At 44.8% G+C, this 144,179-nt stretch overlaps 1 protein-coding gene, 1 long non-coding RNA gene and 1 pseudogene across 11 annotated transcripts; 2 read left to right on the top strand and 1 right to left on the bottom strand.

The window, feature by feature from the left end:
• Nucleotides 1-60,914: 60,914 nt before the first annotated feature.
• LOC139030634 (uncharacterized) lies at nt 60,915-108,312 on the bottom strand. Of its 3 annotated transcripts, XR_011483029.1 has the most exons (5): nt 107,690-108,312; nt 86,206-86,671; nt 78,009-85,088; nt 77,586-77,776; nt 74,432-75,628 (listed from the first exon to the last, which is right to left on the bottom strand). It is a non-coding gene; the product is annotated as an uncharacterized lncRNA (long non-coding RNA). The 3 variants fall into 3 exon arrangements; XR_011483030.1 differs by lacking the exon at nt 74,432-75,628 and adding an exon at nt 60,915-61,047 and having other exon boundaries at nt 77,586-85,088; XR_011483028.1 differs by having other exon boundaries at nt 77,586-85,088.
• On the top strand, nt 73,539-74,210 carry LOC139030633 (prefoldin subunit 4 pseudogene; annotated as a pseudogene).
• Nucleotides 107,873-141,711, top strand: HMGXB4 (HMG-box containing 4). 8 transcript variants are annotated; one of them, XR_011483027.1, is made up of 12 exons: nt 108,430-109,319; nt 112,774-112,873; nt 113,523-113,671; nt 113,939-114,017; nt 114,803-115,761; nt 130,448-130,529; nt 131,465-131,529; nt 132,737-132,842; nt 133,301-133,470; nt 138,999-139,121; nt 139,590-139,722; nt 140,052-141,711. XR_011483027.1 is itself a non-coding variant. In XM_070453975.1 (12 exons), the coding sequence occupies exons 3-12, from the start codon at nt 112,843-112,845 to the stop codon at nt 139,632-139,634; spliced, it is 1,809 nt and encodes a 602-aa protein (XP_070310076.1). In that variant the 5' UTR covers nt 108,430-109,035; nt 109,138-109,319; nt 112,774-112,842; the 3' UTR covers nt 139,635-141,711. The 8 variants fall into 8 exon arrangements, 7 of the variants coding, with proteins under 7 accessions (XP_020739576.2, XP_020739573.2, XP_070310078.1 ...); XM_070453975.1 differs by having other exon boundaries at nt 108,430-109,035; nt 109,138-109,319; nt 139,590-141,711; XM_020883914.2 differs by lacking the exon at nt 108,430-109,319 and adding an exon at nt 107,883-107,972 and having other exon boundaries at nt 139,590-141,711.
• Nucleotides 141,712-144,179: the final 2,468 nt, after the last annotated feature.

The raw sequence follows: 144,179 nt of genomic DNA, 5'->3' as shown, positions 1-144,179 counted from the left end.
CAATCCACAAACCATTGTGGGATACTTGCCATCTACTAGGAGCTGGAGATTTGCTCAAATCCCCAAGTTTACAAGGATCACAATCAAAATCAGGTAAAGATTTTGGAGGTCCCTAAAGCATTAAAGGACTGCCCTGGTGGCTCAGATGGTAAAAAAGCATCCGCCTACAATGCGGGAGCCCCAGGTTCAATCCCTGGGTCGGAAGATCCCCTGAAGAAGGAAATGGCAACCCACTCCGGTACTCTTGCCTGGAAAATCCCATGGACGGAGGAGCCTGGTGGACTGCAGTCCATGAGGTCACAAAGAGTCAGACACGACTAAGCGACTTCACTTTCACTTTCTTTAAAGCATTAAAAGGGAGAGGATGTGAAGGGAAATAACTGCCTCCCACAGGAGCATCTCCATGGCCCTGTGGCATTGCTTTTACTGTCTTCACTTTCAAGAAGAGGAACTTAGAGTGTTCTTAGAGAGGGGAAGCAGCCTGAGGTCGAAAGACAAAGGAATGCAGCCAGGCCCAGAACCCTGGACCATCTGTCTCCATCCCCTCTTCCCAACAGACACATGTACCATATTGTGACAGTGCCCTTAGATCAAGAAGTGTGGAAACTAGAGACCAGGCCTCACCCATCAGCCCCTGTGCACTTAAACCTTACACGTGTGATGAGTTAAGCATCCAGGCTCTGGAAGTCCTGGGCTAGTGTCCCAGCTCAGCCAGCTGAGCAAGCCTCTGTGAGCCCCACTGTCCCCATCTCTATGATGTGATGATGAGAGAATTGTTGGCTCAGGACTTCTGGTGGTCTGGTGGTTAAGGCTCTGCACTGCCAGCTCAGAGGGCACAGATTCTATCCCTCATTGGGGAACTAAGGTCCCATACACTGCATGGCACGGCCAAAAAAAAAATTTTTTTTTTAAAAAGAGAACTGTTGGTTCAAGAAGGCAACATGTAAGGCCACCTGATATATCCCTGGGGCACAGCAAGCAGTCCCTCAAGAGTACCGACCGTCAACCTGCTTAGCCCTATTTGGCCCTGTCCTGTGCTGTAGTCCTCTGAGTCTAGAGGACACATGCTGCTGAAGCTAAGTCGCTTCAGTCCTGTCCAACTCTGTGCGACCCCATAGACAGCAGCCCACCAAGCTCCCCCATCCCTGGGATTCTCCAGGCAAGAACACTGGAGTGGGTTGCCATTTCCTTCTCCAATGCATGAAAGTGAAAAGTGAAAGTGAAGACGCTTAGTCATGTCCAACTCTTCTCGCCTGGTGGAAGACACATATCCTCCAGGAAATGTGGCTTCTGCTTGGAGAAAGAGGCAATGAATCGGCTTAATTCCAAAGTAAGAGTCAGAAGTGTGGTAAAATTAATTCCACCTAAGGAGTTCAGTAACAAATAAGAAATGAGCTTTTGCTTTGAGAGGTCTGAACAGGTTTCACAAAAAGTGAGGTGGATCTCTAACTGCTGGGAGAAAGAGACAGAGATAGAAGTCTAGTTCTCCAGAAGGGGGAACAGTATGAACAAGATCCCAGAGGCAGGAAAGAAGGCTGGAGAGAAAGCGGCAGCTGACCTAGATTAGAACAGAGACTCGAGAAGCACTTGGGGGAGAAATCCTAGGAACTCTGATTCCCCAGGCGCAGGTCCTTCCTTGGACGTGTTTTGAACAATCCTTGATGCAGTCAAGCCCGGGACAAAGTTGTCTTCTTATCCTGCATGTGATCTCTGAAATGGCATTTATGGCCCTAAAGCAAAGTCCAGTTTCAACTTTCAGATGACCATCAGGAAAGAGATGTTCATGCATTCAGCAGCATTTGCTGAGCACCTACTGTGTGCCAGAAACCACACTGGTGCTGGGGATTCAGGAGCAAACAAGATGGACATGCTGGTACTTCCCTGGTGGTCCAGTGGCTAAGATTCTGAGCTCCCAATGCAGGGGGCTTGGGTTCGATACCTGGGCAGAGAACTAGATCCCACGTGCTCACAACTAAAATATCCCATGCACCACAACTAAGACCTAGCATAGCCAAATAAATAAATCAAAATAAATAAACTAAAAAAAAAAAATGGACAGGCTCTTAGAGTTTTCTTTCCAGGAAGAGAGCAGATGGTAAGCAATTTCCTACATAGTTCTAGTAATTCCTTCACTGTCATTGTGCTATGCGTGTGCATACAGGTGGACGTGTGATAGGAAGTGATCTGCCTGGAGGTTCAGAGCAATCAGGTGGGGTATGAAGCCTGTGGCAAAACCAGGGAAGAAGTGACATTGGGGAGATGACCTCCACCCCAAGTGGTTGAATGCCTTTTTAAGGAGCAAGGAAAAGCCAGCAGGACATTCATCCTACATCCCAGGATCACCATCTCTCAAAGGAACCAGTTGTTGTTCAGTCATTCAGTCCTTTCCAACTCTTTGCCACCCCATGGACTGCAGCACGCCAGCCTTCCCAGGCCTTCACAATCTCCAGGAATTTGCTCAAACTCATGCCCATTGAGTCAATGATGCCATCCAACCATCTCGTTCTCTGTCACCCCCTTCTCCTGCCCGCAATCTTTCCTGGCATCACGGTCTTTTCCAACGAGTCAGCTCTTCACATAAGGTGACCAAAGTATTAGAGCTTCAGCTTCAACATCAGTCCTTCTAATGAATATTCAGAGTTGGTTTCTTTACAGAAGCCAGATCAGGGCTGATTTGACAGGTTATTAATGTAAGCCTTCTCTGGAATGACAGGGTGTTGGAGAGGAAAGCACATTGACCCAAGAGCTTCTGAGATAGTTTGAGTTTCAGTATGAAGTGGACCACCAACTTAAGTAAGCCATCTAGTCACAGCTTAGAAATGTGGGGCCTGGGACTTCCCTGGTGGCCTAATGGTTAAGACTTCACCTTCCAACCCAGAGGATATGGGTTTGATCCCTGGTCAGAGAACTAAGGTCCCACCTGCCACATAGCCAAAAAGCCAAACATAAAGCAAAATCAATGTTGTAACAGATTCAATAAAGACTTTTTAAATGGCCCACATCAAATAAATTAAAATTAAAAAAAGAAATGTGGGGCTTGCCCAAGAGGTGGGATTTCTACTAGATCCATGTTTTTAGAGTAGTTTCTATTGAATAAAATTACCATGCAATCACTGAATGGGGAGGGACTCTATTTAAAAACAAACTAAAACTTCTTTGGCTGTTTTTTTTTTATTCACAGGATTTCTCAGAACCTTGAATTTTCTGATATTCACATGACTGAAGGGACTTAGCACAGCACAGCCCATGTGATTTTTTAAGATGGTCCATAGTTTACAGCACTTTCCAACTTTATTTGACTAAGAATATTTTTAGGGACAACTATTAATGTTTTCCCTCATACATTTAGGAAAACACCCTAAGATTAACCTCTATGGCTAGACAAGACAACTAGCCTTAATAATGAGGCTCTTTTTCAAGCTGGAAGGTATTGGGTTGGTCAAAAATTTCATTTGAATTTTTCTGTAAAATATTACAGAATGAACTTTGTGGCCAACACAATACTTTGAGTGCAGCTTTCCAGACTTTCTGGACTTTCCGTCCAGAGCACTTCATTAAACGGAACTGGAATTCACCTCCCTGACCTACTCATCTGTGGAAGCAGTGGTGGTTACAGCTACAGTGTATTGAACATCTGCTATGTGCCGGGCTCTGTGCCGAGTATTTTCCATGTGATCTCAAAGAAACTTCTCAAGCACTCTGAAGTCAGCATGTGAATCTGCTACACCTGAGGAATCTGATTTCAGAGAAGTTACATTGCTTTCCTTGCTTTTCCAGCTGTTGAGGAACAGATCGAGGACTCAAAGCCTGACAGTCTGACCCAAAGGCCAAGAAGGGCGATGTACCTAACCATTGTGCTTCCTTGCCTTCCACTCAAGGCTCTGCCCTAGGGCCCCTAGAATAATAATACCCATACCTGTGGGCCCTTCCCACGTGCCAGGCTCCATTCTAATGACTGAATGCATCGAATCCCGACAGCAGCCCATGAACTAGGGTTTGTGACTATCTCTGGTGCACTGAAGAGACCCTGATCACCCTCACAGAGTGTACAGACCTAGGCAGCAGATGGGAGCTTAGAACCCAGGCTCCTGGGTTCCAGAGCCACCACTCTGGCCCCATCTCTGCCTTTTTCCGGACCCCTCCTGCACCCTGACTGAAGCGACAGTGTCCACATGAGTCCTGTCTTCCCCAGCTCATCGACCTCTGGTCCTTCCCAGGACAAGGTCTCTAGTCCCCTGTCCCTCCTCGCCATTCTCCTACAGCCCCATCACAGATTCTGTGTGAATAGATCCTTTCCATGGCCCCAGAGGAGGGAAAGGTGGAGATGCCAGGACTGAAGACAAGAGCAAGAAGAATACAGACAGCCATCCCACGAGGGCCTGCTGGGTCCAGGTCCTTTGGGGGATTATTGTGTTTAATCCACTTGGCAGCTGCTAACGTCTGGAAGAAAACTCTTGGACCCATCCACTGAACCAACAGGGAATCCTATTGTCCTTATTCACAGATGAAGAAAGAGGTGTACAGAGGTCTTACGACAGGCTCAAAACCACACAGCTCGTGACCAATTTCTAATCCAAACCCAAGTCCATCAGGCTCCGTGCCTTCTGCCTTCTTTTCCGTACCACACTGCAGCCCCACTCCCCAGAGGGAGTCCAGAGAAACAGATGCTCATTCCAGGTGTGTCTTGGACCCCTTTGCTGGCTGTGGAGCCTCCAGGAGATTTTCAAGGGCTTCCCCCCCAGCCCCAGGAGCCTCCTGGATTTGGTGGGAGGGGAAGGGAGAAGGGAGAGAAACCATCCGCCGAGGCTCCAATTCCCACGGCCAGTGCTGGCACGCCACCAACATAACTTCCTCTAAAAAAGAAAAATTATTTATTTTTTAACACCAAAAACATCTTGCATTGGGCTATAGCCAAATGAACAATGCCGTGATAGTTTCAGGTGAACGGTGAAGGGACTCAGCCATGCACATGCGTGTATCCCTCTCCCGCAAACCCCCCTCCCATCCAGGCAGTCACATAACACTGAGCAGGGGCCCATGTGCTCTACAGTAGGTTTTTCCAACACAACTTTCTTTTTATGACAGGAAAACACTCTCTCAAATATTCACTCAAAGAGGTGTCTGTGAAAGAGGTGTTCTGTAAAACTCTGTGTCTTGGTGCCTGACCAGTGGATAAAGCCCATGTGGGTCTGATGGCCCACAACATAAACAGAGGAAATGTCAGGCAGAGAGCTTGGGGTGATGGATTAAATTACAGCCTGGGGTCCTGAGCATTCTCCCATGTGCTCAGCTGGTCCTGGCCTGTGTCTTGAATGCAAAAGGATGCTGAAGCTTCTGAACTTGATGGTGAAGCCAGAAAGGAGCAGATGGGGCTCTGAGTTCAAAATCTGCCAATGCTGGTCATGGGAATTTCAATGATTGCTCTAAAACATATATGAATTCCCTTGTACATCCCTTCATTCAACTTTTATTGACACAAATATTGGGTTGGCCAAGAAGTTTGTTCAGGTTTCCTTGTAACATCTCAGAAAAACCCAAATGATCTTGCCTAGGAGAGAAAACAAGGGACTAGAATCTGCTTCACCAACTGCAAAGCACATCACACTTGTTGGGACAGCTGAGGGTCTGCCAAAAGATTTCCACTGTCGTCACTGTGATCCCTGGATTGGAACAGGACTGAGCTGACTGTGTTGTATCCAACCCTCAGAGGCCAGCCCACCATCATGTGGCAGTGGACAAATCACTGACTCTCAGCTTCCTCTCTTATAAAATGAAGGTCGGGCATTGGATTCAAGCCCAGATCCCAGCCTCAGACCCCCAGCCACCAGGCCAGGGGTTACAAATGTGTTTTATCAAGGGCTAGGTAGCAAACATTTTAGGCTTTATGGTCTCTGTAGCACCTAGTTAACTCTGCCCTTGTAGCTCATAAGTAGCTAGAGATAATATGTAAATGAATGGGCATGGCTGTGTTCCAATAAAACTTTATTTACAAAAACAGGTAGTGGGTCGGATTTTTCTCACAGGTCATCACTTGCTAACCCCTACCCTAATAGTTCCCCAAAATGCTGCTGGATTCTTGTGGCAATAAAGAAGATTCGAACACTAAAGTTTCTATGGCCGATCACATTGACCACTTCAGCAAATCCGTCTTGCCGCTGACACGTGTCTCTGTATTTTAAAACTTGAGTACCCCAGTTAGGACAAGCAAGAAGCACCTTCCTTCTTCAGATGCTGGGAAGTACCCTACCTCCCTGAGTCCCCTTTAAATGTATGTAGTGAAGGCTCTTCTAGGAGAGATTCAGCAGCCAGTGAGGTGTCCAGCCTCAGAACATCAGTACCAAAATCTGTCTCCTCTGAAGGTAGAAACTGGGACTCAGAGGGGTTAGGAAACTTGCCTGAGATCACAGAGCTAAGAGGGATCCAGGTTGGAACCAGAATTTAGTTGGGAATGGGCTCCTGCCCTCCACCTCTCACCACTACCTATGGATGATTCCCAGGCCCCTTCAGGTCCAATTCTCTGAGTTCTAGGAAGTAGAGGACCCCGCAAGAGAGAAGAGAAGGATGGCGAGGGGAAGACCCAAGAGCCTGTGTGCCAGGCTGTGACCTCAGTTAAGGGAGGTGTTGTCCTCCTCATAGACAAATAAGTAACCAGGCTCAGAGAGGTGGGGGGACTTGCCCAAAGTCACACAGCCAGTAAGTGGGAGTTGGGACAGGAACCCAGGGCTGTCAGACCCCTCATGGCAGGGCATGGTTGATGTCTCTGGCCGTGCTCTACCCCTCTATTTACACTCTCAGGGTAGGGTGGAAGCTGGAGAAGACATCTCCCCAGGTGCTACACAGGTGAGAGACAGGGAAGATGGCACCCCACCCCCACTGCCTGTCTTGGGGCACCACCTGAGCCAACAGTTGTCCATCAGTCTAAGCCAAGAACCATGAACAATGGCCCCCCTTATTCTGTCTTCAGGAAGCTTCTGTGTCTGGGACACCAGCTGGTTTCAGCTCCCAGGGATGATTATCAGCAGCCAGGAAATGCCTGGAGGTCTTGAACTTCTGAACCCCTCGCTCACCTCCACTTGAACCCAATGAAATAGCCCCTTTGCTATTATCACTTTATAGCCTTGATTGTAAATTCTTCCCTGATCCCGCTTTATGGCTGCAGGATAAAAACCTGTGCCTGGGACACAGCACTGGTGGAAAGAACCCACTGGCTTTAAAAAGTGGTGCTATTACAGCCAGGAGGAGGGGTGCGTCTCGTTGGTCCCAGGACTGAGCATCCCAGAGCTTGCTCAGGCCAAAACCCTCCAGGCCTCGAGGAGGACAAGCTGGCCAGACGCACTGAGTGGGTCATTGCAAAGCCCTCAACAGCAACCCCAAACCCCCCCTAAGGACGGCAGCGACCGCAGGAAGTTCCCACCCGTCTGCTCGTTCCCTGCATCCCTAGGACCGTATATCATGATTATCTGTTTAGCCCAGGCCACCTCCTCCCTCCTCCTCCTCTCGAGGGCAAGGTTGGCTGTCTTCTTTCTCTCTGCAGTTGAAGGTAACTGCTGGGGCACAGGATCCAATTCCATCAAGAGGTCTCAGACCACCTCCCCCCCAAGGCAGTGCCCCCACCCCCTGGGAATGGAGCCATCAGAAGACTCCACTGGGGCCCGAGACTGACTCATTGTTCAGCGTGGTTGGACATAAGTACCTCCTTGTGGAGCTCTTTTTATCTTTGCTCACAAATCAATAACTGCTTACCTTGGAGGAGTTTTAATTAGTTAATGCCTGCTGAGTGCTCTGCTGATAAACTAGCCTGCTAATAATGCTAAGTGTCTGCCTTACAGTTGCTATTTTTATTATTATATATTGTTGTGGTTACGAAATCTTCATTTCCTGAGCTACACAGCCGGTTTTAGGGGATAAAAAGACCTGGGGCTTGAGCCCCCTGCCCTGAATCCTGAGGAAAGCAGTCCCTCTGGACAGCTGGCCCCTCCCTCCCCAACTGCTTTATACCCTCAACACAAGGGTCTCAGAAGAGGCTTCCTTCAGCACCAGGGAACCACCCACCGCACTGGGTCTCTGGCTTCAAAGCAATGGATTCCCCCGGGGTTCTCTGAGCCCCACCCCCTTAAATCAGTGCCCTGCAGGGAGAGCAGGAGGGAACATTTATGAAGCACCAACTGTGAACCAGCAATGGTGCCCTGTGCTTACTGCTGGGACCTCATCTGGTCTTCAGAGCTCCCCCTTGCCCAGTGCCAATGCAGGCCGTTTCCCAGTGAAGTGACTTGGGGCTCAGAGGTTAGGCCACTTGCTCAAGGTCACAGCATCAGCAATAGGAATATGTGGATCTAAGTACAGGTCTGTCTTCCCGGCTCACTACTGGCAAGCCCCTGGGGGACCTTTCTTAGCCTTGGTCTCCTTCTCTAAAGCATTTTATATCCCTTATTATGGGCTCTGGGACCCCAGCCTGCCTACTTGTCTTGTCCTCTTTCAAACTGCCCCCACCTTCTCCAACCTTTGGGTTTCTGGCCGGCTGATGGGGCCAGACAGGGGCATGAAGCATGGCCTCTCCATGTCTCCGGGGTCTTCCCTGGAGGAAGAATCAATATCTGGGCTCCTGTGGCCAGGTGGTTCAGAACCTGGACAGAAGGAGCACGGAGGCCTGGGTTCAAAGCCTGTATGTGCCTCCTGTTAGCTGTGTGACACTGGGCAACTTGCTGAAGCTCCAGTCTTCCCATCTGGGAAATGGCCATCCTAGTGGCATCTGTCTCCCAGACTGTTGTAAGGGTTCAGTGAGAGAACCCAAGTGAAGAGCTTGACTGCTGCCCAGTGCTAAGTAGTTCTTTTTTATGTTTACTTTATTATTTATTTTATTTTGGGGTCTTTGTTGCTGCCCAAGCTCTTCTCTAGTTGCAGTGAGCAGGGACTACTCTAGTTGGGGTGCACGAGCTTTTCATCACAGTGGCTTCTCTTTGCAGAGCTCCAGGCTGCTTGGGTTTCAGTAGTTGTGGTGCACGAGCTTAGTTGCCACGAGGCATGTGGGATCTTCCTCGATCAAGGATAGAAACTCTGTCTTCCGCATTGGCAGATGGATTCTTTACTACTGAGCCACCAGGAAAGCCCTGTTCTTTTTATTGGTAGTAGTAATTATCAGTAACACAAGAAATGACTACATATCAGATGCTTTTCTGGAGAACTGTCTTGTTTTATTTAACTCACCACAATCAAACTCTGACCATCCTATTTTACAAATGGGGATCCTCCTGTGATCTCCATTTCACAGGTGGGAAAACCTGAGGCTGAGAGAAGTAATTTGCTGAAGGTCACTCACTTTTAATTTGACTTTTTATTTTGAGACAATCGGAGTTTCACAAGGAGTCATAAGAAATATTACAGAAAGACCCTAAATCCTCTTTATCCTTTTTCCCCAATGGGAACATCTTGCAAAACCATAGTACAGTATATACAATGTACATGACCAGGATAATGACACTGATACAGTCTGAACACAGAATATTTCATACCTGTACCCCCAGTGATCAGAGCAGCATTACTTACAACTGCCAAGATATGGAAGCAACCTAAGTATCCATCAGCAGATGAACGGATAAAGAAAATGTGAGATAGATAGATAGATAGACAATGGAATATTTTTCAATCGTAGAAAGAATGAAATTCTGCCACTTGCAGCAACCTGGATGGACCTGTGCAGGGAGCTCCCCACTGAGGCCACTTCTGGTGCCCGATGTCTGTGCCTGGGTCCCCCTCTCCCAAAGCTTTGTGTGTGAATGATTTAATTCAGAAGTGTGATTCAGGAAGGAAGAGTGAGGACCAAAGGAAATTTAACACAGGATGGGAGGGAAACCAATACAGAGACCTGTTCTCCTTCTGATAAGGGTGGGAGATGCTGCCGCAGAGCCACAATGGTCAGTATTGATGGAGAAGATGGATTCTGGCCACACGGCTGTGTATTGTCTGCAATAGCCAAGTGGATGGGTTTATCCAGTGAAGTACCAAGTGGGCTTCCCTGACGGCTCAGTGGTAAAGAATCCCCCTGCCAATGCAGGAGACATGATTTCCATCCCTGGGTGAGGAAGATCCCCTAGAGGAGGAAATGGCAACCCACTCCAGTATTCTTGCCTGGGAAATCCCATGGACAGAGGAGCCTGGCAGGCTACAGTCCATCGGGTCGCAAAATAGTTGGACAAGACTGAATACGCAAAGTACCAAATACCCAGTGCCAAGTGAGTGACACCCTCATCAAGCTCTGTCTCAGGCTCTGCTCTAGGGGAATCCCAGATGCAGGCATGACCATGACCTAATTTCAATATCACTGATGCTCCTGCCCCTTTAAAGGGGTGAGGAATCCCTAGCTCTGAGAAGACGCCTGAGGGAAGGGTGAAGACAAGCCCCCGACCCCTTTCTGGAGTTTCTCACTGCCCAGGTTTTGCAGGATGAGGCCAGGGGGATTGCAGCGTCCTCTCTTGTCCCTTGCCTGTGTGGCTCTTTTCTGCTTTCAAATTTCACTGCTGGTTGACAGACTTGTCACCTGTCATAAGAGCAGAATCCATTATTATTATCAATAGCGGTAACGGATCATTAAACAACAAATGCACTAATCTCATTAAGTCATTTATTTAATTAATTTATTTTAATTCATGTAATTAGTTAATATGATAATGCTTTCTTTCATCCAAAGACTGCCTGCAGGCTCTCCAAGCTGAGTGTATAATTATTAGTGGCTTGTCACATGTTGAGAAGGAAGAAGTTTGGGGAGTTGCTCAAAGTCACAGAGTGGCCTGGTGGGGGTCATTTAGCCTGTGGGGAAGCTTTATCTCCTCCTCTCCCTGCATGTCAATGCCACCCATCCTTCGGGACTCAGCTTAGGAGTCACTCCGAACCAATGTCTCCTGGCTGGGTTAGATGGCTCTCTGGGTAGCACGCGTCACACATGCAGAGTGCTCCCCCTTCAGAATGCACATCCTTTGGGAGAAAGTTCTGAATTATGACAGGGACAGCAACAACCACAAACAGCAACTGCCATACTTCACTGAGCACCTACTCCGTGCCAAGCATCTTCCAGAACATAGGGCAAAGACAGTCACCTTTTTAAAAATTTCTATTGAAGTATAATTGATTTACAATGTGTTCATTTCTGCTGTACAACAGAGCAACTCGGTTATACATATATATTCCTTTTCATATTCTTTTCCATTATGGTTTATCACAGGATATTGAATATATTTCCCTGTGCTATACAGTAGGACCTTGTGGCTTATCCATTTTCTGTATAATAGTGTGCATCTGCTAATCTCAAACTCCCAGCCCAACCCTCCTCTCCCTCCCTTCCCCTTCAGCAACCACAAGTCTGTTCTCTATGTCTGTGAATCTCCTTCTGTTTCATAGATGAGTGAAAGTGAAGTGTTAGTCATTCAGCCATCTCTGACTCTTGCGACCCCATGGACCATAGTCTGCCAGGCTCCTCTGTCCATGGGATTCTCCAGGCAAGAACACTAGGTTGAGTTGCTATTCCCTTCTCCAGGGGATCTTCCCAGGGATTGAACCTGGGTCTCCCACATTGCAGGAAGATTCTTTATCATCTGAGCCACCATAAGTTCATATCATATTTTAGATTCCACCCATAAGTGATATCATAAGGCATTTGTCTTTCTCTGTCTGACTTACTTCGCTTAGCATGATCATCTCTAGGCTCACCCATGTTGCTGTAAACAGCATTATTTTATTCTTTTTTATGGCTGAACTGTGGTGTTGGAGAAGAATCTTGAGAGTCCTTTGGACAGCAAGGAGATCCAACCAGTCCATCCTAAGGGAGATCAGTCCTCGGTGTTCATTGGAAGGATTGATGCTGAAGCTGAAACTCCAATACTTTGGGCACCTGATACGAAGAGCTGACTCACTGGAAAAGATCCTCATGCTGGGAGGGATTGAGGGCAGGAGGAGAAGGGGACAACAGAGGATGAGATGGTTGGATGGCATCACCAACTCAATGGACATGAGTTGGGTAAACTCTGGGAGTTGGTGATGGCAGGGAGGTCTAGTGTGTTGCAGTTCATGGGGTTGCAAAAAGTTGGACACGACTGAGCGACTGAGCTGAACTCAAGTGAAGAGTCCTCTGTGTATATGTACCGTATCTTCTTTATCCATTCATCTATTGATGGACATTTAGGTTGTTTCCATGTCTTGACTATTGTAAATAATGCTACTATGAACATGGGGTGCATGTGCAAAATAGTCATCTTTGATTCTCACTCCAACACTGAGAGGTGGAAATGGTTTCCTTTTTGGTTTTGTTTGTTTGTTTTGAGGTTTGGGGGGGTTTCTTGGGATTGGATTAAGGAAATGGAAACTTCAGGCAGTCAGAAAACTTGCCAAGGGCCACTCATTGGAACTAGGATTCAAACTCATGTCCATATGACCCCAAAGACAGACCCCTTAACTTCTAGGCTCGGCTGTCTTATTCATTCTGGAAGTTTCCACCTCTAGCATGAGGTCTATTTACTAAATGAGTGGGCTTCCCTTGTGGTTCAGCTGGTAAAGAATCCACCTGCAATACAGGAGACCTGGGTTCAATCCCTGGGTTGGGAAGATCCCCTGGAGAAGGGAGAGGCTACCGACTCCAGTATTCTGGCCTGGAGAATTCCGTGGACTCTATAAGTCCATGGGGTCACAAAGAGTCGGACACAACTGAGCGACTTTCACTCACTCTATATAATGAGTGAATGCTTTAATTCTCCCTTGAAAAATTAAAATTTGAATCTCATAACAAGATGAAGACTCGGTGGCTGAAGGAGAAGTGACAGTGACATGTTTAGAAGAGTTCTGTTATTATCATATAAGTGATCATTCACAGTAATGTTGAAAGACATTAAAAATTTCAGTACTGTTGATGGGATTACATTTTATCTGAAGGCTTAAAACCAGACACAAAACAATAATTCCATTAGTTGCTGAAAATGGTAATAATCCCAGTGAATATGAATTTTATCGCTATGGTAACCATAAAGCCCAGAGATAATAAACAAAAGTTCCTGCATGTTGTGGGGAGTACATTTTGTTGCCTCTACTCCATCAAGCATCATAATTCCATTAGTAGTTAAAAATTGTAATAATGCCCTTGACACTAATTTTTATTGCTATACCTGTAAAACACAAAGATAAGAAATAATTTTGTCAACTGGAAAGTGGTGATAATAACTCAGTTGCAGTAGTGAGAGGCCTGTGGTTTGGTTTCAGTGTGACTAGCATCTTGATTGCAGGGAGGAGGGTAACACCTGAAATAGTCACTCAAAAGCTGTTTTGCATTTAAGTGCTTCCTTCCATTTCTAGTGCCTTCTTGGCAAAGAAGGAATGAACTCAGAAACAGGTGGATGGTGGCTATGCCATGAGCTTGTGATCATGAGCTTATGATCACCCTGGGGCTCAGTCTTCCAATCTGTTAAATGGGATGATATGGATTCAGTTTCAGTTTAGACTGATGTCAGGGGATACAGCCACCCAAGTCAAGGTGCCACTGACCATGTGGAGCTTACCTTTTGGGAGGAAGACAGATAGTAACACTATTCACACACACAGTCTTTGTATCAGTAAGGAATCTGTCAAGAAAACAAATTACTCTGTATATTCCAAGTATGAAGGGATTCAGGGTAGGAAATCCAAGGTCTGCCTGATGCTGCAAGGCAGGAGCCACCCCTGCTGAGCTTGTTTTTAGGAGCTCACCCAGAGGCCACTGGGACACTCCCAGGAGCCACCCCAGCCTGCAATCCTGATGTAGGTACCCCTCAAGAAGCCCACCTGGGCATTGCTTCCAGCCTCATGTCTGCACACCAGTCTGGCTACAGCATCTTTGGAGCACAATGTCTCTCTTTCTTCTCCATGGACCGTATGTCCCACCAGTGCCTCAATGGCCAACTCTAACCTAGAACCATCCTGGGGAGGGGATTCTAGGAAATGGCAGTCCCTGGCCATCTCTCCACAGTGAAAGAAGTTACAGAGATGCTGAACTGGCCACAGACCACCTGGTATAATTCATAAGTTATCACTTCATTAGAGCCTGGAAGGGCAAGTTTGAGGACCAGGAAGGATGTGTAAGGGAGGACCTGGGGGACTTTAGGGATCCTGAGAAGTCTTCCTGTAGGAAATAAAATTTGAGAACCAGAGGATAAGTAAGACTAGGTCAAGTGAAGGGAGTGGTGAGAGACCGAAGAGGGGAGAAAATTAGGAAAAAGAATTCCAGGCAGTGGGAACAGCATGTACCAAGTAGGACTTTGTTTTCATTTGCCCCCTCTGTGGGGCTTCTCCTGCAAGTCAGTGGCAGAGCCCCACAGATGGGCTGGGAGCAGGGCGGGGGGATGACACAGAGGCTTCTCAAATGCAGTGACAGAGTTTGTTCATGTCACCAAGTATTGGCATCCACAGACTTCACCATAGCGTGTAATTGTTTTGATGAAAAGTTTTTCATGAATGTGGCATCTCAGAGTGACTAGAATGTTGACTCATGTTTCACAACTTAAGTACCTTGTTGAATTTATATTTGACAGTGTTGTCATATTTTTGACAAATAATTTCTTTCCCCTTCTAAGACTAAAGGTTACACAGCCCTCCATAACAGTCCCACCCAGGCACATTTTCATTCTTCCAGCTCTCAGTTAAGACAACATTGAAAAGACAGAATAAACTGATGACAGAATAAACAGAATTTCCTGATGCTGGGAAAGATCGAGGGCAGGAGGAGAAGGGGACTTCAGAGGATGAGATGGTTGGATGGCATCACTGACTCGATGCACATGAGTTTGAGCAAACTCCAAGAGACAGTAAAAGACAGGGAAGCCTGGCATGCTGCAATCCGTGGGGTCGCAAAATGTTGGACACAACTGAGTGACTGAACAACAAGAAGAAGATATTTGGGTGTAATGGGGAGAGTGGGGGACAGGGAGATCTTGAGTTCAGTTTTGAACATGTGGATTTTGTGGTACACTGGAGACCTCCAAAAAGGGGTTCAGTTCAGTTCACTCAGTCATGTCTGACTCCTTGTGACCCCATGAACCGCAGCACACCAGGCCTCCCTGTCCATCACCAAGTCCTGGAGTCCACCCAAACCCATATCCATTGAGTCAGTGATGCCATCCAACCATCTCATCCTCTGTCATCCCGTTCTCCTCCTGCCCTCAATCTTTCCCAGCATAGGGTCTTTTCAAATGAGTCAGCTCTTCGCATCAGGTGGCCAAAGTACTAGAGTTTCAGCTTCAACATCAGTCCTTCCAGTGAACACCTAGGACTGATCTCTTTTAGGGTGGACTGGTTGGATCTCCTTGCAGTCCAAGGGACTCTCAAGAGTCTTCTCCAGCACCACAGTTCAAAAGTATCAATTTTTCTGCACTCAGCTTTCTTTATGGTCCAACTCTCACATCTATACATGACCACTGGAAAAACCATAGCTTTGACCAGACAGACCTTTGTTGACAAAGTAACGTCTCTGACAATTTCTGTGTTGGTATGGAATCTAGCAGCGAGGGCTGCGCTACAGATAGAGACTTTGAAGACGTGGATAGAGGTGGTAACTGAAGGCAAGATGGTGGATGAGGAAGAGCAGAGCAGGAAGGACCTTTGGGAAACATTGACACTTAATGCCAGATAAGGGACAAAGGGCAAGTGTCCAGAGAAGTGAGACGACAGACAGGAAACTACTGCATCTAACAAGCCAACGGAGATGGGCGTTTCAGGAAGGAGAGAGATCTGAAACATATCCACATGTTTAGCAGCATAGAGAACGCTGGCCACCACAGTGAGAGCAGCTTGTTGGAGAGACTTGGGGGGAATCCAGACCAGCAGGGCTGAGGAAGGAGGAGAAATGGGACATATGGGCCACTCTTTGGAGCTGTATGGCCCCCAAGCTGGGGAGAGAGGCAGAGTGGCAGCTGGAGGGAAGCGTGGGGTCAAGGTTGAAGTGGAGGTGTTTGTTTTCCAAAACATGGGTGGGATTTGAGCACATTTAAAAGATCCAGAAGAACAAAATGCAGGAGAGGAAAAAAAAAAAAAAAGGCAATCAAAGCAGGTTGTAGGAATGAAGCTAAGGCAAGCACTATGTGGGGTGCCTTTGTGACAACATAAATGGACCTAGAGATGATCATACTAAGTGAAGTAAGTCAGACAGAGAAAGACAAACACCACGTGATATCACTTACGTATGGAAGCTAAAATATGACACAAAAATGGATTTACCTGTGAAATGGAAACTGACTCACATACTCAGAGAATGGACTTGTGGTTGCCAAGGGGAAGGGGTGGTGGGAGAGGGATGAATTGGGAGTTTGGGGTTAGCAGATACAAACTAGTATACAGAGAATGGATAAATAAAGTCCTACTGAATAGCACTGGGAAGTGTATTCAATATCCTTGATAAACTATAATGAAAAAGAATATTTATATATATGTATAATGGAATCATTTTCTGTACAGCAGAAATTAACACAACATTGTAAATCAACTATATTTCAATAAAACAAGTGGTTAAAAGCTTATGCAGGTGAGACAAGTGCTCGGACCTGGTGCACTGGGAAGACCCAGAGGGATCGGGTGGAGAGGGAGGTGGGAGGGGGGATCGGGATGGGGAATACGTGTCTATCCATGGCTGATTCATGTCAATGTATGACAAAAACCACTACAATATTATAAAGTAATTAGCCTCCAACTAATAAAAAAAAATTTTTTTAATAAAAATTTAAAAAAAAACTTATGCAGGGCACAAACTTAAGGAGACACTCATTCCTTAAAGAGCAGGGGCGTTGCCTATCCCTTAGAGTGTGCACTCCTTAATTTTGCAAAGATCTTGGGGTCCTGACAGGTTGTAGAGCACAGGGTGACTCTGAATCCTGCTTTCTTCCAAAGAAAAGTCCCCAAGGGGAAGTTATCATCAAATTTTTAGAACTTGAAAGATCTCTAGAGTCTATCTATTTCTATGGCTTTTCAGACTGTCCTTAGGTGGGAAATCTTCCTCCAGGCTCACGCAGCAGCATGATAAACAAATTAGGAAAAGCAGAAGACTCCAGTGGAAATTGGGAGCCAGGAGTACCAAACTATGGATGCTGCAGCCCCAAGGGGCACAGAAGCCCAGAGGCTCTACGGGTCAGCTTGCACACCTCTGGTCTAGTTCAAGGTCCCTCTATTCATCTGTTTTCACTGCAAATTTCAGTCCAGCCTTTTGGGGGCGAGAAGCCAGGTGATGGGAGGCAGCAGGAAACCCACGCAGCTGTGGAATCCTCTCTCAGTTGCAAAGGTGAACTTTGCTTTCAACTAACCCAGCACTTTTAAATTAAATGGATTTATCTCTGCCCTGCCTGTTCTGTTCCCAGAGGATTCAAGGCAGCGTGCAGAGATATAAGTGATCCAACAAGACAAAAGTTAATGATGTATACAAGTTGATAGTAAAATAGCAAAGGGGAGCCAATGGGAGAAAGTCTTGGACCTGAGGTGTGCTCACCGTCCCAGCCACTGGCTTGAAAGGGGTCACAAACAGACAGAGAGAGAGGAACAGAGAGAGACAGAGACAGAAGGAGAAAAAGAGACACACGAAGAGAGAAACGGACTGGGAAGGAGGAAGGGAGAGGAGGGGGAGACGAGAGGAGAGGGGGTTAGAGTGAGGCTGAGATGCAGACCGGACACTGGACCTCAGAGGAGACTTTCGGAGCTGAGTCTTCAGACCTCAGCTCCACTGCCTGGCTGCACCATCAAGGGCAGTCCCTTGCCATCCCTGGCCTCAGTTTCCTCATCTGGGAAGTATGAAGAAGAACCTTTGCTCTCCCTGCCGCCCACAATCCCATCCCCTCCTGGGCTGCAGCCAGCACCAGGAGATGACTGCTGATTCAAGGGCTGCCCTGAGGTCTGTTAGAGCGGTGATTCTTTTTTCTGCTCCACGTGGCAGGCTTGTGTAGCTCCCCAATTTGACTGGGCTCTGGCAAGTCCCAGTGCCCATCATCGGACCTGGCAGGGGGACCAGTAAGTTGGGGGGGCGGGTGCTTTGTCCCCCTCTAGGGGAGCCCTCTGCTTCTTTCTTCTGAATGGGAAGACCAGTTCCGGGGTGTTTTCTCTCCACCGCTCTGAAGTCTTCTGGGAACTCGGGAGGGGTTGACACAGAGGCAAATGTGAAATAGATTCGTGCTGCTGGCATCTCAACCCCTCTTCTCTGAGTGTGAAAAGCCCATAAAACAATTAGAGCCCATGGTGCCCTCCTGCCAGAGCAAGCAAGATGAGTGTTTGTGCTTTGTCAAGTGTAATCAGCACGGCGATAAGGGCTCCCCTTGCAGCTGTGGGCGAAGATAGGCAGCCCCATAAAGCTGGGTCACCAACGGGGCACCGGGGTGAAAAGGTAAGAGGAGAGAGCAGCACCCGCCCTGTCCCAGAGAACGTTTCCATCTGGAATTCTGACCTGGTCCGCGGGCAACTTCTCCGATTCCACTGGACTTGGCCCAGACTTGGGGAAAGTGGCTGGTGGGGGTTGAATCAGAGCTTATCCAGGTCTCACCAACAACCAGGGGTGACAGTAAGCTTCGAGGCATGGGTACGGGCAGGCCATTTGTCAAAGGCCCAATCATTTCTGTTCTCAACCTGCAGCCCTGCCGCCTGCCCCTTACCCCTGCCCCAGAGCCACTCATCATGTAGCCATGGGGATCCCCAGGACCCTGTCTAGCTGCAGCCTGCATCAGTTCTGATTGGACAGTGCCTAGATCCTGCCAGGGGTTAAACAATGAATATCTCCCCTGACAACACCCCTAGTCTCCTGACCGAATATCTCAGAAGAATATGTGTGTGCTTAGTTGTTCATTCTTTGCAACCCCATGGACTGTAGCCCTCCAGGCTCATCTGTCCATGGGATTTCCCAGGAAAGAATACTGGAGTGGGTTGCCATTTCCTCCTCCAGGGGATCTTCCTGACAGGGATCGAGCCCTCCTGTATTTGAAAGCAGGAGGGCCAGGGAGAGGACAGAGGGTGCGAATAGTCCTTCAGTGCACTTGGGGACCAAAGTGACTGTCACTAAATGCTTTCACTCATTTAATTCTAACACAGGGAGGTGGCTATGCCCTTTAAGAGTAACACACAGGAAAAAAGTCTTTCATTAAATTTCCACCAGTGTGTCCTCAGGAGAGACACTTCAGTAAACTCCTAGGGGTGGTGGATAAGGGCCAAAATCACTGGTCATTCTGAGAAGGAAAGGAAATTGATCAGTGCCAGGAGTCAGAGCCTGTCAGTGACCCGTATGTTTTTGTGGCTTGGGATAAAATTCCCAGGAAGAGAGGACAGGCAGTGTGAAGCCAAGCCCTTTCCTAGGCAGGAAGTGAACTGGGTGGGGAGGTCAGTGAGCTAGCAGTTTCTCTTCATGATTCAAGATGTGTCCTCTGCAATCATGATACTCTTTGGTTGTCAGTTTCCTCACTGGAAAAATGAGGGACTAGGAATTGATGATCTCAACTCTACTCCTTCTGTGATTCAAAGATTTTCATCCAACTACCAAATGAAAGGAGAATCTATGGAGGAGGCAATTCCACCCAACTGGGAGGCGGCATGACAGGACTTGAAGAGCACAAAATTAGAAGACCAACTCAGGCAGGGCTGCCATGTATGTTTGCTCAGGTTGCACACTGTGCAAGGGTATTCAGCTGATAGGCTGAGGGGGCTTGCTAGAATACCACTGAATTCAGCTCATGAAACAGTGCATCCTGGTACAGGGCTTCATCTTCCTGGAGGATGGACCTTCTTCTAGTGTGCACTTTGCCATATGAGCTAGTCACAGAATTGAACTTGAGTTCTAAACTCAGTTTTGATATTTTTTAGCTCTATGACCTCAGGCCATTCAGAGAACTTGAACTTGAGTGTCATCATCACAGAAATAGAGATTCCTTAAAATACTAAAAATAGAGTTGTCGTATGATCCAGCAATCCCACTCCTGGGAATGTACCTGTAGAAAACTCTAAATCAAAAGCAAATACATGCACCCAATGTTTATTTAAAAAAAAAAAAACTTTATGAAAAACTAAGATCATGGCATCCAGTCCCATCACTTCATGGCAAACAGAAGGTAGAAAAGTGGAAACAGTGACAGATTTTCTAGGGCTCCAAAATCATGTTGAACGATGACTGCAGTCATGAAATTAAGAGATGCTTGTTCCTTGGAAGGAAAGCTATGACAAACCTAGACAACAGAGACATCACTTTGTTGATAAAGGTCCGTATAGTCAAAGCTATGGTTTTCCAGTAGTCACGTATGGATGTGAGAGCTGAACTGTAAAGAAGGCCGAGAGCCAAAGAATTGATGCTTTCAAATTGTGGTGCTAGAGAAGACTCTTAAGAGTCCCTTGGACAGCATGGAGATCAAACCAGTCAATCCTGAAGGAAATCAACCCTGAATATTCACTGGGAGGACTGATGCTGAAGCTGAAGCTCCAATACTTTGGCCACCTGATATGAAGAGCCAACTCATTGGAAAAGACCCTGATGCCAGGGAAGATTGAAGGCAAAAGGAAAAGGGGTCAGCAGAGGGTGAGATGATTAGATAGCACCACCAACTCAAAGGATATGAATTTGAGCAAACTCTTAGAGATAGTGAAGGACAGGGGAGCCTGGCATGCTGCAATCCAAAGTGTCACAAAAAGTTGGATGCAACTTAGTGACTGAACAACAGCAACAACTTATGTGGAATCTAAAAAGATGATACAAGTGAACTTATTTACAAAACAGAAACATCACAGACTTTGCAAACCAACTTATGATTACCAAAGGAGACATGTAGGGGGAGGGATAAATTAGGGGTTTGGGATCAGCATGTACATACTACATGTGTATATACATAACAGATTATGAACAAGAACTTACTGAAGAACACAGGGAACTCTACTCAATATTTTGCAATAATCTATATGGGAAAAAATTTGAATAAGAATAGATATATGTATATGTATAACTGAATCACTTTGCTGTATACCTGAAACTAACACAACATTGTAAATCAATTGTGCCCCAATATAAAATAAAAAATAAGGGAACTGGCAAAACCTAAAACAATATAACATTGTCTTCTTAGTATTAAAAAAACCTACCGATGAAACTGGAGCCCATTATACAGAGTGAAGTAAGCCAAAAAGATAAAGACCAATACAGTATACTAACGCATATATATGGAATTTAGAAAGATGGTAACAATAACCCTATATGCAAAACAGAAAAAGAGACACAGATGTACAGAAAAGACTTTTGGACTCTGTGGGAGAAGGCGAGGGTGGGATGTTTAGAGAGAACAGCATCGAAACATGTATATTATCAAGGGTGAAACAGATCACCAGCCCAGGTTGGATGCATGAGACAAGTGCTCGGGGCTGGTGCACTGGGAAGACCCAGAGGGATGGGGTGGGGAGGCAGGTGGGGGGGGGGGGGGGGTTGGGATGGGGAACACATGTAGATCCATGGCTGATTCATGTCAATGTGTGGCAAGAGCCACTGCAGTATTGTAGAGTGGTTAGCCTCCAACTAATAAAGATAAATGAAAAAAAGAAACTACTAAGATACTGTCACTTGTATACATTGGACTACTTCTGCAGAAAATCCAAAAGATCCTCTTTTATAAATAACTACATATATGTATCATTGTTATATATATTAGAGACATTTCAACACGTCTGTAAATCTAGTGAGTCTGTAAATCAGTATTGTTACTGAACCCTAAAATTACATGAGTCTGTGGTGTGCCTTAGGATTTTAGCTCTAATTTTCATTGAACCTGAGTTTGTTACAATCAGTGTATACTTGGACTGTGTTTGAGCATCAACTCTACCAAATTTGTACCTGATGTTTGTTTGGTATCCACATTTGTTACTTCTCTTAAAATTGTATATCCTAAAATTTAGAAAATAGTTTTGATGTTGGGAAACAAACTTAGGGTTATAAAAGGGGAAACGGGGTGTGGGCAGGATAAATTAGGAGTTTGGGATTAGCAGATACAAACTACTACATATAGAATGGATAAACAACAAGGTCCCACAGTATAGCAGAGGGAACTATATTCAATATCCTGTAGTAAAGCATATAGAAAAGAATATGCAAATGAATGTGTGTGTGTGTGTGTGTGTGTGTGTGTGTGTGTGTGTGTGTAACTGAAACACTTTTCTGTGTACCAGAAACTACACAATGTCAGAAATCAACTATAGTAGCGCTCAGACTCTAAATCATGTCCGACTCTTTGAGACCCTATGGACTGTAGCCGACCAGGCTTCTTTGTCCAGGGAATTTTCCAGGTGGAGATACTTCAATTTTAAAAAAGAGAGAGAGGACTTCCCTGGTGGTTCAGTGATTAAGACTGTGCCCCCAGTGCTGGGGGCACAGGTGTGACCCCTGGTCAGGGAACTAAGATCCCGCGTGCTGCATGGGGCTGCCTAAAAAAATAAATTTCAAAAAAAGGAAGAAAGAAATGACTGCCCTATTCCTGGTAATTCCACCCTTTGAAACCATCTGTGTGCATGGGAGCCTCCCTTTGCCATCACCCCCAGCCCACCACTGGATCATATTGTCCTAGTTTTCCATTTCCATCTGAGGTTATTCATCCAGAGTAATACATGCAGCCTCCATATGAATGGGGCAATGGGAAGCAGATGGAAGTCAGGGAAGGCATCACACTGTAATTGCAGGAATAGGTTTTCATTTTTGCACGTGAACCTAAGCACTTACAACAGAAGCATCCTCTCCCCCAGTGGTTTCTGCATTGCCTCTCTCTTCTTGGTTCTTCCATCTCTCACTAGAGAAAAAAAGAGACTGAAGGGTGGACATGGGTCCCATACGTTCAAGCTGGGAGGCCCCAGAGAGGTCATCTGGTTCCATTTCCTCACCAAGGCTCCTTCGTCAGGCATTATCCAATTATCATACTCTCTTGAAGTCACTTGCTGTCTGTTTCCCACAGCGCTGAGAACAAGTTGCTAACAGCTTTCTCAATGGGCATGATCATCCAATTTTAGAGCTGGACAGGCTCAGAAAGGTGCCAATTGGGATGTTCTTAGGGGCACTCTACCTGCCTTCAATCTAGCCGTGTGTTCTGAGTTATTCGTTCATGATCAGGTCTTGCCTTCAAAACTTCCCCATCACAGGACTCTTGTCTTCTAGAATTTGGAGAATGCTAATACTTATACTTCTAGAGGGCTTCCCAGGTGGCACTAGTAGTAAAGAATCCACCTGCCAATGCAGAAGATGCAGAAATGCAGGTTCAGTCCCTGGGTTGGGAAGATCTCCTGGGGTAGGAAATGGCATCCCACTCCAGTATACTTGCCTGGAAAATTCTATGGGTAGAGGATCCTGGTGGGCTACAGTTCATGGGACCACAAAGAGTCAGATACGACTGAGCAGCTGAGCGCAATACTTCTAGAAAACCCTGAAACATGATTCTTGTTTACATAAGGCCATCCTCCCCAACCTTCAGTGACTTTCTAGTGCAGATAGGATTATTCCAATTCACTGAACTGGCCCTTTGCTGTATATTCTGGGGGGAAAACACAGGCTCCCAGCAGCTGAGAAGGAAAATCAGAGATGGATTCCCATCAGTCCCTGCTTTTGCTATCACCCACATGACTATGGGCAAGTCTCCTCACCTCAGTAAGCCTCTGTGTCCTCATCTGTAAAATGGGATGGTACTGATTCAGATTTAACAGGAAGTGTTCAAAGAGGTGATGCACAGTCTGAAACAGTACATTCAGTTTCAGTTCAGCCACTCAGTTGCGTCCAACTCTTTGCAACCTCATGGACTGCAGCATGCCAGGCTTTCCTGTCCATCACCAACTCCCAGAGCTTGCTCAAAGTCATGTCCATTGAGTCAATGATATCATCCCACAATCTCATCCTCTGTCATCCCCTTCTCCTCCTGTCTTCAATCTTTCCCAGCATCAGGGTCTTTTCCAATGAGTCAGCTCTGCAAATCAGGTGGCCAAAGTACTGGAGCTTCAGCTTCAGCATCAGTCCTTCCAATGAATATTCAGGACTGATTTCCTTGAGGACTGACTGGTTTAATCTCCTTGCTGACCAGGGGACTCTCAAGAGTCTTCTTCAACACCAGAATTCAAAAGCATCAGTTCTTCAGCACTCAGCTTTCTTTATGGTCTAACTGTCACATCCATACATGACTACTGGAAAAATCATAGCTTTGACTAGACAGCCCTGTGTCAGCAAAGTAATGTCTTTACTTTTTAATATGCTAGCTAGGTTGGTCATAGCTTTTCTTCCAAGGAGCAAGTGTCTTTTAATTTCATGGCTGCCGTCACCATCTGCAGTGATTTTGGAGCCCATGAAAATAAGAAAGTGAAAGCATCAGTCACTCAGTGGTGTCTGACTCTTTGTGACCCTGTGGACTGTAGCCCCCCCGGCTCCTCTGATCATGGAATTCTCCAGGCCAGAATACTGAAGTGGGTTGTCATTTCTTTCTCCAGGGGACCTTCCTGACCCAGGGATTGAACTTGGGTCTCCTGCATTGTGGGCAGACTCTTTACCGACTGAGCCACCAGGGAAGAAAATAAAGCCTGTCACTATTTCCATTGTTTCCCCATCTATTTGCCATGAAGTGATGGGACCAGATGCCATGATCTTTGTTTTTTGAATGTTGAATTTTAAGCCAGCTTTCTCACTCTCCTCTCTCACTTTCATCAAGAAACAGTACATGGTGGATGGCATCTCATTGGGCTCATTTTTACCACCAAACGTCTCTGCTCAGGAACCCCAATTCACAGCCAAGGAGCTGAGATCAGCAGGACTGGATTGCCTGCAATGAATTACTGTGGCTGCGGTAATTGGGCCTTTTAAAGCCATTTGCCTCATTTTCTCCCCATCTCCCAACAGGTGGGGAGGCTGGATGCAGCCCATTCAGAATGTGCAGAAAACCCCAAAAAGGACTGCTTAGGAGACAGGCCAGGCTGGCTAATTGAAGTGTGCGCATCTGTACTTGGGAACACGCCTCCCCTACCAGCACAGGAATCCTGGGAATCAACACAACCGTCAGCAAACAGTCGCTCTATTAGGGACCGGGACTCCAGGAAAAATGAATCACAGCCCTGCCCCCAGAGGCCCCACACTCGTGGCCCCTGGTCTAGTGGGGAAGAAGGCGGGCAGATAAACGAAAAACCACAGCCCACAACGATAAGTGTCATGAGAGTGGGGATGCTAGAGTCCATGACCTAAAGAGCTCACAGAGACACGAGGGGCCTCCTGGGCCAAGTACTGAAGGGAGGGTGAGAGCGATACCCTGGACCCTGTGGGGCTTCTGGGCACAAAGCCTTTTTTTCTAGTTGCACCACCACCAGAGAAAGCCATCACACAGCAACAAAGACCCAGCGCAGCCAAAAGGAAAAAAACTACAGGACTACAGGACATCTGGTGGAGGAGAAGAGTTTCCGGAAAGGTCCTTCTAAAAAGAGGGATTTGTTGGAGCTTGATGGGGCTTTGCAAGTGGCGCTAGTGGTAAAGAACCCACCTGCCAATGCAGGAGACATAAGAGACACAATCAATCCCTGAGTTGGGAAGATCCCCTGAAAGAGGGCATGGCAGCCCACTCCAGTATTCTTGCCTGGAGAATCCCATGGACAGAGGAGCCCGGTGGGCTACAGTCCAGGGGGGTCACAGAGAGTCAACAGGACTGGATTCGACTGAAGCGACTTATCACGTCTAGGAGTCTGAGGTCAGAAACCACTGCTTGAGAGTTTTAATATGCAGCCCTGGCCTCAGCAACAGGTAGCTGCTCATTCAATTTAAACTGAGTTGGAATTAGAATATCGTCCAGGTAGCTGGAGAGGCAATTGTATGGAAAGTAGCCGGGAGGAAAGCCTGGAAAGGCTCATTGGGCTGGCTCTGGAAGGGCCTGGAATCCCAGGCTAGGACCTTGAATTTAACCCGAGGGCAGGAAGAAAACCATCAGACGCTTTTGAGAAAAGACACTCTTTGGGAAAGGAGGACAGTTTCAAGGTCCAAGCTGGCTTACAGGAAATGGGAATTCAGCTGCTAAGGAGAGGGAATCTGGGCAGAGGGCGCCCCCATGTGAGGGACCATGCTCCTCACCTGGGAGATCCTAGACTGAGACCAGATTGGGCCACACTGTACTCAGCAGGTCAGGTGCACTCCCAACATTTGTGGGGAGATGAGACAGACGCCTACGTGACATGCCCGACACAGCCCTGAGCAGCCACAGTCATTGATGCCCACCTGGAGGGATGCTCCTGGCCCAGACTGGATCCCACATGGGCCTCAGTCCCCTCTTCTCCCCTTTGGAGTGCTCTCGGACCTTCCCCCTCATAGGACCAACCTCCTGCTCGATCCGGTCCATGCCCGGACTCCAGTTCCAGGAAGGAGGCCAGACAAGCAGATGGTCCCCACTGGCTGGTGTGGCATTTCCTTCATGAGACGATTTGGGATTGGGCCATAGAATGAGGCTGCCATATTGGTTTGGAGTGACTCAAGTTGTTTATGTAAACAGGGACCTGCAAATATTTTCCCTGGCTACCACGCAGCCTAGCAGTAACTGTAACCATACATCTAAATATTTTTAAATTATCACTCAAACTACATATGCTGTGCTGTGCTGTGCTTAGTCGACTGTTCAGTCATGTCCGACTCTTTTTGACCCCATAGATTGTAGCCCGTTAGGCTCCTCTGTCCATGGGGGTTCTCCAGGCAAGAATAGTGGAGTGGGTTGCCATGCCCTCCTCCAAGGGATCTTCCCAACCCAGAGATCAAACCCAGGTCTCCTGCATGCAGATGGATTCTTTACCATCTGAGCCACCAGGGAAGCCCAAGAATACTGGAGTGGGTAGCCTATCCCTTCTCCAGGGGATCTTCCTGACCCAGGAATCGAACCAGGGTCTTCTGCATTGCAGACGGATTCTTTACCAGTTGAGCTATCAGGAAAGCCCCACTCTTACTATATATTATTAGGTAAATATGTTCTATTCTCCTTCCTTGACAAACAGATATTTATTGCAATGAAAAGTAGGGGAACTGAGGTCATGCTCAAAGAGTTGAGCCATGGGGTGGCCCCAATCAGTCATCAGCAGAGCTCAGGCTTTGTCCCCAAGATGAGGTTACTTCTGCCTCACTAATGGTCCTGCTCCCCAAGCATCCTTTAATGGATGTTCTCCTCCGTATCATTTAAGTATGAATGGACCCTTATCCCAAAGCAATTGTGGGCCTCTTACCCAACCCCTGGCAACTAGCGTCCTCTTCTTTTAGAGAAAGAAAGGGAAGAGGCAGATTTCAAAAGGAGCAAAATCATTTGAAAACCCTGCCGATTGTCTGGCTTCCAGTTCACTAGCCTCCTTCTCCCTTTCATGGTCTCTGCTTGAGAAGGAAACCACTGGGAGTCCCAGTCTCCCAGTCTCCACAACCTCCTTGCCTATCTGGCTCAAGAGTAGTGGCCGCCACTGGGAGGAGTTGGCATGAGATTTGAAAGGTGGAAGAGAGAAGGAAGCATCATTCTCAGGGAGTAGCAGCTCTTGGGAAATGGTGGATTTGCTGCGACCAACCAAGTTGGTTGGAAGAAAGTTTTAGAAATCCCCAGGCATTGTGACCATTTCCTGGCAGGCTTTTTTTTTTTTTTTTTGAACTATAGTTGCTTTACAATGTTATGTTAGTTTCAACTGTCCAGCAAGGTGAATCAGTTATATGCACACATGTATCCCCTCTTTTTTGGATTTCCTTTTCATTCAGGTCACCACAGAGCATCGAATAGAATTCGCTATGCTATACAGTAGGTTCTCATTAGTTATCTATTTTATGCACAGTGTACATTTTATACAGAGTAGTGTATATATGTCAATCCCAGTCTCCCAATTCATCCCCACTCCTTTTTCCCCCTTGGTATACAGTAGGTTCTCATTAGTTATCCATTCTATACATAGTATACATTTTATACAGAGTGGTGTATACATCTCAATCCCAGTCTCCCGATTCATCCCCGATCCCCATTTCCCCCTTGGTATCTGTATGTTTGGTCACTACATCTGTGTCTCTATTTCTGCTTTGTAAATAAGATCATGTGTACCAATTTTTTTCAGATTCCACATATATACATTAATACTTGTTTTTCTCTTTCTGACTTACTTCACTCTGTATAACAGTCTTTAGGTCCATCCATGTCTCGAGGTCCATCCTCAATTCTACAAATGCCACCAGCTTCAGTGCTTCAGGTCAGGTCAACATCCCTGGATTTGGGGAGCAGCTCCTTTGACCTCTGACTCGCACCCCCCCCACACACACAGTTCTTTCAACTGTTACATAGACTCCTGATTCTGTAGTAAACCTCCTTGCCTGGAACACATAGAGAGGCTTCTATTTTCCTGAGAAAACTCACACCAATATAAAAGTCAACACCATAAAAGAACACTGACTTTTGACTGGACTATTGATTTTTGAAAAGTGTTGATTTTTGTTCATTAATTTCCCAGAAAGTCCATGATCTAAAAATGGGCTGAATCTGAAACTCCTGTCAAAGAAGAAGCTGAGCTTTGGGGACAGACTTACAAGAGGCCCTGACAGGTGGCCCGGCAGTGGCCCATCACTGTGCTTCTCCTGACCAGGACCATCTCCAGACCATTTTATCTTTAGAATCCTGCTTATGAGGAGAGGAGAGGAAACATAACACAGCTCCTCTTCCGAGGAGACAGGAGTCAGGAGACAGGAGGGGAGGGTTGAAGGAAGAGAAAGAAGGAAGACCTGCCTGACCAGACAGCTGACCTCCACCTAGTTAGACCTTTTACACTAATCTGGCCCAAGAGACCCTTACAACAGGCTGTGCCTTCTACAAACAGCCTGGTCCCCTAAGAACTACTCATTCCACCCTTAGTAGGCATGGCAGGTCAAAAAATGCCCCTGCCTAAAACATCCATGTCAAGTCCCTGAAACCTGGGAGTGTTGCTTTATCTGGAAAAAGGGTCTTCCTGATGTTACTAAGGATAATGAAAAGAAGAGTTATCCTGGATTATTCTTGGGTCCTGAATCCAATGACAATTGTCCTTATTAGAGAGAGGCAGACTGCCAGCCTCACAGCACCAAGGGCCTAGAGCTGGGAGGCGCTGCAGGAGGTTAGTCATCTGGTGAGACGGCTGGAAGGCTGTGACTAGGTGACAAGGGAGAGTGGCATCAGCTGAGTAGCTGGCCCCTTCCCATCCTCTTGACAGGCTGTGCATCCAGGGGATCAGCTTCACTCAAAGGCAGGGGAGCAAGACACATGGGAACTGAGATGGTTCAGGTCATTGACATGCATGGGTCTGCTCTGTACTCACACCTTCTTAGGTTGGATTCACTAAAAACTGACTCTGAGATGGAGACGTATCTGCAGGCTGTTTCTTGAGAGGAACCTTTCCAGGAACAGCACCTCTGAGAAAGTGCAGGTTGCAGGACTGGGCAGAGGGGAAAGCTGGACTTGGACACAGTGATCACAGAAGCCCAGCTGCTCCTAGGACCTGCCCCAGAGCTTGGATGACCTTTCAGAGTTGTTCTGAATCACATTCCTCGAGGGACCAGCCACTGCAGACAGATGGCTCCTGGCCGGGGGTGGGGAGATTATCTAAGACAAAGTCACTCTCTTCCCCAAAGGGCCATGCCAGGAATGGGACTCAGCCGTGAACCATCAGCAACTTCCGACCCTTGCAGAAAAGCAGTGGTGCTCCAGCCTGAATGGGAGAGCTGAGTAGCGCAGCATAGCACCACTGCACACATTTCTCGATACCAATATCTCATAGAAAATGACGTCTGAGGACTTAGTAAGAAGGCGCAGTAAGAATATCATGGGTGCTTTGATCACAGGTTGAATATTCTTGAGATTTAATAAGATACCAGAGCTGGAATGAGACTTAGCCTCCATCGGTCCGGAGGTGAGGAGTAGCGTTTGTGCTCTCCCAGTCTGGGCCACGGCAGACATCACTAATCGATCACAACCTTCTCTCTTGAAGAGCCGGGAGCTGGGGCCTCCACAGGGCTTCTCTGCAAGACATTCAGGCAGCCAGGACCAATCAAAGGATGCTGACCTGCAAGATGCCGCCTCCTCCCCGCATTTTCCAGAGGAGTTGTCGCGCAGAGGAGTGGGTTAGTCTCCAGTCCCCAGTACACTAGAGGCAGAGCTGGGTGGGAGCCAGCGAGGCGCCTCCCCACGAGGGGTCCATTCAACGGTGCCCGTCTCACAGGGCATCAGCCACCCTAGCGCACAGTAGGCACCCAGCTCTCTCTCCCGGTTCAATCCCTGTCTCCCGGAGCCAAGCCACAGCCTCAGGGTCAAGGTCTCACAGCCCCTGCTCTGACAGCCCCTCGGAACGGAGGGGGCGAGCTTGCCCCAGTGCTGATTTCTATCATCCTCTCAGCAGGTTAGCAAGGGCTTAGAGTAATCTGCCGGCCGGCGCCAGGAGGCCTCCATTAGGCTTTATGGGATAATCCTGGTTGTATCGAAGACTCTTCCCCTAACTTGGGAGAAAAGAAAAATTGACGTGCTCAGAAACGGGAGGGAGAGAACCCCCGAAGAGGTCGTCATCATTATGCTGCGATTTTTAATCCTCCGTGACAGTTGGAGATGGCAGCCAGATGTGGGGCCGAGCGTTCCCCTGACAGAAAGCCAGCGCTGAGAGGCGGTTGGGCAGGGGGAGCCCCCGACATCGCACCACCCCCCCACCCCCATGCTACAAATGCGGCATCCCAGAGCCGAGGAGTGACAAATCCAGGGACACCCACCGAGCCCCCCACCCCATGTCCCCAGGTCCGGGACTCGTGACACGCGGGCCAGGGCTTTTGCTACCACATTCTGCCGCCTCCCAACCGGGTCAGCCGCAGCCACACCGGTGACCAAGAGATGACACCAGCCGGTTTGCCCCTGCGGGTCTGGCTCTAGGGCTCCCCGGGGCTGGCCCTAGGAGCTCTGTCTCCCCCTTGTGGTCAGACCACAGATATGCCCAGAATGACGCTGTCCATCGTCTGCTGGAGGTGGGCAGCCAGGAGCTGGAAGGACACGCTGACCACCCAACCCTGCAACACGAGTCACCGTCAGTTTCCTCATGAAAGTCTCTTGGTCCAGTTTTCACCCCCTTAATAGTAACAGAACAGACCTCAAACACCATTATGGGCTGAATTGTGTCCCTACCAAAATTCACGTGTGTGTGTGTGTGTGCGCGCGCGTGTGTGTGTGTGTGTGTGTGTGTGTGTATGTATGCATGCGAGCGCGTGCTTAGTCGTGTCTGACTCTTTGGCAGCCCCGTGGACTGTAGCCCGTCAGGTTCCTCTGTCCATGGAATTCTCCAGGCAAGAATACAGGAGGGGGTGCCATTTCCTACTCCAGGGAGTGTTCCCAAGCTGTATCTCTTGCGTCTCCTGCACTGGCTGGCAGATTCTTTGCCACTGCACCACAGGAAAAACTCCCATAGTGAAGCCCTAGCCCCTAGTAATTCAGAAAGTGACTGCATCTGGAGATAGTATCTGTACAGAGGTGACTAAGCTAAATGAGGTCATTAGGATGGGCCCTAATCCAATCTTACTAGTGTCCTTATAAGAAGAGGATTAGGGCAGAGACATACAGACACAGGGGGAAGACAGCCACCGGCAAGCCAAAGAGGCCTGGGGAGAAATCAGATTTGTGCGTGCTAAGTCACTCAGTCGTGTCCGACTCTTTGCAGCACTATGGACTGCAGCCTGCCAGGCTCCTCTGTCCATGGAATTCTCCAGGCAAGAATACTGGAGTGGGTTGCTATGCCCTCCTCCAGGGGATCTTCCCAACCCAGAGATCAAATCCAGGTCTCCTGCAATGGAGGCAGATTCTTTACCACTAGCACCAACTGGGAAGCCCAAAATCAAGCTTGCTGACACCTTAATATCAGACTCTCAGCCTCCAGAACTGTGAGGTAATTCATTTCCACTGTTTAGGCCTCCCAGCCTGAGGTCCCTTGTGACAGCAGTGCTAGGAAACAAAACCACACTCCCATCCTTCTTTCTCCTCTGGCCCCCGAAAAATCCCCCTACCCAAGTCTCTCTCCTTCATCTCTGAAGATAAACCCTTGGCTATTCGTTCTACAAATGTTTCCAGAGCATGACAACGAACTAGTTCCGGGAAAGAGAGAAATGAATAAGAACTTTAATTCATTCAATAAATATTGGCTGAGCACCTCTTAAGTACCTTACAGGTTCTGTTCCAGGCATTTGAATATGATTATACACAAGAAAGAAATGATCCCGCATTCGATATATAGGCAGTCTGGTCGGGGAAACTGTCAAGCAAACATCTAACACATCTTCCACCAAGTTCTGGGCACAAGTACTATACGGAGTTTGACTGGGAGCCAGCTGCTCAGAGGAGGCAATAACAAACTCCCAGGAGAGTGGAAAGGAAAGGGCCCGAGAGTCATGAGTGAGAGGTGATGCTCATGCTGAACCTTGAAGGATGTGGAGGGATTCTCTCTCCTTCTTACTCTCCAGACAAGTGTTATCCTCTAGCAGTGCTCAGCAGATATTTGTTGGCTGCATGGGCAAAGAAATTAAAAGCACACAAGTCTAGATGGATGGAGGGAAGGGAGGACAGAGGCAAGTGGCAGAAAGAAGGCAAAGACAAGACACCTGCCCCAGAGCTGCTAGCCCTCCCCAGGCTAACATCTGTTCTGATCTGAAAGTTAATTATGGTATTTGGATGTTTTATTTTCCATCCTGCTTAATAATTACAATAGAACCCAAAGTGTGAGAAAATGCTGCATCATTATAAAATGAGATTGAATGGGCTCATGAGAATGAATGGGCTCAGAGAAAACACATGCTTTTATGTAGCCATTTGGGCAATCAGGTCTCTCCCTCCCAATTCCTCCAGTCCCTCGGAGGCAGGGTGCAAAAGGGGTGGAGATGGCAGCTTCTCCCTCATATGGGTGTGTGCCTGCAGAAACACAGCTGCACGGGGTCACAAGTCCATGAAAGCGGTCTGGCTGTTCCTCCAGGGGTGGGAGCATTCCCAGCAGTCAGGACTGTGGGTTTATTCGTTCAGCAGAGATTTGTGGAGCGCCTACTGTGTGCCAGGCATCGAGCATCCTAGGCCTCAAGGTCAAGTTTCACACCAAAGCAGGTTCAGGGAAGAGCAAATGCAGAGATCCCAGAGAGGGAGGGACAGACAGCAAGACGGGGTGGAAGGAGTGAGGGTGACGTGGATGTGCTGAGGTGGGAACACGCTGCAAAGGAGTCTTATAGATCAGAGTCAGGAATTGGATTTCATTTTTAAGGACAAAGGGAAACTATTGGAGGGTTTTAAGGGGTGGGCAGGGTCATAAACTATTTTTGATTCTTTAAAATTTATTTTATTGGAGATCTGGGTTCGACCCCTGGGTTGAGAAGATCCCCTGGAGGAGGGCATGGCAACCCACTCCAGTATTCTTGCCTGGAGAAACCCCATGGACAGAGGAGCCTGGAGGGCTACAGTCCACGGGGTCGCAAAGAGTTGGACACGACTGAGCGACTTAGCACAGCACATAGTTGATTTACAATGTTGTGTTAATTTCAACTGTACAGCAAAGTGAACCGGCCGTACGTATGCATGTACCCACTCTGTTTTGGATTTCCTTCCCATGTCGGCCACCACACTGGGTATAGTCCCCTGCACTGCACAGTAGGGCCTCATTAGTCATCTATTTTACACATAGAAGTGCATATATGTCAACCCCAACCTCCCAGTTCATCCCCACCCCTGCCTTAGTATCCATACATTCATTCTCTATGTCTGTGTCTCTATTTCTGCTTTGCAAATAGTTTCATCTGTATCATCTTTCTAGATGCCACATCCATGCATTAATATACGGCATTTGTTTTTCTCTTCCTGGCTTACTTCATTCTGTACGACAGACTCTAGATCCATCCACATCTCTGCAAATAGCACACTTATGTTCCTTTTTATGGCTGAGTAACTTTCCATTGTATATATATGTGCAGCAGAGAAGTCTTGTAGATCAGAGTAAGGAACTGGATTTCATTTTAAGGGCAACAGAAAACTATTTTTGATATTTTTAAAATCTATTTTATTGAAGTATACCTGCTTTACAATGTTGTGTTAATTTCTTCTCTACAGCAGAGTGACTCAGTTATACACATATATATATACTTATATATACATTCTTTTTCATACTCTTTTCTATTATGGTTTATCATAGGATATTGAATGTAGTTCCCTGTGTGATACAGTAGGACCTTGTTGTTTATTCCATATATATTAATAATAGTTTGCATATTATTTTGCTTCCCTGATAGCTCAGCAGTAAAGAATCTGCCTACCAATGCAGGAGACACTGCATTGGGTTGGGAAGATCCCCTGGAGAAGGAAATGGCAACAGATTCCAGTATTCTTGCTTGGGAAATCCCATGGACAGAGGACCCTGGCGGGCTACAGTCTATGAGACTGCAAAAGAGTAGGCTATGACTTGGCGACTAAACCACAATAATATTATTTTTTATTATAAAATATCACTCTGGTTAGTGCGTAGGATTGTGGGACTGTTTGAATCTGGGGAACAGTGAGGGGTCCTTTGTAGCCAAAATGCCATGGATACAACAGTGTCTATCCTGCACCCCAAAATTCCTCCTTGTCTCTTGATGCCCCCCAATCACATCTCATTTTGTACAACGCTCTGCAGCTAAGAAGGTCCTTCCACCTGATAACAACATTGGATTGTAACCCTCATAACAAATGCATGAGAGAATACTGTCATCCTCACTTTTCGGAGGAGGAAACTGGGGCTCAGAGAGGTTGAGTGACATGTCTAAGCTCACACAGCTAGTTAGTGGCAGAGCCAGAAAATGGAAGAATATCGCTCCCTGATGGAAAAAATGGCAAATACACACACACACACACACACACACACACACACACACACAGGGCCTTGAGAGTGTGACGTCAAAACCCACAATGCCTAGTGGCAAGTTTTTTGGACAAAAGTCCAGGATTTTTACAGCCCAATGTCCTTCTTGCCCACATCCTTCAAAGAAGTCCCCAGCGTGACTGACCACTCAGTCCAACAAGGTCCTTGGTATTCAGGGCATTTCCAGGGCCGGTGTGGAGGGGCAGATGGGCACCGGCTTTGGAGCCACAGATCCTCAAATGGGATTCCAACCCAGCGGCTTCCGGAGTGGGCCACTTAGACCCTCTGTCTCCTCAACCACACGTGGGATTAACCCAGCTTTGGCGTGGCTGCAGGGCCTGGGGCGCTTTCTCTGAGTGTGGGGCGGGAATCTTTCTCCTTGGGGCTAGTATTCTGAAACGTCTCAAGGTTCCTGGGGGTGGCGGGACACGTGGGTGCGGACGGTGGGGACACTCGGAAGCCTTAAGCCTCTGCTCCTCTGCTCCTCTCGCCGGCCTTCGGATCCCGCAGTTCCAGCCTGGCCTCGGCCCGGGCAACACCGCCACCTAGTGGTGACTCTCGCCTCTCCAGGATGCAGCTTCGTTTTGGGGAATCGCCTGGGCCGATTCCATGGACAGGAGTCTGAGCAAGCTCCGGGAGTTGGTGATGGACAGGGAAGCCTGGCCTGGTGCAGTCCATGGGGTCGCAAAGAGTTGAACGCTACTGAGCGACTGAACTGAACTGGGCAGATTCGGACTCAGCAGGTCGGGGCCGGGGCCTGAGACTCTGCATTTCTAAGGCGCTCCCAGGAGAGGCTCCTACTGGTGGTCCTCGGACCCCACTCTGAGTGGCAGGGGAAGTGGCATTCCTGAGCGGTGCCTAGCAGCGGGAAAACGCTGGAGCCCATCCAGGAGGCTTGGAGGTTGTCAGCGGCCTCAGAGGGCACAGCCTATGGGTGATCTAAACAGAAGAAATGGACTTGGACTGAGTATTACCCCCACAGTGCCCACAGGGAGAGGGTGCCCACAAGCGCCAGAGACAGGGACAGGTGCTGGGGATGCAAAAAGAAGAGCTTAGTCTGCACCGTCGCGGGCGTGGGAAAGCTTATTTCTTCACACTCTTAGAACAGGGACTATTTCCAGAAGGTCCAGCAGGGGGCAGGAGAAGGACAATATCGCAGACAGGGCACAAGATTCCGTGTTCAAAAGCCAACGTGAGATAAATGGAGATAGTAGCATGGATGCATATACACTACCATATGTAAACAGATAGCCAATGAGAGTTAGCTGTGTGACTCAGGTAACTCAAACCGAGGCTCTGCAATTACCTAGAGAGGTGGGAATGGGCCGGAGGTGGGATGGAAATTCAAGACCGAGGGGACATATGTACACCTATGGTTAATGCATGTTGATGTATGACAGAAATCAAACCAGTATTGTAAGTCAATCATCAATTAATTAGATGGATGAAACTGGAGCCCATTATACAGAGCGAAGTAAGCCAGAAAGATAAAGACCATTTCAGTATACTAACACATATATATGGACTTTAGAAAGATGGTAATGATAACCCTATATGCAAAACAGAAAAAGAGACTCAGATGTATGGAACAGACTTGTGGACTCTGGGAGAAGGCGAGGGTGGGATGTTTCAGGAGAACAGCATTGAAACATGTATATTATCTAGGGTGAAACAGATCACCAGCCTAGGTTGGGTGCATGAGACAAGTGCTCGGGCCTGGTGCACTGGGACGACCCAGAGGGATGGGGTGGAGAGGGAGGTGGGAGGGGGGACTGGGATGGGGAGTACATGTAAATCCATGGCTAATTCATATCAATGTATAACAAAAACTACTGTAATGATGTAAAGTAATTAGCCTCCAACTAATAAAAATTAAAAAAATAAAATAAAATAAAATAAAATTAAAAAAAAAAATAAATGAATGAATATTTTTAAAATTTTTAATAAAAAATAAAATAGAAATATTTGTTATTAAAAAAAAAGGCCAGTGTGCTGCTCCTGGTCGTGCGACACCAGGTTGCATGACCACAAACAAATCCTTTTCTTAGGCCGCAACTTTTGCCAAAAAAAACGTAAAGAGGGGGGGAAGGGGGAGTGCCACTGGTTGAGATCATCTGTAAGAAATTCTCCAGTAATAAGATTTCAAGATTTGCAAGATGGTGTACATAGCAGTTAGGCACACAGACCACTAGACGGCCTGGGTTTGCAGTCTTGTCTCTGCCAATCACTAGCCCTGTGACACTGAGCAAGTTATTTAACTTCTCTGTGCCTCAGTTTCCTCCTCTGTAAGAAAAGACATAAGCATAGTGTGTACTTATTGAAAAGAATAAGGAAATTGGTATGTAAAATACCACCTGGCCCTTTGTAAGTGCCAAGTGAATGCTCAGTACTATTATAATGTGAGGTGCTCTGAAGTTCTTATCAGCCCTTTAAAAATCTCATTAGGCCAGGCAGACTGGGAGGAATTCTAAAATGGTGAAGATTTCCAAATTAGAAATACTTTGAAAGCAAGGGAGTTTTTAAATGCCAGGCATGATTTTCCTGCTCCCTTTTTTTCTGGCCACGGAGCAGCTTTGCGGGGGAAGTTCTCAATGACTGTCCCTACACTCACCTTTTTAAAAGTCTCCCTATGACCCAAGTTTGGCCAATCAGAGAACTATGTTCCCAGGTTCAGTGATTGGTTCAGGAATGAGCACATGACCCAGGCCAGGCCAATCACAGGACTCTCTGGGGCTTTTGCCAGCCAGAGGCACAGGGAGAGACACTCTTTTCTTTGGGATCAGTAAGATCCTGCAGCTACTTGGTCATCAAAACTGTTATAGGGAGAACACCTACCTGAGAAAGGCACCAAGACAGAAATTTGAGCTGAAAGATGGAAAGAGAGTTCTGAGAGCATCATTTGAATTCCTGATCCAGGCATTCCCAACTCCAGACACCCACACTTCTGAGTTATATATGCCAGTAATTTTTTTTTAATTTCTTAAATTGGATGGAGTTGGGTTTCACCTGAGAGTTTACAAAGGAGTTCTATGATGGGTATTACAGAATTCTTATCTGCTATCCTATGATGCCCAGACCTGATGTCCCTTTCTTGGTGAGGAGAAGACACGCCTATTACCACAATGCATGATGGGTGTGAGTGTGCCCATTCTACAGATGGGGTAAGTGGAAGCAGCATCACATGCAGGTCACACAGGTGGCAGAAACTGATGAAACCTTGTCTATCCAGCTCTAAACACCATGCTTTCCACATTAGTCCATATCATCTTCTCTGAACCCTCTCCCTTTCCCCTAGGGGAATTAATCACTTCTCTGAAGACATTCACATCCACAACTGGGTGTTGTTTTTGCTTTGGCTTCATCCCTTCATGCTTTCTGGAGTTATTTCTCCACTGATCTCCAGTAGCATATTGGGCACCTACCGACCTGGGGAGTTCATCTTTCAGTGTCCTATCTTTTTGCCTTTTCAAACTGTTCATGGGGTTCTCAAGGCAAGAATACTGATGTGGTTTGCCATTCCCTTCTCCAGTGGACCACATTCTGTCAGACCTCTCCACCATGACCCAGCCATCTCGGGTGGCCCCACACCGCATGGCTTAGTTTCATTGAGTTAGACACGACTGTGTTCCATGTGATCAGACTGGCTAGTTGTCTGTGACTGTGGTTTCAGTCTGTCTGCCCTCTGACACCCTCTCTCAGCGCCTGCCGTCTTACTTGGGTTTCTCTTGCCTTGGACGCAGGGTGGCTCCTCACGGCTGCTGCTCCCGACTGTGGACTTGGGATGTCTCCTTGCCGCCACTCCTGTGCCAGCTCCTTAGTTTTCAATGTTCAGAGAACTAAGATCGTGGCACCTAGTCCCGTCACTTCATGACAAATAGATGGGGAAACAGTGGCTGACTTTATTTTTCTGGGCTCCAAAATCACTGTAGATGTTATTGCAGCCATGAAATTAAAAGACGCTTACTCCTTGGAAGGAAAGTTATGACCAACCTAGACAGCATATTAAAAAGCAGAGACATTACTATGTCAACAAAGGTCCATCTAGTCAAAGCTATGGTTTTTCCAGTAGTCATGTATGGATGAGAGAGTTGGACTATAAAGAAAGCTGAGCACAGAAGAATTGATGCTTTTGAACTGTGATGTTGGAGAAGACTCTTGAGAGTCCCTTGGACTGCAAGGAGATCCAACCAGTCCATCCTAAAGGAGATCAGTCCTGGGTGTTCATTGGAAGGACTGATGCTGAAGCTGAAACTCCAATACTTTGGCCACTTGATGCAAAGAGCTGACTCATTTGAAAAGACCCTGATGCTGGGAGTGATTGGGGGCAGGAAGAGAAGGAGACGACAGAGGATGAGATGGCTGGATGGCATCACCGACTCAATGGACATGAGTTTGTGTTAACTCCAGGAGTTGGTGATGGACAGTGAGGCCTGGCGTGCTGCGTGCATGGGGTCGCAAAGAGTTGGACACAACTGAGTGACAGAACTGAACTGAACTGAACTGAAGACAGTGATGTTGCTTGTTGACCGTCCATTCTCAAAGGGAGGTTCCTAGAGTAGCAGCCACAGCATTGACAGGGAACTTGTTAGGAATGCAAATTCTGGGCCCCAACCCAGACCTGGGCTTTCCTGGTGGCTCAGCAATAAAGAACCCACCTGCAATGCAGGAGACGCAGGTTCGATCCCTGGGCCGGGAGGGTCCCCTGGAGAAGGAAATGGCAACTCACTCCAGTACTCTTGCCTGGGAAATCCCATGGACAGAAGAGGCTGGCAGGCTACAGTCCATGGGGTCACAACAGAGTCGGACACAACAGAGCGACTAAACAACACAACCCAGACCTACTGCTTCAGAAACTCTGAGGGTGGGGATCATGGGTCTGTTTGAACAAGTCCTCGGGGAGATTGTGATGTAGGGTGAAGCATGAGGACTTCTGCCAAAAGTGAACACATCAGCTTCATTTTAGCTTAATTAGGTGTTTGCTGAGCCATTTGCCAGGGTGGGGATGCAGAGATGGGCCAGATGAAGGCGTTGACTTCACACTCCCAGATTGGTGGTAACAGCCAAGTCAGCACTCCACACCCGCTGAACCAACAGCTCGGAGTCGGGGGCATTTACAAGCATCATTTTTGTTTCCTTGGTGGTGGCCAACAGTTTGAAACACTCCAAGGAGATACCCTCTGCATCTCAAAGGCTCCTAACCTCGCTTCAATATCCAGCTTCCCTGCTACATAGCACAGGGATCTCAGCCTGGTGCTCTGTGATGACCTAGAGGAGAGGAATGGGGTGGAGGGGGAGCAAAAGAGGGAAGAGGGGATAGATGTATACATATGGCTGATTCCCATCGTAGAGCAGAAACCAACACAACATTGTAAAGCAATTATATTCCAATAAAATAGATACATAAAATAATAATAAACTTTAAACAAAATCCAGCTTCAATGTCACCTCCTTGAGGCCTCCCAGCAGAATTTAATTAGACTCCTCACCCAGCGGAACTCAAGACCTAATCACATTGTATTATATTAGCAGTGCTTGTGAAACTGGTCTCTCCCACTTAACTGTGGGAAATTTGAGGGCAGGCACTATGTTCTGTTCCTTGGCTGCCCCAAGCACCCAGCCCAGGGTCTGGCACACAGCAGAGGTTAATATATGTTCGATGACTGTGTTAAGACGGGAATTAAAGGCAGCCCTGAAGGACAGGAAAGGCTCACAAGCACAGCCTGAGAGGGACCACACTTTGCCGTTCCAAGCGGGGTCCCAGAGCCAGCAGCGTCAACACCAGCATCCCCTGGGAGCTTGTAAACAATGTGCAACTTCAGGACCCTCCGAACCTGCAGAGTCAGAATCTGCATTTTAACAAGATACCCAGGTGCGCATTAAAAGTCTGGAAAAAAAAAAAAAACCCTATAAGAGGCTATCTCACTCCATTTGTGTTCATGTTCAAGGAATCATCACTGGGGTTGGTTTTATGATATAGAACACATCTATAGATGCCATCAGCTGAAATCATTTTCTTCTCTCCTAGGGATACTTCCAAACTTGATACCTTCTGGAAGACAGAGTGGCCCACGGACAGACAAGTCTCAAATTTCCTCTCGCCCAGGACACAGCTGCTGGGCAGTATTCTGGGAAGGAAATGGGAGATATCGCTTCCTCCCTTGGCCAGGCTCTCGGCACTGCAGAGACTTCCAAGAAAGATACACAGAGCTTAGTTCTGGTCGAAAAGCCTCCACTCATCTAAGAATGCGATCAATAATGGCCAGGGAAAATCAGTGGCGCCCGGAAATCGATCTTGCTGTGTATTTATGGAGCTCAGATCCCAGGGAGGTGTGGGGGTGGTGGAGGACGGGACAGCCTCTGTGCCTGCTTCCTGGAGATCCTGATTCCCTTCCCAAGAATTATGGGGTGTCCTTTGTCTCTGCTCGATAACACCCTGGAGTTACAGAGCCATTTAGAAACGAATTGGCTCATTTTTCTCCCTCCCCCTTGCTCACGGTGACAGGTCGCCCCGGCCCAGGAGTCATTAAAGGAACGGATTGGACACTTGGCCCATTCCATCTGGCCCGTGTCTGGCTCCACCAGCCTCCCTCTGTCACCAGCAGGCCCTAAAGCTTTCATTCCTCATCAGAGATAACATTTTAGAAGAAAAAAATTGTTGAAATATAGAGAGGTAGGTATTTTATTTTATTCCAAGTATTGTTCCCCCCCTTGAATGAAGAACATTGCTTTTTTTTTTTTTTTTCTGAAAACATTTCCATTTTACACTTCTCTAAATGTACCATACCTAATAGTCCCATGAGCAGATAGTGACAATACTGGGCTTATTTTTCCCCAAATTTGCAAAGCCATGTGCTAAAATTAAACAGACTGCAAGGGACCCCCCTGGGTGGCCCAGTCATTAAGATCCACCTTGCACTGCAGGGGACACAGTTTCCATTCCTGGGTGGGGAACTAAGACCCCATCTGCCAAGGAGCAACTACGCCTGCATGACCCAGCAAAAGATTTCGCACAACACAATGAAGATCCCATGTGCTACAACTAAGACCCCAGGTAGACAAATAAATTAATACATAATTTTTTAAAAATATAAGTGAAAGTGAAAGTCGCTCAGTCGTGTCCGACTCTTTGCCGCCCCTGGGACGCAAACCTGGGTCTCCTGCATCGCAGGCAGATTCTTTACAGTCTGAGCCACCGGGGAAGTTAACATAAACTGACTGCAAGCTGATTGCCAAAGTAGGGCTTCCCAGGTGGCGCTAGTGGTAGAGAACCTGCCTGCCAATACAATAGATACAAGAGACACGGGTTCAATTCCTGGTGTAGAAGATCCCCTGGAGCAGGGCACAGCAACCCACTCCAGTTTTCTTGACTGGAGAATCCCACGGACAGAGGAGCCTGGCAGGTTACAAAGAGTCGGACATGACTGAAGCAGCTTCGCATGACTGCAAGAGTAGGACTGAGACAAAACATTTAACCTCCTCGACCTGTTTTCCTATCCACAAGGTTGACAATCCCAACTGCTAAGGTCGTTTCAAGGAAAGTGCTTCTTACAATATCTGGAGGTACCTAGTAGTTATTAATTCTTTTCCATCTACAATGTATTATTGTAAGAGTATTAAGTGCCATTTACTGAGCTTATCTTGTGGCTCAGCTGGTAAAGAATCTGTCTGCAATGCAGGAGACCTGGGTTCAATCCCTGGGTTGGGAAGATCCCCTGGAGAAGGGAACGGCTACCCACTCCAGTATTCTGGCCTGGAGAATTCCATAGACTGTATAGTCCATGGGGTCAGAAAGAATCAGACATGACTGAGCAATTTTCACTTTCACTTCACACTGAGCTCACACATCTCAGGCGCTCCATGAAGTCGGCATCACTTGTCACAGGGAGTAGCCTGTGCAGTGCTTAAGGCTTTGGCAACACCACTTATTAGCTGGAATGAGACGTCAGGCGAGTCATCTACCCTCGCTGAGCATCCTCCTCTGTGAAATAAGGATGCTAATAAGGATACCACACAGGAACGGAGGAGGGGGTAACATAAGAATATATTTAGAAACCCATTAGGCACAGGGCTTAGAAGGGGGTGAACCAACATCACATTTAATCTTTTTTAAGATTTTTTTTAATGTGTACCATTTTTTTTAAGTCTACTGAATCTGTTACAATATTGCTTCTGTTTTATGTTTTGGTTTTTTGGCCATGAGGCATGTGGGATCTTAGCCCCCCAACTGGGGATCAAACCTGCACCCCATGCAGTGGAAGGTGAAGTCTTAACCACTGGACCACCAGGGAACTCCCCGTGTGTAATCTTCACAGGAACCTAGGTTGAAGTGTCGCTGTCCCTACTAAGAGAGGACCCTGGAACTCACCTACAGTATCTGGTTGAAGCAAGCAGCAGAGCCAGGAATTACACTCAGGGGTCTGAGGCCTCTGTACCGCACTGATTTCTGAGTCAAACCAGCTCAGCTTCAGAGACACCAGTTAGAGCTGCCCCCACACCCGCCCTTGAGGGTGGGTAGCCCTCTGTGCTTGCAGGCAGGTAACGGAACAGGGTGACCTTGACCCAGAGGTAAGTCGGATGCTCGAAGCTTCCATGAGCCTCTTCTCCTCCCTCTCCACTCTGCTCTGCATCTCAGAGGCGAGTCTCAGCTATAAGAAGAGGCTGGCTGGTCCTCCGCTTCCTGTAGGGAGCAGCCAGTGGGAGGCAGCAGAAGGAGACTGGAGGGCAAGAGGAGAGAGAAGCTGGAATATTTTTTCCCCCGCTCCCTCCTTCCTCAACCCAAAGCCCCCGGTCCTGGCAGCCTCACTTATAGCTACAACTCTCTGAGGTTCCCAAACAGCTCCTTCCTTTGTCCGGTCAAGCTGAGGGCTGATGGTGCTTTCCAGAAGCTTCCAGGCCCAGGAAGCTTTACCAGCCCTGAAGGTTTCCTGGCTCCACTCCACCTTGTATGCAGCCCCCAGATTAAACGCCCTCCTCTCCTGCCTGGAGGACTGGCTTTTCACTGAGGTCCTCCAGGGCTAGGCCAGGTGGGCAGGTAGAACACGTGCCCTGGCCTGGGCTGTCACTCCTCATGCCCCTGAGGTCCCTGTGGTCTTTGGCACAGCTAGCCACACAACTCTCAGGCCAGAGGTAAGAGAGTGGGCCAAGGCTGGAGTTTCCTTGGGCAGGGTTGTGTGGGTCTAGCCTTTCTGCCAGTCGCTGAAGGGCCCATTTCTTATGGAAAAACTCGAACAAACTCTTTGGCCGAATCAATAGTACTTTTCTTCAGAAGGGTTTCCTCCCAGGATGGATAAGGGTCTTACAGAAGGAGTAGCCCAGGCTTGAGGCTAAGATGGTTGGCAGGGTGGAGGGCTTGTCCCTGGGGTGGTATCAGCAAGGGGGGCAGTCAGTGGGTAGGCTGGAGCCACTTGTCTTGTCTAAAGGGAGTTAGCCGCAGTTGGGCCATCCAAGGAAGGAGTCCTGGACACAGGAGTGAAGGTGCCCCAGGAGACGTCAGAAGGTGTGGTCCACAGGTGGGGCCTTACTGTGCCAAGGAGAAAGGCACCAGCCAGTGAATAAGGAATCGAGAGAAAGTCTGAACTCTGGGGATGGAGTTTGCTGTGGTTGAGTAGGGTCTTGGGACCCCTGCACTATGGACTGGTGCAGGGGGTGGGTGGTCAAGAATGAAGCCAGACCCTGTAGGCAGCTGCAATGCATGGAGAAATCAGGCACAAGTCAAGGCCGGAGCAGTCTTGGCAGAAGGGAGGAGGAAGTTTGCAAAACAGCCGCTGTGAAGACTCCCATGACCCAGCTCACATTCTCCAGATCCCAGGCTTGTGACTTGCTGGTGGGTCTGTTCCTCCTACCTACCCTTAATCCTATCAGGCTGAGGTCACAGAGCCTGGTAATTGACAGAGACAGGATTTAAACCCAAAGTCAACCTTGGTGATCCCAGGACACACACTTCTGTTCTGGATGGCCGACCACAGAATAGCAAACCCAGAAGAACTCCTGAAATCTTTAAGTCCCCTCTATTCATAGTGGAGGATTATTCTCAGACCCGAAAAGGACAGAGGTCCTGCTTCGGTAGAGCCTTGACTACAACACACCAGCCAGTGAGAACACGGCCTCTCAAGGTGGTTTCTGGATGCATCATCCCCTTAGCCTACTGCCTCTCGTGACGAGGCTGTCTCAGTCCCTTCAGGCGGCTGTTTCAAATACATCACAGACAGAGTAGCTTACAAACAACGGAAACGTGTGCTTCACCGTTCTTGAGACTGGTAAATCCAAGATCAAGGTGCCCGTAGATTTGGTGTTCGTGAGGGCCAAGTTTCTGGCTCAGAGATGGCCTCTTTCTCAGTGTGACCTCATGGTGTAGAGGAGACTAGGGAGCTCTCTGGAGTCTCTGTAAGAAGGGCAGGAATCCCAATCATGAGGTTCCGCCCTCAGGACCTAAGCACCTCCCAAAGGCCTCACCCCCTCATACCATCCCTGGAGGAGGAGTGCTAGCATTTCAACGTATGAATCCGGGGGATGGCACAAACATTCAGTCTATGGCGGAGGGACTGTCATTTCCTTCAGCACTCACTGCAGTGTGTCTTCATCATCAAGCATCCCTGAGGCCCCAAGGGACATCCATACCCTCTGGGCCTTTGTTTCCTTTATTGAAATCCTGGATCCAGACTGGGTGGTGGCCACTGTCTGAGATCTTCTCCCTTTCATTCTGTTAGAAAGATGCCCACAGCCCAGAATTTCCTAAGGAGGTGAGAGAAGAAGGAGAAGATTCTGCTTTCTCTGATAAGCCAGGAAAGGATCATTAAGCACTCAAAAGTGTAAAGCCACACAAAAATGCTTAATAATTGCCAGAGATTATTTGTGAGGACTAGCAGAGAGAAAAGAGATGGAGGAAATGAACAATTTCAAGCCTGCAAAGTGGTTTTGCTCCCAGAGGACCCAAGAAAGACACTTCAAGTTCAACTCCCTTTGAAGACAAAATGAAAGATTTTGAAGCCAAGGGCTGGGAGCTGCATGGTAGGGGGAGCGGGTAGAGGATGGCTGGCTTCACTGGAGAAGGATGGAAGGATGTAGGTCAATATCATTCCCTACGGAAATGGGCAGGGCCATGCTGAATGATCCCAGCCCCCAGCCCCTATTTGAAAAGAGACTTTTAAACAACAAAATGAGAGCAAATGTTTACCAGAAACATTACAGAACAGGGATTATAATCATTATATTCAAAGATATCATATAAATAGATAAGAAAAAACCATTAACTCCTAGTGGAAAAATGAGCAAAGAACTGACAGTTTATAAAAGGAAAAAAAATGAATTTCACTCTCTCTGAATAAAACTGCATAAAAAGAAAAAACATAGTCATTCATTTAACAAACACAGAGCACTTTATGTTCAGCATTATAATAGATTTTAAGGACGTGGAGACAACTAAGTCAAGAACCTCAATCCCAAGGATCTTGTTTGTTGTCAAATGAGGAGGAGATATACACTAACAATTACGGTAAAACACAGTTGGCTTCATAGAAACTTCAACAGGGAGTGACTGACTCCCAGCATCCGAGGAGTTCGGGGAAGTTTCTTGGAAGGCCAGGGAGAAAGATATTTGAATGAGTCTTGAAGGGTTCTGTAGAAGTTAGCTAGGTAGACACAGAGAAGGCAGAAAATTCCAGGTAGAGGAAATTGTATATATGTGGTTGACAAAATCACTGCCCCCAAAGATGTCTACATCCTAATCCCCAGGATCTGTGAATTTGTTGTCTGACATGACAAAAGGGACTCTGCAGAAGTGATCAAGGTTAAGGACCTTGGGATGGAGAGATTAGCCTAGGTTACCCCAGTGAAAGTGAAAGTGTTAGTCCTTCAGTCATGTACAACTGTTTGCGACCCCATGGACTGTAGCCCGCCAAGCTCTTCTGTCCATGGAATTCTCCAGGCAAGAATACTGGAGTGGGTAGCCATTCCCTTCTCCAGGGCATCTTCCCCTGAAGGATCAAACCTGGGTCCCCTGCATCGCTGGCAGATTCTTTACCATTTGAGCCACCAAGGAAGCCCAGAAATTATCCACATGAGCCCCATCTAATCACATGGGTCCTTAAAATCAGACACTCTTTCCTGGCTGTGATCAGAGGGACATGTGATACACAAGATGACCAAAGAGATGCAACATTGCCAGCTCTAAAGGTAGAGGAGAGGGGCCAAGTGATGTGACAGGCCCCAGAAGCTGAACAGATAAGGAAAGAGATTGTCCCTAGAACGAAAGGAGAGAAGCCCGGCCAGCACATGGTTTGAGCTCAGGGAGACATGTTTCAGACTTCCAGCTCAGTGAGGAATGTAGCATAAGAAATTCAAGCTGTTTCAAGCCACCAAATTTGGGGTAATTTGTTACAGCAACAATAAGAAACTAATACACGGTGCAAAAGTATATAAGACAGAAATTCAGGGAGATCCCCAGTAGCCCAGTGACTGAGGATGCCCCGTTCCCAATGCAGGGGACCCAGTTTCAGTCCCTGGTTAGAGAACTAGATCCCACATGCCGCAATTAAGAGTTCTCATGCCACAACTAAAGATCCTGCATGCCACAACTAAAACCTGGCACGGCCAAAGGAAAAAAACACACACACAAATGCATATGGGAGGAACTACAGTGAGAACAGCCTTCCCAAGTGGCACTAGTGGTAAAGAACCCACCTGCCAATGCAGGAGATGTAAGAGATGTGGGTTCGATCTCTGGGCTGGGAAGATCCTCTTGGAGGAGGGCGTGGCAACCTATTCCAGGATTCTTCCCTGGAGAACCCCATGGACAGAGGAGGCTGATGGGCTCCAGTCCACAGGGTCACAGAGAATCAGACATGACTGAGCGACTAAGCACCAAGGCATGCACAGTGAGATCAGGAGTGTGCTCTGTAATATTTATTGACTACCTGGCAAAGATCAGTTCCTCTTTTCTGCTTTGCACAAGATCCAGTGCCCCCCATTTGGGGGCTCATAGACCAGGAGAAGACACAGACCAGTGAAAGAAAAGTGACAAAGGGCTGAAGGGAGGGCAAGACCAGGGGGCCTGGGTCACAGCTCCACTGGGAGGGGGACCACTGGGTTGGTTGGGTCTGGTAGAGTAAGTAGCCACTGGCCTAGGAGAAGTGCCTTCCAGGCTGAGGAACAACATGAACTAAAACAATGAAAATCTCTCAGCATCTTTGGGGCACTAAAATCCATAAATCCAGGTAGGTCATGTCCTGAGGTCAGGATGGGGGTGACAAGTAGGGGTTCCCGTGACCAGGTGGAGGACAAGGACTCTTGCCACCTATGGGCCTCTGTTTCCGTGTTTTCCACTGGCAGGGTACATCTCTCCCCATCATTGAGACGAAACCAAAGTAGCTCAAATAGCAGGAATGGACCTGGTTCCAGCATTAAACTCCAGTTACCTAAAGCCCTCCAATCCTGGAGAAAGATCAGCCCAGAAGCCTTGAGCAGGCCTGAGCCTTCTGGTCAAGCAGCTGCAGCTGTGCAGGATGAAGGTAGAGGGTGGGGAGAAGATGGGTCGTGGCCACTGAAGGCTCCTTCCCACCAGAGGCCAGGCTCCGGTTTCCTGCGTCTTCAGAGTGCAGGCAGAATCAGTAGTTTCGACCACTGCCTGGACACCCCCTAGAACGCCCCTCAGCACTTTGGCAAAAGGTGACTCCTTCTTCCTTCCTTCTGGGCCCATGAGGCTAATCATAAAATACTCTCTGCTTCCCAGTCCATAGGAGAAAATGCCTTCTAAATCCATTAAGTTGCTAATGCGTACGTTTGCAGACCAGAAAGAAAGGTGCCGGATTGATGGATGTACTTGTCATATTTATGGTTTGTAGCCATGTGATTAATGGGCTTTGTGGTTTATAATGCAATGCTCATTTCACTCTCCTCTTTAAGCCCCGGGTGATGTATAGGACCCAGCATTGCTGTTGCATTTCAATGCATGACAGTGATAACATTTTATCACCCTGGATTACCAATTAGTCTCCTTTGAGAAAAGGCGGTCCCAGATTTAGTATGAGGACAGGATGGGGAGACGGGGACGCCCCTGAGAGCATCTGTGGCCTTGCCATCTGGAGATCACAGACTTTCACCCTGAGAACGGAGTCCCAGTTCATCTCTAAGACAAGAGGCCACAGGCCTTTGGAGACAGGAGGGCAGGATCTGGACCATCTACCCCAGAGCCTCCTCTCACCCCTCACCAGGCTGCCCTGTGGCTCCTTGGGTCTCTTTACATCCTCCCCACCCTCTCTGATTCGGCTTCCACACACAGCCTCCAGAGGAACTCTTATGAATTGTCCTTGCCTGCCGCCCCCACCCCCCACCAAATTCATCTGTTACAGCCTTAACCCTCAGGACCTCAGAATGTGACTGCCCTGGACATAGACCATTTTTAAAAAAAACTTTTTATTTTGTATTGGGGTATGGCCAATTAACGATGTTGTGATAGTTTTAGGTGAACAGCGAAGGAACTCAGCATACTTATACAGGTATCTGTTCTCCCCCAAACTTCTGTCCCATAACACTGAGCAGAGCTCCATGTGCTGTTCCATGGTTCTTTAAAGAGGCAATTAAGTTACAATGAGGTCCTCAGGGTGGGCCCTAATCCCTTGTGACTGATGTCCTTATAAGGAGAGAGATTAGGACACAGACACACACAGAGGGACAACCACGGGAAGACACCGGGAGAAGACGGGCATCTGCAAACCAAGGAGAGCGGCCTCAGGAGAAACCAGCCCTGCCCACACCTTGATCTTGGACTTCTAGCTGCCAGAACTGTGAGGACAGAAATTCCACTGTGTAAGCCCCCCAAGTCTGGGTGCTTGGTTGTGGCAGCGTGAGCAGAATAATACAAGGATGCCCTTTCACATTCACACCCTTTCCTAAAACCTCCACTGTCTTCATTACATTCTCGCTGTGTGGCCTCAGGCATCCCAGTTAGCCCGCCTGAGCCTCAGTTTCCTCATCTGTAGAATGGGATGAATAACAATTACCTGAAGAGCGGTTGAAAGTGTTAAACTGCCTTGGCCCGGGAGCTGAGAGACACCCTGTGCTGCAGCCACGAAGATCACGACTCTGTCGGGCTGTCTAGCTGCCGCTCCCTTGGGCCAGACTGCCCTTCCCCCCACTTCTTTTTTTCTCCAGGGAAATCACATGCCTCCTTCGAGTCCCAGCCTGGATGCCCCCTCTTCTCTAAAACTTCTCTGATCCTTCAAGAAGGCATGATTCCTCTGCCCCTTCTCTGCACTCGTCCCATTGCACCCGTGCCTGCTTCTCTGCTCACAGGCCTTGTCTCACCGGGGCGGGGAAGTTCATTTAGGGCGGGAAATGAACTTATCATTTCCCTCTATCACCCACACCTAGTGCAGGGTCGGCACACAGCAGGTGCACAATGTGAGGTCCTGGAAGGGCCGAGGGCAAGCTGAGCAGGAACCGGGGAATAGTTGGGGAGACCCTGGGAACCAGACGGGGCCCAGCCAGGTAGGAAGGCCTGGCGTGGGTCTCGCCTACTCACCTGCTGTCGCCTACCACCTCCACTTTGATCTCATCCTCTCACTTGACCTCCAGCCCCTGTTCCACTTCTGCCCTTGGTCCTTCATCCCACAGATATGAACCAACGCCCACAATGTGCCAGGTGCTAGATACACACAGAGAGGGCTCCTGCCTTTGTGAGCAGCAGCCTGGTGGGACTTCCAGTAATAAATAAGTCAGTGCATAGATGCACAATTCCAAGTCTGACAAGACCTAGGAAGATCACGCAGGGAAATGAAGACAAAAACAGCAAGGGAAACCCATTCCAGACCCGGTGTTAGGGGAACTTCTCCAAGGAACTGGTGTTCAAGCTCAAGGCAAAAATACAGTCAGGAATGAAGGCTGGATTTCAGGCCCTACTTGCGCCCTGTGACAGGCAGCCTCTTGTGCAGTCAACAACCTGTGCAACCAAACACAGTATACGAGGGTCCCATTTCTGGACTTGCTGAGCCAACCAGACTTCCTGATTTTGAACTCCTGTGCTTCCTAGGGCCTAAGTTCAGTTTCATCATTTGTCCCCTCCCACTCTTGGATACTGAGATGACACCCTACCCCACAGGTTCGGCTCTTGATTCTGGAAAGCAGACGTTGGTTTGAGCTCCTGGCTGGTGTTTCTAGGAGCGAGTGTCAGCCCCCAAACAAGAGCACACAGAGACGGAAGTGGAACATTCATCGGCGATGAGGAGTCAGCACACAGAGAAAGCTAAAGGGAACACTGGCTGGGGGCCCCTTAAGGCCGGGACCACACCGCCGTCACCTCTGGAACCCCAGCAGTCACCTGACGGCTGGCACAGAACAGGCATGAAGCAACACTGATGCATGGGGAGGAAGACTGAGAGAGGGGAGGTGTGGCCGGGAAAGGGAGGGAGGAAAGCAAAACCTTGGGGACAAGAACCCAGGCAAGCAGTCAGAGCAGCAGATCCACAGGGCAAGGGTGGAAGAGGGACCGAAATTAAGGCCATGGGTGTCATCCAGGTGAGAGATGACAGTGAGATCAGTGAACACAGTCAGGGCATCATTAAGATCCACCTGCTGCCAGATGGTGCTAGTGGTAAAGAACCCGCCGGCCAACGCAGGAGACCTAGGAGACGTGAGTTCGATCTCTGGGTCAGGAATATCCCCTGGAGGAGTGCATGGCAACTCACTCGAGTATTCTTGCCTGAGAAACCCGTGGACAGAGAAGCCTGGCGGGCTACCGTCCATGGGTCGCACAGAGTCGGACACGACTGAAGCAACTTAGTACACACTAATGGACTGGATGTGGACTGCAAGAGAGGAGGAGGACTTACGGATCCTTTCTGAGGCTCTGACTTGAATAAGCATGCGTGCTCAGTTGCTCAGTTGTGTCGAACTCTTTGTGACCCCATGGACTGTAGCCCGTCAGACTCCTCTGTCCATGGCATTCTCCAGACAAGAATACTAGAACGGATTGCCATGCCCTTCTCCAGATCTTCCTAACCCAGAGATCAAACCTGTGTCTCTTGCATCTCCTGCCAGCGATTCTTTACCATGGAGCCACCATGGAGCCACCACTGAAGCCCTGGGTGGATGGTAAAATCACTTACTGAGATGGGTAAGACAGAGAAAAGCAGACTAGGACCAGGGGTGAAAGGAAGTAGAATCTTGAATTAAGTTTGAAATATTTGTGAAATATACAAGTAGAAATAGGCAACTGTCAGGCAAATAACTGGATATACATGTCCTAGGTTCAAATATGCATAGGCTGAAGGTATAAACTCTTCAAAGAGTTTCACAGTAAAGGAGAGTAAAGAAAGAGAGAAGATGACACTTCCCTTGTGGTCCAGTGGCTGAGACTCCACGCTCCCAATGCAGGGGGCACAAGTTCAATCCCTGTTCAGGGGACTAAGAGTTTGCATGTTGCAACTAAAGAAGGAAAAAGGATCCCGCATGCCATAACTGGGCTTCCTTGGTGGCTCAGACAGTAAAGAATCTGCCTACAATGGAGGAGACCCAGGTTCGATCCCTGGGTCAGGAAGGTCCCCTGGAGAAGGGAATGGCTACCCACTCCAGTATTCTTGCCTGGAGAATTCCATGGTCAGAGGAGCCTGGTGGGCTACAGTCCATGGGGTCACAAAGAGTCAGACACGACTGAGCAACTAACACACACACACGTGCCTTAACTAAAGATCCCATGGGCCACAACTAAGACCTGACGCAGTCAAATAAATAAATAAAATTTTAAAATAAATATTTTTTAAAAAGAAAAGGGAGAAAGAGCCACAGGAGGGAAATTTGGATTCAAAGAAGGATTTTGTTTAAGATGAAAACTATTACAGCATATTTGTACGATGATGGAAAGGATTCAGAGTTTATAAGGAAAGCCTGATGCTGCAGGAGAGGGACAAGCAGCTGCAGTGCTGTCCTCAAGAAGATAGAGGGGCGACCTTGGATAGGACAGCTCATCAATCATACCAGGAAGGAAACAGATGTGGACAGAGATATGAGCCTCGCCTCTATGAGATGCTCAGCCTACGTGGAAATTACACCTTACTGCCCACCTGATCCCAGACTGACTCAGCTGCTTCTCACCTATCTTCCTGGCCCAGAACTAGTGCCTGCCCTGACCATGCTCTCTGTTTATTCCCAGAAGACCTGGGGTCCCTAGCATGATTCCTCTGCACACCCAGCCTTTCAACAACTAGCCTCCATTCTCAGAGCTCCCATCCCCGTGATGTGCCGATAAGCAGAGCACCGGGCTGGCACTGATGGACAGGAGGACATGGCCATGTCCTTGGTGGACACCAGGAAGCTTTGGGAAGCTGGCAGCCCCAGGAACGTCTACACAAAATCAGGGACTTCTTGCCAAATGTTAATGAAGTATCTGAATAGAAAATTAAAATGCTACTGTCCCCATTCTCTGCTGCCTCTCTTCCCTGAGCCATGCCCCTTCCACTGCCCTGTATCCCTGAAATTAGAGGCGCAAGACCAACTGGATATGTCTGCCGGAGTCAGGGGCAACTGTGATTGAAACAGAAATGGGAGAGCACCTAACATCACAGAGGCATCCGAGGAATGCCAGGGAGATGCAGCCAGTGGTGTCTGCGGATCCTCTCAGCTGGGGCATCCATCCAAGTGAGTCCGAATGCTCAATGGCTGGCAGAGGGGTTAGGCACAGTAGGGGACACTCCCATTGGCCCCAAATTTGGGGGATAAACTTCCTGGTCTTCTTAACAGGCAGTTGCCACAAACGAAGCTCAGCTGCCTGGGGAACTGGGGCCAAAGGAGAGCCAGCCTCGGCTCTCCAGGTGTGGTCCTGATGCTGCTGCTGTCCAAAGGACCGTCTCCCAGCCAGAGGCTGACAGTTAACCAGAAAGCCATGGTTAACTATTGATAAGTATTTCAAAATGACAGAAAATAGAGTGAAGTCCCTACCTTTAATGAGTCAGGAAGAGTGTGAGCCCTGACTTAGCAAAACCCCAATGACTTGAAAAGATGCATGCACTCAACGTTCATAGCAGCACTGTTTACAATAGCCAAGACATGGAAGCAACCAAATGTCCATCAAGAGATAAATGGATAAAGATTTGGTATATATACACAGTGGAATATTACTCAGCCATAAAAAAGAAGGAAAGAATGCCACTTGCAGCAACATGTATGGACCTAGAAATTATCATACTAAGTGAAGTCAGACAGAGAAAGACAAATCATGTGATATCACATGTGGAATCTTAAAAATTATACAAATGAACTTACAAAATAGAGATTCACAAACACAGAGAACAAATGTATGGTTGCCAAAGGGGGAGAGGGGAGAGGAGGTATAAAGTAGGAATTTGGCATTAACAGATACATACCCATTGTATGTGAAATAAATAACAAGGACCTACTGTATAGCACAGGGAATTATATTCAATACCTTGCAATAAGATATTATAAGGAAAGAATCTGAAAAATATATATGTATCTGATGTATAAGTGAATCATTGTGCTGCATACCTGAAACGTTGTGGATCCACTATACTTAAATTTTAAAGAGTAATAATAGAAAAATACCTGAATGAATCTGTCTCCCTATCTCTTTCTCCTCTTCTGCTCTCTCCCTTTCATTTCCCTACTTTCTCTCCTCCTGAGTCTTGCCTCACCAATACCACTTCCTTTTACTGTTTCTCTTTCTCCAGTGCCATGGTCCTTTTCTCCTTCCCTCCCCCCTCCTTCTAAAATGATCAGAAGAGGAATGTATGCCTATTTGCTAATCAGTTTCTAGTCCATACCTATTTGTGTCAAGCCTGGAACTAAAATCACTAGGTAATACTATAGATACATTTATACAAAATCCACACAACAACTCAGAAAGGTAATAAAATAATAGTAATAAAAAAGATACTCTGTGTGCCTACTGTGTGTCAAATGCTTTTCAAAATACTTTCACAAGTATTAAAATACATTTAATCCTCATAATAACTCTAAGGCCAAGGGCTATGATTTCCCCTACTTTAGGAATGAAAAAAATTGAGGCACACAATTTTGTTCATTACAGGGTCAAACTTCAAATTCAAGTAGTCAGGATTCGAAGTCTCTGCCATTGAGACTCAAAGAAGTTGAGTGACTTAGCTAAAATCACAGAGCTGAGAATTAGTATGGTTGGAATGCAAGCTCAGGAATGTCTGATCCCAAAGCCCAATTCCTGCTCCCCATCAGAGATCAATATATGTGATCCCTGCTCCTAATTTGGCATGCACAAGAGAAGGACATTCTACACTTTGTGAAATTTCTTGTCAAATTTTCTTTTTCTTTTATAGGTGACCCTTGATCAACTTTTATAGGACCATAAAGAAAGCTGAGCACCGAAGAATTGATGCTTTTGAACAGTGGTGTTGGAAAAGATTCTTGAGAGTCCTCGGACTTCAAGGAGATCAAACCAGTCAATTCTAAAGGAAATCAGTCCTGAATATTCATTGGAAGGACCGATGCTGAAACTGGAGCTCCAATACTTTGGCCACCTGATGCAAAGAACTGAGTCACTGGAAAAGACCCTGATGCTGGGAAAAATTGAAGGCAGAAGGAGAAGGGGATGACAGAGGATGAGGTGGTTGGATGGCATCACTGACTTGATGGACATGAGTTTGAGCAAGCTCTGGGAGTTGGTGATGGACAGGGAGGCCTGGTATGCCGCAGTCCATGGGGCTGCAAAGAGTTGGACATGACTGAACGACTGAATTGAACTGAACTTGATCAACTATTTTCTGTGGATCCCAGACTATGATTAGAATTAAAAATTCCATACTCCTTAGCTTACCAGAATTCCTGTCCTCAAAGAATGCATGTAAGCATGCAATTAAGTATACTTCCATCTAAAATTTCAATGAACAGATGCTACTCTTTCTTTCCCTTTGAGGATTTGTAAGTACCAGTGGTTCACATATATTATTAGATGTTCACATGCAGTTAATCTCCATATTTTGAGTGTCCATTACATATTAGAGATAATGTTTCCCAGCCCTCAAAGAGCTCCCAGTCTGAAACAGCATGTAAGTCAGGGCCACCAACTCTCTGTCAAGGCGAAAAAGTGATAGGAGCCTTAAAACTGGAACAGATAAGTATTACCGTGGGAACTTGGGGGCTAGAAAGATCCTGGAAGGCTTTATTGGAGAGGAAGTGCTAGAGTTAGGGTCCTAAGATGCACTAGATTTCAATACTTCCTTTTTTGTAGAGTCTCAGCATCATCTTTCAAAACTCTGTATATATGAGGATGTAGAAAGTTGCAGAGACTGGACATACTCTGTGTCATGTCTAGAAGATGGCTTTTTACTACTGTTAAGCCCACATGCCCACCTGACACATATCACTTTATATAAGATAATTGGTCTCTTTTTCCTAAAATGAGAAGAAAAAATAATCTAGGTTTTCTGTGTTTTTTTTTAAAGCTTCCTAGACATCTCAATCCCAGAAAAACAGGCTAATCTTAAAACACCATTCTTATCAAGTCTCTTCTAGGTTTAAAATTCAATGCCTCTGTACTCTACAAGCCTGCAAGATTCTGTTCAAACACATCAGCCTGGTGTTAAGATCTTCCATGATATGTTTCCAAATTACACTTCTGGTTTTAACTCTAACATAACAGCATATGCATTCACCATAGGTATCTATGAGAGTGAGCCATGTGCTGAAAAAGAACACAGAATTCTCCAAGATTCCATTAGGGAAGAAATAAACAAGTGCTTCAGGTAGTTGAGCACACCCATAAAGACCTAGGATATCACCCACTGCGCTTCCCTGATGGCTCAGTGATTAAGAATCTACCTGCAGTGCAGGTGACACATGAGACACAGGTTTAATCCCTGGGTCAGAAAGATCCCCTGGAGGAAGAAATGACAACCCACTCCAGTATTCTGGCCTGAAAAGTCCAGAGTGGACCTGGAGGGCTACAATCCATGGGGTCACAAAGAGATGGATCTGACTGAGCGACTGAGCACACACACATACACTCCCAGCCAAACTTTCCCTTTCCCCCTGAATTGTCCCATCTTCTGCCTAAATAGTGGACTATAAGTAGGAAAAAAAAAAAAAAAGAATCAAACACTGAAACAGGTGGACTTGGCATCCAGGAAGCAAATTAGCACACTTTAGTTGGTCCAATACAACAAATAATTCAACCATGTGATTCAATCATTATGGGATGTCTACTAAGTATTGAGCACAATGTAACATAATACAGTAAACCATTTGTGAGACTTAGAGATCAGATACAATGTGGACGTCCTAGGGGGAGTACTTGATCAGTTCAGTTCAGTTCAGTCGCTCAGTCTTGTCCGACACTCAGTCGTGTCCGACTCTTTGCGACCCCATGAATCGAAGCACGCCAGGCCTCCCTGTCAATCACAAACTCCTGGAGTTTACTCAAACTCATGCCCATCGGGTCGGTGATGCCATCCAGCCATCTCATCCTCTGTCGTCACCTTCTCCTCCTGCCCCCAATCCCTCCAAGTATCAGGGTCTTTTCCAATGAGTCAACTCTTCACATCAGGTGGCCAAAGTATTGGAGTTTCAGCTTCAGCATCAGTCCTTCCAATGAACACCCAGGACTGATCTCCTTTAGGATGGACTGGTTGGATCTCCTTGCTGTCCAAGGGACTCTCAAGATTCTTCTCCAACACCACAGTTCAAAAGTATCAATTTTTCAGCACTCAGCTTTCTTCACAGTCCAACACTCACATCCATACATGACCACTGGAAAAACCATAGCCTTGACTAGACGGACCTTTGTTGGCAAAGCATTTTCTCTACTTTTTAATATGCTATCTAGGTTGGTCATAGCTTTCCTTCCAAGGAGTAAGCGTCTTTTAATTTCATGGCTGCAGTCACCATCTGCAGTGATTTTGGAGACTCCCAAAAATAAAGTCTGACACTGTTTCCACTATTTCCCCATCTATTTCCCATGAAGTGATGGGACCAGATGCCATGATCTCAGTTTTCTGAACGTTGAGCTTTAAGCCAACTTTTCCACTCTCCTCTTTTACTTTCATCAAGAGGTTTTTTAGTTCCTCTTCACTTCTGCCATAAGGGTGGTGTCATCTGCATATCTGAGGTTATTGATATTTCTCCCAGCAATCTTGATTCCAGCTTGTGCTTCTTCCAGCCCAGTGTTTCTCATGATGTACTCTGCATATAAGTTAAATAAGCAGGGTGACAATATACAGCCTGGGCGTACTCCTTTTCCTATTTGATAACCCAGTGATAATAATAGTCCAGCACTGCAGATGGAATCACAGTCCAAAAGCTCACAGATGCAAGAAATAAAACACATTACCATCAATGAGTTTAATTTCTCTCTTAAGCTTCATTTCGTTTGATGGCAGAAACTAAACGTCACTCAGTTTCTAGTCTACTTTTCTGCTGGGTAGTTCTAATATTCTCAAGAGCTAACACAGCCAAAGCACAAGTATAAGGAGCTTCAATCTGATCCTCAGACTGAAACGGAGCAGGACCCTATAATCATTGCCTGCCCTCCATGACCTCTGCCTGCCTTTTGTCTGTGGAAAACTTTAGTCAAAGAATAAGTTTAATCAGAGAAATGAGAAATGCGAAACAAAGGAAAACAGTCAGAGGAGACTAAATAATAATAATGTAGTCATCAAACATAGTCAAGGGCCTTTAGTTCCTTCTCAAGGACTATAAATAATATCCTGAGCCATATCCTGTCAGCTGTCTTATAGATACTGAAACCCCAGGTGGAAGACGTTAACTACATGATGTCAACTTCTGTACCCATGACATAAGCCTCCACAATTCCAAGAACTGGCCTCAAAGAAATGGAAACAAACTAACCCTGGAACTGAAGATTAACTGTACCTGAAACGACCAAGATGACGCTGATCAGACCACTGATGACCAATTTGAAGATGACCGTCAGAGCTGACTGCTGTTTTTCTGCATGTATCCCCCCTCACATCTGTCTATAAAAGCTCTTGACCCACTGGCTACCAGTGGGGGGTGGGGGGTGGTGATGGGGAAAAGGGAGTCATTGGCCTTTGGACAGATGTCTGCCACCCTCTCCCAGCCACCCAGTTGCCAGCATCTGAAATAAAGCAACCTTTCCTTTTCACCAATTTGGCCTGTTTATTGGCTTTTGAGCAGCGAGCAGCCAGACCCCACACATACTTTTGGTAACAAGACATTATTATCTAACCATGTGACATCTTCAGACAAGGCAATGTTGTGTGTCTTTGTCCTCACAGCCAAACTCCAGGTTCTCTCATGGCTAGATTCCACTCAGAGCCTCCAGACAACTTTCTGGGGGGAGACTGAAACTTTTCTTGATCTCTGTGATAGAGGTGGGAGATCCAGGAAAGTCATTTTTTGCTCTCCAGGAAACTTACAAGACTCACCCAGTAATTTCTGCCTGACAGACACCTGACAAACACCTGACAGACCCCTGACAGACAGACCCCTGACAGACACCTGAAAGACAGACCCCTGACAGACCCCTGACAGACAGACCCCTGACAGACACCTGACAGACAGACCCCTGACAGACACCTGACAGACAGACACCCGACAGACTCCTGACAGACACCTGACAGACAGACCCCTGACAGACCCCTGACAGACAGACACCTGACAGACACCTGACAGACACCTGACAGACCCTTGACAGACAGACCCCTGACAGACCCCTGACAGACACCTGGCAGACAGACCCCTGACAGACCCCTGACAGACCCCTGACAGACACCTGACAGACAGACACCCGACAGACTCCTGACAGACCCCTGACAGACACCTGACAGACAGACACCCAACAGACTCCTGACAGACACCTGACAGACAGACCCCTGACAGACCCCTGACAGATAGACCCCTGACAGACACCTGACAGACAGACACCCGACAGACTCCTGACAGACCCCTGACAGACAGACCCCTGACAGACCCCTGACAGACACCTGACAGACAGACCCCTGACAGACCCTGGCAGACAGACCCCTGACAGACCCCTGACAGACACCTGGCAGACAGACCCCTGACAGACCCCTGACAGATAGACCCCTGACAGACACCTGACAGACAGACACCTGACAGACACCTGACAGACCCCTGACAGACAGACCCCTGACAGACCCCTGACAGACACCGGACAGACCCCTGACAGACAGACCCCTGACAGACACCTGACAGACAGACACCCGACAGACTCCTGACAGACCCCTGACAGACCCCTGACAGATAGACCCCTGACAGACCCCTGACAGACAGACACCAGACAGACACCTGACAGACCCCTGACAGACCCCTGACAGATAGACCCCTGACAGACCCCTGACAGATAGACCCCTGACAGACCCCTGACAGACACCTGCAACTATTTTCACTCAATTCCTCTGGCCAAATGGGACACAGGAGAATCATGGGGTCTTGCCATTTTCTCAGGGCTGATGGAGAAAAAGGGGTACATATTCCCTCTGCTCTCAGGTACCAAAATTAATTGGGAAATTCTGTCATTTGCTCTTCTCTTTATTTTTTTCAGAGAAAGAAAGAACAGGCAGAGCTCTTTCTAGTGACTAAATAATGAAGCTCCAATCTTCCCTAACTATTTCCTCTCTCATCCAGAAGTTTTGTATCTCTTCTGTGGTGTGAAACTTTTAATTCATAATGTGTTCTTGACACTATATATGAAAGAGCAGAGAATTTATGTGATGGGTTCATCAAAACTTACTCTCTGTTAACGTTTGAAATTTCATCTCTACATGAAATTCAAAAATAATTTGGACCCACAGATCTAATAAGAACAGTGGACCTTAAACAGGATAAATACAAACAAATCGACATCTAAGGAGGGCACAGTTAAAGAGCTTTAAAAACCTTAGAAGTATTAAGAGAAAAATGCCATATCATATATGGAAGGGCCAATAATAAGAATGACAACTGATGTCTCAGTGAAAACAAAAGTGGCTGGAAAACAGTGAAACAGCATCTTTAAAGTGGTGAAAGAAAAAAAAATACTGTCAGCCAAAATGTCTATGTCCAATGAAAATATCCTTCAAAACTGAAAGTGAAAGAAATATATTTTCAAATATGCAAAAATTCAAAGAGAAATTTTCTCCATCAGACTAGCACTATAAAAACACAAAAACAAGTTCTTCAGGCTTAAGGGGAATTAAATCAGATAGAAGTCTGGATCTGCAGGAAGAAATAGAGAAAAAAGAATGATCAATATGAGGGTAAATATTTATATAATTCACTTTAATTACTGTTTTATTATATATTATATATTTTAAAAGACTGTTCAAAGCAAAAGTAATAACAATTTATTGTGAGGTTTAGAGCATGCATAGAAGGAAACTACACAACCACAGAGTATAAAAAGCAAGAAGATAATAAAAGGAAAATCATTGTTTTAAGGTTCTTACATTGTGAATTAGTATATTATTTGAAGGTACAGTGATGAGTTAAAGATACATATTGTAATTTCTAGATCAATCACTTTTTAAAGGCACACATAATGAAGCACAGCTAAAAACAATAAAGGAGTTCAAGCTGAATAGTAAAAATTACTCAACTCACCCCTAAAAAAGTCAAGAGGAACAAAAATAGATGAGACAAAAAAATTAAGACAAAATAAAAATATATACCCAGAAGGAAGATCAATACTTCCACTTATGTAAGAGGACTAAGGATTTCAATTCAAAATCAAAGATTGTAAATTAACTATACACTAATAAAAAAATTTTAATAAACAAATAAAATATAGGGAATTCCCTGGTGGTCCAGTGGTTAGGACTCCATGCTCTCACTGCCAAGGGCCTGGGTTCAATCCCTAGTCAGGGAACTAAGATCCCACAAACCATATGATGCAGTCAAAAAAGAAAAAATAAAACAATAAAAAACAAAACCAGAAATTATGAGTGTAAATAAAAAAACCAAAACCTAACAACATGCTATTTGTAGATAAAGCACTTTAAATATGAAAACTGACAGATTAAAGTATTTCTTTAAAAAATACCATGTAAAATAAACTCTAAAACATGAGAAAGCTAATTTACCTATATTAATATTAGGCAAAGTGAACAAATCCCTTGAAAAATACAACTCACTGAAAACAACACAAGAAAACTAGGAAGTTTGAACAGCCCCATATCTATGGAAGAAAATGAATTCTTAATCAAAACTGTTTCACAAGGAAAATTCCAGGTCAAGATGGCTTAATGAATTGTAACATCTAAGAAATAAATAAAACCAGCTTTACATAAACTCTGTCGTAGATTGAGGTGCCCAAGAAATAGACTTTGGGATGGAGTTCTAGTGAAGTGGTTTGTGAGAAGATGCTCTTAGGAACAACTTCTATGATGGAGCAAAAGAAGAAAGACTAAACAGAAGGAGTTGAACAATGATGGAGTTGTGACAGGTTTCAGCCTCTTTAAAGCTGTTCCAAACTGAAGTGGGATCCAGATCTTTGTGGTCCTACATCAACCTAGTCATTGGGTACAGAGTAAGAAAGACAGATCCACTTATCCCAGGGCAATTCCTGAGGCTGAGTCATCAACAGGCACTATTCCCAGAAGCTGGAAAAATGACCCCTTCATTTCTGAGAGGGGTATCTGAAGTGGATAGGGGCGCTACAAGGTGAGGAAACACTGCAACTCATTTTATGAGGCCAGTCAAAATTCAATAACAAAAACTGAAAAAGATATCATAAGGGAAGACAATTACAGACTAGTACTCCTTTTGAACATAGATGCAAAAATCCCTTAATTAAATATTAGCAAATTGAATTGGTGATACAGTGAAAATATAATACATCATGGCCAAATGGTATTTATTCTGTGAATTTGAGTCTTGGTTTAATATAAAAAAAGAAAGCGATGTAACTCATCACACTAAAATAATAAAGAATAGGACCTCCCTGGTGATCCACTGGTTAAGAATCCACCTGCCAATGCAGGGGACACGGTTTCAATCCCTGGTCCAGGAAGATTCCACATACCGTGGGGCAGCTAAGCTGGTGCATCACAATTACTGAAGCCTGCACGCTCTAGAGCCTGTGCTCTGCAATAAGAGAAGCGATGCAATGAGAAGCCCCTACACAGCAACTAGAGAGTCACCCCTGCTCACCGCACCTAGAGAAAGCCCATTCACAACAATGAAGACCCAGCACAGTCAAAAATAAATAAGTAAATAAACAGGATAAAGGATAAAAGCCACACACTCATGTCAAAAGACGCAAAAGAAAAAAAAAAACAGGGCTTTTGACAAAACTCGGTTCCAATTCATTTTTTAAATTATCAGAAAACTAGAACTAGGAAGGAGCTTCCTCAATCCGATAAAGAACATCTTCAAAGTATCTTCCCTGGTGGCTCAGACAGTAAAGAATCTGCCTTCAACGTGGGAGACCTGGGTTTGATCCCTGAGTTGGGAAGATCTCCTGGAGGAGGATATGGCAACCCACTCCAATATTCTTGCCTGGAGAATCCCTATGGACAGACAATCCTGGCAGGCTACAGTCCACGGGGTCACAAAGAGTCAGACACGACTGAGCGACTAAGCACAGCACAGCACAGGAAATATCTACAGCTAACGTCCTATTTGGGCTTCCCAGGGGGGTCAGTGGGTAAAGAATCCACCTGCAATGCAGGAGACGCAGGCAGATGGGGGATCGATCCCCGAACTGGGGAGATCCCCTGCAGGAGAGCACAGCAACCCACTCCAGTATTCTTGTCTGGAGAATCCCACTGACAAAGGAGCCTGGAGGGCTAGAGTCCATAGGGTCACAAAGAGTTGAACATGACTGAAGTGACTAAGCATGAACACATGCACAATGTCCTTAATAGTGAAACACTGAATCTGTCTAAAATCTGGAAGAAGTCAAAGATGTATTTTCTTACTACTTCTATTTAGCATGATATAGGAAGTCCTATCCAGTGCAATAAAGTGATAAAACTGAAACAACAGCATAAATATTATCAAGGAAAAATACAGATATCTTTATTCCCTAATGAAAAAATTGTTTACATAGAAAACTCTAAGGAATCTACAAAAACACCAACAAGACTAATAGGTGAGTTTAGCAAGTTCACAGAATATAAGGCTGGCACATAAAAACTGGGTCCTAGGTGACTCAGTGATAAAGAATCTACCTTCAGTGCAGGAGACTCGGGTTGGATCCCTGAGTTGGGAAGATTCCCTGGAGAAGGAAATGGCAACCCACTTCAATATTCTTGCCTGGGAAATCCCATTGACAGAGGAGCCTGGCAGGCCACAGTCTATGGGGTTGCAAAAGACAACTTAGCAACTAAACAACACATAAAAATTAATTGTATTTCTGTATACCAGAAAGGAACAGTTGAAAGATTAAATTTTTTAAAACAACCTAATTAAAAATAGCATTAAAAATTAATTACAAAATAATGACTCTAACAAAAAAACATGTAAGACCACTCTATTTAAAATTAAAGATCTAAATAAATGGGGAGATACTCTGTCCATTCTCTTCAAATTTATGTATCATTCAATGCAATCTTGGTTAAAATGCCAAAATTAATTTTATTTATTTATTCTTGGCTGTGCTGGGTCTTCAATGCTGTGTGGGCTTCTCTATAGTTGTGGCGAGCAGAGGCTGCTCTCTAGTTGTGGTGTATGGGCCTCTCATTGCAGTGCTTCTCCTGTTGCGGAGCACAGGTTGTAGACCATGGGCTCAGTAGTTGTGGCACATCAGCTTAGTTGCTCTGTGGCATGTAGAATCTTCCTGGGCCAGGGATCTAACCCGTTAGATCCTACAACCTAACCTACATTGGCAGGTGGATTCTTTACTGCTGAGCCACCAGGGAAGCCCCCACAAGACTTTCTGAAGAATCTGATAAGCTGACTCTAAAACAAAGGAACATATAAAAGACCTAAGATGGCCAGAAAAGCCTTGAGAAAGAAAGTTAAAGAGCCTTCACTATGTGATTCCAAGGTTTACCATAAAGCTACAGTAACCAAGACAATGTGGTATCAGTGCGAGGCAAAGATTAGAGGGAACTTAAAGTATGATAGAAAAATAAGAAACGATCAAGATTACCAGGCATATGTTTAAAATAGAATTACAGAACTAAAAATATAATTAAAATGTAAAACTCAGTGGATAGATTAAATTAGAACCAGCTAAGGTGAAAATTATCAAAGCAGAAAATAACCTTTTAAAAAGTATTTTAAATGTCCATGAGATAAAAATAAAGGTAAGAAAAGTGAAGAGAAATAGAGAACAGAATGAAATATCCAACAATGTCTAATTACAATTCAAAGTAAGAGAGAAAATAATGAATACACTGTATTTACAGAGATAAAAAGAAAAAGACTAAGATTTTACCAGACCTGATGAAAGACATGAAACTAAAAAGTTAAGGAACCCAAGAAAGTTCCAAGCAAGATAAACTGAAAAGAAATTCCTATCTTGATACGTTAAAGGCAAATTTCAGAATGCCAAAGATTCAAGATTCAAGGCTCCCTGACTGGAAGGAGCACCAAGTAACTAATAACCATCAATAAATACTTGTGCAGTGAAAGGATTAAATAGGAAATCTTAAGGGAAATCAGAGAAAGGCACCTGCTACATACAAAGAAATAATAAGATTGACAACTGACTTCATAGCAACAATGGAAGACAACTGACTTCATACCAACAGAAAGTGCATAACATCTTCAGAGTGCTAAAAATAATCATCAACCTAGAATTCCGCACCAAGATGACATAAAGGCATTTGTGGAAGGAGGACAGTAGGAGAGGAGAGAAAGAAGTGATTATTAACCAACAGACTTTCACAAAGGGAACTCTTAAAGGATATGCTTCACAGGGAAGGAAAATGGTCCCAGAGAACGTTTCACATGAAAGAAGAAACAGGAATAAATAAGTGGTAAATACATGGATAAATTTAAATAAAAATTGATTTAATGAAACACTCACAATAATGACCAGTATATGAGGTTAAAAAAAAAAGAATTAAAATACTGATCAATGAGAAATAAGCCTGGAGTCAGATAATAATAAAGCATTCTCAGAACCTGGCTTTGCTCCGGAGGAAGGTAAAGATACTAATTTTAGGACATTGTCATACATGTGTATATGCGGCATATATTTTCTATTTGTATGTGTTATATTCTTATACTATATGTTATTTCAGTATGTTTTATATAATTATAACATGTGTGTTAGTCTCTCAGTTGTGTCCAACTCTTTGCAACCCCATGTCCACCAGGTTCCTCTGTCCATGGAATTCTCCAGGCAAGAATACTGGAGTGGGTAGCCATTCCCTTCTCCAGGGGATCTTCCCGACCCAAGGATCTAACCCAGGTCTCCTGCACTGCAGGCAGATTCTGTACCATCTGAGCCACCAGGGAAGCCTTGATTATATATGTTGCTTTATTGTAACATATAATATTGATTATCATATATATTTTTAGGAAAACCACAAAAAATAGAAACATGGGTTTAGCGCAACTTCTCAACATAGAGGTAAAAATGAAATAAGGCTAAAAATGTCTCAGTCAAGGCAAAAGAAAGTATGAAAGGAAAGGGGAAAAGGCTAGAAAAAGTGCAATGCATAAAAAATCAAAATTGGATGTCAGAAATGAGTCTAAGTATATAAATTATAATTTATATAAATGGACTAAATTCTCCAGTTAAAAGGCTGAGATTTTAACAGTGGGTTAAAAACTCAGCTATCTGGGAATGGGTTCTGCCTGGCAACCTCTAGGGGTTTTCTGTTCTCACACAGCCTTTGGGGTCAGGATGAGGAGGACAAGGATAGGGAGGAACACTTGTTCACTGATACACTACTTGATATCCAAAAGAATCAATGTGGGTTACAGGGATGCATATAGTAAAATAGAATCTTTATCATGAAATCAAAGTAAAAGAAAATAGGTAGAGAATAACATAAGATGAAGTGATATTAGCACACAAAATGCATCCATAAATCCTTGCCATAGGTCAGCTGGAGAGGTAACTCTGAGGATTCCCAGCAGCAAAAGCAAAGAGGGAAACATGGACATTATTGCAAATGCCCAATGTCCAAAGCTTCAAATACAAACCAGCAGAACAAGGACAACTTTCCCTGGTGCAGAGACCTGAGACAGTTTGTCCCCAGTAAAGGGGAATTTATAGAGGTAATGGACACTGGTTTCTGGATATTCCTGTAACAAGCCCAAGAACCTGTTTTTGCCCTGCTTTTTTATAATGTCCTTCAATGAAGGTCTGTATGAAACCAACTCTACAAGGGCCAAAACAATAAAGTCCAAATCCATAGCTCCTTGATGTCTGACTTGATCCAAGGACAAAATTAATAAGAACTGGGATAATGGTTCTTGACTGTTTTGGATTTGTGGGCCACTTGGGGAATCCATTTAAAGTACTGGGGTGTCAGGAACATTTCCTAGAAGAAGTAATACTTTTGTTGAGTCTCAGTTCCAATTCCCTTGAGGTACTGCTGCACTGATTTGTTTGTTACCCTAGAATTCTATTAGAGATTAATATGAATTTTAAAAATATAAGCAATAATATCAACAACAGCACAAATGGTTATAGTACCATATATTAAGCACTTTTTTAAGCAGTCGGACAAATTTTGTAGCCCCTCCCTACCCACATGCGCATACACTCTTCTTGAGCAAGTTTGTATAGATTTTCTTTCCTTGGACAAGCAGTAGGAAAACATCACAGTAGCTTCTTTTAAGAAATGGAATAACCAACCACTAAAAAGAAATGATAGTTATGAAACAAGATAGAGGGTTAATTATCACTACAGTCATACTACAATATAAAATATATCAAATTGACATTCTGTATGCCTCAAATTTACACAAGGTTGTATCTCAGGTATATTGATTCAATAAAAATTTTCTTAAAGAGAAAAAAAATGAAATGGAATAAGACAAACCCTCTTTCAGGAGAATCTTTCTTTCTGTGAAGCTAAGTAGACTGAGATGGAAGAGACAAAGGCAGGAAGTCAGTGAGGAGGGGTTGCAGCAATCTTGGCGTAAAGTGGTAGAGAAAAAATACACACACGTATATATACATACATACATAGATCATCTGTTATATCTAGGTCTATATCCAGTAAGAGAGGAAAATGGTAACCCACTCCAGTATTCTTGCCTGGGAAATCCCATGCACAGGGCAGCCTGGCGGGCTACAGTCCACAGCGCTGCAAAGAGTCGGACACGACTGAAGCGACTGAGCATACACACATATGTATAATCAGAAGAGTCAATAATGTTGTGATGAAAAGGGTTGTAGAGAGGGAAGAGTTAAATACAGGTGACCTTGCACAAGTTTTCTTCTTCTGCCCTTGGTCTCCTGTCTGTCAACAAGGGAGTCTCTGATCCCCTGATTATGTGAGCCGGCACGTGGGCACAGAAGCAGTGCAATAGTGAGTGAAATTTATTATGTGTGCTGATTGATTTAAACGGATGACCTTGAGGTGCTCTGGGGCCTTCTGAACCCTGAGGAACGATTAAATGACAGCCACTGCAGCTCTGCCATTAAGCGTCTTTTCTTTACCCACCAAGACTTTTTAGAAATGCCGCGAGATGCCATACACTGAGCTGGGGCCCTGATATAACACATAGAGCTCCTAGTCTAGAAGAGCATGCAGTCTGCAGCTCCTAACCTGGGGGAGGAAGCATCTCTTCCATTTGGTTGAAGCCCAGCCTAGGAGACAAACCCAGAGAGAACCACCGAAGACCCAGCCTGGAAGTGCTGCCTGAGCTCCCACCGAGGCTCCAGGGCTCAGGGGAATGTGTGATGGATTCTGGTGCTGCTGCTCAGAAATAGCAGCAGCACTTGAAGCACCGTGAAGATGGTTTTGTTTTCCCCACAGCAAGTTAAAGCTTGAAACCTTATTACTTGGGGAGAAGTGTTAGGGGGATTTGAGTACCATTAAAACATAATCAGGGCTCTGAAGCGCATCGTTTACATCACCTATGAAAACATAAACTTTTATCAAAAAAGACAAATAGTTAAATGTCCATGTCAAACTTGAGAGGTGACCTAATGGGGCTGGAGGAACAATGGATAGAGATTTTGTTTCATCTGTCCCGAGTAAATCCGTGAATTTTCATTTCCCCGTACATAAAGCAGCAGTAACTGTTTCTGCCCTGCTTCTCCCATGAACTTCATGCATACCATTTACTGAACACAATGGCAGACACCATCCTAGGATCAGGCATTGATCAACTCCATTCATCTTGACAGTGAGTGCAAGGGCCGGTCATTATTATCTCAGTGTAGTAAAGGCCAGAGAGAGAGTTGACATAACTTCCCTGAATTCAAAGGGCTACATGGGGTGGAGCCATATTCTGAGGTCAGACCTGTCTTGCTTTAAAGACCATCAGCTGAAGCTGTCTTTGACAGTCTGGAACTCTGAGGCAATGAACTTGGTAGATACATGCCTGACTGTGGATCTCCTTGAACACCAGGCTGGAAGACACCTTGACAGAATCCACTTTTTCAAACCATGTCCTCTTCTGACCTAAGCAAATCTGCTGACAAAATTAAGGATCCAGGTGTTCCAGGAAAGACCGAGGTTTTTAGCACTTGTTTCTCAGTTGTCAGGCGCCTGAGAAGAAATAGTCACAGAAGCGGATGAAATGACAGGAAACCTTATCTCCCCCTTCCTCAAACCCTCCAAGAGCCTTCCACTCCATCCACCATCTCCACGGAGTCAAGCATCCATACAGACCCACACAGGAAGCCCGAATTAGCTCAACCTGCCTCCCAGCTGCTCGATGAACCTAATTAGACCAAATTAATAATTTATTCAAGCAAGATGAGACATGCCAGGAATCTCCGGGGAGGCTGTAAAATGATAAAGCCATCTTATTAGGAAAATGTGTCAACACCCCATGCAAACTCAGGTTCTGGGATAGAAGGGGGAGTCCCATCTGACTCCAGTCACCTTCCGAGGCCGGCTCCTGGCTCCTCACTTGGGCGTCTCCCCAAGCATGACATTACTTGTCCTGCCAGAGGCTCCTCTGCTGTCTTCCTCCTTCAAGTCCTCTCCCCACCCTTCCTTTCCTCCTGCTCCACCCCCCCACCCTGCCTCCTCATCCTTCAACCCGACACATTATTAACCTAAACATTCAAGATCTCTCTCCCCCACCAGAAAGGAAAGTCGGATGACAAGCTCATATGTCCATGTCATACACTGAGTGATTCTTACATAAAAATTAACAGGCGCTTGACAAAGTCATAATCACTAACTAATGATGCATTATGCAATTTCCATAATTAGTCGTGTTATTGATATTTCCTTCCAACCGCAGAGCCGGTGGGGCCACCTTTATTTATGGCAAGGGAAATGGCTAGTCTGTGTGCAGGTTCTTCAGAGAAAACTTCTGGAAAATACTTCCCTTGAGGCTTAGACACACACTCAGAACCCAGCTCCCATCCTCCCCAAGGCCAATCCCCTCCAGAGCTGGTTTTTCTCTTCAGAGCAACAGGAACAAATCAATCTGTTATGCACAATGGTCAATGTAAAGATATTAAGGCTTGGCACCAGGGCCAATTTCTCAACTGTCTCAGCTCTTCGAGGCCTATCAAAAAGGCAGTGGTAGAAGCTGAAGAATTTTATGGAACTCTGCAAACAGCCTCTTCAGCCATGATACTCACAGTAGTCCTCCTGGAGGTTGTAGCTGTTAATCCATTTTACAGGTGAGAGGACTAAGCCTTGGAGATACGAAACAATGTGTCCAAGTGCACAGTGGGCATGTGCAAAGCTGGGATGCAAATACACATTTTTCTAATTTAAAGCCTGGGAGGCTGTGCTGCATACCAGAGTGAGGCAGCAAGTTCAAACACTGGCTGTGTTACTCAGTAGTTATTCTGTATTTTGGCGAAAACTCAAATTTGAAAAGATACATGGGCCCCAATGTTCATAGCAGCACTATTCACTATAACTAAGACAAGGAAACAAGCTAGGTGTCCATCAACAGATGAATGGATACTTTGACCACCTGATGGGAACCGCCAACTCATTGGAAAAGACCCTGATGCTGGGAAAGACTGAAAGCAGAAGGAGAAAGGGGCGACAGAGGATGAGATGGTTGGATGGCATCACCAATTCAATGGACATGAACTTGGGCAAACTCCAGGAGATAGTGAGGGACAGGGAGACCTGGTGTGCTGCAGTTCATGGGGTTGCAAAGAGTCAGACATGACTTGGCGACTGAATAACAGTAACATGTGTGTGTGGATGTGTGTGTGTGGATGTGTGTGGGTGTGTAGGGTTGACCCAAAAGTTCTTTCCGTTTTCAAGTGAAAATAAAAGACTCATTTTTCACTTTCACCAAAACCTTCATTGAACAAAACACTCACTGTTTTGCTCTACTGCCTTCTGCCATCTTGGGGCAACTTCATAATGCCAGCTTCCCAAAACTTTTTATCTTTTTGAGCAAAGAATTGTCCCAGATGTCTTTTACACTCTTCCAGGGAATTGAAATTTCTCCATTAAGAGAATTTTGTAAAGACCAAAATAAAGGGAAATCCGAAGGTGCAGTATCTAGTGACTACAGCAGGTGAGTCAGGACTTCCAGTCAAGCTGTAACAGTTTTTGCTGGTCATCAAAAAAGCATGCGGTCTTGGTTACAACAGAGGACTTGTTCATAATGGAGGACTCCCTCTCAGTCCCACCATATATACAACACCACCTTCTGTGAATGAAGACTTTCTTTGGTATGGTTGGTGGTGGTTCATTTCACTTGCCCCAAGATCTCTTCCATTCCACATCACTGTACAGTATCCATTTTTCATCACCTGTCACAATTTGTTTTAAAAATGGAACATTTTTGTTCTGTTTAAGTAGAGAATTGCATGTGGAAGTACGGTCAAGGTTTTTTTTCCCTTAACTTATATGAAACCCAAACATCAAAGTGATTAACATAACCAAGCTGGTGCAAATAATTTTCAATGCTTGATTTGGGTATTTTGAGTATGTGAGCTATCTCCCACATGGTCTAACATTGATTGTTCTCAATTACTGTCTCAATTTGATTGCTATCAACTTCATCTCATCTACCTGACCTTGGAGTGTCGTCCAGTGAGAAATCTTCAGCCTGAAACTTTGCAAACCACTCTTGACAAGTTCTGCTAGTCATGGCACCTTCTCCATACACTGCACAATCTTTTTTTGCGTTTCAGTTGCATTTTGAAAGTGAAAGTGAAAGTTGCTCAGTCATGTCCAATTCTTTGTGACCTCATGGACTATACAGTCCATGGAATTCTCCAGGCCAGAATACTGGAGTGGATAGCTGTTCCCTTCTCCAAGGTATCTTCCCAACCCAGGAATCAAACCCAGGTGTCTCCCGCATTGCAGGTGGATTCTTTACCAGCTGAGCCACAAGGGGTGCAATTTTTTACCTTTCTTGAAATCATAAAGCATAATATGCTGAAAAGTTGCTCTTTTCCTTCCATCTTCAATATTAAAATGGCTACACAAAAATTCACCAATTTTTATAAGTTTTTAAATGCACACTGATATAACAACTGTGACAATACAATCTAACAAAATTGTTTCAAATGAGGTTAAGGACTAGTTTCAAATGAGGTTAAAGTGCTACTAGAGCCATATTATGGGGGGAGAAAAATGAACTTTTTGGTCAACCCAATATACATAATGGAATATTATTCAGTCATAAAAAATGAAATAATATCATTTGCAGCAACATGGACAGACCTAAAGATTATCATACTAAGTGAAGTCAGACAGAGAAAGACAAATTTATATGATATCACTTATATGTAAATCTAAAATATGACACAAAGGAACTTATTTAGCAAACAAAAACAGATTTATAGAAACAGAAATCAAACTTATAGTTATCCAAGGGGACGTAGGGGGAGAGACAAAATGAAATTAACAGATACACACTACTAAATATAAAATAGGTACACAAAAAGGATTTATTGTACAGCACAGGGAACTATATTCAATATCTTGTACCAAACTATAATGGAAAAAAGAATCAAAAAAGAATATTGGTACACACACAAAGATATGTACAACCAAATCACTCTGTCCTAAAGCCACCACTAGAACACCTGGATTCAGCCATGCCTGAAGCCAACATACCCCAACCTTTAACTTGCCTGAGTTAGAAGGTCCCTCTTTTCATTAATCCAGTTAAGAGGGACTTCTGTCACTTCCAGAGGAGAGACACTGGATAGGTGGTATCCTCAGAGTGCCCCACATTTTTCCTGTGATAACTCTTATCATGCTTGCTTATGGTCCAGATGTCACATTTGACTCTCCCACTAAAACAGAAGTCCCATGAGAGCTGGATACCTGCCTAAACCCTCCAATCCAGTGAGGAGTAGAGCCAATTCCCTTCCATCTCTGGGGTCTCCACAAAGGCAACCTCTATGAAGAGATCTTTGACCACTGTGCCTAAAACAGTTCTTCCCATAATGTCCTACTTCCCAGGTCACATGGCTTCTCCTCAGAGCATCTCTCTCATCCCTTTATAACATTTTACTGTAGATGATGTTTTTGTTAGTTTCCTGTCTTGTCTCCCCATGAGAATGTAAATGCATATAACTTGCATGAAGCAGGGATCTTGTGTCTTGGGTTTTCCACCGCATACCCAGTGCCTGTAAAGTGCAGCATCTGATAACCACGGTCAGAAAGTGAGTGTGTCGTACCAAGTCCTTCCCGGTTGCAGGTCACCCCGAGCCCGGGCGCGAGAAGCCGCCGGCCGGAGGCCCGGTCGGGGGGATGTGGAGCCGGCGCTGCGTCCGCCGCGGGTCCGGGCCGAGGGCGAGCGAGTCCGGGCCGAGGGCGAGCGAGGGCGGGCGCGGGGCCGCGGGGCCGCTCGGCCGCCCTCCCCGCCTCGCGCCGTAGCGCAGTCCCAAGATGGCGGCCACCATGAAGAAGGCGGCTGCAGAAGATGTCAATGTCACTTTTGAAGATCAACAAAAGATAAACAAATTTGCACGGAATACAAGTAGAATCACAGAGCTGAAGGAAGAAATAGAAGTAAAAAAGAAACAACTACAGAACTTAGAAGATGCCTGTGAGGACATCATGCTTGCAGATGACGACTGCTTAATGGTACCTTATCAGATCGGCGATGTTTTCATTAGTCATTCTCAAGAAGAAACACAATGTTAGAAGAAGCCAAGAAAAATTTGCAAGAAGAAATTGACGCCTTAGAATCCAGAGTGGAATCAATTCAGCGGGTGTTAGCAGATTTGAAAGTTCAGTTATATGCAAAATTTGGGAGTAACATAAACCTTGAAGCTGATGAAAGTTAAACATTTTATAAAATTTTTTTTAATTTGTTTAATAAACTTGGAATATTGTTTAAAATGATAATTTCCCTTCTTCAAATGAAATGGAAAGCAAAACTTTTTTTAAATTTTTCATTTATTTAATGGAAACTTGCCTATTTTCATGTCTTGCTTATTTATTTTATATTTTTAAAAGAAGACAGTATTCATCTATGTATTTTGCATAACAATTATATCAAGTGTAGGGGCTTTATGTCATGTTATTAAAATCAGTTAAGCAATCAAAAAAAAAAAAAAAAAAGAAAGTGAGTGTGTGACCATCACTTACACTGCGGTGATTCTTCCTCTGTGCTAACCACGCCTGGCCTTGTGCCAGGCACTGTGAGACTGTTAACACATTCAGAGCGATAACTGAGAGCTTTACACCCACTCTTTTCCCTTAGCTTCACAACCACCCGAGGAGGTAGGTATTACTATCACCCCCAGTTTACAGAAGCTGAGGCACAGAGAGGTAAATTAACATGCATAAGGTCACACAGCTATGCAGCATTGGTGAAATCAGGGTTGGAACCCAGGAAATGTGATATCAGCATCCATCATGTCATCACAATTAGACAGCTCTTATCTTGTGGAAATAAGTAAGGCAGAGTCTCTGCTCCCAGATAATGGCCAGATACATGAAAAAAAGTCAGTGCCACGCACACACACAGCTGGTTTATTTATTACTAATTTATTGCATTTGTCCTTTACTGAGCCCATCTTTTCATGAAATATTCCCTTGGTATCTCTAATTTTCTTGAAGAGATCTCTAGTCTTTCCCAGTCTATTGTTTTCCTCTATATCATTGCATTGATCGCTTTCTTATCTCTCCTTGCTATTCTTTGGAATTCTGCATTCAAATGGGAATATCTTTCCTTTTCTCCCTTGCTTTTTGCTTCTCTTCCTTTCAGAGCTATTTGTAAAGCCTCCTCAGACAGCCATTTTGCTTTTTCGCATTTCTTTTTCTGGGGGATGGTCTTGATCCCTGTCTCCTGTACAATGTCACGAACCTCCATCCATAGTTCATCAGTCACTCTGTCTATCAGATCTAGTCCCTTAAATCTATTTCTCACTTCCACTGTATAGTCATAAGGGATTTGATCTAGGTCATACCTGAATGGTCTAGTGGTTTTCCCCACTTTCTTCAATTTCAGTCTGAATTTGGCAATAAAGAGTTCATGATCTGAGCCACAGTCAGCTCCCAGTCTCGTTTTTGCTGACTGTATAGAGCTTCTCCATCTTTGGCTGCAAAGAATATAATCAACCTGATTTTGGTGTTGACCACCTGGTGATGTCCATGTGTAGAGTCTTCTCTTGTGTTGTTAAACAGGGTGTTTGCTATGACCAGTGTGTTCTCTTGGCAGAACTCTATTAGCCTTTGCCCTGCTTCATTCTGTACTCCAAGGCCAAATTTCCCTGTTACTCCAGGTGTTTCTTGACTTCATACTTTTGCATTCCAGTCCCCTATAATGAAAAGGACATCTTTTTGGGGTGTTAGTTCTAGAAGGTCTTGTAGGTTTTCACAGAATTGTTCAACTTCAGCTTCATCAGCATTACTGGTCAGGGCACAGACTTGGATTACCATGATATTGAATGGTTTTGGGCTCAGTAAAGGACAGAAATGGTAGGGACCTAACAGAAGCAGAAAATATTAAGAAGTGGCAAGAATACACAGAAGAACTGTACAAAAGATCTTCATTACCCAGGTAATCATGATGGTGTGATCACTCACCTAGAGCCAGACAACCTGGAATGTGAAGTCAAGTGGGCCTTAGGAAGCATCACTATGAACAAAGCTAGTGGAGGAGATGGAATTCCAGTTGAGCTATTTCAATTCCTGAAAGATGATGCTGTGAAAGTGTTGCACTCAATATGTCAGCAAATTCAGAAAACTCAGCAGTGGCCACAGGACTGGAAAAGGTCAGTTTTCATCCCAATCCCAAAGAAAGGCAAGGCCAAAGAATGCTCAAACTACCACACAATTGCACTCATCTCACACGCTAGTAAAGTAATGCTCAAAATTCTCCAAGCCAGGCTTCAACAATACATGAACCGTGAACTTCCAGATGGTCAGGCTGGTTTTAGAAAACGCAGAGGAACCAGAGATCAAATTACCAACATCCGCTGGATCATTGAAAAAGCAAGAGAGTGCCAGAGAAACATCTATTTCTGCTTTATTGACTATGCCAAAGCCTTTGACTGTGTGGATCACTATAAACTGGAAAATTCTTAAAGAGATGGGAATACCAGACCACCTGACCTGCCTCTTGAGAAAGCTATATGCAGGTCAGGAAGCAACAGTTAGAACAGGACATGGAACAACAGACTGGTTCCAAATAGGAAAAGGAGTACATCAAGGCTGTATATTGTCACCCTGCTTATTTAACTTATACGCAGAGTACATCATGAGAAATGCTGGGTTGAATGAAGCACAAGCTGGAATCAAGATTGCTGGGAGAAATATCAATAACCTCAGACATGCAGATGACACCACCCTTATGGCAGAAAGTGAAGAGGAACTAAAGGGCCTCTTGATGAAAGTGAAAGAGGAGAATGGAAAAATTGGCTTAAAGCTCAACATTCAGAAAACTAAGATCATGGCATCCGGTCCCATCACTTCATGGCAAATAGATGGGGAAACGTGGAAACAGTGGCTGACTTTAGTTTTCTGGGCTCCAAAATCACTGCAGATGGTGATTGCAGCCATGAAATTAAAAGATGCTTGCTCCTTGGAAGAAAAGTTATGACCAACCTAGACAGCATATTAAAAAGCATAGACATCACTTTGTTAACAAAGGTCCATCTAGTCAAAGCTATGGTTTTTCCAGTGGTCATGTATGGATGTGAGAGTTGGACTATAAAGAAAGATGAGCTCAGAAGAACTGATGCTTTTGAACTGTGGTGTTGGAGAAGACTCTTGAGAGTCCATTGGACTGCAAGGAGATCCAACCAGTCCATCCTAAAGGAGATCAGTCCTGGGTGTTCATTGGAAGGACTGATGCTGAAGCTGAAACTCTAATACTTTGGCCACCTGATACGAAGTGCTGACTCATTTGAAAAGACCCTGATGCTGGGAAAGATTGAGGGCAGGAGGAGAAGGGGATGACAGAAGATGAGATGGTTGGATGGCATTACCGACTCAATGGACATGGGTTTGAGTGGACTCCGGGAGTTGGTGATAGACAGGGAGGCCTGTCGTGCTGCAGTTCATGGGGTTGCAGAGTCAGACAAGACTGAGCAACTGAACTGACTGACATTGCATTTGTAGGTAGAGGAGATACTCTGAGCCATGGAAGCCAAAGTTACTCTGTCTCTTTTCGATGGTCAGCACAGATTTACCTTCATTAAAGCTGATCAATCATTTAAGCCATAATTCCAGCTTTTATCCATTCTAGAGGAATTGATGGAAGGGTAGATTTACCTGACATCTTTTCCTTCGAAGACCAGTGAGGGAGGAGGTGGAGCACAGGGAGGTAGGCAGACGTGTGGCTGTTGATTATATTCAAGATTATATCTGAGCAACTTAACTGGTGGTCCAGTGGTTAAGTCTCCACACTTCCAATGCAGAGGGCCCAGGTTCCATCCCTGGTTGGGGAACTAGGATCTCACATGCTGCAGTGTGGCCAAATAAATAATACAATCAATTTTAAAAGATTATATTTGAAATAATTTCTAAGGTGTCACATAGAAAATGGCCCTTTAAATGCAGAGGGATGCGCCTTCATGCTGCCATTTTTCTCCCCTCCATCGGTGAGAATCTTCTAGCTCTGTGGTCCCTCCCCCTCCCACCCCTTAGCAATATACAGGCACATTTCAGAGAAGCCAAGAATTAAATCAAAATTACCTTTCTCGCTCTGTCTCTCAGACAGATGGGACGGTTCACTTTCATTGACTCCTGGAGGCTCAGGGGGGCCAGGGGAGGGTTAAGAATAATAATAATACTCTATTTATTTATTATTTTGGGGGGCTCCAAAATCACTGCAGATGGTGACTGCAGCCATGAAATTAAAAGACGCTTACTCCTTGGAAGGAAAGTTATGACCAACCTAGATAGCATATTAAAAAGCAGAGACATTACTTTGCCAACAAAGGTCCATCTGGTCAAGGTTATGGTTTTTCCAGTGGTCATGTATGGATGTGAGAGTTGGACTGTGAAGAAAGCTGAGCGCCGAAAAATTGATGCTTTTGAACTATGGTGTTGGAGAAGGTTCTTGAGGGCCCCTTGGACTGCAAGGAGATCCAACCAGTTCATCCTGAAGGAGACAAGTCCTGGGTGCTCATTGGAAGGACTGATGCTGAAGCTGAAACTCCAATACTCTGGCCACCTGATGCGAAGAGTTGACTCATTGGAAAAGACCCTGTGCTTGGAGGGATTGGGGACAGGAGGAGAAGGGGACGACAGAGGATGAGATGGCTGGATGGCATCACCAACTCGACGGGCATGAGTTTGAGTAAACTCCAGGAGTTTGTGATGGACAGGGAGGCCTGGCATGCTGTGATTCATGGGGTCACAAAGAGTCGGACACGACTGAGCGACTGAACTGAACTGAACTGAACTATCCATAGACTGCTATGCATCAGGGAGTGCCTGTAAACATCATCCTGCAGTATTATTAACTGGTAACTAGACTCTGAGCCCTTAGTCATAGACTTGAATGAAGTCCCAGAGGCCAGTGAGAACGGAAAGCTATGTCTAAAAATGGCTAGATCCAAGGGTTAGTGCTCATAAGAGCAGTCAGCATTTCCTTGTCCCCCACCATCCACACAGGCCCTTCCTCCTAGCTGAAGATCTCAGTGCCTCCACCTCTATGATGGGCTCAACAGAGAAAAGGGGGTTAGGAATGCTTTCTGCTCCTCATAACAGGGCATCTGACTACCACAAACAAACAAGGGGCTGTCAGAATCTATTCATTAGCTCAATGATGTCAGGGCTGTGTCTCTGCAATTCTACTGTCTGTTCCCTCATGGTTATAAAATGCTTGCTACAGCTCCAGGCATCATGCCCACATTCCAGGCAGGATGAAAGAGAAGCACAAAGACAAGTCTATCTAGCCCTTTTTACCAGTAAAACAAAAGCTTTCTTGAAGCCTCACCTCACCCCCAGCAAATTTCCACTTATACTTCATTGGCTAAAATAGGATCACATTAAAACACCTAGCTGTACTCTAGATTGACTAGTCAAGGGAGAAAATGTTGGGAGTGAGTGCAGAATTAATCAGCTAGCAGTGCAGGGTAGTGGAAAGAGCTCAAACCCAGTAGCCAGATGATCAGTCTCTTCTGCCATCTAGGTCTATAGTCTCAGTTTCCTCACCTGTAAAATGGGAAGTATTGAACCAGAAGATCCATACCTCTGACACTGAGCCAGTTTATGACTTCTACAGGAACACTGGAGCTGACATAGAAAGAGGCAACAGACTGTAATCCCCTGCTCCTTACTCTACCCTGAAATTGTAGCCTTGGGCACTGGAGCCTACTCTAGGAGTAAAGGAATTATAGCCAGGGGGAAATCAGAGGGGCTGGAGGGTCAGGACTCCTGTGTTGGACTTCCCTGGTTGTGTAATGGATAAGAATCCACCTGCCAACACAGGGGACACAGGTTCGATTCCTGATTCCAGAAGATTCCACATGCCTTCGGGCAACTAAGCCCATGCACCACAAGTACTGACCCCAGGCTGTAGAACCTGAAAGCTGCAACTACTGAGCCCAAGTGCTGCAACTACTGGAGCCTGCATGCTCAGAACCTGTGCTCCACATCAAGAAAAGCCACTGCAATGAGAAGCCTGCACACCGTAATGAAGAGTAGCTCCCCGTGCCGCAACTAGAGAAAGCCCTAAAAGCAATAAAGACCCAAGGCAGCCAAAAATAAGCAAAATAAAACAAAGACTCCTGTGTTCCCTTTCCTTGTTCATACTAACGTCCCAAGGATTTGCGTGTGCCCAGTACAGTATGCTGCTGCTGCTAAGTCCCTTCAGTCATGTCTGACTCTGTGTGACCCCACATGGCAGCCCACCAGGCTCCCCGGTCCCTGGGATTCTCCAGGCAAGAACGCCGGAGTGGGTTGCCATTTCCTTCTCTAAAGCAGGAAAGTGAAAAGTGAAAGTGAAGCCGCTCAGTCATGTCCGACTCTTGGCGACCTCATGGACTGCAGCCCACCAGGCTCCTCCGTCCATGGGATTTTCCAGGCAAGAGTACTGGAGTGGGGTGCCATTGCCTTCTCTGCCCAGTGTAGTATAGAACCTTCCAATTGAAAGTCAGATAACCTGAAATAATAGCAGATAACCTATAATAATATCGGACATTGAAACTTTACTGTGTATCAGACACTGTGCTAAGAGTTTCACATGCATTGTCTCATCAAATCCTAGCAATCCCATAACGTAGGTGTTATTAACACACCCATTCAATAGATGAGTAAGCAAGCTCCAAGTCATGCCTTTGTCCAACTCCACACAGCTACAAAGTGGAGGAGAAGGAATTCAGATCCAGGGACTCGTACCTACCACCCAGGTTCTTAACACAACCTAACTTTTATCCTCTACCCATCCTTTATTCTATTTATCACCATTCCCATGGCAACCCTATGGGGATGCTTTGTTCTGTCTTCTACAGATAAGAAAAGTGAGTCTCTAAGACATTACTTGAGTGACACAAAATGACCAGCTGGTGAGTGCTAGAGGGCAAATGGGAACAGAGCACTCACCCTGAGTCTTACCCTTGCCACTATGCCATGCTATCTGGGCATGCATGTAGGAAGGAGGCCCTGCGAGGCTCCTCTGCCAGAAAGCCAATCACTGCTGACCCTACTTAGCTGACCTGCTGGAATTTGCTAATTCCTCCTAATTCTGGAATTTGCATTGCCAGTAATAGCCCAAGGACGGGCATCCTTAGTGGCCTTGCTCTTTTGGGGGTCCCTGTGACAGCCAGGGATGTTGGAAGAGCTGTGTCATGACCCAGAGGTTGACAAACACCACAGCTCAACCTCCTCCTCAGCTGGTCATCCTGGGACTCATGGTGGCTGGTGATGGGGTACCGAAGGAGTGATGTCAAGCCCCACAGTCCCCCTCTCTGACCCTCAGTCCCTGCAGAAGCAGAAGACAAATCAGATAACAGCTGTGCCTTCTGGGAAGATAAACCCAGCATGCTGCTCTGAGGGGTTCTGGAAGCCTGACCCTCCGGGCCACCATTTACAGCTGTGCAGAATGCCGATAATCAAACCAGTCAATCTGAAAGGAAATCAACCCCGAATATCCATTGGAAGGACTGATGCTGAAGCTGAAGCTTCAATACTTTGACCACCTGATGCGAAGAGCCAACTCACTGGAAAAGACCCTGACACTGGGAAAGATTAAAGGCAGGAGGAGAAGGGGGTGACAGAGGATGAGATGGTTGGACGGCATCACTGACTCAATGGACATGAGTTTGAGCAACCTCCAGGAGACAGTGAAGGACAGGGAAGCCTGGTATGCTGCAGTCCATGGGGTCACAAAGAGTCGGACATGACTGAGCGACTAAACAAGTGTGCAGATCCCCCCATGAACATGGGGCCCCACCAGCCTCCCCTTAAATCCCACAGCAGACCATATTCTGGCCATACTCAGTTCCAAGGTGCAGAGGAGAGTGTCACTTCTTGCAAGGATGCAGTATCATTGGCTGCCATCAGGAATTAAAAGGAAGCTCAGAAGATCACATCACGTCAATACTCCTACTTCCTTAAGTCCTCAAATCCCCTTCACTACAACAAGTTAAAAGGGGCCCCCAAACAAGGAAGGCTCCCAGTGAGCCCCTGCCTCCCTCTCTGTGGCCCAGTACTCACCACCTCAAGACAGCCACGGGGCAACTAAGCCCGTGTGCAACAGCTAGTGAAGCCCATGCACTCAAGAGCCCATGCTTCACAAAAGGAGAAGCCACTGCAATACGAAGAGCACACACCACAACTGGAGAGGAGCCCTGCAACTAGAGAAAAGCCCGAGAGGCCATGAAGACGCAGCACAGCCAAAAATCAATCAGTGAATTAATTTTAAAACTTTACTCACCAATTTTTTAAAAATAAAAATAAATAGCAACTTAAATCCTAACTTGAAGTGTCTCATGAAATTTTTAAAAAAGAGGAATCTATTTGTGCATGTGTGTGTGCTAAGTCGGGCTTCCCAGGTGACACTTGTGGTTTAAGAACCCTCTTGCCAATGCAGGAGACATAAGAGAAGTGAGTTCGATCCCTGGGTTGGGAAGATCCCCTGGAGGAAGGGCAAGGTAACCCACTCCAGTATTCTTGCCTGGAGAATTCCACGGACAGAGGAGCCTGGCAGGCTACAGTCCATGGGGTCACAAAGAGTCAGGCAGGACTGAGCGGCTAACCACGCTTTTGGCCTGACCCTCCCACCTTGTGCCTCAATTCTCCAACTAGAGTTTTGCCTCATTTCCAAGACACTCCTGCCGACATTCCACTTATGATAACTATACTCCTTCATTGTCCCCAATAAATGAATGCTTTGTGGGGGGAACCCTGCTTACCAACCCAGATCTCTGGGGCTTTTTAAATTTCAATGTGCATGTGAATCACTTAGAGAATCTTGTTTAAATGTAGATGCAGATCCGGTAGGTCTAGAATGAGGCCCAGGAGCCTGGATTTGCAACAAGATCCCATGTGATGCTTACAGCCTGAACTGCATTATAGAGCCTAGAACAGGGATCCACAGACTAGGGCGCATGGGCCAAACACAGCCCACTCCCTGTTTTGGTTAAATAAAGTTTTATTAGAACCCCATCTCACTCATTTATTTACACCTTGGCTATGGCTGTTTTGCAACAGTGGCAGAGATGAGTGGTTGCAATAGAGACCACATGGCCAGCAAACCCAAAAATTTTCACTATCTGGTCCTTGAGCAGAAAAGTTTGCAGACCCCTGGGCTAGAATGATCACTGGTTCTCAAACTTAGCTGTATATTGGAATCAGCTTTGACGTTTTAAGAGGTACTGATCCTAGACTTCCCTAGCGGTCCAGTGGTTAAAAATCTGCCTGCCAATCCAGGGGTATGGGTTCGATCCTGGCCTGGGAAGATTCCACATGCCATGGGGCAAGTAAGCCAATACACCACTACTACTGAAGCCTGCACACCCTGAAGCCTGTGCTCTGCAACAAGATAAGCCACTGCAATGAGAAGCCTATGTACCACAACTAGAGAATAGCTCCCACTTGCCACTACTAGAGAAAGCCTGCACATAGCAATGAAGACCCAGTTCAATTCAGTCACTCAGTCATGTCCAACTCTGCGATGCCATGGACTGAAGCACGCCAGGCCTCCCTGTCCATCACCAACTCCCAGAACTTGTTCAAACTCATGTCCATCAAGTTGGTGATGCCATCCAACCATCTCATCTTCTGTCGTCCCCTTCTCCTCTCGCCTTCAATCTTTCCCAGCATCAGGGTCTTTTCTAATGAGTTAGTTCTTTGCATCAGGTGGCCAAAGTATTGGAGTTTCAGCTTCAGCATCAGTACTTCCAAAGAATATTCAGGACTGATTTCCTTTAGGATGGACTGGTTTGATCTCCTCGCAGTCCAAGGGACTCTCAAGAGTCTTCTCCAACACCACAGTTTGAAAGCATCAAGTCTTCAGTGCTCAACTTTCTTTATAGTCCAACTCTCACATCCATGCATGACTACTGGAAAAACCATAGCCATGAATAGACAGACCTTTGTTGGCAAAGTAATGTCTCTGCTTCTCAATATGCTATCTAGGTTTGTCATAGCTTTTCTTCCAAGGAGCAAGCATCTTTTATGGCTGCAGTCACATCTGCAGTGATTTTGGAGCCCCCCAAAATAAAGTCTCTCACTATTTCCATTGTTTCCCCATCTATTTGCCATGAAGTGATGGGATCAGATGCCATGATCTTAGTTTTCTGAATGTTGAGTTTTACAGCCAATTTTTTCACTCTCCTTTTTCACTTTCATCAAGAGGCTCTTTAGTTCTTCTTTGCTTTCTGCCATAAGGGTAGTGTCATCTGTCTATCTGAGTTTATTGATATTTCTCCCAGCAATCTTGATTCCAGCTTGTGCTTCACCCAACCCAGCATTTCGAATGATGTGTTCTGTATATGAGTTAAATAAGCATGGTGACAATATACAGCCTTGATGTACTCCTTTCCGGATTTGAAACCAGTCTGTTGTTCCATGTCCAGTTCTAACTGTTGACCTGCATTCAAATTTCTCAGGAGGCAGGTCAGGTGGTCTGGTATTCCCACCTCTTTCAGAATTTTCCACAGTTTGTTGTGATCCACATAGTCAGAGGCTTTGGTGTAATCAATGAAGCAGAAATAGATGTTTTTCTGGAACTCTCTTGCTTTTTCAATGATTTCTTGCTTTTTTGATGCCAATGGTTGTTGGCAATTTGATCTCTGGTTCCTCTGTCTTTCCTAAATACAGTTTGAACAACTGGAAGTTCACAGTTCATGTACTATTGAAGCCTGGCTTGGAAAACTTTTAGCATTACTTTGCTAGACTGTGAGATGAGTGCAGTTGTGTGGTAGTTTAAACACTCTTTGGCATTGTCTTTCTTTGGGATTAGAATGAAAGCTGACCTTTTCCAGTCCTGTGGCCACTGCTGTGTTTTCCAAATTTGCTGGCATATTGAGTGCAGCACTTTCATAGCATCATCTTTTAGGATTTGAAATAGCTCAACTGGAATTCCATCACCTCTGCTAGCTTTGTTCATAGTGATGCTTCCTAAGGCCCACTTGACTTCACATTCCAGGTTGTCTGGCTCTAGGTGAGTGATCACACCATCGTGGTTATCTGGGTCATGAAAATCTCTTTTGTATAGTTCTTCTGTGTATTCTTGCCACCTCTTCTTAATATCTTCTGCTTCTGTTAGATTGATACAATTTCTCTCCTTTATTGTGCCCACCTTTGCGTGAAGACCCAGGGCAGCTATAAATAAATTAAAAAAAAATTTTTTTAAAAAGGAATGAGGGAATGCTAGTGTATGTAAAAAGAGACAAGAAGCAGTGATTACTAATTTGCAAGGCATAAAACAGTCCACAATTTTTAAAAAATATATTAAAAAATAAATAAGAACTGATCCTACTCCTAGAAATTCTAATGCAACTGTTACGGGGTTCAGCCTAGGCCTCCAGTCTTTTTACACACTTCCCAGATGATTCTACTGTGCAGAATCATAGGGAATTGAGAAATGTAGTCTCCTGGACAACTCTCCCCACCCAGCCCTGCAGCTGGGCCACTCCTCACATTGTGACATCCTTCACTTTAGCTGGACTCTGCTTCCAGAAGAACTAGGCTTCAGTTTTTTATTAGTTGCTTTAAACAAGACAGCCAGCTAGGTCCTGAAATGTGCTCTCTCCAAAGGCAGGATTTTGGAGGAGTTTCTGATGTCCGGCTTCACATGCTCATTTGCAATAATATGGACATTCCCACCTCGTAGCTCAGTTGGTAAAGAATCTGCCTGCAATGCAGGAGACACTGCAATGCAGAGTTTGATCCCTCAGTGGGGAAGATTCCCTGAAGAAGGAAATGGCAACCCACTCCAGTTTTCTTGCCTGGAGAATCCCATGGACAGAGGAGTCTGGCAGGCTACAGTCCACGGGGTCACAAAGAGTTGGACACAACTAAACCTCCACCACCCCTTCCCAGCTAAACGTCATTCAATTTGCAAAAATGTGCACCCCGCCCCCACCCCACTGAGAGAGGCACTGCTGTCTAAATTGCCATGGCATGAAGCCACACAACAAAATGTGTTCCTGAAAACATGTGAATTGCCCTTACTGGAAATAAAGAAAAGAGAATTACTGGTAAAAGGAAGTGAATTTTCAGGCCTCACTGTCCAAATGCATGTATAGAGGCCCTTGACACTGGGCTCCAATTAAAGTCCCTAGGAGTCCCCTGGTTAAAACACTTGCATAGTCCTTTAGAAAACTTCAGAAGGAGAAATGTTAGGGAAAAAAAAAAATCAAATGGGCTCTGAAGCTCACAGAGGTTATCGTCGAATTTTATATCACAGATAATGACAGAACCAGATTTTGACACCTACTGACTTGCCACATTGTGATGCACAGTCTTCTAACGCATGTGCACTTTTTTGTTTCCTATGAGTTAGCTGCGACCATGTTCCCAAAGGTCCCAGCTCTGATCACCGGATGCCTGCATCTTCAGATCCATTATGGGACAATACGCTGCTATCTACAGCCGTCAGCTGGAGGAAGAAAAGGCTCCTTCTGGCTCCTGCGAGGCCGAGGGAAGAGGCCTGATGAGCAGGTTCAGTGTGTGGAAAGGTCACATGCATCCCTGCTGGCGTGCAGTGTTGCTCTAACAGACACCAACCACAGGCTCCCTAGGGGTCACTCCTCCCTTCTCCCTTGTTAATAAAACGTCAGTTTCATTCAGGTGACAAAGTGCCCAGTCCAGGAGATAAACCATGATTGATTGATCCAAACTATTGTGCAATCTTCAATTTCTTTGCCAGGCCCTAAGTCCAAAAATGGGCATTCGATCCAGTTCTGGAAATAAAAGAAAAAAAAAAGGTGCTCAGAGAAGACAACCAAGTGCTTCAGCTTTCTGGAGAGAAATAGAAAGCTATTTCTCTCCTGACTTCCCTGATGGTCCAGTGGCTAAGACTCCATGCTCCCAATGCAGGGGGCCAGGGTTCCATCCCTGATCAGGGAACTAGATCCCACATGCCACAACTAAGAATTCTTATGTTGCAGCTAAAGATTCTGAATGCCACAAAGAAGACAGAAAATCCTGCATGGCTCAACTAAGACCCAGCATGGCCAAATAAATAAGTAAATATCAAAAAATAATAATAATAGCAAAAGAGAGATTCCTTGCATACAACAGAAGACAGCATCCTTCATAACCCAGTCACAAAGGTCTGCTCCTTTACCATATTCCATCAGCAGAACCAAGTCACAGGTCCTGCCCACTTACATAGAAGGATTTAGATGCAGGCACAACTCCCAGGGAGTGGGCGTTACTGGAGCCACCCCTCAACTCGCCCATACTACATCGTTATTGATACATCTATTGATAGAATTCTGATGAAAATCCTCTCCACCCACCTCGCTCCTGAGTCAAACAACCCAACTCCTACAAAAGATGTTTCAGGTACTTGGGAAATTCTGAATATAAACTATAAACTGGATAATAGGAAGTGTTAACTTTACTAGTTGTGCTAACGGAATTGTGATTCTAAATAAAAAGCTAGAAAAGGTCAGTTTTCATTCCAATCCCAAAGAAAGGCAATGTCAAAGAATGCTCAAACTGCCACACAATTGCACTCATCTCACATGCTAGCAAAGTAATACTCAAAATTCTCCAAGCCAGGCTTCAACAGAACGTGAACCGCAAACTTTCAGATGTTCAAGTTGGATTTAGAAAAGGAAAAGGAACCAGAGATCAAATTGCCAACATCCATCAGATCATCGGAAAAACAAGAGAGTTCAAGAAAAACATCTATTTCTGCTTTATTGACTATGCCAAAGCCTTTGACTGTGTGGATCACAACAAACTGTGGAAAATTCTGAAAGAGATGGGAATACCAGACCACCTGACCTGCCTCCTGAGAAATTTGAATGCAGGTCAAGAAGCAACAGTTAGAACTGGACATGGAACAACAGACTGGTTTCAAATCTGGAAAGGAGTACATCAAGGCTGTATATTGTCACCATGCTTATTTAACTATATGCAGAGTACATCATGAGAAATGCTGTGTTGGATGAAGCACAGGCTAGAATCAAGACTGCTGGGAGAAATATCAGTAACCTCAGGTAGGCAGATGACACCACCCTTATGGCAGAAAGCAAAGAAGAACTATAGAGCCTCTTGATGAAAGTGAAAGAGGAGAGTGAAAAAATTGGCTTTAAAACTCAACATTCAGAAAACTAAGATCATGGCATCTGATCCCATCACTTCATGGCAAGTAGATGGGGAAACAGTGGAAATAGTGAGAGACTTTATTTTGGGGGGCTCCAAAATCATTGCAGATAGTGACTGCAGCCATGAAATTAAAAGATGCTTGCTCCTTGGAAGAAAAGTTATGACCAACTTAGATAGCATATTAAGAAGCAGAGACATTACTTTGTCAGCAAAGGTCTGTCTAGTCAAAGCTATGGTTTTTCCAGTAGTCATATATAGATATGAGAGTTGGACTATAAAGAAAGTTGAGCACTGAAGACTTGATGCTTTCAAACTGTGGTGTTGGAGAAGACTCTTGAGAGTCCCTTGGACAGCAAGGAAATCAAACCATCCCATCCTAAAGGAAATCAGTACTGAATATTCACTGGAAGTACTGATGCTGAAGCTGAAACTCCAATACTTTGGCCACCTGATGCAAAGAACTAATTCATTGGAAAAGATCCTGATTCTGGGAAAGATTGAAGGCGGGAGGAGAAGGGGACGACAGAAGATGAGATGGTTGGATGGCATCACCAGCTCAATGGACATGAGTTTGAGTAAACTCCGGGAGTTGGTGATGGACGGGAGGCCTGGTGTGCTGCAGTTCACGGGGTCGCAAAGAGTTGGGCATGACTGAGGAACTGAACTGAACTGAACTGATAAGAAAATGACCTCTTTTTTTCCTTTGGCCTCAACACATGGCTTGCAGGATCTTAGTTCCCCAACCAGGGCCTGGGAATGAAATTGTAGAGTCCTAATGACTAGAATGTCAGAGAATTCCTGAAAATGACCAGTTTTTAGTAATACATAATAAAGTATGTTGGGATGAAATGCCATAGCATCTGAGGTTTGTTTTCAGGTATTTCAGCAGGGCAAAAGGAAAAAACACGGATAAAGCAAATGCAGCAAAAACAAGGTAATTATGATGAATATATGATAAGTCATTGTACTGTATCTCAACTTTTTAGTATGTTCAAGTTTGATATTTCTTTTTTTTTTTTTTTTTTGCCTTGTGGCATATGGCATCCCAGTTCTCCAAACAGTAATCAAACCATCGCCCCTTGCAGCAGAAGCATAGACTCTTAACCACTGGACCACTGAGGAAGTTCCCGTTCAAACTTTTTATAATTATTTTCTTAAACCTGGCTACCCTTTTATGACCTCCATAAAGCCAAGAACTCCACATTAAACATACAAGATTGAGCAAGACTGTGTTGAAAATACAAGCAGCTCTGAGCTGAGGGGGGTTTCCCCGAAGGTTTGTCCCCTCTCCATCCTTTCCTACGCATGTACTCTGAGTCTGCCATCCTCAAGCATACCTAGTTCCCCAAATAGACCACACTCCTTCACGCCCCACCTCAACAAGCTTTTGCATTTCCTGCACATCTACCTGATAGTTTCATCCAACACCGTCCTTGAAGCTGTCTATCTGGTCTACCTCCAAACTTCAGCTCAAGTGCCAGATCTTCAGTGAGGATTTCCCTGACCCCATTTGCTTTGTAGAACGTACCCTTCCTCTCTAGAGCTCCCACTGAGTCTTCTGCACCACACTGACTATTCTAGTATGTATCACAATGTATAAGAATTGTCTCCCTATCTGATTTCCCCACCAGGCTAACAGCTTCTGGAGAAAATAAGATTTCTCATTCATCTCTGTATCCAGTGATTAACACAGGATTTGGCACACAGTCAGGGTTAAATAAATGTTTATTGAATAAATAAATGAGTGAAAAAAAATCTATACATCCAATTTCAATCTGTTGATCAGAAAGAGATGAGCCCTGGAAAAGAGTCAGCTCACTAAGTGATTTCTGCAACCCAGCCTCGCCCTCCCCCCACCATCTGAGTCTCCCTTGGTCTAAATACAGGATCATTGCAAATCCCAATAAAGGAAAGACTCCAAGATGCTGATATTAAGATAAAGCACCAAGTGTCATTCCTTCATATGACTCAGAAATAAGCACCAAAAACCATTTTTCAAGAGGAACTGCAGAAATTGTCTTAGAATTGATCTTGGAATGCACAGCTTCATTGGCAGCTACCATTCTGTGCAGGAAAGGGCTCAGAATAATAAAGCTATGGGATAGCAAGGAGGATTTAGGCTCAATATCATAAAGAAGGCTGAGCACCAAAGAATTGATGCTTTTGAACTGTGGTGCTGGAGAAGACTGTTGAGAGTCCCTTGGACAGCAAGGAAATCAAACCAGTCAAACCTATAGGTAATCAACCCTGAATATTCATTAGAAGACTGAAGCTGAAGCAGAAGCTCCAATATTTTGACCACCTGATGCAAACAGCCAACTCACTGGAAAAAAACCTGACTCATTGGAAAAGACCCTGATGCTTGGAAAGATTGAAGGCAGGAGGAGAAGGGAATGACAGAGGATGAGATGGTTAGATGACATCACCACTCAATGGACATGAGTTTGAGCAACTCTGGGAGATAGTGAAGGACAGGGTAGCCTGGTGTGCTGCAGTCCATGGGGTCACAAAGAGTCCAACATGACTTAGCAACTGAACAACAACAATTAGGAAGAACTTTCTTGAGGGAAGTTCTCCATTTTCTAAAGAAGTTCCCCATTTATCCAAAGTCAGTGATTATTTACCAGGTACCTACAGCTCCAGGTGTTGCATTACTCTAAGGAACACTAAAGAAAGTTAACTACCCTTGGAAATATATGCTGGATAAGCCAAGGCAAAATCTGGGTAATTCCAAGAATACTGCAGAAAGGGTCTAGATTGAAAGGACCCCTTCCAATTGGACCAGATAATCTCTAAAGTTCCTTCCAAATAGCAGATCTGTTTTTCTTGTCCTGATGCTCCTTTCCCCATTACAAATTTTATGTAGGACTAGAGGCTTCCAGGGATCATCTAGGGAGACTGGAAAAGGAACTACATGTCTTCTATCAAAGAATGCAAACTTGAGACTTCCCTGTTTGTCCAGTGGTTAAGACTCTCTGCTTCCAATGCAAGGGGTGTAGGTTTGATCCCTAGTCAGGGAACTAAGATCCCACATGTGGCACAGACAAAACAATTTTTTTAATTAAAATTTTTTAAAAAAGAATGCAAACTTTATCATATCTCAACAAAGGGAGATGGAGGGAGGGAAGTGCAACAAAGTGAGAGAAGGAAAGAAGGGAAAACTTTGGGAACAAGAACTCAGACAGGCAGTCTGAACAGCAGATCCACAGGGCAAGGACGGAAGAGGCCAGAAGTTAAGGTCACTGGTGTCAGTCAGGTGAGAGACGACAGTGAGCGGTGGATGTAGACCCGGAAAAGGCTGGGGAAAGCAATGCAAACTTGAGAAGGCAAGAGCCATGTGCCTTTGTTCTACCATTATACTCAGAAATTGGCACATAAGAGAGACTCAATACAAAACTGAATAAATAAATAGTAATGGAAGTGGATGGCAGGGGACAAAAGTGACAGGGTCATTACAGCAGGGAGGATTGGGGTGAGGGGAGCGTTATGTATATGAAAGACAGGAAGAGTATAAGAAATAAGGAGAAAGGAGCTTTAAGAAGTTTTGCTATGCCTTTTGATGCCAGTTTTTTGGGGGTTTTTTTGTCATTTTCTCAAGAGGATTACAATAAAAAATTAAATTGCCTGTTCAATTACTTTTGGATTCTGGGCAGATCATTCTTTGCATAGGATTCACGTTGAGAACAAAGAAAAAGTGGCCTACAATTTATATGAGTGACGATGTTTTTAACCTCATCGGAGGCCAAAGCGTTAGTCAATCGCCAATGATATTTTTGAGACGCCAGTCTTATGCAAAATGAGAATGCCATAGAATTAGCTTGACACACCATGCATAGAATTAGCTCGACACTTAAAAGTCATCCCCGAGATTCATTGATCCCCAGGCAGCTTGTTGTCTGGTCTTGTTAGATTGTCCAAAATTCCTTTTTGTGTTTTATTCATGACCTAGCTAAGGAAGGACATACTTACTGACAGGCGGTAAGACGGGATGTACAGAGTGGAGACAGCACCAACGAGATTTGTTGTGTGTGGTTTTGATGAGCAGTGACATTCTACAGTATCTTGTGATACAGAAGGCCCCAAGAGTTCATGCAGCACACATTGTCCAAAGCATCAGGAGACGAAGTCTTGGATGGATTTGCAGCAGAAGTTAGATTTTTTAAAATATTTATTTATTTATTTGACTGTTCTGCGTCTTAGTTGCAGCATGTGGGATCTAGTTCCCTGACCAGGGATCAAACTCAGACCTCCTGCATTGGGAACACAGAATTTTAGCCACTGGACCACCTGGGAAATCCTGCAACAGAAGTTAGATTTGCTTCAGACACCTGGGCTCAGATTCCACACTGGGTCAGTGGGCCACTGGGTTGGGTGACCTCGCCACCAGTGGGCGTGGAAAACACTCTTGCCCTTGCATGGTTCTCCTGCTGCTGAGAGCCGTATCTCCACCATTCCAACTAAGAAACCACAGCCTTCAACATTTTCTGCCACTTCAACACAAAATATTACCTGAATTAATTCATGCAAAAGTCCCAAGAGTTAGCCATAATTGACCTAAGCCCACACCTCTAGTAAATGGAGAAACATGGTTCTTAGGCCCAGTTTTCCAACGGCTCTGTTATGGACTGAATGTTTGTGTTCTCCAAAACTTGTAGGTGGAAGCCCTTATCCCCAGTGTGACTGTATTCAGAGGTGGAGCCTTGAAGGAAGTAATTAAGGTTAAACTAGGTCATAAGGGTGAAGCCCTAATCATACAGGCATGGTGTCCTTTATAAGAAGAGGAAGAGACGTCAACGAGAAAGACCTGGCCGATGTCTCTTCCTCTGTCTCCCCACCTGCTCAGAGAAAAGGCCATACGAGGATACAGCAAGAAGGCAGCCATCTGCAAGCCAGGAAGAGAGTGCTCATTAAGAAACAAAATCAGCCAGAACCTTGGTCATTGACTTCTAGCTTCCAGACCTGTGAGAAAATAATTGTTGTTAAAGTCACCAGTCTGTGGCCCATTGTTCTGACATCCCGAGCAGACCAAGACAGACCCCAGCACCTTCCTAAAGCGCCCCACCACCTACCCTTCACTTGGAACTTTGTTCATCCTGCTTCCCTGCTCTTAGCTCCCTTTCCCGGCTTAGATGCATGAGAACCACTCAAATCTCCGAACAAGCATCACCCACTCCATCAAACCATTCTTAACCCTTCTGACACTGGCCCTACGCAGATGTCAGCAATCATGACAGCAACAGAAGACTAAGTGTCACCAGGCATTCTGCCATTCATGTGTCCTTTAAACCTCCCATCCTGTATTTCTATCCACTTTATCAAATAGGCACTATTTCTATCCACTTTTATTACAGATGAGGAAACTGAAGGTAAGTATCTTCCCCAAGTAAATGGCAGGACCCAGATTCGAATCCTAGCAGTCTGACGCCAGAGCCTGTGACCTTGCCAAATCTCATAGCACATGAATATCTGATCACCTGACCTGTTTATTATTTCATCTCCTCCCACCAGACTGTAAGCTCTGCAGGGGCTGGACTTTGTCGATCCATCTCTGCATTTCTGTGCCTCCAAGGCCCAGCACAATGCCTGGTGCATCTTGGGCCTCACAGAGGCTTGGGGAATGAATGATCGAATGAACGAATGAATGCCTCAACCTCACACTGGTAGCCACCTGTCACAGTGATCAGAAAATGTGCAGTCCCTCTGACTGCGGTTATTAACAAAGAACCTCAGTGTGTGATAATGAAAGTTACAGCGTGTGCCTGTCTGTCCACACTGCCTCCCTCTGTCTCCATGCAGGCACGTCTGAGTGAACAGATAACTCACGCTGAGATTTACTTAAAAGGCATTTAACTCAGCTCACACGTCTGCAGACCAAGCCTATTACTTGCCGTAATCTATTCCATGAATTACCATTTTGATTTCCAGCACAGAGAGACGGTGGTGGGTTGGTAGGATTTTTCCCCTCCTCTCATCAGTTGAGTTACTGTCTGCTTTTGTGGAATAAATTGCTATAAATTGAGTTACCTGCACTCTAAAATGGGGAAATATATTCTCGATGCTATATGGGCAGCTGACAACATTATGGAAATACACAAAGTGTATGCCCGAGTTTACGGGGAAGGTGATAAGTTGTGATGGATGTTGGGAGAAGGGTGGGGATGGGGGGTGGCCTCAGGCTCATGACAGGCTTTTCCTCCAGTGCAACTGGGTTCAGCCTCTAGCGAGGGGTTTTGGAGGTAAACTGCCAGGGAGGGCTGAGGTATGAAGATAAACAAGGGGGCTGATCGGTGGAAAAACCAACTTGGGAAATAAAATAAAACCATCCAAGTAGGGATGGTATTGGGGACACTGTTGGTGCCCTACTCTGGGTCAGAAAAATCCCCTGGAAAAGGGAATGGTTACCCACTCCAGGATTCCTGCCTGGGAAATAACCATAGACAAGAGGAGGCTGGCAGACTGCAGTCCGTAGGGTTGCAAAGAGTCGGGCATGACTGAAGCAACTAACATGAACACAGAGATAGCTCTTACCTATCCTGTGTGCCCATCTCTCAGTTGCGAGATGCCTTGATTACAAAGGCGACACGTGCAAACTCTCTTTGGAAGCCCACCCTTGGGCTACTGGAGTAGCTTTGCCGCTCTGCAGCGTCCCACCTGGGACCAGGGGCTGCTCTCTGGTGTGACACTATGAAAGATCAGCATCTTGCTCTGAGTGGGGAAGTGCTCTCAGGTTTCATATCCACTCCAGAGCTTCTCACGGAACCAGACTGACGCTGGGGTTTCTCCCGATGTCTCTCGCCTGCACCCTGGCTTCTTCCCCTTCCCTGTCCACTTTTCCCCTATGAGCTTACAGGTTTCATCTCCTTAATAAACCACATGGATACAAAGGTTGGTCTCAGTGTCTGCCTCTGGGAAAGGACACAGGGTTTGCAGTCAGGAGCCTTCTACCAACACGACGGTCTGTGGCAGTGGATCGTGGGAAAGCCAGGAGCTGATGGGGCAGCAATGTCCAGGGGAACAGAATAGGAGTGGAGGGCAGCAGGGGGATCCCCGGAAAATCTATCCAATGTCTGGCAGAGGGTCAGCTCCATCAGCCAGTCCAAAGGTCAGGAAGGCATGTGATGACACTACCAGGCAAATAGACCTTTCCCGACTCCCCCTTCCTTCTTCCCTCCACATTCCCCTACTCAAGGTTCCACAGCCCCAGAGGAGCCAGAAATAGCAGTTATCCATAAGAAGAAAAGAGAAGAACCATTCCCTTCCCAAAGCCAGAGCCCTGTCTGCAGTCAATCCAGCTGGATGGCAGAGGGAGAGGGAGGTGACTTACCTTGGAAACCCACTGAAGTGCTAATATTGAATAGATCTAGATTGGATGTATGTAAGTGAATGCATGCTCAGTTGCGCCCAGCTCTTTGCAACCCCATGGACGTTAGCCCGCCAGGCTCCTCTGTCCATGGGATTCTCCAGAATACTGGAGTGGGTTGCCATTTCCTACTCCAGGGGATCTTCTCAACACAGGGATCAAACCCAGGTCTCCTGTAGCTCCTGCACTGGCAGGCAGATTCTTAACCACTGAGTCACCTGGGAAGCTCAGACTACACATTCCAGTTTCTGAACCAAGGCTTGTATTTTGTACCTTAAAGTGAGCATAGGGGTCTCCCTTGCCTCAGCTGACTCTCAGAACCATAAGGGACCGCCAGAGTTTTCCTCCAGGGCAGGGAAGGGACAAAGCCAAATTTAGAGGGATGGGGAGAGACAATAATAAAATGACTTTTAGGATTACACCTCACAAGTCCTGAATGTTTGAACTGAGGTCCTGAATTGAACCGGGATCTCCTACATTGCAGGTGGATTCTTTGCCAACTGAGCTATCAGGGAAGCCCATTTGACACACCAGGACACATGTAATAGACATTTGCCATAAGTATTACTGTTGCATTTGTACTGTAATTGATTTGCTGGATATAATGGTTTCTTATGCCCTTAAGGCAGACATACCGTCAATGGGAACACTCTGTGAGAATGGAGACAGAAAGATCAATTCAGAGGCTACTGGGCTGAGGGATGACATAGCAGATGCCAAGATTGGCTACCTGAAACTATTTGCATCCCCCTTTCCCCTGCTTCCCCCTCCCATAGAGCCTGGAAAGTGAAACACTCACTTCCTCAGATTCCCCCTGCAGCCAGGGGGTGTCACTTGACACAGTTCTGGCCAATGAGACATAGATGCAAGAAAGGGATTCACTTCCTAAATAAAAAGACAAAGGCTTTCAATTAGAAGTGATAGCCCAGATGTGGATGTGATGCTTGGAGAAGCAGCAACTATGTTGTGATCATGAAAACCAATATCAACACTGAAGAGGGCGGAAGAGAGAAAGCAGGAGGAGCCAGAGTCCTGGGTGACATCCTCGGGCTTCTGTTCCAATCCTGAACTGCCTGTCCCAAACTTCCTTTTGCACATGAGAAACATACCCTTTACTCTTTAAAGCCACTGCAGCAGTTTCCTGGTACTCAATCCTAGCTGATATGAATGATGAGGGTTTGACATAGAGAAGCTTTAGAGACACAGAAAGGGAAAATGTGGGAGATGCTTAGGAGATGTAATTAATAAGACTTGACACCTGACTGGACATGAGAGGAGGAGGGAATTAGGGATGAAAAGAGTGACTCTTTTTCCCTAGATAAGGAATAGAGAAGTAGAAACAGATTTTAGTGGACAGAGATAAACCATCAACATTTAACAAGCTGCTAAGAACTGAATCATGTCCCCCTAAAATTCCTATGTTGAACCAATGTGATGATGCTTGAGGCTGACATCTTTAATTATCTCCTAAGTTATCTCTTTAGGAGATAGTTAAGTTTACATGAGGTCATGAGGGTAACTAGTGATTCAACTAGTGACCTTATAAGAAGAGGAAGGCACACCAGTGCTCCCTTCCTGCCATGTGAGGACACAAAGAGAATGCAACTGTCTGCAAGCCAGAAAAGATCTCTCACCAGGAGGCAGAGGCTGAGGGCAGAGGTGGAAGGGGGCAGAAACAGAGAAATAAAAAGTCAGATGGGAGGCAGCAGAGGAGAAAAAAAGGGGAAAGAAGAGGGAGAGAATCGAGAATAAATCTCTGCCTGGAAGGAAGGAGCCTCATGTGAATTCTATATCTCATCCTCCCGCTTCTGAAGTTGAGAAACTGAGACCCAAAGAGGAGAAAGAGGAAAAGATAAAATTAGTGGCACTGGTAGATGTCCACCCCTCGTTTATTCACTCAACAAACATGTATAGACAGCTGACCATGTGCTACAGACCAGGAATCAGGGTCAAATAGGGCAGAATCCCTGAGTCAGCCTCGTCCCATGGAGAGAGACTCTGTGCTGCTCATGAGCATCAGTATCCCAAAGCTCCCAGCCCTTGATTATTTAAGTGTTTGCAAGAATTGGAGCAAATTCACATTTGAAGTGGTCTGATGATTATTGAGAGAATCCTATCATGGAAAAATAATATAAAATTATGAATGTAAAACTGCGTACAAAAGTAGAAGAGGTTTGTGCAAGTGAGAGACCCAGAAGCTTAAGCGTTTGGGGCTTTAATATCAATTCTACTGTGACCACACCTAAGCTGGAAAGTGGGTACCAATACTTCTAAATTGGGCCAGCAGTGTCCTCTAGTGGACATGCGGAGAAACGCCTCAGAGAGCCCTGAAGCTCTGACTCCGCTACCAACAAAGCCAGGCCAGGCCAGTTTCGCCGATGGCTTCCCAGAAGTTTCTGATCACCTCCACCTTCTGACCCCAGAATTGTGTAATTATTACTAGAGGCTCAGAGATCAGCACCTAGATGTACAGTTTCCTGTCGTTGAATCTGAGGCAAGTAACTTTACACTTCCGAGTTTCAATCTCCTTTCCTGTAAATAGTATGCATCTGAATGTGATTAAATTAAATGTTTACTTCCAGGGTGGTTCTAAGATTAAATAACATGAGCCGGCAGGCCTAGAGCCTGTGCTCCACAACAAGAGAAGCCACCGCAATAAGTCCGAGCATCACAACCAGAGAGTAACCCCCACTCGCTGCAGCTAGAGAAACGGTGCACGTAGCAATGAAGACTCAGCACAACCAAAAAAAAAAAAAAAGAACAAGGACAAGCTCTTCTATAATCACAGTTCAGTGATCAAAAACAGACAATTAACATAAATGCAATAAATATTATTATCTACTCCGCAAACCCTATTTCAGTTTTACCAACTCTCCCAATCATGCATCCAGTTTCAATACCTCATGTCAAATAGATGGGGGAAAAGTGGAAACTGTGACAAATTTTACTTTCTTGGGCTCCAAAATCACCACAGATGGTGACTGCAGCCATGAAATTAAAAGACTCCTTGGAAAAAAACTATGACAAATCTAGATAGAATATTAAAAAGCAGAGACAAAGGTGCATGTAGTCAAAGCTATGGTTTTCCCAGTGGTCATGTAAGGATGTGGAAATTGGGCCATAAAGAAGGCTGTGCATCAAAGAATTGATGCTTTCAAATTGTGGTGCTGGAGAAGACTCTTGAGAGTCCCTTGGACTGCAAGGAGATCCAACCAGTCAATCGTAAAAGAATATTCATTGGAAGGAGTGATGCTGAAAGCTCCAATACTTTGGCCACCTGATGCAAAGAGCTGACTCACTGGAAAAGACCCTGATGCTGGGAAAGATTGAAGGCAGGAGGAGAAGGGAATGACAGAGGATGAGATGGTTGGATGGCATCACCGACTTGGTGGACATGAGTTTGAGGAAGCTCCGGGAGTTGGTGATGGACAGGGAAGCCTGGCGTGCTGCGATTCATGGGGTTGCAAAGAGTCAGACACAACTTAGCAACTGAACAGCAATACAAAAGAAAATCTAGGATCATGCATGACATTCAATCATTATGTCTTTTTGTCCCCATGAATTTGAGCCAGCTTCTCAATCTCACGTGCATACATGCACGTGCATATTTTACAACACTGGCATTTTTTAAGACTTTTTTAGAACTGTTTTATGCTTACAACAAAATTGAGATGGAGGCACAGAGATTTCCCTGGCATTGACATTTTTAAGAGGACAGGCTAATATTGTAGAACATTTTCATTTTGGATTTGTCTGGTGTTTCCTCGTAAGTAGATTTGGGTTGTGAATCTTTGGCAAAAATTACACGAGAGGGATGTTTTCTTCTCAGTGTCTTGTATTGGGAAGCACGTGATGTCCAGTTGTCTGTTTGCTGGTGATGTTAACGTTAATGCCTGGCTAAAGTGGCCTTTGCCAGGTTGCCCCAGTAATGTTTCTGGGTTTTCCTTTGTAAATAATAAGTACCTTGTGGAGAGCTAATTTGAGATTGTGTAACATCCATGACCCCCCCAACTTTACCCACTATATCAGCATCCTTTGCCCACTCTCATCTCAGTTGTAACTATAATAGTTGCCAAATAATGATTGTCTAATGCCATCTTTTTTTCTATTTGGTTTTTCTCATAAGGCAGAGCTTTCTCTTCTAGCCCATTTTTTAATTTACTTATTTACCTTTATCAGTGGACTCAGTGATTCTTCCTTTATTACGGGGCTGTAATTTGCTACTATGCTGGGCCACACTGTGCTTAGTCGCTCAGTTGGGTCCAACTCTTTGCGACCCCATGGACTGCAGCCCACCAGGCTCCCCTGTCCATGGGGATTCTCCAGACGAGACTACTGGAGTGGGTTGCCGTGCCCTCCTCCAGGGAATCTGCTACTACCACTGTTTATTTTCATCCTCAAATGATGCCACCAATTTGGCCAGTAAGAAAGACTGGGAGATGAGTGGGTTTGGGGGCCAGTGAGAATAAAGTATATTTTTAAAGTCACAGGAAGACAGTGCTCAGCAAGCACCTGGGATTTAGAGCCAGACTGGAAAGTAACAGGATGTCATCCCTCCCATTTGCATTTTATTTATCTGTAGCCACAGTTTTACATACAAGAAGAGCCCCAGGAATAAGGAAGAGAACTCTGATTCTTTCCCTCTGTAGTTTAAAAGTCATTAAAACATGTCTTACAGACTGGGTAGCCCCAACTGGAGCTTGGTTGCGGGAAAGGAAGTTGCTGGGAGGAAGTTCACCTTCCAGTAAGGGGTTGGGAACTGAGGAGCACGAGGATGAACCGATGACCTAGACTCCGTCCGCACTGAGATTCTGTCCTCGAGGCGACATGATGGTCCAGCCTTCTGGCACTGTGGGCATGCCAGGGGGACAGGACAAGACTGCCATCATCCTCTGGGAACTCATCACTGAAGAGCTGGGACCCTTGGGGACCCATGTGACTCCCCGGCTGAGTGTAACACAGAGAGAAGGAGGAAGGTCAAGCAAGGGTCACAAGGAAGGGGCAGGATGGCGGGAGAACAGGGAGGGCTGTTGGGGACCAGGAGTGGCAGAATGAAAGCCAAATCACAGGTATGTGACAGGACCTCTGAGCATTTAGGAGACCTGAGGGAAAACTGGACCCCTCCTCTAAATAAACTGAGGGCTCAGAGCAGTTGCCATTTGAGCAGGTTTATCTATGCAGCTGTGCTTGGCTCCATGCAATGAAGAACATCAGGACACATTCTCTGCATCCCTAGGCACTGAACCAGAGTTATCAGCCTTCAGACACAAAGATGGGGTGGGGAATGACTGGTGGGGTTGAGAGAAAGTGAGGTCTCATCTTGGTGATGGTGGTGGTGGACTCAGTCGCTCAGTTGAATCTGATTCTTCTGTGACCCCATGGACTGTAGCCCACCAGGCTCCTCTGTCCATGGGATTTTCCAGCAAGTATACCAGAGTGGGTTGCCATTTCCTTCTCCAGGGGATCTTCCCAACCCAGAGATCAAACCCGCATCTCCTACATCAGCAGGCGGGTTCTTTACCACTGAGCCACCTGGGATGCCCTCTCATCTCAGTACTGCCATCAATTTACTGTGGGACCTTGGATAACACTCCTCGTATCTAAAAAACCAGTAGGATGAGGCCAGCCAATATAAAAGGAATACTTATGAGACTACAATGTATGTCTCAAATGACCAAGCAAATAATTTGGTATCTGTGAAAGTGTCCTTCAGTTTATTGGGTCATATAGAAAATTGCCAGAAATGTATACCATGTTGATTTTTCTTACCCTGGACTTTACCAGGAGGTTGAAGCTTTGCTCATATTTTGAAAGAGCAAAATTCAAGAGGTTATTAATGTATTTCAGGAGATCTGGGTGTTTCCATCATCTCAGTTCAGTTCAGTCACTCAGTCGTGTCCGACTCTTTGAGACCCCACGAATCGCAGCACACCAGGCCTCCCTGTCCATCCCCAACTCCCGGAGCTTACTCAAACTCATGCCCATTGATTTGATGATGCCATCCAGCCATCTCATCCTCTGTCGTCCCCTTCTCCTCCTGCCCCCAATCCCTCCCAGCATCAGGGTTTTTTCCAATGAGTCAACTCTTCACATGAGGTGGTCAAAGTACTGGAGTTTCAGCTTCAGCATCAGTCCTTCCAATGAACCCCCAGGACTGATCTCCTTTAGGATGGACTGGTTGGATCTCCTTACAGTCCAAGGGACTCTCAAGAACCTTCTCCAACACCACAGTTCAAAAGCATCAATTCTTCGGTGCTCAGCTTTCTTCACAGTCCAACTCTCACATCCATACATGACCAAATTAACCTTAATTAGTCATCTCATAGGTGGAAGGCATGGAGAGGAGGGAAAGAGATGGAAGCCCCCAAGCAGAGACAGAACAGAACTCGGGAAGCCAAATGTAGGAAAAACACAGAAGTTCATTCAACCACTTTGAAAGTAACCTGGTGATATTGGTAAAGGTAATGATATGCACTAGGTTATAGTATTTCTAGGCTTCCCAGGTGGTAAAGAACTTCGCTAGTGGTAAAGAACTCACCTGCCAATGCAGGAGACATAATGAGGGTTCAATCCCTGGGTCAGGAAGATCCCCTGGAGGAGGGCATGGCAACCCACTCCAGTTTCTTGCCTGGAGAATCCCATGGACAGACAGCCTGGTGGGCTACAGTCCATAAGGTAACAAAAAATCGCACACAACTGAAGCAACTTAGCACACACGCATAGCATTTTCACTCCTAGCAGACTTCTCAAGGAAGCTCTCACACGATTGCACAGGGCACTCAAACAAGATTGCTGCACTACTGCTTATAACTGTTTTTCAGTATTTATTTATTTGGCTGTGCTGGGTCTTAGTTGTGGTATGTGAGAGATTTGGAATTCAGGATCTTTAGTTGCAACACTCAAACTCTTAGTTGCAGCATGTGGGATCTAGTTCCCCGATCAGGAATTGAACCCAGGCCTCTGAATCAGGAGCTCTGAATCTTAGCCATTGGGCCACTAGGGAAGTCTCTAATAATTTTTTAAATGGATACAATGTAAATGCCCAAAGTGATGAAAATGAAAAAATAAAATCTGGTACACTGCCACCATAGAATACTAAGCAGCTGTGAAAATAAATCACTTCATGTGTGTGTGTCAACACAGATGGACAGTGAAGGAAAAATGTGTGTGTGTGTACTTTGCAGCTGGGTTTCTGAGTTTGGTATTTCATGCCTTCTTTCTTTTTTTTCTCTGATCAGTCCAACTAGAAATTTACCCATTTTATAGATCTCAAAGGACAACCTTTTGAAAATAAACCTTTATTTGGAATAATTTTAGACTTACAGAAACGTTGCAAAGATGGTTGAGGAAGTTCTCATACACCCCTCACTCTGCAGTTTCAGGTTCCCCTTGTGTTACTATGTTGCATTACTGTTGTATATTTGTCAAAATATAAGAAACCAACAATGATATATTACTATTAATGAAAGTCTAGACTTTGGATGTTCCAGGTTTTCTATTAATGTCCTCATTCTGTTCCAGGATCCAATACACTGTAAAGATTACCACTTTGCATTTTGTTGTGTTCGTGTCTTCTGGTCTGTGACTGTTTTTCAGCCTTCCCTCATTTTTCACGACCTTGACAGCCTTGAGGAGTACTGGTCAGATGCTTTGGAGATGGTCCCTCAATTTGGGTGTATCTGATGTATTTTATCGTGATTTGGCTGGAGTGATGGATTTAAGGGACAAATGTGTGCTCAGTCGCTTAGTCGTGTCTGACTCTTTGCGACCCCATGGACTGTAGCCCATCAGGCTCCTCTGTCCATGGAATTTTCCAGGCAAGAGTACTGGAGCAGGTTGCCATTTCCTACTCCAGGAGATCTTCCTGACTCAGGGATCAAATCTGCGTCTCCTGCAGTGACAGGCAGATTCTCTACCACTGAGCCACCTGAGAAGCCAGGGGAAGAATACCTCAAGGTAAAGTGTCTTTCTCATCCTGTCATATCAAAGGTAACTAGTATCACTTGGTTAAGGTACTGCTTGTCAGAATTTGACATCTACAATTACTACCTTCTCTCTCCACGACTGTAGTCTTCAGAACTGAGTCACTAAGTCTAGCCAACTCTCAAATGGAAAGGTGGGAATTAAGCTCAACCTCCTGGTGGGGGCCAGGAGTGCCTGCATATATTACTTGGGATTTTTCTACAATGCATATTTGTCTCTTTCCCCCATTTATTTATCTATTCAGTCATTGCTATCATTACAAACTCCTGTATATTTATTTTATAACCCTGGTTATGATCCAATAGATACCATTTAGTTAGTTTCTTGAATTGCTCCAGCTCTGACCATTGGGAGCTCTTTCAGGTCAATTCATCTGTCCCTTTGACGTACTCTCGCCTCGCCCCATCCCCACCCCCACACACACCCTCCATTTCTCTTTGTGAAGAACTCTTACTTTCTGATACTGCAGAGTGCTTCAGGCTCATTTGTACTTTCTCTTCCCCAGCCCTGGAATCAGTTTTTCAGTTTCATTTCTTTTCTCTATCGTTCGTCTGCTTTCCATTTTAATGACTTCTGCCCTTCCTCTATTATTTCCTCGCTTCTGCTTATTTTGACTTTAATTTTAATTAATTTCTCTAATTTTTTTTTTTTTTTGGCTGCACTGTGCAGCATGTGAGATCTTAGTTCCCCAACCAGGGATCGAACCCTGCAGTAGAAGCACAGAGTCCCAACCACTGGACCACCAGGGAAGCCTCCAACCCACTGATAATTTCTTAAAGTGAAAGTTGATGCTATTGACTTGAAACTTTGAGACCTGTCTTTTGCTGACCTTTTCATTACCATACATTTTAGTACTATAAGTCTTCCTCGGAGCCCTACTTTAACTGCATCCCACACATTTTGATATGTTTTGTGTTTTTTGTTTTGAGTCAGTTCAATATACTTCCTAATTTCCCTTTTGACTCATTTTTGGATGTCTGCATAATTTGAAGGTACATTATTTAATCTCCAGATAGTTGGGAATTTTCCATAGGGACATTATCTCTATGTCACTGATTTTTAGCTTAGTTCCATTATAGTGAGAACATATTTTACATGACTTGAATCCTTTCTAAATTTATTAAGACTTTTTTTATGGCTCAATATATAGTCTATCTCGGTAAATGCTCCATGTGCTCTTACAAAGCATGTATGTTGTTGGGTGGCACATGCTAGTAAAGTAATGCTCAAAATTCTCCAAGCCAGGTTTCAATAATACTTGAACCATGAACTTTCAGATGTTCAAGCTGGATTTAGAAAAGGCAGAGGAACCAGAGATCAAATTGCCAACATCACTGGATCATCGAAAAAGCAAGAGGGTTCCAGAAAAACATCTATTTCTGCTTTATTGACTATGCCAAAGCCTTTGACTGTGTGGATCACAATAAACTGTGGAAAATTCTGAAAGAGATGGGAATACCAGACCACCTAACCTGCCTCTTTAGAAATCTGTATGCAGGTCAGGAAGCAACAGTTTGAACTGGACATGGAACAACAGACTGGTTCCAAATAGGAAAAGGAGTACGTCAAGGCTGTATATTGTTACCCTACTTATTTAACTTATATGCAGAGTACATCACGAGAAACACTGGGCTGGATGAAGCACAAGCTGGAATCAAGATTGCTAGAAGAAATATCAATAACCTCAGATATACATATGAAACCACCCTTATGGCTGAACGTGAAGAATTAAAGAGCCTCTTGATGAAAGTGAAAGAGAGTGAAAAAGCTGGCTTAAAGCTCAACATTTAGAAAAAAAATCACGGCATCTGGTCCCATCACTTCATGGCAATTGGATGAAGAAACAGTGGAAACAGTGGCAGACTTTATTTTCTGGGGGCTCCAAAATCACTGCAGATGGTGACTGCAGCCATGAAATTAAAAGATGCTTACTCCTTGGGAGAAAAGTTATGACCAACCTAGACAGCATATTAAAAAGCAGAGATGTTACTTTGCCAACAAAGGTCCTTCTAGTCAAGGCTATGGGTTTTCCAGTGGTCATGTACAGATGTGAGAGTTGGGCTATAAAGAAAGCTGAGCGCCAAAAAATTGATGCTTTTGAACTGTGGTGTTGGAGAAGACTCTTGAGAGTCCCTTGGACTGCAAGGAGATCAAACCAGTCAATCCTAAGGAAATCAGTCCTAAATATTCATTGGAAGGACTGATGTTGAAGCTGAAACTCCAGTACTTTGGTCACCTTATGCAAAGAGCTGACTCATTTCAAAAGACCCTGATGCTGGAAAAGATTGAAGACGGGAGAAGGGGACGACAGAGGATGAGATGGTTGGATGGCATCACTGACTCAATGGAAATGAGTCTGAGTGGACTCCGGGAGTTGGTGATGGACAGGGAGGCCTGGCGTGCTACAGTCCATGGGGTCGCAAAGAGTCAGACACACCTGAGCGACTGAACTGAACTGAAGCCAATTAACATGCTGCTCAAGGTTTTAGTGGCATTTCTGATTTTGTGTTTAGGTATTCTATCAGTTATTGAGAGAGAGTTGTTGAAATCTCTGATATAATTGTGTTTCTCTGTTTCTCCCTACAGTTCTTCTGACAACAATCTCTAATTTTCCTTAATGTTCTGCCTGGCCTACTCTTGGGTGAGGATGTGACCTAATTTAACCAATCAGCATACCCCATGCCTTTGCGCATACCGATTGCTTTCTGTTTGGACATATGAATCAATTCAGGAAAAAAGAGTCAATCCCATGATACCTACCAAAACAAACAGGAAAAAGAAACTTTCTCTCCAGGGATGTTGCTAGCAATAAAGATAATAAAGCCTGGAACTATTGGAGTCACCACCTGGAGCCTGAGAATAAAGCCAGATCAGAAGAAAGCACCAAAGTGAGATGTCAAGAGACCAGCTGGAGCTCCTCCCTGGATCCAGCCACAGCTGAATGCACTGGACACCTCAATAATGTTAGCCAATAAATTCTCCTTTTCTTCTGAGCTATTTTGAATTGGGTTTCTGTCACTTACAACTAAAAACATCCTGACCAATACTGAAGAAGAGAGAAATACATTCTTGAGGCTCTTAAATACTTAGCAAGGATGCTAATGTCAGGTAAGGTGTCCCAGAAGTGCAATCCTGTACCATTTGGTGAAATTCATTGCCAGTCTTTTAGGTGAGCAGGATAGGGGCTGTGCAGAAGGTCATTATGCTAGAGTTATTTTATGTGCGTGTGTGTGTGTTTACATTTGAGGGATATAATTCAACAACTCTGTCTCAAGTATTTTAACATCTCAGCATCTCACAGTTGTAAGAATAGTAATTAAACAGAATCTGATCTTCTACATAGAATAGAGGAAGAAAGAGCATGATATGGTGAAAACAGCAGTGAACCAAGAGTCCAATAACCTGGTATCTAATCCTAAGCTGATCACTAATTGACAGTATGGGTTGAGACAAATCCCCTGCTCCTCTTGACCTCAATTTGTAAGTCTGTAAAGTGATAAGAATGACTATATCGTCTTCAAGCACCTGTCCAATTCTGGAATGGACAGCCTGCTAGGATAAAGGTTCCTAATCTTTGATAGGATCTAAACCCCAGAAAAATACACATATGTGCAAACACACAATGTTGCATAGAGTCTCATGGGTTTCACAACTCTAGAAGCCATTCTATATCTCTAAACTCCCTGCTCCACAGAAACTACGACACTAGCTTCTGCTTGGACTCCTCTGGCGACAGGGAGCTCACTACCTTACAAAGTGGCCAAACATAACTGAACTGCACTGGAAAAATTAATTCGTCTTCATATTGAACCAAGAGCTGCACACTGTAACTTCTACCCATTGGTCTAAATTCTCTAGAGCAAAATGGGGGGGGGGGGACAAAACAAAACACTTTACTCTTCATTTCTCTGAAAACTGTTTCTAACTTTGAAATGCAAACGATTTATGGGGAGAAATGCAGATGACTTGCCATGCAAATTATTTTACAGTGCATTGTTATAAAGATATATTCTGCCTCCCTCATCCCAAACACGCCAATCATCTATGCAGATGCTAAATTCCAGACAAGCAGCACTGGTATTAATCTGCACGGTTTTGCAAAGACAGGAGTTATTGTATAAAAATATCTCGAAGGAAACAGCAGTCTTTTGGAAAGAGCACTTCAGTTAAGAATCAGAAGTCTTAGAAGTGGCTGGTAGACTGTCTTGCACTCCAACTACCTGTGTATCCTTGGGCAAGTCACTTAACCCCTCCCTCTGAACCCCATTTCTCATCTATAAAATGTGACAGAACCTACCTCACAGCGATGCAGTGAAGATCAAATGCTGTCCTGTTCGTAAAGCTTCTAGCCCAAGCCCGACACAGAACAAATTCTTACTACAGACTAGCTCCGGGGCTCAGCAAGCCCAGCGTCTCATTCGATGCGCTCGGCGCTCTTGCACCAGCGGGATTCCCCTTCCCAAGCAGAGTCTGCGCTCTGCGCTCGACTGAGGCTCCCTGGTCGCTCGCGCTTTTCTCTCCTTCTCCAAGATGGCGGCGGTCGGCGGCGCTGAGGCGGGATCCGGGCGAGCCTAGTGAAGGTAGCGGCGAGCGGAGCCCCCACGAGGCCGAGCTAGGCCCCCACCCCCAGGCGGCAGCGGCCCCGCCCAGCCGCCACCCGCCGCCTCGGGCCGCGACACCGCCCCGAGAGCGCCCCGGGCCCTTCACGGCCTAGCCCAGGGGCCGAGCCGGGGACTGGAGTAGCGGCCGCAGTCCGCCCCCGGGAAGGGGCTGGAGCGGGCCGGAGGAGGAAGGCGGGCGGGAGCTGTTCAAATGGGGAAGGCGGGAAAGTGCGGGCCGGGAGGGGGCGTGCGGCCGCCCCGGGGGCCCGCGGGCCGAGGCCGCCCCTCCCCCTGCCCGGCCGTCTCCGCCCTCGGGGGCGCCTGGAGCCGCCGGGACGCGGGAACCGGGGTCGCGGCCGCCTTGCGGCTCAGGATCCGGGACACGGGATCCCCGGGCTGTCAAGGGGCAAGGGAGCCGGGGCGACGGGAGGGCCGGGGCGCGGCTGGCAGGAGTGGATGCGACGAGCTTTTTTTTTTTCCCCTCTTCGCCCAGCTTTGTTGAACTAGCTGTTGCTGCAAAACTGCCAGGAGAATCCCTTTGGTTTGCCGTGGGGACCACAAAAATGGTGGTCTTGGGGGCTCTTTGTAGCAATAATCTGTGTGGTATGTAATCTTTGCGTGCGACCCAGTTTGAACGTGCCTTCCTTAGTGGGATCTGCTCCATCCAGACCCATTTTCCCCCAAAGCTGTTGCTTGTAGGTTTCACTTAATTTTTCTATCGGGCAGAAGAGGAGAACCATCTTATCTTTCTGCTACCTGATGGCTAAGTTGGTGGCTGATTATATTACCCCATAGCAGAATTAAAAAAAAAAAAAACAAACAAACACGAAACCACTGAATCTAGAGTAGAGCCTGTTGATTGGATAAGGCTTGTCAAAATTTGTACCGCTGGGTTTTTTTTGGAAATGTGTGTTGTCAGCAGATCTGTGTGGTGGTCGTGGTTCCGCTCAATTGCACCCCAATGAGAGGATTCAATCCCCAACCCTGACTGTCGGGATCTCTGCAGTTTCCAGAGCTGGCAGGGGCTGTGAGTGCTGCATAGGTAGGTTCGTGGAGAAGGGAGTGGCAAGAGAGTCTCTGGGTTCTGAGATTGGAGGAAGTCTGAGCGAAAATGAGAAGGCATCCCCTGCTCCTATCCTCAAAGTAACAGCAGCAGCAATTCAGAAACTGGCAACAGCTGTATGTGCATCTTCCTCTTCCTGCACCGACTGGCAGCTTGAGTTCCTGAAAGAAGGGCTGGAAGAAGAGAACGTGGAATCTTGAAAATCTTGAACAAGCCTTGCCTCCTGAACTGGACCCGCGCCTCAGGATTTCATTACTGCCCAGGTTTCCGAGGCTTACTTTGTCTTTTTCAAAACACACTTAAATTTGGGGATGAAGAAGCTTGCTAGTGATTCCTGGGGCTGAGATGACCTCAAAACACCATCTTCTGAAACATTTTTTCCCAAACTACTTTTAATTTGGGCTTTCAAAGTAACAAAATACTATGCCTGATGATTTCCCCTTTTTTCCTGATTGATAACTCCGAAAGCAAAGCCTAAACATCACCGTATACTTTTCTACAAGTGGAAGAGTAGCTGTCTCCTTTTTCATCTCTTGAAGAGAAGTCCACAAGTTTGATAATTTTCACCTTCCAAAAGTACACATATTTCATGATGGCATATTTCATGATGGCTTACTTCCACAAGCAACATAAATAATGAACTTTTACTTCTGTTGTCATTTCTTAACCCACTGAGAGGAACATAATTGTAAAATTATCCTGCTTCTTGAAGTTGACAGTTTTGAATTCTATACACACCAAAATTTACGGAGTTCCAGAGAATGAGCTTTAACATCTAAATGAGTTTTTACATTTGCCAACATTTAATATAATTATGGCTTCTGTTTTCTAATGTGAATATATAGCCTAATATTTTTCAATTTCATTAATCCTCACAATCTGCTGCCTAAGCCTGGACTCTGGATTTATCATGGATAATGTTCAAGACCTGGAAAGAACATCAGGAGAGTTATCTTATATAAATGTTGCCCTAACTCTGCCTTTCCTCCACACTGTTGCTTGAGACTTCTTTATCTGGTTTCATCTTCCTTCTATGAGTCAGCATCCAAAACTAACCCCTGGGCTGCAATAATATCCTCACTTGAAAGAACCTAGAAGTTCAGGGTCCATCAGTCTGCCCAAGCTGTGAGTGAGTGAGACCACTGTATCTAATTTTAGTTTTTAAGCTCTTGACTGTCCCAGTTCTTTACTGAGTTGGACTTGCCTTCAGGCCCCGTTCATTTTTTACTATATGTTATTTAATCTTGTAATTTATAAAATGCCCCTCCTGTGTCTTTAGAAAAATTAAATAGTAGCAGACCTAATTGTAATACAAAATGCCAACACCAGCACGTGTTTTCTGTGCTCTTCTGTGCCTCTGAGGGTCAGCTCCTAATTTTCTGTTCCCTTGTACAATTTTTTCATCCACTGGTTGTTTTTCAAAGCAGTCCGTTAAGAGACTATGAGTGCCTTTTCATAGTCCAGTAAGTGACATCATTGTTTTCTTTCTGGAGCTGTCTTCAGAGCTACTTACTCCTATTCTGACTGTTAGTTGTTCAGCTCTGTTTTATGTTAGTTTTGATATTTCCAAAGGGAAGGCCTGGTTATAAGTCTCAGGACCCGCCTTCACTTCATACAGAAGAGCATTTTGTTCTTGACCACAGATTGGTGGCCGCATTGGCGTTGAATATTTCAGATTTTTTTGCCCATTATTTCTCAAAGGTTCTTAGCCAGAATCCATTTGACATGGAAAACATTTAACTTGAGGTCACAAGTTGTGCTATTTCTTGGCATTATCAGCCTATGAAAATGAATGGGGTCCATATACTCTTCTAATAAACTTACTATGCTTTAGTGCCAGTGAGCAGATATGCTGTTTTTAAATGAATGGATGTAATTCCCTATGATGATGCTCCTCCTCTGACCCCTCCTGGAGTTGCACCATGTGGGTGGACAGGGGGCAACAGTAATTTCTGTTTGAGAAAGTTTAACTCTTAGTACTGGAACATGAAAAACTGGCTATATTATGAATTTCTACATGAGACCTGACCTCATATCCCCATAATTTCCTGCGAAAAGCCCTTTAAGTAAGCAGTTCTCCAATTATTTGTAAACGAACCCAGTTCATTTCATTTGTTCACTTCACTCAAGTTTCTCTTACCTTGACCAAGTCTATTCTTCTTTCCACTCCTTAGGGAAGTGGAGAAATGCTTTTTACATTTCTGAATGTTACTTGTAAATAGTTCCTGGTAATGCTTCTTTTTCTATTTTCAACATAAGCTTATCTGTGCGTTGTATCTTATCTGACTTGTGCAAGTAGGTCTTTTTCTTTTGGTTTATTTTAAATGTAACTATTAGGAAAGTTTCCTTTGTTCATTCATCTTTTCTTTCCCAAAAGTTACATACTTCACAATTACCTGTACTTTCCTCAAAGGGATTGTCAATATCTCGTTGAAGTGTCCTTCAGCATTTCTAAACCCCGCTATAGTTATGAAGGTAAAATAAAAAAGAAGTAAATAATCAGATCAACTTTTAAGCATTTCACTAACAGAATGAGGACATTTTCAATGTATTTAGCATATAAAATTTAAACTTCCTGCAAAAACTTTTCCTGCAGGAATTGTGACATTTCCTGTCCTAAAAATATTCGAAGAATCTTACCTTCGAGTGCGGTTTATGGCTCTTCATCTTCAAAGTCAAAATGGGCATATAAAGTTGAATGCCAAAAAAGTAATTTTAACAAATTTACAGCAGTATTTAGAACACTTAAATTTTAATAGTTCTTCAAATTAGTGAAAATCTTAATAATGATAAAAATTTCATCACCAGTGGACAGGTGGCAATTCCTACTTATTTTCACCTGTGAAAGTGAGAGTTGCTCAGTTGTGTCTGACTCTTTGCGATCCCATGGACTATACAGTCCATGGAATTTTCCAAGCTAGAATACTGGAGTGGGTTGCCTTTCCCTTCTCCCAGGGATCTTCTTAACCCAAGGGTCGAACCCAGGTCTCCTGTGTTGCAGGCAGATTCTTTACCAGCTGAGCCACAAGGGAAGCCCATTTTCACCTGTAGCCTTTAAGAAAGGCTTGATAGCATTAAAGCTGTTTTATGGGCAACTAATGTAAGAAGTGTGCCTACTTTTACACTTCTGTAATTTTGAGCAAATTCGAAGAGCCCAACAAAATAAACACCAAAAAATTATGCTCTCAAGATTTTTACTATCCCTGTCATGTTGTCATCATTTCTGCTTAAACTGCAATACAACAGATTTTAGCCTGTCACCAATTCAACCGGTAGGATGTTGTGGTCTCAAATGCGTGGCATGATCTGTCTTCCTCTGCATCCTGCTTTGTCTGTGCATTTTGTGACCGTAACTGAACCTAACCCTCTGACTTCATGTCGGCTTTCACCCTGTCTCAGTGTTACTAGACCTGTTGGCATTTCACAAGTTCTTATGAATTTTTGAAGTTTTGTTTTTTTTTTTAATGGGAGGTATTTTATATACTTCCCCAACTGACAGCTTTAATTCATGAATCAAATCGAATTAAGCCTAATGCACTTGCTACAGCTTCATCCCTAGTATATTTACAAACAGAAAGAGGAGGTGGTGACAAGACCCTCCTTTATTCCTTGCTGTCCTTCCAGTCCGCCCTTGGATCACTTCGCATTTCCACCTGGAAGGTTGCTTCTCCACAGTGATTTCGCATTACAGGAGGGTTTTCCTTCTTTGTTTCTCAGACCTGGTCCTGTAGACGGGAAGGAGCCTGGACACAGGGACCCCATTCTCAAAGGCCCTGCAGGACCGCCATGGCTTATGATGACTCCGTGAAGAAAGAAGGTATGACCCCTTAACCTGAGAAGCATTCCAAAGGGGGTGTCCTCTTCAATCCTTGCAGCCCATGGACATAGAGACCAGGACTGGCCATCACAGCCTGGACTCCCAAGTGATGACCCAGAGCACTAGTAAAACTTCACATCATCCCCAGACTGGGCCCATGGAAACGCAAACCGGGACAGGGTTCTAACACAAGAGTCTGAGCCATAAGTCTCTGTAGTCTATGGGGTGATCCCCAGCAGCACTCGTGGTCCTTGCCAGCTCCAGTGTGCAGGAGCCTGGGGATAGGAATCACACAGTGGACGCCCACAGAGCAGCACAGCACATGAATCCTTATTCTTTTCAGCCTTACTTCTGCAAGTTCGTGTCCACCTGCCAAATCACAACTAAGAAACCATGGTCTCAGGATGCACCTTGGGCCTTTGCGTAGCATGGAAGTGTTGTTTCTTCAGGTCTGATTCTTGTATTTGCAGCCAACTCATCAGGACATAATGCTCATCCCCTCGGATCTAGCCCTGTGTTCCAGTGGACTTACCAAATGACATGATTCTAATTCGGAAATGGAGGGACTGTTGCATTTCATGGGTTGTGATGCAGTCGTAACTTACTTGACTTTCTTGTTTCCTTTCCCAAACGAACCTGTGCTTCTCAGATTGCTTTGATGGTGATCACAGCTTTGAGGACATAGGGCTAGCTGCTGGCCGAAGCCAACGAGAAAAGAAACGTTCTTACAAAGATTTTTTAAGGGAAGAGGAAGAAATCGCTGCTCAGGTCAGGAATTCTTCCAAGAAGAAATTAAAGGTAAATTCTAAACATTTGAATTAGGAATGTTTAAACTAGTTCATAGCATGTTTCCTAGTATTCGAAGAAAGATATTTCTTTGAAAAATGTTTAAAAAGAAAGATAAGCATCATTCACATCTTTTTTTTTTTTTTTTTTTTTTTACTATTTCCTGTGTGATACTTTATTTTCCAAAGTCAGAAATCGTCAGAAAACAACATTGGTTCCAAAGTGCCTGTGCCTCATCGTCTTATTCGTTGCTCAGTTCTCCTTCCTCTTGAATTCCAGGACAGTGAACTTTACTTCTTGGGGACGGACACACACAGGAAAAAGAGGAAGCACTCCTCCGATGACTACTACTATGGAGGTGAGGCTGGGGAGCGGCAGCAGGCGGGACAGACACTTCACTGGTTCTTGGAGTCGGGGTAGGGGAGAGAGATCCAGATGTTGCTGACTCAGTGGCCTATTTAACAGGACAGTGGTTCTTGTTCTGAGTGCCGATAAACCAGTGTGAAGGAGGAGAGAGGTGGAGGGCTGGTATTTTGGAGGATTCAGCATAGAAGAACAGTCTTCATTTGTGATACACCAGGTACCAGGTTCCTTCTCCCCCCAATCATCCACTTATCTTATGCCCATTGTTATTAGCATCCCTCTTGCCATTTGTAGTCCTGGGCCCTCCAGCCTGCGCCTAAGGGTTCCTTCTCACTCCAGCGTGTATCCACTCACAAGACCAGCTTTTCTTAGCTATATTATGTATTTAGCTGACAAGACCGACTCTTTGCTAGAATGGATTTGTCCTGAACCCAGAAACAAATGATGCTTTGTCTTCAGCGTAATCTAAAGTTGTAACTACTCGTAACCCCGCAGCCACGGTCCATCCTTCTGAGCATGCTGTCTTTGGTGGCTTGTGAAGACTCAGTGAAGAAAAACATCTTGCGTGGCAAAAACTGTCTCCAGGGTCAGAGGCAGGATCTACCAAGCCAAGAAGCACGTGGGCATCATCTCTGAATGTTTACAATCAGTTGAAGGGCCTCCCCTCCAGTCATTCCTGTTAGCCTCTTCCTCATCTTAGTTGGGGGTTTTTGGTGAGAGAGGAAACTTGTTGGAAGTTACTCTGCCATAGGGACAATTACTTCTCTTAATTACTTCTAGATATTTCGTCTTTGGAGCCGTCACAGAAGAAAAAGAAAAAGTCCAGCCCACAGTCTGCTGATACAGCTATGGACCTATTGAAAGCGATCACTTCCCCTCTGGCCACAGGCGCCAAACCCTCCAAAAAGACAGGAGAAAAGTCGTCCAGTTCCTCAAGTCATTCGGAGAGTAAGAAGGAACACCACAGGAAGAAAGTCAGCGGAAGCAGTGGGGAGCTGTCCCTGGAGGATGGTAGTTCCCACAAATCCAAAAAAATGAAACCGCTTTACGTGAACACAGAGACACTGACCCTTCGTGAGCCTGACGGCTTAAAGATGAAACTTATCCTCTCGCCCAAGGAGAAGGGGAGTGGCTCCATAGACGAGGAGTCTTTTCAGTACCCCTCTCAACAAGCGACTGTGAAAAAATCCTCTAAGAAGTCAGCTCGGGATGAGCAGGGTGCTTTACTTCTAGGACATGAGTTACAGAGCTTTCTAAAAACAGCCCGGAAGAAGCACAAGTCATCCTCAGACCCGCATTCATCTCCTGGCCCTGAAGGCTGTGGCTCTGAGGCCTCCCAGTTCCCAGAATCCCACAGTGCTAACCTTGACCTTTCAGGGCTCGAACCTATCCTGGTAGAATCAGACTCCTCCTCTGGCGGGGAGCTAGAGGCTGGGGAGTTAGTGATCGATGATTCTTACCGGGAAATCAAGAAGAAAAAGAAGTCAAAGAAGAGCAAAAAGAAGAAGGACAAGGAGAAGCATAAAGAGAAGCGACACTCCAAGTCCAAGAGGAGTTTGGGGCTTCCCCCTGCTGCGGTGACAGGAGAGGGCCCCGTGCCGCCTGTCCCCCCGCCCAGCCTCCCGTACACCGGAGCCACCGCCCCACCCCCGCCGCTTCCCAGCCTCCACACCGACGGGCACAGCGAGAAAAAAAAGAAAAGAGAGGAGAAGGACAGAGAGAGAGACCGAGGAGAAAAGGTAAGGCATGTTTTTAAAGTGTGATGAAGCATAAGAGGTGAAGCAGGCTTTTTCCTTGACTGTAGTAAGTGGACTTGGAATTAAGCAGGTGAACCATTGGGAATGTAGCGAGATAAATCCACTGGGATGACGCAAAGTATAAAATAGTGCCAGGCTTCCCTGATGGCTCAGGAAAGAACATTGCAGAGTCTCTAGTCCACTTTTTTTTTTAACAGAAACAACAGTCTTATTGAAATATAATTCTGATGGCTCAGACAGTAAAGAATCTGCCTGCAGTGCAGGAGACCCAGGTTCAATCCCTGAGTTGGGAACATCCCCCGGATAAGAGAATGGCTACCCACTCCAGTATTCTTGGCCTGGAAATCCCACGGACAGAGAAGCCTGACAGGCTACATTCCCTGGTTTGCAAAGAGTCGGACACAACTGAGCAACTAACACGTTCACTCATAAAATAGTACCAGTGGTACAAAAATAGGAGCCATCTTAATTATTCATGGGTTTTCTTGAAAGAGTTGTTCTCCCACTGTGCCAAGCATGGGTTTAGAAATACCGAGGTTCTTTCTGACTGGCCCTTGGAATTCATAGAAGGAGCCAAACCCAATTTCTTTTACTCAGCAGTGCAGTCTGCCTAGGGAGACGGCAATGGCAACCCACTCCAGTACTCTTGCCTGGAAAATCCCATGGACGGAGGAGCCTGATAGGCTGCAGTCCATGGGATCGCGAAGAGTTGGACAGGACTGAGCGACTTCACTTTCACTTTTCTGCATTGGAGAAGGAAATGGCAACCCACTCCAGTGTTCTTGCCTGGAGAATCCCAGGGATGGGGTCGCACAGAGTCGGACATGACTGAAGTGACTTAGAAGCAGCAGCGGCAGCAGCAGTCTGCCTAAGGCAGTTGAGAGAGATGAAAAGGTATTCATTCTGTGAATTCATCTTGAAAAACAGATTTTTAAAATTAGAATGACAAAATGAGGTAATGGCTTCCCACTGACTGATACTGGCTGTGGTGTGGTGTTCCTTTTAGTGTCAAAGATGTGTTCTCTCACACATCTTTGTGAGTGCTTTCTGTGTGCCAAGACCAGTGCTGCCATACGAATTAAGAGGTGGGAGGAGGAGCAGGGGCCTATAGCTCTTGATCTCAGGAAGCTCACCATTTGCTGAGAAGAGAGGAATAGAAATCAGCCTCCCTGGTTTGATTTCTGTCTCACAACTCAAGAAATTTTCTAGCAGTTGTACTGTGGGGGCTGATGGCTGTGTCCTTTAAAAGATAAACTTTTCCCCCCCAGTTATCAAAGTAGCATGTTATTTGTCTAGAAACTTAGAAATTCAGAATAGTAGAAAAAAATCAATCATAGTTTTTACCACCCAAGGACAACCATTTTCTTCCTTTCCCCTGCAAAGTTAAATGTCAGGTAAAATCAGAAAAGAAAAGCAACTAAGAAAGAGAAAATCAACTATATTAAGAATATGGGATTGGTGGTTTCATTTCGGCCTATAATTGAGGCACAAGTTATTTTCCCCACTAGTAAGGTTGCCGTTTAAGAAAATATACAGATCAGAAAGGAAAAAACTGTACCTTCTGATCTAAGGATCACCAAGAACTGGACAGTCAAATTCCAGGGCAGGTTTTATTCACTGTTTATTCCAAAATTATTTCATGAAGTAGTACATTTCCTCTGTAAGGTACTGTTTATTCCAAGAATTTCCACTCTAGTGATACATAGTAATGCCATTAATTAATCTCCTAGTAAATGTGAGGAAGGCAAGATGGTCATAGAAAGCTTAAAGGAGAAAAAGGTTATCAGTGGAAGGGAACACATGGAGGCAGAGAGATGTTTAGGAAGCAGGACAGCAAAAGAGCTGAACTCCGGTCCTGTCTTTCCAACTGTCTGATGATATTTCTACCTGAACGGCTTGGCTGCCTCAGACCATGTGTCACTCATGGAGCTCATCACCAGACCCCTAAACCTGCCTCTCCCTCTCCATCTCCTCCTATAATCTTCATGTCCTACCAGTCAACCCAGACTCAAATCTATATGCTTATTATTTTTCTCAGTACTCTATTATGAAATTTTTCAAGCTAAAAGTATTAAAGAATTGTACAGTGAACACCATATGCCACCCATTGAGATTCTGTAGTTAGTATTTTGCCATTTGCTTCATCATCCATCTGTTTATCTATCTTTGTTAATGTATCTTAAAGCAAGTTGTAGGTATCATACATTTCACCCCTAGACACTTCAGTTTGCATATCATTAACTTAAGCTCAATATTTGTCTTCTGGGCTTTTATTAGGTAAAATTCACATATGGTAAAAATGCACAAATGTTAAGTATACCATCTGTTGAGTGTTGATATGTTCACACACCTATGTGACCAAACCTCTATCATGATACAGGTACTACCCTCATCACAGATACTCAGAGGTATTTCTCGTACCCCTTCTCAGTCAGTCCCACTTTTTCTGATGTTTTTTTCCAACCTTATAGTTCACTTTTACATTTCCCTCCACTTAAGGATTGAGCCTGATATTCTTCTTCTTTAATAACTTCCACACTTTTTTGCCCTCTATCACCACTGCCTCATCTCTCTCAGTACTTAATGTAATAAATAGCCCTCTTTCCATGTCTTCCCCCATGCAGTTAATTAGTCTTATACTGATGTCAGAATGAACTTAAGTATCACTTGATGATGACAGTTGTCTGCTCAACATCCTCAGTGAATTTTTACTGTCTTCATGTTAAACCATAAGCCCCAAGGGGACCGAGATCATGTCTGTCTTGCTGTCTACTCTGTCCCTAATACATACTCTGCAGTCTGGCCTGTTGTCAAAAATCAATGAATGCTTGTTGAATGAATAAATATCAAAGTCCAAACCCTTGCCCAAGCATTCATAATGGTGATTTAGCCTGAAACCTCCCTTTTCAGCTTTACCTGCTAGTAGTCTGATTTGCATGCAACTGTGCAGAAACCAGACTTGCTCCTCCCAGTCTGACCTCCACTCCTGGGATTGTATTTTGCAGTGACCTTCTTCCCCTTGTTTTTTCTCCTTCACTTAATGAAGCTCTGCTTCCCCTTCAAGACCCAAGCAAATGCCACCTCCTCTGAGATACCCTGAGGCTCCAGTTATGAGTGACTGCTGAAGCCCCAGAGCACTGTTGCCAGGGGCAGTTGCTGCACTCACTTTCTTCTCTGTGTTGGACTTGTCTGTGTGTGGACCCGTTCCCCCTGTTGAAGATGGGAAGCTCCCCGAGGGTGTCTTAGCCCCTTCGGGACTCTCAGCCACCTACTGTGATTGCTTTCAACCCCTTGATGTCGTCGCTAGGCATTTTGTGCTGCATGTCAGATGATGAATATGTGGGTGAAAACAGCATCAGAAATGTAGCTTGTAAACAAATGGTAAAGAATCTCCAATGCCAAAGTGAGGGATTTGGCCATGGCACTTTGGATTCTGAGCAAGGTTTAAATATGCGGTAAGTGATAACTTAATAATAAAGTGATGAAGCTATACCTGGTGGCTTAGACCGAGGAGAGACTTGAGGCAGATCCCCCAGGAAGTTACTGTAGTCAGAGGTCAGTAATGAAAGCCTATCTGAGGGACTTTCCCAGTGGTACAGTGGTTAGGACTCAGCACCTCCACTGCAGGGTCCATGGGTTTGATCCCCAGTTGAAGAACTGAGATCCTGCATGCTACTCACTGTAGCCAAAAAAAAAATAGAACTATCTGAAAATTCACCTCAAGATAGAAAGGAAGGCTTCAGGAACAGCTTTCCCTTGGCCTGCAGAAAACACACATGAGGAGCTCACTGTGGAAGTGTGGTAGGCCTCTTGTGTGCCCTTTCTACCCTAGGTTCTGTGACCAGGACAGCAGTAAACATAGAGAGGCAAGAATGTCTGATTTGGAAGAAGAAGAAAAGTGAGGTGTAGATTCCAAGACATAAGAATCTGGCTCAGTGGTGCCAGCCCCTGGGCTCCACTCCTGGCTCTGCCACTTAGAAGCTGTGCAGTTCGGGACCCGCTGCATGACCCCTCCACCTACAAGCTGGGGGTGAGGATAGGCTGACATGGTAGGGTTGTTAAAGGGTTCAGTGAGGCGATACATGGAAAGGTGTTCAGGGCCTCTCTATGCCAAGGCCCTCTGGGGCACCAACAGCAAACTCACAGGGGTATCATGGGATTTTTTTCAACATTAAAATTTCAGGAGAAACAGCCATACTTGCCATCTGTCAAGTACCTTCTGAGCTACTGGAGTGAAGTAATTCTCAATTTCAACATCTTTTTATACTCCATTCCTTTCCATAATGCCATATCTTTTCAAAGCTAGGTTTTCAGTGATTGCTGTGATAAAAACCATATGCTCTCTGGTGGTCCAGTGTTTAAGACACTGGTTTCTACTGTCAGAGGCAGGTTGGGGAACTAAGATCCCACATGCTATACAGCTAAAAAAGTAAATATGTTTTTTAAACAAGGAAATTAAAAAAAAAAAAAAAAACATATACTACCTGAAGACCTGCACAGGCACCGTGACCCAACAAAGTTTGGAAACCCTTGACTGCACAGTGTTCGGCACATTAGCCAAAGAACATTCGATACTTGTCCATTGTCACTGACAAGTCATCAGTGACAAGTCGTCACCTCAGTAGGTTTTCCAGGGAGCACGAGAAAAGTGAGGCCTTTGAGTTTGATGGAACACCTGAGACTAAGGTTAGGGGTTGGGTGTTCGTGGGCAGTAGGTGAAACCTGTGAGTGGGTGAGAGGTCATTGAGCCCAAAGCAGAATCACGTAACACACACGAAGGCCCTGGAGGGGAGAGGCCGTGGGTGCTGGAGGAGAGACCAGAGAGGGCCTCGTGAAGACAGAAGTTCAGGTGTGATGGGGAGAGCGGAAGCCAGGTTGGCAGAGTTCGCACGAGAAGAAGTGACGTGGGGAGAGCTCCTCCTAAAGAACCATGACTGTCGGTACAAGAAGGGAGAGTGGACTGTCTTCCTCGAGGAGACACTTTCAGAGTGGAGTTTTATCTTGGAGGAGGTTTTTCGCTTTTTTATTCGCCTCTTGTTTCTTTGTGACTGAATCCTGCTTTCCAGGAGGAATAGAGAAATCGTGAGGTGGTACCTTGAAGCATCATTTCCCCTTTAAGATCATGCTGTTGGAGTGGGGGTCTTTGGGTTTATATTGGAGGAGCAGGATATGGGAACATTTCCAAGACACTTTACTGTGTGTGTGGCTATGCTGGGTCTTCATTGTTTTGTGCAGGCTTCCTCTAGTTGCGGCAAGTGGGAATTGCGGTGCTCGGGCTTCTCATTGCGGTGGATTGTCTTGTTTCCAAGCATAGGCTCTGGTCACTCAGGCTTCAGCAGTGGCCGCTTGTGGGTTCAGTAGTTGAGGTACCTGGGCTTAGTTGCGCTGAAGCATGTGGAATCTTCCCCGACCAGGGATCAAACCCATGGCACCTGCACGGGAAGGAGGATTCTGAACCACGGGACCACCAGGGAAGTCCAAAGATACCTTACTTTTGGTTTTACTAAATCAGTAAAACCCCATTGACTACCACTTGAAATAAGATCTGTGACATCGCCACTTCAGAGGCATGTCTTCACTCATCTCTATGTTTCCAGAGTGTTCTTTCTTCTAAGCAAATGAAGGCTGGCCTAGTGCCTGGCACACTCAGACATTGCTATGTATCTACAAATAAACTAAATTCTGAGAGATAACTAGACTTGTCTTGCCGTGGTATTACATAAATGAGTCACAATAGCCAGAAGTGGTACCAGTGAGGAGGCACCATCTCTGAGGGCCTGCCATGTGCCAGGCTCTCTGAGGCCCTTTTGCACACAGAGGGGTCTTGACTGATAAGTATGGTTAGCTCCCTTTCACAGAGGAGGAAGCTGAGAAGACAAGACATGGAGCCAGAGTTTTAATAGAGGTTTCTTTAACCCTAATGTGTACTCTTTCCACTATAGTGCATGCCTTTCTAATACTCAAGATGATTACCCAGTGCCAAAGTAAGCCTTCAACAAAGCTAAATTGTAGGTCCTAGGGTAACTGGGACTGATACAGTGCGCTGGTGTCTGAGATTGGCCCTATGGAGACAGACAGATGTTGTAATAAAGTGGCTGAAAGCTTGGACTCGAGTTCAGTCATCTTGGCTTCATGTTCTTGCTTGTGCTCATTCAGTCACGTCCAAGTCTTTGCGGCTGCATGGACTGTGGCCTGCCAGGCTCCTCTGTCCATGGCATTTCCCTGGCAAGGATACCGGATCGGGTTGCCATTTCCTACTCCAGGGAGTTCTTGTTCTAGTTGCTACTTACCCAACTTGTTCTCTGGAGATGGCTTCCTCACTTCCCTACTCACTTGTGAAATGGGGCTGCTTAGAGTAAATCAGGTGAACGAGTAACATGCTTAGCACAGGGTGTGGCTCAGTCAAGAGCTGCTGTTACAGCAACTGTTGTTTTCATCCCAGGTTCCTTGGAAGCATAAAATATACTTGAAAACATGTTTTCAAAACTTTTTTTTTTCATCCACTCATTTCACAAATTAGAATAAGACAAGGAGGTGCTGCTTTTATGGTTTTGTTTCTGTTTTTTTTTCATATTAACACCCACCTTTTAGGAAGCTACCTCTGCAACTAGCATCTATTTGGAAAGCAGTTAAGAAGCAGAAAGAAAACAGGGTCCCTAAGGATCAAAAGCAAATGTTACAGAACGAGTTTATAGCAGATCCTTGGAACACCTCATGGGCGCTGGGGAAGGGGGAGCATCAGCTGGAGATTCGTCAAGAGGCCACTCTGGCCCTATTCTTGTCTTCACAGTCTTAACAAACAAGCACCCAGCCTGCTTCACGTAGAAGCTGATGAGGGAATACAAATGAATGTGCTTTTCACACACAATTCTGGCACTTGTTTATGCATAAAGTACATATTTATTCTGCACTTACATTGTGCCAGGCCCTGATCAGATACAGTGTCAACTCTCAAAGAGCTCTCGATGTAGTAAGAGGGCTTGGAAAGTACCCAGTGGGTTGAACCTCAGCAGAGATGGGTGCCGAGTGCTGAGGAGAGCCTGGGGGTGACCAGGAAGCTTTCAGAGGGAGGCAGCACCCAAACCAAATCTTCAGGCCAAATAGGAATTGTCGGATGGAAAGGAGGAGTGGCATTCCAGTCAAGGAGTGGAGAATGCGTGTGAAGGCACGACAGGTGGTAGGGTGTTCAGAGAACCACAGGAAGTCCAGCCAGCCGAAAGGTAAAAGAAACCGTGTGGAAGGCAGGAAGCAGGCATTAGTAAATTACAATGGTAATAAGAACTTTGCTATGGAGTTGCTCTTATGTTCTAAGAACTGCACTGAGTTTTCTTACCTATGGTGTACTGATGAATTTCCATAAGAGCCCAATGAGGTGTAGGTATTTTCATGTCCATTTCACAGAAACAAGCTCAAAAAAGTGAAATAACCTGCCCCCAGATGCATACCTACTTAGTGGCAGTACAAGGGTTTGACCCCAAATTTTTCTGATGACAGGACACAGAAAGAATGTTTAAATTCTACTCAGTGATGTAATACGAGAGAGAGCAGAATTGGATTCCCGTTTAGAGGGTTAGAACAGAAGCTTTAGTGTGAGAACTTGGCTGCTCCAGCACCCTTTCCCTTGACCAGTACAGGTTTAGAGATCTCAGTGAGGTTAGTCCAGAGGAGCATCAGATGGTGGCCCTGCCAGTTCCTGGGTAAATGCCTCAGGTTCTCATCTTAAAATGGCAGGAATGATGACGCCTACCTTGTAGGCTTGTTGTGAGTGGTAGAAGTTTCCCCCCAGTAAAGCCTTGGTAACTGTGTCTCCTCTCCTGCACAGTACTAACATCAGTGAAGAGATTGGTTTCCGTCATCAGCAGAAGAAAGCCCAGTTTATTTAGAAGACTCAAAAATTATGTTTTGCCATGTTCCTCTGTCCGTGGGTATTCTCCAGGCAAGAATACTGGAGTGGGTTGCCATGCCTCCTCCAGGGGATCTTCCCAACCCAGGTATTGAACCCAGTCTCCCGAATTGCAGATGGATTCTTTACCGACTGAGTGTTTTGCCTTAACCCCCAGATATTTTACCCTTTAAAAACAGGTTCTTAAACTAGAGTCCTAGATGGGCTCAAAGAGCGATTTTTATCAGACTTTCACAGAGTTCTGTGCTATAAAGGAGTTCAGCATGAATGCTTTATACAACACATGAAGAAGTTGCTCTTGGAAGGTCTTAATATTGTGACACATGTCTTCAGACATTTAAAAGGAGGTCTGGCTGTAAAATTACAACCTCCTGAGTCATGCTTAAGTGGATTTGTTGTAGTTATTTGCTACTAGGAATAAAGTATCCAAGTTTTCGAAGTATTAACATTTTGTTAAAGGAGAGCCCACAGTTATTCCAGATGTAACCACTATGAGTCACAAGAGTTTGGGGGTAGGGAGAGGGATTGAATATTTGTATAATAAGTGGGAAAAAAAAGGTTTACTGGTTTGTTACTTAGTTGCTAAGTCATTTCTGACTCTTTGAGACCCCATGGACTGTAGCCCACCAGGCTCCTCTATCCATGGGATTTCCCAGGTAAGAACTCTGGAATCAATTACCATTTCCTTTTCCATTACCAGTTTGGGGGTGGGGGAGGGGTGGTGATTTATTGTAAATAGCAAATGCTAGACTTGAATATATTAAAATCCTATTTCTACTATAAAAATAAAAAGTCCAGGATGTGGGTTTACCTGGGGATCCAGGGGCTAAGACTGAGCTTCGGTGCAGGGGGCTCAGGTTCCATCTCTGATGGGAACTAGGATTCTAACACACTGTGCTGTGCAGCAGGAAACATTTCTCGGCTGAAATTACTGCCTTGTGTTTAGAACCATATGGGAATGTTTTGTCTGTCTAGAGATCATCCATTATTTGTGTTATTTCTAACGGCTAATTTAGAAAAAAATAGCTATGCCCTGGAAAAAAATTTGACCCTCATGTTTGAATTCCAAAATTTGGATCCTTAGGCCGGAGTTGCGTCTTATAACACAAAGGTTAGGTTCTAAGGTCAGCATATAAGGTGAAAATTGTTAAGAGAGTTTCCCTTGAAAATCCAGGAAAGCTGAAGGCCAGTAGATGCTCAGTCCAACAGAATGTCAGCCCATTCTTCACCAGATGAAGTCATTGATGTATATTGAGAAGCCATAATTTTATTTTTTAACTTATGTCAGCTCCAACATCAGACTCACCCTTGGGTAGTGAGGCGCACACACTGAGGGAGACATACAGGAGCTGTCTGAGGAAAGCAGGTTTATGCTTTCTGTCACACTTGCTCCAAGGACTGGGTTCTCAGAACAGAATCACCCAGACTAATCAGTCCATAGCTCCCTCTCTCTCTCATGGCCAAATATAGAACTGTGAACTCACATCTTCTCTGTAATGCCACTTCATTTTACCTTAAGCCCAATAAAGGGAGATTTGAAAGGACTAGAACACTTAGCGAGTCTGGGGATATGAGGCTGCCACTCAATTAATAAATGAGATACAGCACCCAGAACTCACTCCCGTAGCATCTCTGAACAGGACTGGCTTCATCAGAAGAATACTAAAACTAAGACCTTTTTTTTTACTATTTAAATGAAATGTTTAAAGGCCTTGCCGCTGTTTTCTTTGTCTGATTTAAGTCAGATGGATTCACCCTATCCTCCTTCACCAGAATTTCTATTTTTAAGAAAACTCAAAGTGGCTTTTTGGATGCTATAACTTATATTGTTAAAAAAAAAAATAGAGGGAATAGAAATTAACTTTTCTATTATGGCATAGCAAACTACTACAGTATCCATTCATTAATATCACCTCGCCATGCTACAGATCAGAAGTCCAGCCAGGGCTCCTCTCTGCCATCTGCTTCATTCCTCACAAGACTAGCCACGTGTTGGCTAGAACTGGGCTCTCAGCTGAGGCTAGAGGTCCTCTGCCAGGCTGTTGGCAGTGTTCAGTTCCTCTCGATGGTAGAACTCATGGCAACTTGTCTCCAAGCTCAGGGCCAGCAGGGCAGTGTCTCCTATTGGGTCTCACCTTTTAAGGTCTCACCAAATAACACCTCGGGGTCGCAAAGAGTTGGACACGACTGAGCAACTGAACTGGATAACATCAGGCCCCCTCAGGATAATCTCTCTTTGATTCACTCGGATTCAGTTTGCTCAGGAACCTTAATTACATCTGAACGGGTTCTTAGGAACCTTAATTAATAGCAAAAAAAAATCCCCGTTTGCCATATAACATAATACGATCCATGGGAGTGACACCCTCTGGTATTCGCCGGTCCTGCCCACAGTCAAGGGAGGGTGTTTTACAAGGCGTGTCCACGAGGGGCAGAAATCTTGGGTGCCATCTTAGGATCCTGCCTACCACAGAGATAACATGACCGAGTGCCTCCTGAAGTGCCAAACGCTGATGAATTCTCACCTCTGGAAACAGTATTATCCAAGCTCAGTGGTATCATCCAGGCTTTACTTACAGGGAAACTAAAGTTCAGGGAAATGAAGCAGTTTGTATAACTAGTACTGTCAGGATTCCATCCTAGCTCTGTCAGCCCCCAAAGCCTAGGGTCTTTCTGTTTTGCCACATTGTGTCTGATAAATCCTGTTAACTTTTCCCTCCCTTTCAACTGACCTGCTTCTCTCTAACCCTACTGTCTTGGCCATGGGCCTTCATCCATCCCTCCTGGGTGCTCTTGCAGCAGCCGTCTCACCTCCACAGGACTCCCTGCGTCCCCTCTTGCTCTTCTCCAGTCCATTCTCCATGGTCATAAAGTGCAATCTGACCTTGTGACTTCCTGCTTGAAATAATTGCCTCTTTCAGATAGAACCCTTACTCTTCAATACAGTTTACATGGCACCCATCTCTGAGCACTCCCTGCTTCTCTGACGTCATCTCCTACCTCCCTCTCTGATGAGTGTCACCACTGAGAGCCTAGAGCACTTGTACCACTCTTCACCTGGCTAATTCTACCCAGCTTTAGAGTCGAGGTTAAATGTCCTTTCCTCCAGAAAGGAGGACCTTCTTCAACTCCCTGATTAGTGAGGCGATCCTATTGCATATTCTTGTAGCAGCCAGTACTTCCCCTATAATGTTGTCACATTGTACTATGATGACACATTTCTCTATCTCCTCTGTTAGATTCTGTGTCTGGTTCTTGGCTGTATTCCCAATGTCTGGGGTCTAGTGGATGCTCAGTAAATATTAAGAAACAAATGACAGAGTACTTTGATGGGTTACTTTGTTTCCTTTGCAGTCTCCTCCTTGTTAGTCTCTGCTTTTCCTTCTTTGCCACTGAAATACTTTTACTATCACATGTCAGAAGAGCTATCCACTTCTGTGTTTTATTGGGGATCAAATCATTAGTATAAGCTGAAGCTGAGAAAAGATGGTGGGACTTCGAGCTTTATGTTTCAAAAGTTTTCCACCATTTTATGCTACTTGACTGCCTTAGAATAAGATCTTGGCTTCAAAAGCTCATCCTTTTTTGCTTTTGTTTTTGTTTTTTAATTCAGCACCTCTGAATTTATTTATAACCTTTCCCTTGGTTTTTTATCCAGATGGATTTCTGGGATTTTTTTTTCCATTTATTTTTATTAGTTGGAGGCTAATACTTTGCAATATTGTAGTGGTTTTTGCCATACATTGACATGAGTCAACCATGGGTTTACATGTATTCCCCATCCCGATCCCCCCACCCACCTCCCTCTCCACCTGATCCCTCTGGGTCTTCCCAGTGCACCAGCCCCAAAAAGCTCATCCTTTTTAACCACTCACTATACCCAGTACCGGAGAAGGCAGTGGCACACCACTCCAGTACTCTTGCCTGGAAACGCCCATGGACGGAGGAGCCTGGTAGGCTGCAATCCATGGGGTTGCTAAGAGTCAGGCACGACTGAGTGACTTCACTTTCACTTTTCACTTTCATGCATTAGAGAAGGAAATGGCAACCCACTCCAGTATTCTTGCCTGGAGAATCCCAGGGACAGAGGAGCCTGGTGGGCTGCCATCTATGGGGTTGCACAGAGTCGGACACGACTGAAGCGACATAGCAGCAGCAGCAGCAGCATACCCAGTACAGGTACTCAAAAAATGCAGGTTTATTTTCTACACAATTGAATAAAGTCCTTATGAGAGCTATGAGAGGAACTCCTTTCTTCAGGATTGGGATCTAATGTATTGAGTATGAGTTGTGATTCACTCTATAAAAGTAATTTTAGTTTTATGTTATAGCTGTAGATAGCCTTGTGAAATAGAGGGCAATAAGACCTTTCACAGTTTTATAACTTGTCTAAGGAAACATTGTTAAATCTCCTTACAAGTTTTATAATATGGCCAAATGTCAGTCCTATGAATAAGCTATTGTTAAAAGACTGGTCTGGAATTTTGGAAGGTAAATTTATAACAAATATGCCATAATTTTTATAGCCAAAGAAGTGCTATCTCATTCAAAGCAGGTACTTTGGGAGATGTCTCAAGGTTGTTTCCATTCTTCAAAAATGGTTTCAGAATTCCTTTGGGAATTCAAGTCAGAGCTGTCACACAGCTTTTTTTATTGTCTTAAGTGTTGGCTGTGACAAACCTAGACAGCATATTAAAAAGAAGAGACATCACTTTGCCAACATAGGCCCATATAGTTGAAGCTATGGTTTTTCTAGTAATCATATATTTATGTGAGAGTTGGACCATAAAGAAGGCTGAGCTCTGAAGAATTGATGCTTTCGAACCATGATGCCGGAGAAGACTCTTGAGAGTCCCTAGGACAGTGAGGAGATCAAACCAATCAATCCTAAAGGAAATCAACCCTAAATATTCATTGAAAGGATTAATGCTGAAGCTGAAGCTTCAGTGGTTTAGCCACTTGATGCAAAGAACTGACTCATTGGAAAAGACCCTGATGCTGGGAAAGATTGAGGGCAGGAAGAGAAGGGGATGACAGAGGATGAGATGGTTGGATGGCATCATTGACTCAATGGACTTGAGTTTGAGCACACTCCAGGAGATAATGAAGGACAAGGAAGCCTGACATGCTGCAGTCCATAGGGTCACAAAGAGTTGGACACAACTGAGCGAGCGAACAACAGCAAAAGTATTGGCTAGCCTTTGGCCTTTGAGGATAGTGGTTTTGTGAAAACAACATTAAGAATTAAGTCAGGTGAACAAAGTGCATGATTAGACTTCATTTTAAACAAGGTGCAGCTCTGAAGTCATGAGACAGGGACTGTGTTTTTTGTTGTTTTGTTTTGGTTGTAAAATCTGACTCTTGAGGCGAACAAAAGTTTCCAGCAGCTTTTTTTTTTCCTGGGTTTTTTTTTTTTCTTTTTTTTTTTTCCCCAGCAGCTTTTAAAGCACCAAACATACATGTCTGGTCCTGGTTCTTGCAGGACCAGAAAGGACTGTCTTGCAAGGAGGTGGAGGACCAATCATTGTACTTTGATACTTACAAATGAGGTTGTAAGGAAAATCAGACTGAAAACATCTCAGTGTATTAGATAAAAGTTATAAAGGGATAATCTTTTATTCTGAAATAGTAACTTTTTCTGTAAGGAAGCAATGTATTTTTTTCCTTGACCCACAGTGAGTAGCCCTAAAGGTCAGGTGCCTGGGTTGTAGCCATTCTTGTGTTACAACTAGCATAGCTGCAGGACCCAGACAAGTCACTATTTTTCTGAGTTTCCTTTTCTTCATCCTCAAAGTGAGGGGTTTGTACAGGTCCTATCTAATGTGCCTTTTCAGGTAGGAAAACTTTTTTCTTCCAAGTTTATGGATAATTGTAAAATGGAATGCATAGTAATATATAATAACTTCTGTTTTATATATACTTTGTTGGTTTTAAAAGCTTGTTTCTCAAAAATCCTGTGTTGCTTTTGGAATTGTCATATTTCAATAAAGCATAAACATGCTTCCAGTAGTACGAAGCACTTTGTTGACGTGAAAGAGGTTCATCTTACGTTGAGTAACAAAGAATTATCCTCAGTTATTTATTTTCTTTTCACCTTGGATCACAAGAATGTGAATAATAAAATAACAATAAACTACAGTGACAGTCAAAGCAGGATCAAGAAAATTTTAAGATTAGAAATCAAAGCCAGGGACTTCCCTGGTGATCCAGTGGTTAAGACTTTGCACATCCAATGCAGGGGGTGCAGGTTCGATCCCTGGTTGAAGAACTAGGATCCCACATGCCACAGAACCAAAAGAAAGAAGTGAAAACCAAAGGCACAATATGAACATAAATTTGGCTTTTGGTTTTTCTAGCCCCAAAGTAAAGGAAAGTTACGTGGTTCTTATTTTCAAAGATGAAAAATAGATACCCCAGGAGAGGTAAAGATTTGCTTAGCACTTAATTCTAAAAGAATTAGGTAACACTGGGAGGACGAATGAAGAGCTTTACAAACAATTACCAAGTAGCTGCAACAACCTGAAAAATCTAAAAATAATTCAGTGTCTGGTTTTTACCTTCTAAAAGTAAAACTGATACTCATCTCTGAGTCATAAGTAACATGGTTTAAAAATTAATTATCCTGTTTAAGGAAAGCTGGTTGGCAATTTAGGACTCTTGAGGAAAAAGTGCAGGTCACTTTTCTGTTTTGTTCTCATAGACGCAAAGTTGTTCAACTTGGCTTCTAATTAAGTCTTACCCTGTTCTATTTTTATGTGGCAATAGCCAAAAAAGAAGAACATGTCGGCCTACCAGGTGTTCTGCAAGGAGTACCGTGTAACCATTGTGGCTGACCATCCAGGCATAGGTGAGAACATTTCTCATTTTTAGTGTTCTTACTTTCCATTTGTATCTTTGAAGCAAGGCAGTTAATCCAATCAGCAGGCAAAGTTCTTCCCATGGTCTGGAAAGGACACAAATCTCATTTCTCTCAACTGTACAAGTCACTTTAGATTTTGTCTTAGTACACCCTGTCCAAAAGCACAGTATGTAAACATACAGTTGTTTCTTTCCAAGATTCTACAGTTGACTTTTTCCTCAAACTGCCTCTTGGGTATGGAGTTGGAATGAGATGACATATTACATTGTTCATTATTTGTCTCTATATCAGAAGTTGGTCAGGTGAGAACACTACACCCCAGCCCTTGAACAAGTCAGATAACATCTACAAATCTCTGCCTAGCGTGTGGACTAGCTTCTCAACCGTCTCACCAGGGCTGTTGTGAGGCACACATGAAGCATCAGAAAAGACTCGGATGTGCTTTATAAAGTGTGAGCTTGCTCTACAGTGTGGGGAGCACAGTATCACACATCTGAAAGATTGCTTCTGAGCTGCTCTAGGGAAATTCTCCTTTGTTTCTGAGCTCTCAGAAATTTGATAAAAACCTTAACATTTCTTATCAAATTCTATGTAACATTTTTTCTTTAACCTAAGCAGATAAGCCGTGTTTCATGGGATCATATTAAAAGATACCAATACGATGCTTCAGGCATAAATCCTTAAAGAGTAGATGTGTGAGATTTTGAGCCTGTTTCATAGCGACCCAAACAGCTCCTTCCTTCTATAAAAGACTCAAGGGAAGTGGTGGGGTTTGGTTTGGTTTTCTGAAAGAATCTTGTGCTATTTAAATCTGATCTTCAAAACCCTCTTCCTAGTTTTTGTTCTTATTGGCCTTCTGTTCTGTTTATGGTTAAAACTTTACTGTATTGAGTTTTCCTGGATTTTTTACTCTTTTGTGCCAGATTTTGGGGAACTGAGTAAAAAACTGGCTGAGGTGTGGAAGCAGTTGCCAGAGAAGGACAAACTGGTAAGCAGACTTTATTACAGACACATTTTTCATTGCTTTATGCCTTCCAAAGTGTGTGATCCTCCTTTGTTGTTGTTTAGTTATTTAGTCATGTCCGACTCTTGCAACCCCAGGGACTGTATGTAGCCCACCAGGCTCTTCTGTCCATGGGATTTCCCAGGCAGGAATACTGGAGTGGGTTGCCATATCCTTCTCCAGGAGATCTTCCTGACCCAAGAATCAAACCCATGTCTCCAGCATTGGCAGGCAGATTCTTTTACCTCTGAGCCACTGGGGAAGCCCGAAATTCCAAACACTGAAAATAGAAAAAAAAGGAAAATTACAGATTGGTGGAAAATGGTTTAGAGTGTAGTGAACGAGTTGGTGCCAGTTCACTCTAGGCGAGGATTTAGCTGCAGGGAGGCTGTCTTCTAACCTCATCTAATTTTTTTTTTCTCAGCAACCTTACATTTGAGCCAAAAGATGACCTACCTTGGGCAATGATACTTGTTAAAAGAGAATCTAAAGTCAGAGCCCCTGACTACAGCTGTGGTCTGAGAACTGAGGAAAGATGTCCATAGTCACAGCAAATAATAAAAACATGGGGACAGTGTTTACTAGGAAGATAGGTTCTGGGTCATCATCTCCATCAACCATTATCAAATAATATACTACCCTATCAAAACACTAATAAGACAGTGATAGTCATACCTGAATCACTCACAGTCACTTTCCAGTTAGATGATATGAAGGTGGTCTAGGAATTAGAATTTCCATTTTGCTTTATTTAAGGTACCAGTCATCTAGGTGAAATGACATATATTTTTCACCCAGGTAGATTATATTTAGTTTCTGTTTTTTGTGTCATTGTTATCCTACTATTGGTGTCGCCAGCCGACAGGTTAGAAGAAATATTTAAACCAGATGGACATAAGGGTGAGCCAGAGGTTTCCTCTGTGATTTTACATTCCAGCCTTAGTCAGAGTGATCGCAGAGTGAATGCTGCCATCTGACCATTAGCACTGAAGGACATGCCTCGTCCTCCTGAGATGCTACTGTAACTACTGCCCAAAGCCTGTGCACTGAACCTCCAGCTTAAAAATAAACACTAACCCTCTTGTCTGCTCCCCGCCTCTGCTCCCTTTCTTTTCTTCATTCTGTTCTTCCACTGCTTTCTCTTTCAGTTTTTTGCCCTTTGAAATTTATTTTTGCCCTGATCTGATTGCAGGTTTGGAAGCAGAAAGCTCAGTATCTACAACACAAACAGAACAAAGCAGAAGCTACAACTGTGAAAAGAAAAGCATCCAGCTCTGAAGGTTCCGTGAAAGTGAAAGGTAATGACCATGTCCTTCTCCTCTTTTCACTCTCTTTCCCACAGCTCTGTGAGACTTTGCTTCTTTACTAAGAAATGGGGAGGGTGGCCTATATCAGAAGCAGATCTTGATATCCAGACACCAAGTATTAAAGGTTGCCCCCAATATTTAGAAAATGTTAAGTCAGAAGTCAGCAAACTTTTCTGTCAAGGACCAGAGAATACATATTTTGGGTCTGAGATCCATATGTGTTCTCTGTCGCATATTTTTCTTTATTTCTTCTACAATAACCATTTAAAAATCTAAAATCATTCGTAGCTCACAGGCCATACAAAGTAAGTTATTAGCCAGATCCAACCCACAGTCTACAGTTTCAGCATATGCCTGGTGGAGCTCATAAAAAGGGAAAACCAGGAAGAATAGTTTCGTGGTTCAAGGCCGTGGGCAAGCTTATCTCTCTCTTTCTTCTCTGTTCTCAGCTGCTTCTATGGGAGTACTGTCACCCCAGAAGAAATCCCCACCTGCCGCCATGCTGTTACCTGCCTCCCCGGCCAAAGCTCCTGAGACAGAGCCCATTGATGTGGCTGCCCACCTCCAGCTGTTGGGAGAGTCCCTCAGCCTCATCGGACACCGCCTGCAGGAAACTGAGGTAAGGGCACCATCAGCAGCAAGCCTCCAGCTGCTGGTGAAGTCTGGATCCGTGTGCTCATTCCACATACATGCAGTGAGCGACTGCTGTATGCTGTGCTATACCCGGTGCTCGGGATCCAGTGATAAACAGGAGTGGTAATGTTCATTGCAGCACTGTTTACAATAGCCAGGACATGGAAGCAACCTCGATGCCCATTGACAGATGGATGGATAAAGAAGTTGTGGTACATATATGCAGCGAAACATTACTCAGCCATAAAAAGGAACGAATTTGAGCCAGTTGTGCTGAGATGATGAACCTAAAGCCTGTTATACAGAGTGAAGTACATCAGAAAAACAAACACCAATTATTAATGCATGTGTATGGAATCTAGAAAAATGTCACCGATGAACCTGTTTGCAGGTGAGAATAGAGACGCAGACATAGAGAACAGACCTGTGAACAGAGCAGGGAAACGACAGGCTTGGACAAACTGAGAAAGCAGAATTGAAATACATACCTTACCACACACAAAATAGCTCATAGTGGGAGGCTGCTGTGTAACGCAGGGCGCTCAGCCTGGTGCTCTGTAACAGCCTAGAGGAGTGGGATGAGGTAGGGGGTGGAGGGGAGGTTCAAGAGGGAGCGGGGATATGTATACCAGTGGCTGATTCACACTGTTGTATAGAAGAAGCCATCACAACATTGTAAAGCCATTATCCTCCAATTAAAAATAAATAAATTTTTTTAAAGAAGAGGGATGGTAATAGAAACACCTAGAGATTTGGAATCTGGCTCTCAAAGCTTACACTGATACTTTTCTATTGAAACAATGACACAAAAGGAAATTACCCTGACACTTCCTTTCCCTCCCCCTGTTTTATAGAGAGATAATTGACATATAACCCTACAACTCACTTTTATTTTTGAAAAATGAGTCCAAATCCCATGGAAACTTTCATCTTTTTTACTTAAAAGAGAGTTAGGATTTTTCTGTGCATTTCCAGCAAGGTTTTGAATAGACAGGTTAGATTATCCAGGGGAGTAAGAGTTCCTCTACAGCTTTGAAAATAGGTAGCAAATGGGGAGATTGAGGTGTCCAAGCTCTTCATTACTGTGCTCTTGAATTATACAGTGTTGTGTACCCTAAGGAGATCTTTGTCCTTTTAAGCTTCAGTTTCAAAATCACTTAACCTGCAAAACTGTCATGTTCCATTTCTGTTACCATATTCCACTTCTAATCATACTGCCCGCTGGCTAACTCAGTGGTATAGGATTTCAGGTTTCTGCTGGGTCCTAGTAGGACATTTCAGCAAAGAAATCTGTCTCCGTTCCTAAAGCCATTTTTAAGCTGAGAAGTCGATGTAGAAATATAAAACTACCCACTTGCTTTTATGTGGAAGTTGAATTACTATTTAACAAATGAAACGTCAGAGGCCACAGAGATGAAGCTTTGTCTAAGTTCTTTGACTAATTTCTCAAAATTTAGTTAAGTGTCAAAAACAGACGCTTCCTGGTAGGCTCAGATATTTGAATGGATATAGATATTTCTAGAAGAAAATATTCTGGGATCCTTACTTATTTTTCATATTGAGATGTTCTTATGTTTCCTAAATACAATGACTATAGCCATGAAATTAAAAGTTACTTGCTCCTTGGAAGAAAAGTAATGTCAAACCTAGACAGTGTATTAAAAAGCAGAGACATTACTTTGCCAACAAAGGTCTGTATAGTCACTACTATGGTTTTTCCAGTAGTCATGTATGGTTGTGAGAGCTGAATAGTAAAAAAGGCTGAGCACTGAGAATTGATGCCCTCAAACTGTGGTGCTAGAGAAGACTCTAGAGAGTCCCTCGGACTGCAAGGAGATCAAACTAGTGAATCCTAAAGGAAATCAATCCTGAATATTCATTGGAAGGACTGATGCTGAAGCTGAAGCTCCAATTCTTTGGCTACCTGATGCGAAGAGCCCAAACTTACTGGAAAAGACCCTAATACTGGGAAAGATTGAAGGCAAGAGAAGGGGATGACAGAGGAAGAGATGGTTGGATGGCATCACCAATTCAATGGACATGAGTTTGAGCGAACTCTGGGAGATGATGAAGGACAGGGAAGCCTGGCATCCTGTAGTCCATGGGGTTGCAAAGAGTTGGACACGACTGAGCGACTGAACAACAATAAAATTCACCTCCCATATTCCACATTTTCCCTGCTGTTTCCTTTTAGTTTAGCAAATACTTATTGAGTACTTAGGCATAATTCTAAAAACTGGGGGAGGAGAATTCCTAAAAGCTTTCTCATGATTTCATATCATCAAGAAACTTGCAATGTAACTGGAAAGATAAAATAGATACAAAATTAGCAAATAAAACAAGCCAGCTTCTGTGAGCAGTTGCCACGGGAGGGTTACATCTCCATATTGACAGAAAAAGGGAAAAGAACATTGCACCTCTATTCCACTTTTTTTTAAAAACATAAGGAACAGTCTTATTGAGATATAACTCTCATGGCTCAGACTATGAAGAATCTGCCTGCAGTGCAGGAGACCCAGGGTCCATCCCTGGGTTGGGAAGATCCCTGGAGAAGGGAATGGCAACCCACTCCAGTGTTCCTGCCTGGAGCATTCCATGGACAGAGGAGCCTGGCAGGCTACAGTCCATGGGGTCGCAAAGAGTTGAACATAACTGAGTGACTAACACAGCAACAACCATAAAGTTTACCCTTTTAAAATGTAGAATTCAGTGGCTTTTAGTATATGCACGGATTTCTGGCTCCATTACTACTGTTTAATACCAGATCGTTTTCACTACCCCCAAGAGAGACCCCATATGTATCTGCAGTGGACTTCCCTGGTGATTCAACGGTAAAGAAGCTGCGTGCCATTGTAGGAGACGAGGGCTTAGTCCCTGGGTCAGGAAGATCCCCTGAAGAAGGGAATGGCCACCCACTCCAGTATTCTTGCCTGGGAAATTCCATGGACAAAGGTGGTTGGCAGGCTACAGTCCATGAGGTTGCAAAGAATTGGACACAATTTAGTGACTAAACAACGTGTCAGCAGTAAACAGTTATTCCCCTTCTAATCCACTTTTCCCCAGACTTTAATCATTTGCATATATCTTCACGATTTTGCAATTTCCTCAGACCACTTATACTGTTATCTACTGTGTGTTTTTATTTAAATAAATTTATCCATGCTTTCACAATGATATCCTGGATATCATAAGTGCAGTATTCTAATCTTTTTTCTAATGTACATTGGAAAAATGAATGTGCATTATCAACTGATTAATGTTCACCTGTATGCCACCTGAAATTAGTAAACTACTACACTTCAAGGAGCATTGATTTATGTAATTGCTTATTTAAAATTGAATACCTGAAGCCTAATAAAATTTATAACCATTATTATAAGTCTACACAACTCACTGTGAACAAGCTCAGCTTGCCCCACTGTGCAGCCTGCTATCATTCTAGAGCTCTGCCATCTGAAGCAGTTAGAGCGGCAGTCGAGAGCACAGTGAGGGGGTCAGGAGAGCCTCTGAAAGGGAAGTGGGGTTCCACCAGGACCCGGAAGAACAAGCAGGCCTTGTATCATGGAGATGACATCATAAACCAAGACAACAGTGCACATGTGCTTCTCAGCCCTGGCGTCTTCTGCAGAGATGGGTCTGAAGAGACCCAGTGGCGCTCTCGACCCCCATTCCTACCTTCACCAGATCTTTTAACTGTTTTATGTATTAGGGTTCCACTTGAGGTTTTATTTTCAAAGGGTTTTATTGCTTAAATGACAAAAAACTAGAACATCCAGTGCACAAGGTGGGAGAAGGCTGAAATATGAAGGGCACAGTACAAGTCACAGAAGGAAATGACAACTCAGGAGCTTCGGGGATGTTTTGAGTAGAAGGAGTGATCAGAGCTCTCATTTGATTTTCTTTGAGAATATCTTCTACTTTAGATTGAGAGTGAAGACACCAGAATTAGGGGAAAGTTATAACAATAGTCTAGACATGACAAAGATTTGAATTTAATTCAAATATTTATTGGGGGCTTACACTATACAGAACCCCAGGAGTTATTGGGAGGATATGAAAAAGAACAGGACTTGGTTCCTGCCCTCAGGATGCTTATTGGGAGAGTGAAACAGAAAATATTACCTATAATTAACTGTAAAAGTATGGAGCAATACTATTAATTGCTCTCTTTCATTGAACGCTCACTCAGGTAGCTTTAGGAGTGCTATACATGGAGTCTCTCATTTAATTCACATTGCATGTTTGTAAAGCAGAATTTGTGTTCCCTTATTTTACAGAAGGAAGAACAGACTTTCAGATTAAGGAACTCTCTGTGGAGTTTAGCCCTTAAGTGCTGAAATGGAGCCTTGAGTTTGGTGGCATGACCTCAGGGTCCATTCTTATAACCCTTTGCTTTATTTTCTGACTTGGAAGTAGGGGGAGACATTGGACAAGGAGAATGAAGGGAAAGAAAAGTTATTGGTGGCAAGGCCTTGAGACTGGGCAGGTGTGTGAGTGATGACGACTTTAGCAAAGGAAGGAAGGCTAGGAGGAACAGCAGGTTATTTCTCTTTACAGTGTGTTGAGATTGAGAAATGCCCAAAATGGAAGATCTAGCAGGAAGCCTGAAATGCAGTTTTGGAGATGAAGATGTTGGTAATAGTAGTAAGCATTATGGATACTTTCTGAGCAGTTACCAGGTAGCAAGAACCACCCCCAAGTACTTTACATCTGTTATCTCACTTAATCCCCGCCGTGCTGCAGATGCTCTTAGTACTGTCTTACAGGCACAGCATAGAAAGCAACTTGCGCCTTTCAGTGAGTGGGATAGCCAGGTTCTGAACCCAGCTGTCTGAAGCCCAGAGCTCCTTCTCTGACGGACTCTGCAACACTGCCTTCTAGGTCACACAGTCTCGCAGTACTCCTAGTTGAAGCAGATTACACAAGAGCTCGGCAGCAGTATTTGCAGCAAGCAGTCTTATTTCTTATCTCTTTGAATCACAGAGATAACAAACGATATGAATTCTAGGAGAGGTTAAATTTTAAAAAGAACAGAAAAGTGGTATCCTCACCTATCAAAAAGCTACATAAGTGGAGAATTTGTGTGTATGCTTATATTAAACATTAACTTGTAGAATTCTCATGGTTATCCCATTTGAGCTATATTTGTGGAGTTCATGAGAAAAATATCTTTTGCATTCATGACCTCTACAAATCTTGCCAGCAGTTCTCCATAGTAGGTGAGGCCTTTTTTAATATTTTTAAGTGTAGGGTTGTTTTTCTCCCCCCACCCCCCCCCCCCACTCTTCCTAAGTGACCAACCCAAGGTCTCCCAGAGGATACAGTGGGTTAGGAATATAGACAGGAAGCCTGGAATGTATTGAGTTACCAAAGCAGAAACCTTCCATTTCTGCCACACGTTTCCTGGAACTGCCCAAGACTCAGAGAGCCATGTGAGGCAGTGCCCAGGGCCTGGAGGGAACCCTGCGAGTGTGATGCAGGCACACCCTCCTCCTTGCATGCTCTCCCTTTCAGGGCATGGTGGCTGTGTCCGGCAGTCTGTCTGTGCTTCTGGACTCCATCATCTGTGCGCTTGGCCCCTTGGCGTGTCTGACCACACAACTACCTGAGTTGAACGGCTGTCCCAAACAAGTCCTGGTAAGTTCCTTGTTTCTTGGGATCTAGGAGGGGCCAGAGCCTCAGAAGCCCTGTCAGACACAAGCTCTTAAAGTTTCCTGGATAGCACACTGCTGTCAGCCAGCGGAACGTGACCCTGACTTGAACGTGCACTGGACCCTCAGTGAAACCGCAGACACGCCGTTTCCTAAGATTTCTCTCCTTTGGAGAGGAGCAGTGTCGCCCCTAGGTACTGCACCTCCGGGTGTCCTATTTGCTCTCCCAGAGACGAACAGAGTACAGGAGTCTGCTGCCACTGTTTCACTAGGATTAATGGGAGACCTCAGCAGAGAAGCTCCCGGCATGACAGACAACAGAATCCCATCTTCTCTCCCCATTCTCTCTAACTCCAGACTTCTTTTCTGATCTCTCTCCCCTAAACAAAGAAATATGTCTTGGGAAACTGAGGTAAAGTACTCTTCAACTGAAACTTTTCCCCTTGTTTTGCAGTCGAACACACTCGACAACATTGCTTACATCATGCCTGGACTGTGAGCAGACTCTTGGGACAGAAACCTTATCCTGCCCTGTTGCTGGCTTGTGTGTATGTGACTGTTCCAGATCCCTTCACTGGCCTCTGGGTGTAGGTTTTAAATTTTTATATATATGCACATATATATATATATGTAAAATGTAAAATATATACATAGGACTGTAAGTACTTTGCTTTTAATAATTTTATGAAATGGCAAAGGTTTAGCCAAGAGGAAACCTTGGCATGAATATGGGCTTGGAATTCTTTCTTCTCCTGTGGTGGATAAATCTGCCTTAAAAATCAATGTAACTTGGGGGCTGGGGGCTAGTTTTGGATGCCAAGTGCATCGTGGTAAGGTTGGCTAAAATGTGATTTTTTTCCAAACTCAGTTGTACCTCCAGACCCATCACTGACCATTTGCCTTACCTGTCTTACAGTCTGAAATGTAATGGGAAAGATTATGGGAAGACGTCAGTTAACTGAAAATACAAAGCTTTTCAACTTGAAGTGACCTAGGTGGGAGGCGATAACATCGTTCCCATCTGAAAGTTATTGTGATGGCCTAAGTGAACTTAGTAGAGGGTTCATTCCAATTCCTGCTCTATCGGTGTCCACGTCTCAAAACGTATTGTAATCATTGGTACCACTGGCAGCCTCTGTCTGGGCCAAGGAGTTTTGTGAGCCCTGGAGTGGGTCAAGCCATCAGTCACCAGTTGCACAGTCTGTACTGTGAGCTGACCCAGAGCATTTGGTCTGCAGCACTAAGAGCTGGTATCTTCCATGGGCAGCATCAGCTCAGCTCACAGTTGTGTCTCATGGTTGTTGGGCGGATACGGAAGGTGAGCTTTGCCCAGCCTGATTCCTGGGATCTTCTCATTGGCTCCCCTGCTGGCCAGATACATGGCGTTTCGCATTCCACACATAAGCGAATTGCAAAAAAAAAAAAAAAAGTACTGTGTTCTCATGTAGGTTTATTTATGTGCGAGTATGAATGTGTTTTAATTATGTGTATTTAACTCTTTAAACTCCCGTAGATTTTAATTTATCCTGTAAATTTCTGTATATATAATTTAAAAAACAAGAGCCTCCACCAGCAACAGCATGTGGAAGAGACTAGATTTGTCATTTCTTCCTCCCCTCCTTCCTCTGGCCTCTTCTGCAAATCCCACACTTTAAGGTATCGTGCCTCAAGACGGAATCATTATGTTGGGATTCTAGTTCTTTACAATTAAATAATGTCAAGAAAGTGAAATAAAAAGGAATGTTACCATTTCCAGCTGCCCTCATTTCCAAAGAACCAGATTTTGCTTCCCAGTTCCAAAGAAAACAGTTGAGCCCTTCAGGGTTGTTTTTAAATTTGGTGCAAGAGTCCACATCAAAACCAAGCTCTGAGGTGACTGCTTGCTTCCCTGGGCTTGGATGGAGCACTGAGGCATCAGTGTCAATCTTTGAGGATAGTGCCCCCGGCCGGCATCCTATGTAACTCCTTCCATCCTTCCTTCCTTCCTTGCCATCCATGTGGTCACAGGGCTGTGTTCGTTAAAGGTATTCTGGCTGCCAAATGCCTTTCTCACCTCAGAGCAGTTTTGAGATTGAACTGGGGAAATAGAAGGGAACAGGAATGTCTGGGAACCAAAATTACAAAGAGCAGAAATCCTGGTTTGATTTCGTGTGTCAGCACTTGTCACACACCACCTCTCTACCCACATCATTTTCCTGTTGGACACAGGGTATCAAGGAAGGGGCCTCGGAGACACGGATTAGGACAGAAAGAGGTCAGTCCTACCATTGTCATTTGTACACATTAATGAAGTCCTGATGAGAGCCTGCTTTGTGTTTGTTTGTTTTCCTTTAAAGTTCAACCCTATTGTATTTGTATTTAAAATTTGTACACATTTGTATGATAATCTGTTCCTTGTGGTATTTGGTACTATTAGAGGAAAAACTTTGGATTCAGACCTTCTTGCAGTTTTTATATCATTGTTTTATTTTGTTTTTTAAATAAATCTAGCAGTTTGATCCAAATCCCATTACAGTTGTATAAAGAAATAAAATTTTGTACTTATATTATTAAAAATCACATTTTTAATATTTGTAGTCCAGTGTCAGCTATCTTTTTCCTGTGGCTAACCAAAGTTCCTATGAAATTTTAAACCTGTCTTTCACATTTAAACAAAAAAAGCCCATCTGGAATAGAGGTCAAGTGTCTGATCAAAGCTATCTTCCTAACATACATCTTGCTGTTTCTATTAACTTTTACATTGAGGACTTTCATCTTCTCTTTTGCTAATTACAAAGCCAGTGGCTCTGTAAGTGTAGCTGTATTCACTGGCAAATGAAATTGTCTGCACATTATATTGTTGGCCTAAGTCAGATATCTATCAGTCTTGTGTAAGAGTCGCATCCAACTTGTATGCTAAATCATGTGTTTCAGTACTGTTCTGATTTGCTGAGTTACACTGGATTGGATAAATCACTTAATTTTTATAGGTATCTGCAATCCCATCTATAAAAGTGTTAATGTCACTTCTCTATCTCCCAAGCCTTGCAGCCAGCCAGCCTGACATGTATGTTTAGTAATACTGTGAACATCTAATATGTGAGATTAGACCTTTCAAGGTAAAATTTTCAATGCAAACACAAGGTGTTAATAATCATAAATAGCAAAATATTATGATTGGCTGTATGGCTCACTTCTTACAGAGAGGCAGCAAGAAAGAGATCACCATATTGCTGAATGAAGAGAGTGTTTTGCATATTTTATTACACTTAATCCTCCCCCAAAGCTTTAGAAATATTATCCCCTTTTACAGATGAAGAGACAGGTACAGGAAAGCCCTTTCCCTGAGTTTAAACGGCTAAGTAAACGGCAAAGCCAAAGTAAGCACACTGGAACAGCAAACCGAAGCGAAGCCGAGGCTCTCTTCTACCCCAAGCCCCAAATTTAAATTGTGTATGTAATTCATCAGAATCCTTCTCCATTATCTGCAGTCCTGAGCAAGTGTGATTGCAGGAAAACTATCAGACCTTTTCATTGTCCAAGTGTTCTTCTGTCCTAGCTGGACTTTACTATAGGGACCTCACTTTTCTTGTCATACTCTGGTCTTTAAATTTTGAAAGCAGAGTATCTTCATTTTTTTGTTTAAAAGTACTTAAAGGTTATAATCAATTATATTTATGCACTGTCAATCTTAAGGGACTTCAACATTTTTATCCATAGTAAGGCATTTGATATTGATATTGCTAAAATACTTAAAAAATTAAAACAGACTATTTACTGAACAAGTTTGTTCCCTGTTAGGAAATAGTTTGAAGACATAGTTTTATACTGCACTTAATGTTTGCCATTTACGTTACTATTTATTGTATTGACAAAATCTACACACTCCCATTTCTAATTTAATAGCTGTACAACTTTCTGTCTGCATGGAGTTAATATAAATTTTCACTCCCTGTTTGGGGGTATGTGGGTTGTTTCTGCTTTCTTACCATGAAGGATAAAACTATGACTGTTCTATTCTCTGTGGTAAAGCCACGATCTGCCTATAATCACTTCAAACCAGAGTGATGCAAGAAGGCAAGAACTTCCAGTCATCTAACATAGGGATATTAAAGATTAATGGAAGAATCCAAAGGAAAATCATGCTAAATACTTTCCATACTAACAAGCAATATACTTAAATGAAAAAAAAACATAGAAGGTACCTACCTGACATGAAAATCATCATAAGTGCAGATCCCCCCTTTATAGGCTAAATACCATTACTAATTTAAATTTTCAAGCATTAGTCATCGTGTTGGTCAACAGTGAGAGAAACAGACATAGTATCCCAGCCTCAAGGAGCATATAGACTACCGGGGGACTGGGCATCTATTAACATATCTCATGAGCATTATTAAAACACCTCAAAGCACAGGAGCACATGATTTCAATAAAGCTTTTATATCATACAGTAAAGATGTCAGACCCTATTGATTGCTCAAACAGTTAACATACAGAAGTGATAAAATTGTAATTCAAGTTTTCTATCATCCTAAATTTGTGAAATTTACTAGCCTTTCAAATTAAAAATTCACAAATATGTTCGATAAATACTAAAGCACCTCACAGTAGCTCAGACTACCAAAGCACTGCTTATTGTATCTTTTGGAGTACATGTCATTAGAAGCAAAAAAATATAACAGGTAAGATATCTAATGAGTAAGTGACACAGCTGAAACATGGCACACGGGAACATGGAAGAAGATATTTGAATTACAAAGTTGGAGAAAGCCTTTGAGATTCTTAGCTTGGGGTCCATTGGTGTACCTTAGGGACCCCAGAACCCCCCTGAGGTACAAGTCTATCTCGCCTTTTTTCTTCAGAAACGCTCCAGTGCTTTGTACAATTTCTCAAAGGAACCTGTGACCTAAAAAAATAAAGGTTATAAGTCCTTGATCTAATTCCAGAATTCAGAGAAAATGGAAGCCTGCTGTTTGAATCACACAGTAAATGAGTGGCAGAGATGTGTCCTAGGACCCACTCATAACATTTGTATGCTTTCTGCCACCCTGAGCTCTAGCCA

This window comes from Odocoileus virginianus, chromosome 23 (assembly GCF_023699985.2).
Source record: "Odocoileus virginianus isolate 20LAN1187 ecotype Illinois chromosome 23, Ovbor_1.2, whole genome shotgun sequence".
Lineage (NCBI taxonomy): Eukaryota > Metazoa > Chordata > Mammalia > Artiodactyla > Cervidae > Odocoileus > Odocoileus virginianus.
This window is presented reverse-complemented; position numbering and strand designations above follow the sequence as displayed.

Excerpts from the sequence above, each read along its gene's own strand:
- HMGXB4 (XM_020883914.2), top strand. The coding sequence starts at position 112,843 with ATGGCTTATGATGACTCCGTGAAGAAAGAAG. Across the intron at positions 130,530-131,464 it reads GGCTGACCATCCAGGCATAG|ATTTTGGGGAACTGAGTAAA; the intron begins GTGAGAACATTT and ends CTTTTGTGCCAG. Across the intron at positions 133,471-138,998 it reads ACCGCCTGCAGGAAACTGAG|GGCATGGTGGCTGTGTCCGG; the intron begins GTAAGGGCACCA and ends TCTCCCTTTCAG.